Source organism: Falco peregrinus, chromosome 3, assembly GCF_023634155.1.
Source record: "Falco peregrinus isolate bFalPer1 chromosome 3, bFalPer1.pri, whole genome shotgun sequence".
In the NCBI taxonomy this organism is placed as follows: Eukaryota; Metazoa; Chordata; class Aves; order Falconiformes; family Falconidae; genus Falco; species Falco peregrinus.
Window position 1 is genome coordinate 64769921 of NC_073723.1, and position 144179 is coordinate 64914099.

At 37.0% G+C, this 144179-nt stretch overlaps 1 protein-coding gene across 2 annotated transcripts; it reads left to right on the plus strand.

Moving 5' to 3' along the window:
* The first annotated feature begins 33626 nt into the window (after window positions 1-33626).
* On the plus strand, window positions 33627-117357 carry LOC101924626 (cadherin-7). 2 transcript variants are annotated; one of them, XM_055800591.1, is made up of 13 exons: window positions 33627-34146; window positions 42999-43405; window positions 73969-74263; window positions 81733-81852; window positions 84176-84343; window positions 85725-85912; window positions 95652-95905; window positions 99718-99854; window positions 101822-101943; window positions 103393-103510; window positions 105573-105824; window positions 108517-108658; window positions 113708-113788. In XM_055800591.1, exons 2-12 carry the CDS (start codon window positions 43196-43198, stop codon window positions 108615-108617), a joined length of 1965 nt encoding a protein of 654 aa, XP_055656566.1. In that variant the 5' UTR covers window positions 33627-34146; window positions 42999-43195; the 3' UTR covers window positions 108618-108658; window positions 113708-113788. The 2 variants fall into 2 exon arrangements, with proteins under 2 accessions (XP_055656566.1, XP_055656565.1); XM_055800590.1 differs by lacking the exon at window positions 108517-108658 and having other exon boundaries at window positions 33629-34146; window positions 113708-117357.
* The last annotated feature ends 26822 nt before the right edge of the window (window positions 117358-144179 follow it).

Below are 144179 nucleotides of genomic sequence, written 5' to 3' on the forward strand. Positions count from 1 at the left end.
TGGTTTTGTTAGGAGAAAAAAAGGCTAAGTACAGCCCTTCAAGACAGGAGTGGTTTTAGTTAATCTGTTTGTGATCTGACAATAATTTATGAAGTGAAGCCTATTTATCTTTTACAAAGAAGCATACAATGGTTTGAGTTGGAAGGGAACTTAAAGATCATCTAGTTCCAACCCCCCTGCCATGGACAGGAACACCTTCTACTACACCCGGTTGCTCAAAGCACCATCCAGGGATGGGGCATCCAAAGCTTCTCTGGGCACCTTGTTCCAGTGCCTCACCATCCTCACAGTAAAGAATGCCTTCCAGTACCTAATCTAAATCTACCATCTTTTAATTTAATACAATTGCCCCTTGTAATAGTCCTATGACTATATGCCCCTGTAAAAAAGTCCCTCTCCAGCTCTCTTGTACGCCCCCTTTAGCTACTACAGGGGTGCTATAAGGTCTCCCCAGAGGCTTCTCTACTCCAGGCTGAACAACCCCAATGCTCTCAGCCTGTCTCCACAGGAGAGGTGCTCCAGCCCTCTGGTCATTTTCATGGGCATCCTCTGCACTCAGTCCAACAGGTCCATGTCCTTCTTCTGTTGGGGGCCCCAGAGCTGAACAGAGTACTCCGGGTGGGGTCTCACAAGAATGGAACAGAGGGGGAGAATCACCTCCCTACACCTGCTGTCCATGCTTCTTTTGATGCAGCGCAGGGTACAGTTGGCTTTCTGGGGTGCAAGCACATGTTGTTGAGTCATAGTGAGCTTCTCAGCCACCAACACCTCCAAGTCCTTCTCCTCAGGGCTGCTTTCAATCCATTCTCCACCCAGCCTGTATCTGTGCTTGGGATTGCCTTGACTCACATGCAGGATCTTGCACTTGGCTTTGTTGAACTTCATGAGGTTCACACAGGCCCACCTCTGCAGCCTGTCGAGGTCCCTGTGGGTGGTATCCTTTCCCTCCAGCATGTCAACTGCACTACGCAGCTTGGTATTATCAGCAAACTTGTTAAGGGTGGACTCAATCCCCCTGTCCCTGCCACCGACAAAGATGTTAAACAGTGCTAGTCCCAATACTGACAAAGAATTATTTGAAATGTCTTTTTATCTTTTGGTGGTCAGATATATTTTTAATATTCTTTTTTTGGTTTTGGCAGAAAATTAAGTCCTCTAAAGTTTAGTGGTATGCTACACCCTGAATTGACTGCCAAAGATGCAATAATTTTTCCCTTCTGCTTAACTGTATTGTGGAAGCAGTCAGTCATGCAGCAAAAGCAATTAATTTTTTGGTTTTATTCTATTTTCTTACTAATTTTGTTAGTATCAAAGTGCACATAGTGTATGAAAAGATGCTTTCTCTTGAGCACTCTGTCTCTGTAGAGAGCAAGGAAGGAAAACAAATCCAATAGTCCTGAAAAAAGTCTTGGTTTTGAGGTAGGGTACAGACTAGAAGAAAGAAATGCGTACTCAGAAACAAATCATAAAAATATTTTATCAAAACACATTTAATAGATTTAGAAAAAAAATAAAATAATTGAAAAACGGTCTGCCCTCCACAGAAAATTACATCTATCCCCCAAAAAACACCTTAATGTCAAAAACACTCAGTTGAAATGTTTTTATTCACATCTGCTGATAATAATTCCCCATGGGCATTCAGGAGTCTCATACCACTAATCTCAGTAGGTTTGGTTCATTAGCAAACATTTTTCCCCTTGATGCACTTTTGGCCACTGTGTAACATGACTTTTTTTTTTTTTTTTTTTTTTTTTTTTTTAATGTACTGAGTTTTCAGCTCCTAGGAGAAAAATACCTCTATTTGTTAAAAGTTTAAACTACTATTGAAAAAAAAATCCATGATGTTACGATTGAAATATTTTACATAGAAAACAACCTACTTCTCAGGCAGTGTTATTTGTAACTTTGGCATTACAAAGTTCCAGAGCTACAGACTAGCCAACAGGCTGAGATTCCAACCCCAGCTACTCCATGATATGGGTACGTATTTTGGAAAACTGTATGATTCTGAAGAAATTTTTCTTTGATTTTCAATAATCACAAGGAAGATGCCCACTCATTTATAACGCACAAAAAGGCTCTAGTCTATTAAATACTGCATCCAAATATACTGAAATAAATCTGTCTTCTGCCCTTTATACTCTCTGATTGTACATAATTCTTTTTCATCACTCAAAGAGTCAGAATTATTCTCAAATTAAAAGTAAGTGATGCTCTGAAATGTCTAAGCATCCAGGAAAGGTGCCACGGAGAAGATACACCACAGATTTGTTTGGATAACATTCAGTGATTTCTGCCCTTGTTCTCAGTGAATCCAACATTAATTACACTACACTTGATAAGTCTACCTTTCTCCTGGTATAACCTGATGGAAAATAGAGAGGATGTGCTAATAGAGAATTTGGCTATTGATATTTTCATACATTTGTATGGTAAATGTACTTGCTAATGCTAAGCTTATCAAACAAACAGGATGCAACACGGGGAAAGGTTGACATTACATATTAATATCAAGTACAAAGAATTCAACCAATCCTAACCATTCTTTAATCATATATCTTGTAATTTTATGAATTTCCATATGAGCAAGTTTTAATTTAAAAAAAATGCAGCAGCAAGAGTAAAATCTAATCATTTTGATGGGGTAATTATATCATCTCTAAGCAAAGTTTACTAAAGGATTTAAAAAAAATGTTAGAATTCATCAAGTTCAAAGAAAATTAAATTAATAGACTCTTATTTAAATAACTTGAACAACAAGCAGTTGCTAAAGCTTACTTAGTAGTATCCAGAGAATGAGATAAATTCTACATTAACCATGGAAATCTAATTAGTTACAACCCATTCATATGCTATAACTCTCAATGTGCATGCAAAACAATAGCTTCTGTTGATCTCTCATTATAATTTTGATCAAACTGTAAATGTAATATATTTTCTAACATTTTGTATATAGTATTTAAAAATACCTTGTATAGATTATTTTTTGTACTGTGGGCTTGGTCAGATAATCTATGAACAATTCGTTTGATAGATTTTACTATATTTTAAAATAAGATATTGAACATTTTTTCATTGTTTCTCCAGCACTTATTATGTAAAATATTGCACATCTTAACATTATTGATTTTTTTCCCTTTAATGGAATATTTTGGCATTCAAATTAATATTAAGTAACTTTTTTTAAAGCTGTTTTGCTTGACTCTTGAGCTTAATAGGCTGAAATTCAATTTAGTGGGGCAGAGAGGAGGGTAACTGGGCAAGGAGAGCACAAGCACAGTGGGTTCAAGGTGTGCAGTACAACTGTGTGTGGCAGGACTTACATTCTAGCACCCGGGGTTCCCTTTCCCATGCTCAGTCCAGACTATTACAATACACTTTATTTTCAGGATGAAGTCAGAAAATGCCAAATATCTAAATCAGTGCACTGCAAGAGCAGTTGCCTTTTACACGGTACAATACACCGACATCAGCTCAGCTGAAAGCCAGGTGCCCACTGAAGCTGCTCTGTCACTGCCCTCCTCAGCTGGACAGGGAAGAGAAAATATAAAAGGCTCCTGGGTCAAGGTAAGGCCAGGGAGATCACTCAGCAATTACCGGCAGGGGAAAAACAGACCTGACTTAGGGAAAAATATATTTAATTTATTACCAATCAAATCAATGTAGGATAATGAGAAAACAAATCTGAAAACACTTTCCCCCCACCCCTCCCTTCTTTCTGGGCACAACTTCTCTCCCGATTTCTCTCCCTCCTCCGCCCCAGCAGTGCAGGGGGACTGGGAACAATGGGGGCTGCGGTCAGTTCATCACATATCTCTGCCTCTCCTTCTTCCACAGGGGGAGGCTCCTCACACTCCGCCCCTGCTCCAGCCTGGGGTCCCTCCCACAGGAGACAGTCCTCCACAAACTTCTGCAATATCAGTCCTTCCCATGGGCTGCAGTTCTTCACAACCTGCTCCAGCGTGTGGCCCCCACGGGGTCAAAAGTCCTGCCAGCAAACCTGCTCCAGCCTGGACTCCTCTCCACAGGGCCACAGGTCCTGCCAGGACCCTGCCCCAGTGTGGTCTTCCCACAGGGTCACAGCCTCCTTTGGGCACCCACCTGCTTTGGTGTGGGGTCCTCCATGGGCTGCAGGTGAATATCTGCTCCACCATGGGCCTCCACGGGCTGAGGGCCACAGCCTGCCCTACCGTGGGCTTCATCACGGGCTGCAGGGGAATCTCTGCTCCGGCGCCTGGAGCCCCCCTGCCCCTCCTGCACTGACCTGGGGGGCTGCAGGGATGTTGCTCTCACATAGTCCACTCCTCTCTTCTCTGGCTGCAATTGCTGCTGCACAGTCTTTTTCCCCCCTTCTTAAATGTGTTACCCTAGAGGCACTGATGGGCTCGGCCTTAGCCAGGGCAGGTCAGTCTTGGAGCCAGCTGGCACTGTGTCTTTCAAACATAGGGGAGGCTTCTAGCAGCTTCTCATGGAAGCCACCGTGATAGCTCCCCTGACTACCAAAACCTCACCACGCAGACCCAAACCATAGAGTTGTTTTTTTAAAAAAAGTAATGTTAACTGCCTGTTTCCTTAGAGAGTTAGGAAAAAAAGACGGACTTGCGAGGCCTCCTCTCCTTCCCCATGCTGCTGCACTGCTTCTGTGGCCAGCGGCTGAGCAGGCCCGTGGCCTCACTGTGCCCAGGAAGCTGGCACTGCCTCGGCGCCCGCCAGCCTGGCCTGTTCCCAGGACCTCCCAGCCCAGGGGAGGCTGGCCTCAGCTGGAGTCTCCTCATCACCAGGAAAGGGCAGGCTTAAGAAAGCCTGGGCAGGGTACACTGGAAGGCACATTTTCAAAGCAGAAACTAGGGCCTGAAACAGGTTAGGGAAGACTTTAGATCTGGTACTAAACATCTGTTTGTAATACTCTGCTGTCTGCTAAAAATGAGGAAATAAATTACCACAACACTTAAACGCTCTCTCTGCCGTAGTGGCAGGAGCAGACCTGAGCTCTTATCTGAACCTGGAAACAAAGCCTCTCTGTGTCCATCCAAAGATTACAGAAATCTGAAAATCTCAGGTACTTGAGGCAGCACTAAGGAATGATAACTGTATTCTTCACTGAAATGGCTTTCGTTTAGCCCCATCATTTGGAGATGATGAAAAAGGGGAAATGAAAGGTAAAAGACAAATGTATCGGCACAGAATACTGCAAGCATGCATGAAAGATGATCCTATACAGCATACCAAATACAGCTCTACAGCAAAGATCCATGAGTTAATGAGAATGTCATTGGTGGTTAATGCATTGCTCTGCATGGGATATGAATCAGGCCATACCTTCCCATGGTAAGGAAAGTGTAATTTAAATTGTCTCTGATATCAACATGCAACAACTGTGAGCAAATATTGAACTTGTAATGACAATCACTGCATTTTAATTACTGAATAAATTATGTTGCAAATACTTTGCAACTTTTCAAGTGCTAAAAATAAAATAACTACAGGCTGAAAAAAAAATTCCTGTTTTCTCAGAAGAATGCAAAAATCAAAGGAAACTAGTACTTTCATAAAGTTGATAACAATTGTATTTAAAACAAACAAGAGAATTGGAAATATCATACCACGATAGACATGCTTTCCCCCTGCGTATCTTTACCTTCTCCTCAACTCCTAGCTCAGATAGTCACAGCAGCAGGGCAATTGGGATGACATCATCTGACCTCAGTGGAACACTCAAAGTATGAGTTGCATTGCTGAATAATCAGAATTTTTCTCCTAGAATGCCCGTTCTGTATCCTGAACTAATACACTATTCTGAAAATTGAATATCTTTGCAATCATTTTAATATAGAACAGAACAAAACTATGTTGAAAAATGCTTACATTTAAATAAATTAGAGCAAACTAGCAAATTGCAGAGGTTGAGATACAGGATGAATTGTGTGCAAGAGGCAATTTTATCTAAGAAAGTTTCAAAACATGTTTTATGTCTGAATCCTTAAGGGGTAAGAGAAAATCAGTAATAAAGGAAGCAACAGAGAAAGCTAGCTTTTTCACACAGTAACCAAACCTTTGTAAGGCCAGATATGCTGCATAATCCCTATTTATGGGACTCTAAACTCTTGTAAGCAAATGTAAATATTCAAGACAAGAATGTGTGCATGCATACATTCTTTATTCCTTCAGAGCAAGGCCTCTTCAGTACAGCTCATCCTTGATACAAGATAGCTATCTGTGTAGAGAGAAGATAAAAAAAACCCACCACATTGTCTACTGCAAACTTAAGCCTTTTCTCTAAAACAAAGGCTATTCTAATTTGAAACATGTCTTTTCTGAGTCTTGGCATCAAGATATTTTAGGCATTAAGTTATGTATAAACAAGCTTCTTGTTACAGATTCCACAAAGGGCTTTATTCAGGTCTCTAAATGAAGTTTTTAAGAAAAGCCTTTTCTCTCTGTGTGTGTTGGGCGATTTCCACATTTCTTACATTTCATAAAATTTGAAAAAAAAACAGTCAGCATTTCTTTAAGTTACTGGGCCACAGAGAGACATTTAACAAATATGACCACTGAGCACACTCATCTCTGGAATATACAAAGTGTGGGAATCTTTGAAAATTAAGCATTCTTTGGTTCAGTGTGTTTGTTCTGTAAGTTGTCAGTGTGCTCTAGTGAGAGTGATTTGGTATTGTGAAGTTTTAGTTAAGCTAACAGTCATTTTACACCATGCAGCATAGACAGCTTGAATGTACCAAAAAAACCCCCAAAACCAACCAATGGGGGTGTGGTGTGGTTTTTAGAGTATTATTACTCAATCATCTAAACAGGTTGGTATGTCATATTTTGTCATTTGATAATTATTTTGCAATGTTCTTAGCAGACGTATTGCTTCCCTAGGTAGAGTTTGTCTGAAGATTTCATTACAAACAGAGGCCTTCAGGGAAGAATGTTGCCTAATGAAATGAATCATTATACAGGTTTACTCTTTAATAAGGCAGTTTATAAGAGATTATTTCTAGATAGAATACATTAGTGAAGATATGTTCTTTTGACAGTCACCACAGTATATGAGAAAGAGACACAGCAGGAGAGAAGAAGGAGGGAGAGGAGGAGGAAAGAGAGGGAGAGAAGAAAAAATAAACTCTTTGCCATCCCTTTCATTGCCCCCTTGACATGTACTGAGAATCATCTGAACTCAGCAAACCATCTGGTTGTTGATCATGTAACATACGACTGCATGGCTGCAAAGAAGATATCCTACAATATATCAGATTTGGTATGTTCTAAAGCTCTCTTTATTGTGCCCCACAAGTGTCAATGCAAATCAGATAATCAACAGAGGGGCTGGACTTGACACAGAGGAATTGGACTGTGACTCAATAAGAGATCATGTTCATGGATTAAATGAACTCAATGGACATTTTGTGAACATTTTGTGGACATTTTATAGACATTTGAAAAAACTTTTGAAGTTTTCAGGTGGGTAATTTATGCAGAAGTCTTCTGGCAATATTTTATTTCTTTTTTAGAAGAGACTCATTGGTTCACTTGTCTCTGCTTCGGGGTATAGAACTTCAATATTAAATTTCTTTTTTTATAATAGTGCACTGTTGAGCTTGATGTTACATGCAATTATGCAGTTAGGAAGACCTTAGATTTAGAAATAACAAAATATAAATCAATGAATCCAAGATGTTAGATATAATTGCTTACAAATCCTTAAGAACTATTTCTCAGTTCATTTACTGGTGATAGATTTCCCTGGAATCCATTTTGCTTATTTGCAAATGTATTTTGTTTCCCATCCAATGTATTCTTAACTGTCTTTAACTATAAGCTAATAAGAGGAAATGTGTTATAACTTTCCAGTGACCATCAGCAGTATTAGCAGATGGCTGACGCTTCATGATTTATCGTTCAAGACTTGCACAAATGGAGAGTTTAGTCCTTTTCTTTCTTATCTTTAACTTTCATAAAGATTTTGTGTTACCTCCAGAGTTAACTTTGCAGGCAAGAAAATCAGCATATTACCTTGGGCATGAAATCAGAGTTGTCCCACAAGTCAAAATCAGATTACACTGCAAACCATCCAAGGATGATGGAGGATGATGCAGGAGTCCATGCTTCAGCTTCATGTGTGTCCAGTGTCAGGTAAGTTTTTTGCAGGTCATGCTGCTGCAGGGAGACATGGCTTCTGCCTGAGTTGGAGCAAGGGGAACCATCTTTCATGTTGAACTGTCCTGATGGAAAAGGTGTATGGTGGACTATTCCTGTCTCTCTTTCCATCCATGTATATCACATCTTAGAGATATCTATTTTTTTCTTTAGCTCAACAGTAGATTCACAGTAAAGGACATTCTGAGGTGAAAAAATGCTATACTCCAGCAAAGAGTATATTGTGAATTTAACATAAAAATAAAAATATTAAAAATAGATAGATCATATGAAAGGTCATAGCATTCTACTTGGTTTTATTGTTGTGAATTCATGTTTAATTCACAGAAATAATCTAGACATCTATAGGCTTAGTATTTTTCTCGGATAAAGAACACAATCTGCAATAAAAAAGGAGGAAATAAGCAGTTATTTTTGTGAGCATAAACTATAAACTATCAAATTTGCTAATTTGACACTAGCTTCACTCTGAAGCTTAGCCAGCCTTTTATAATGTAACAAGTAGCCCTGATAATCTGCTGTATTGTGCACGATCATTGTGCCATTTCTAATTAAAATTGACAAACCCCCTGAAACTTCCCCTAGACAAATGTGGCAAGTTTAGAATAGCTTGAACTGGTTTAACTCTTTTGGATTATATTTTTAAGTAGGAATTTTTTAGAAGAGAAGTCACAATATATAGGAATCTATAAAAAGCTTTTACAAATGCCCAGAAAATCATCATAGACTTCTTGTAATGATGTGCCCACAAAGCTTATAAAACCTTTACCATATGAGTAAACACAGTGAAAACACCATTTTCACTCTAGGCACATTAAAGATGCTTTGTGCTTATTTGGAAGGGGAGTTTCTGAGAAAAATATTGTCTCATATACAGTATGATTAGGGCTACTGTCTGGATGGCTGCTTGTCTGTTAAACTTCAAATTCCTACTGCAAAATACGGTGTGTACTAGGACTTTTATAAATGACCTACTTAATCTTGATAGAGTCAGCATTGGACCACTTAATACAAAGGCATTGTTTGATACCTCCTTTCCTACAACGAGACGGAGTCCTTCTAGTGCAATAAAAGAGTGACTGGAGGTGATGTACAATGATTTGTGGATCAGGAAGTCAGAATCCTTCAGTCTTCATCTGTACAATCTGACACAGAATTATTTCAGTCCTCTCTTCCATACGGAACTGTGATTAAAGATGGTTGTGTATTTCAGCATATTTATAGAAAAATGTCTTTCTTTACTTCTGTGAAAATAGTGCAGGCCTTAATGACCTTAATTTATCCATGAAGCAAATGAAACAGTGGGGAAAATGCTGCTAATAAATACATGTGCTGTATACAGTCATGTAAGAGTGTATTCATTTTGCACATTTCAGAACACGAATTTTGCCTGCAGCAGTACAGTCCATTTTCGGGGTTACAAAGTAAATTCCAGATACCATGCATGGGGGAAAGGAGAAAGAGGGTGGGGAAGAAATGACACCAAAATGCAGATCTGAAACCACTCACATGTTAAAGGACTTCTGGAAATTGATGTTATTAATGTCCTTAAAGGCAGCCTACTGAAGCAGCGTTTGTAGAGACATTTCATTCTGGAAGAAAAGTACATTTTTATTGATAGTGGCTCTCTTTTGCTGTATGAATACAGAATAGATGACACTGTAGCCCCAGTCTTGGCTAAGACACTTAGCCAATGTTGTAACAGACTTGTAATATAATATATATACTCAGCAAGCATCTGATTTATAACAAGAACAGAACTATGTTCTTTGCATGTATGTCTTGCAGGCAGAGAAATCAGGAGATTGGTTGAAATATGTGGGTTTGCCTTCCTACCTCTATAAACAGTGCAAAACCCAATCAAAAAAAAAGTATTGTCTAGAATCCTTGCAGTTTCTGAAAAAAGATTTATTTTTCTCTATTTTAAACTTGTGCCTTCACATGTGACAATGTGGTCCAGGAAGAGAGTTCTGTTTCCTTGAGAACGTAATGACAGAGAAATTGGTTCAGGGAGAGGAAAATAGAGTTCTACATGAAAGTTCTGTGATTTAGAGAGAAGAAAATCATTAAAAGAAAAAAAAATATTTTCTCTGTCTTTATTTCCCATTTTTGTGTGTGTGTATATCTGTGGTTTGTTTTCTGTTACAAATGAGTGAAGGCAGGAACTTAGAGAAAACCAACTTCTATTTATTACTTTCATTTGTGAAAAAAGAGAAAATATAAAAGTCCATAAAAAATTATAGACTCTCAGATTTCCTAGTGCAATAAAATTAGTCTCTTTTTTATACCAGTTATTCCTTTAGATTGAGTAACGCACCTGACCTAGCCTATGCTTCCTTGTTTCCATCTTTGTTGATGAGGCACATGAACAGCGTTTATTTCCTGGCTGCCCTGTCCTTCTCTCCTTCTCTCTCTCTTCTCAAGTACTTGGATTAATGTATAGCATTTTTTGGCTTCATGCATCTTCTTGCATGATGAAGCATCTGCCTATGGTGCCGAAGCTACTGGCAGTGCCTGTGTTTGCCCCAGAGCACATTACAGATGGTAGTGTCATTGCAGATAATGATAGCCTAATATACTCATGGTAGCAACAGGGGACAGATGCTGCTTTTGTTCAGTTTTCAGTGGCAGATACACCCTGCAGACCGGGGCGGAGAGGGGAAAACTGAAAAAATAAGCAGAACTGGCAATTTTGGTAACGGCCACTGGGTGGGGCAAAAGTGCACATCGTAAAAAAAAAAACAAAAAAAACAACCCACCCAAAACCCCAAAAACACACCAAACCAAAAAAAAAAAGAAAAAAGAAAAAAAAAAAAAACCCAAAACAACCCACAAAAAACCAAACAAATAAAAAACCCCACCAACAAACAAATAAAACAAAACAAACAAACAAAAAAAAAAAACAGGAACCAAAACCTTGGATGATTTGTGACAAACAACAGGGGAATCAAAAGTACAACTCTTTAGGGTGGCCAGGAGATTCTCAAATATGTGAAATAACAGTTTCTACGTAGGAAACAGCAGACATTCTTCATTACTTTTATTACTTCCACAATATTCTACATTAAATTACACAGAGGATCACTTTAAGGCATCTTGTCTCTCAGGATATGAATGTGAATAAATAACACCCTATTATCTTCCATCAGCCCCAGTGTTTTTTTCAGGGGGAATTTACACTCACACATAGAATAAATGCTTAAACCCCCACTGTAGAATGGCAAAGGACCTTTCTTCCAGAGACTGCAAGCATCTAAACTACATGCTGTTTAACTTTTGCCTTTGTGCAGCATAGTTGGATGAGGAAAGCCTTACCAAGTAATTATATTAAGTAGGAATTTAACTTTATCACTATTTTTATTGTGTAATGTTTTAACAAATTTCACTTGTCCAGTTTCTTAGTTTAAGAGCTTGAGATCCTAACAGAAAACTTACGTGGTTTTGATGATTTACATGCTTTTAGTGCAAAACAGCACTTTTTCCTCTTGTAGTTAGCACCACTAATGAGAGTATGGACCTCAGATTATCCCTCATCCATGTTCAGCCAGTGCCAGAAACACAGGAAAGAAGCCAGTAACTGAGCGAAGAAAATCACCCTGTACGTGACTGTAACTTCTTGTATATCCTTCTACCCATACTCAGAGCTGCAGTCTGTTTTCTGCCATATGAGGTTGCTCTGCTTGAGGTCCTTAAAGACATTTCTTCCCATAGAACTGCTTTTTGTATTTTTATGTGGGAAGGAAAACTGTTGGCCTGATTTCAGCAATTCCTTAAAAAGGAAGACGAGGAAGGAAGGGCAGAAGTATTACAGATATGTCTAACAATTTTCCTCAGACCTATTCCTGAAGTGTGATCAGAAAACAAACAAATAAACAAAATAATCCTCACTGCCTTTATAACACAACTGCTGTTTTCCAAATAAGCCAAAGGAACTGATCTGCATGTGGTTGTCCAAGGATGAAATCCAAGATAGAATATTACCTTTTCCCTTTAAAGAAGTCCTTAAGAATATGTTTGGTTTTTTCCTTTTCATCTTCCTACTTCTTTGTGACTGTATCCATGTATAACTAGTAGATCTCTCACACTTATGAACTCAGGAACTATTAGGAATTGTGTCATAGGGTCAGGGGACAGGACAGCTTGTAGTACACTACGAATTTCTGGAGGGAGAAAAGAACACCATATCTTATTTTCAGCAAAGAAACTAAAGTAAGATGATAAAAGCCATTATATTTCCTCAGTCATTTAGCTCCATTGCTGGCACCATTTTTCACTGACCTCACAACTAGCTCTCTTTCTACAAACATCCTAATTAGTGCTTCTTCTTGTGACCAAAACAGCCATCTCAGTGCTGTGAGTCCCTCTGCACCTAGAGAGGACTATTTCACCTTACTCTTTTTAGAGGAACTGACTCCCTGGACATATTTCTACTTGCAGTGGCTGGCCTATAAAAGAAACTGTTGATTTCAGCCCATTTCATGTTCATCAGGCATACCAGTCAACAAAAATCATTAGAACAGATGTTGCTATCTGTTAGTGGCTTTAAAAGAGAAGACACTGGAGAGCAGAAATTTCCAGATGTGATATACATACTGCACATCACTTCCTTAATGGTCCTAGCCTGTGGATAAATGAACTTTATTCTCCATTGTTGCCAAATTTGCATTTTTCAAAATATTAAGAATTAATGTGAGGTAAAGCAAGCACAGTCACAGATAACAGTGCTTGGACTGTGCAACTTTTCAGAGGATACCAGCACATTAAACAAAAACCCCTCTGCTAGTGTCTTAGACTACCTTTTAATTGTCCTGTTGTGGTGGTGCTAAACATAGAAACAGAAAATTTAATCTCAACAGTGTATGTAGTTTTACAGAAAGGGGAATGACTAAAATATGGAGACACTAACCCTGGCTCTCCAAGGAAGCATGTAATAAAGCTGGATACTGGATATCAAACCTGTAACCTCTGTCCTGTAAGAACAAGATCATCTTTCCACTCTGTCTTGCACTGCAAAGCTAGGATAATAAAGCTTTTTAATAATGTCATTACTGATAGTACTTCCTTTATTGACAATTACCCAGTGTTACAGTACAACTACCAGTCAAACTGTATCTGCTTATAACAGAGCTGAATTTGTTTCATAAGGCATTACAAAATTTTAAGCACTCCAAAGATGTAGGTAACCATAGCTGTATACAAATGAGGAGACTGAAATACAAGTTTTGCATTTTCCTCCCAGTAACTCTCTCTATCCACCACTACAGCACAAAGTGGCATCTTTCAAATTAATTCTGTTCTGGGGCCTAGTACTGGTTTGAGCACACTCTAACTAGGTCTTCCAAGGTGTCTTCATCTAAGCACTGGAAGTCTGTGAGTTGCGTCTCTTCCAAAAATCAGTCATTATCCCCATCTAAAGCAGTTGTAGCTTTCCAGTCTACAAAGCGAGTACACTGCAGATTTCCATTTAGATTTAGACCTCCTGACTTCCCATCCTTGTCTTTATCCACTAAGAAACTCAGCTTTTTCATAATTATGTTGGGAATTAAATGTGGCAATACATTCAATGTGGGCTTGATTGTCAATAAACAATTGTCAACAGCAACTTGAAATGCTCATTTAGGGCCTAAAGTAAATTTAATAAAAATTGCATAAGAGTTAATTAACATAAAACAGTCAAACGCAAAATGAATTAAATAAACTAAAATAAAGTTCATGTTTTAATCAGCAAAGCCTTGTTGCTTAACAGCTCCTCCAGGCTTAATGTTCAGCTTAGTTTCTGGATCACACTCTTTCAAATTGCTCCACAGAGACATAAATCTGACTGTAGCTACTGTATACTCTTGTGAGAGTGAGTACATGTGTATATTTCTGAGTGAGAATGTAAAATATAGTGTGCTGGTGCATTGCAAGTGAATTACTCTTTTCTTTAGTAGGAAAAATACATTGCAATATTTTTCTCTTACAGAACACTGTCAAATATTTTTAACTTTCTGTTGTTTGGGTGATATCAGAGAAATTCAAGAATAATGTGGGATTCAATTAGACTGTATGAAAGCAGAATAAGATTATTAACTTCACTGAACTTTCCTGAACAGATGCCAACATGTTTGAATTCTAATACTATCCCAAAGTTCTCTCCTTTTGGAGTGACTTCACTGCAATATTTTTCTTTCTTAAGATGAAATAAAGAAAACATTCCCCAATCTGTTAAACCATTGATCTAGGACAAATGTATTTCAAAATCACATCTAAACTTACACTTAACACCATGCAACTGGATAAATTATCTGGATCATACCACCTGTGTTAGCCTGCTCTGACTGATCCATTATGACTCATCATGCGATTCTCTGAACACTGTGAATGCAATGAGTGAAAACACTGCTTGAGATGTCTTTTCTCCTTCCAATTTCTTTCTGAAGTTAAGAAAAACTTGACCACAACATGCTCTAAGCAACAAGGTTGCTGTTGCTTTACAAGGTATAGCAACTAAGCAATCAATACACTAGCTGGCCACTTCTTGGTTCTAAAGCGAGCAGGCTGAACTCCCAGTATATGTCCACTGGCCCCCCTGGGACACTTCCCTGGCTGCTGTGTCCCTGTTTGGGAAGGTGGAGAGAGAAATGTCATGTAGCATTATTGTAACACTGGGTCCAGGATGTATCATGTGTACTTTTTGTGTGCTCAAAGATATATCCGAATTTTCCTGACACATGTAAAAAATGTCTAAGTTTTGTTAATAACTACATGGAAATCTGCTTCTGTGGTCACCTAGCTTACACGTACATTAACAGTCTACTCCATTCTTCAGTCTATATTTCTGCCGAGGACTTCTGCTATCATATAAGTTATCTGAGTTTCTTTTCCTGATTTTCCCTATCTGTAAGATCATAATGGTACTATTCTGTATCACAAAGATTTTGAAATAAAAATGTCAGAAAGTGCTTTCTGAGCCTCAGGTGGAAACTTTTACTGAAGTGGAAAGTGTGGGTTTTATTTTCTGAAGTCTAAATGAATCTGAAGCTCAGAGCAAGTTTATGAAAAGCAATCCTCTGAGGCAAAATAGTTCACATAGTCCTACTTAAGACAAGCAGGTAATTTCTGTTGTGGAAGTTATGTGCTTCAAGTACAACTAATTGAATTTGAGATGTGGGAGGAATTACTGAATTAAATCATGCTAATATTCATAATCAATTTTAAGCACAACTTGGGGTTTTTTTAAGCAGTACTGATTTCAAATATGTTGTTAAAACGACTAGAGATCGCTGTTACAGAGGGTCCCCTCTGACAAGCTCATAGCCATCAGTACTGTATCTTAAAAACAATGCCAGTCATCCTTTAACTATGATTTGACTTAGAGAGTCACTGCATGAAGTTTTCTTAGGTTAATTACATAATCAATGGGGAAAAAAAAATTACGGGAGAACCATAACAAAATGTTTGACAGCTAGGAGAAGACATCCCTTCAGGTACATGCTTTACTTTAAACAAAGTTACTAAGATACAAGCTTTTGATGAACGTTTATCATTTGAAATGCTTTGTCTGGGATCAACAACTCTGTATCAATATCTCACTGCTAGGACCCACCTGGTAAAATTGATCTGATTTTGAAGATGTGGAGGAAGGTTCTCAGGCTTCTTTAGATAAGATTTGCTACAATTTTGGTAAAACTTTCCAAAAGAATGAGGATTAGTGGGTACCCAAACTGGTTTAAAGGCACCATAAGATAGAGGAACATCATGAATTGCAAAAATAACTATTAAAACACAGGTGGGCTTTCCCTGCTTTGTAGCCAATGATGTAATGTCACTTGTTCCTGTGGAATCTCTTTTGAGGGTATGGGGAAAACTAAAGTAAATAACATTGGGCCTGGGATATCTCTATGGTAATTTTTGTTGACTGACCATTGATGTTTCCCATAGTCAAGGGTAGTCCTGGTTAAGGCATCCAAGAAATTGTGACAAGGGCCTTAAAACTATTTCAAAAGAGAGTACATGCACTTAAACAGAGCAAGTATATTAGCCCTGCACCTATACATTGTGCAGTGTCTCCACTAAGTTCAGATGCAGCACATGCTGCTGCAAAAAAGTGTCACTGTGAATTTGTCAGCAGAATGCCCCCAAATCAACACAAAACCTGAGGTCAAAACAAACGTGGAGGGCAAATCAGTTATTGAGCAATCTCTAAAGAAAACCAAGGCCAGGTTAAATGCAGCTTATGCAATCCTTTTTAAAGAGGAGATTCAATAAATTTATGGAGCTGCAGTCCTGATTCTCAGGCTCAAGCAAACGCGAGCTGAGTGGAAAATACATTTTCTTTGTATCAATCTTCACTGTTGTGCCACAGACAACTGACCCTGTGGATGACTTGAAACACAGTTCTATCAGTCATTGGATCCTTCAATTGCCTTGTTTCCTTACCTAGGATCTCTGCCCAGCAGAACATTTTATGTTTTGAGAGATTGCTCATCAGTTATAAGAACTATTCAGAGTGAAGTAGAGGATCTCTCCAGAAAGGAAAGAGAGGCTAATATACCAAAATATAACAACATCTAAAACATTCAATGTCTAAGTTTAGGTGCTTTTCAATTAAAAACATTATGATTTCAGAGTACTTGCTTTATTTGTAGAGTTGTTTCCACATACAAATTGTATATCACTCATTCATTTCAGAAACTATATATTTAGACTAATGAATGCATTTTGATTTATATAATGTATTCTAATTTAACCCTTTAACACTTATCTTCATAGGGCTTGTGTTGATTTGTCATCTGCAGTAATTCTAAATAGTGTGTGTTTAGTGATTTAACTTGTAATGTCCCAGCAGATCAGTTTGGTGCATTTCTTCCTCCAAAGAAAATGAATTGACTTGAAAAGTGTATTTACATTTTGGTTTATGATTACATCTCAAAACTTCTGGTCAATAGTAGATTAATCAAGCAACTAGATGAATTTGTCATATTCTTGTACTCCTTATTTTCAGTGCATATTTACACCCTAGGTTTTGATAGTAGTGTTCATTATATACCTCTCAGATACATAAAACCTACTTTAAGCACTAAAAGTAGAATTATTGAGGTATTTTATTTTAATAAATGAAGCACCATCTCCATCTTCACACATCTGCAAATCTTAGAGTATTGGCATTCTTACTGTGAACTAGCTCATCTAAGTATGGACAGCTGTGTTAGCAGCAGTGTATATGTTCAGGTTTAACAAAGCAGCCCAGTGTTCCACATAGTTTTAGTAATTCTGATCACTGCACATAATTTCAGGTGAGTGCTGTAATGCTCTTTCCAGCCAGCCGTGAGACTCAGAGGTGTAGTGTCTTCCCAGTTTACACATATTATTACTTTATACCCAGTGAATTAAAAATTCCCAGTAGATACTGAGGGGGTTTATTTCTACAAAATAAATAAAGAAGCATTCCCTCAGATTCTCTTTTCTTCCTTGCTTTTGTTTGTTTGTTTGATCGGTGCTTTTCTTCTTGCAAACAGATTTCTGTTGGCTATTTGTATACAGTATTAAAATATTCTTTTATCTCTCAAATGTATTACTATGCGTTTTTCCTCATGGTTTCTTCATTCCACATTACAGCAAAATAGATGAGTGCATTGAATTGATTTTTATAGATTTCAGTGTCTGATAGATGACTACGATTTTCAAAGTATAGAGGACATTTGATATCCTGTTCAATTCCTTCATGTCTCTAGGAAAGTGGTAACCTCACCAGACATCACTTTTTTTGGGTCTATCTTCTTTTCATTTGAGAAGAAATGCTCTTTTAAAATGTACTTTCTTTTGAAGGGAGTTGTAGCAAGCAGTAGTGGAATACCCTTTGCCATTATTTCTCTAATTAGAGATCATGCTTCGGACAAAGCAACCCTGGGTATTCATGATATTTCTGAAGAATAAATTTAGTTTGTGTGCTCTTTGGGACCATTATGTGTTAAGACTGCTATATTTACTGAACATAAAACATAACAAAAATACTGTTTAGGTTTTTTAAAGCTGATTTTTTTTATCAGTGTAAAATAAAAACTGAGGTTAAAAAACTCTAGAAACATTTTATCTCTTCCTCTAGTTCATACAAAGAAATCTTCTTAATCTCTATATAAAAGACTTCAGGATGCTCATAAGTATTTCTTCGGTGACCAAACCCAAATTCAGAATTCAATTCCAGGAAAAGGAACCTGAAACTTACTTTAAATGCATTTAAATTGATATGCAAGTTTTCACGGCTTGTGTTTTACATTTGAAGACTTTTAAGTGATTGTAGTACATTTAAACCATGGCTTATTCCTGTTACCTTTTAATAGGTTTCTGCTGATACATTGTGATGTACTCTTCGCCTACTTTCTTCTGTACTCTTTCCTTCAAAAGATAAGACTGCTGTTGGACCAAATAACTGGACTGCTAAGTACCAAAAGCTTTTGGATGTGAATCTATAGCAGAGTTCTGCAGCAATTATGTGAGTGTTTTTACTGTCTGTTGAGTATCCCTCAGCTATTCTACAAAGAGGAAAAAAATTATTTTGTTACATCAGATCAGCTAATACATTAATTAACACCATATTTCATATACTTTGTATTGTAATTTTTTGTGGGAGTTGCCTTGAAAGTGGAATTTATCTATAAATCAGTGATTTGAAACCACATTCAAACAACTTTTAATGACCTAAGTAAGAGCATAAAATGAGTTGGAGGCTTCTAAGTCAGGTATGTAGTTATATCACCTTTGTAAATGTCTCCTAATAAAAAAGCATCACAATTATAGTTGAAGTCCAGTCAAACTGAGAACAGTGTTGTACTCTGAACTGAAAATAGCAAAAGCAGACCAAAATTGCATTTCAAGCATTTTAAGAAGTATGTGCTCTCAGGATGACTTAGTCTCGAGTTATCCTACAGTTCGGGTTTGGTTTGTTGGTTGGTTTGGGTTTTTTTTTCCCCTCTCTCCTTATTTGTTTTTAACCTAAATAACACTTAAACCAGATAAGGTATGGAGGGAAGTCAAAATATACTGAATGTAAATCAATATTTTAATGAAAACTTCTGGACTGGAAGGGAGCTTGTTCTTGGGTTTTTGTGATATTCATCCCAGTGGCATATCTTCAAGCTTAAGTAGCCTGCAGGAGTTGCGGAATATAACTTCATGGAACACTTTATCTTGGAAAGACATCTGTATCCTAAATCTTCACTGTATGGCTATTACAATTCCTCTTGTCTTCGGTGAGAATTTTGTCTGAATATGTAGTGAAGTAATATCACATGTATACATATATATGTGTATATATATATATACACACACATGCACACACACTAATGCATTAAGCATACATATATAAATATGGAATAGGCATATATCAAAATATGATAAATGAAAACTAGAGAGAAGGATAAAGAAAAAAATAAAAGTAATTTGAGTGTCAGAGTTTAGAAATGGTGAGTACCATTTCAGCTGCCAGGTAAAAACTGCAGCTAAATTCAACAACAGTGAAATCCTTTTATTTCAAGATGTTAGTGATATTATTCCATTGAACAGGAAGCTGAAGACATTAAATGTTTTTTTATAAGGAATTTTTAGCATTGGTTTGTCTTGACTGCTCAAATAAAAGAGTTAAGGTAATTCACAAATCAAAAATAGTGTTAATTGAGGAAGTATTAATTAGTTCATTCTTATAAACTGCTTTGAGGAAGCATGTTGTTTCATAGAAGACATGTCTTTACCATAATACCATGCAACTCGTCTATCTATTTCCCACTTTCACAGTATATTATTTTAAACTATTCAGTAATTAATACAGCCCTCCTCCCTGGGAAAAAATTGCATGAGAGAGCCCATCATCAACTTGTTCTAGACAGGTAAAGAAATTACACTATGTTCACATGATATACACTTAGAAACGTTCCTGCAAATTTACAACTAGTTCTGTGCCTTGTTCTATTATTGCACAGGAATTGCAATACAGATTTAGATCCAAAGCCTACCCTGAGCAGTGTCTCTCTAGAAAATGGCTAGTCTCGGATGCTTTAAAGTTCTGGAGCACCCTCCATAGGCACTCTATATCATATAGCCTGCCCCCACTTTTAACATTTTTTGTGTTTACAAGCAGAGACTGAGCCTTCAAGCATGAAGTGCTTCAGTATGTCTCAATATACAAACCCCTAATATTGATATCTTGTGTGCAAAAAAGAAAAGTTCTCCCAGTAGAGGTGGGTTTAGAAAAGTTTTTGGCAGTTGTATACAGAGGTAACTGAGTGAACCAGTTGGCTGCCCTAACTCTCATGATCATGTAAGGGATGTTCAAGGAATAAATGGTGTGTGCAAGCTAACTCCAACACTTAGCTGCTTCTCATTCCCTAAAACCATCACCACCTTCATTATCCATCACCTTCTTTTCAGCAAACTAACTTACATCCATGTTCCGATTTTTACTTCTCTGATGTTGTGTTTCATTATATGAGGATCATAGTACAGCATAACCTTATGTATCTATGCTAACCCTTTCACTCATAAATAATTTCTTTATTTTGGGCTTAAAACTAAACCAACATCAAAAACATTCATAATCTTTTGGTTTATGTTTCATTTGGATCATTTTTTGATAGATCTTACAGATACTATCCAAAGGCTAAAAGGATACTGCACAAGTGGGAATGTGTGAACCCCTTTTCTGTGAAAATATGACTGAAGTTGATGCTGAAGTCTTATGTTCCTAATTTGTTGGCATTTCAGTCTATATTCACTGTATCTTTTGACAGGCTCTATTCAGTTTAAAAAAGATGGAGGACAGTAGATTCCTGTACAGTAGAAGGCTTTTTAGTTTGTAGAGAAGTTAATTACCTTAGGCTTCTAACTTCATTAGGAGACTAATGGCAGTCAGTGGCCTCAAAGGCCATCAGAGTGAGACCTGTGAAGTAAACTGAGATAATGAGTTATCATGGTTGTGCTCTGTAGCTGCACAGCATTACAAGTATCACCCATGCCTTCAGCATGGCCATATGCAAATGGGTGCCAGAAGTTCCAGTTAGCAAATAATCGTTATTGAAAGGAGCCCCATGAAGGGCTAGAAATGGATAGAGTGAGTGCAGTTTGGCCTGAAGGGTTCTCATGGATCCATAGAGGGCTAAATCTCTGATTTGCTGTCCAGTTGTCTTGAAGGTCCTTGGTTTACCTGAGATTGCCAACCTACCCACGTAAACACCTCATGTAAACACTAAATTAGGAAGGTGATCATCTTGCATGCCAGCTGCTGCCAGTGAAAACTGTGGTCTCTGCAGAGAAAGAAGACACTTCAGAGCTAAATGCTTCCCTTTGGTTTCCATCAGCTTGCTTCAGGTAGAAAAAGAAAGACTATGCTAATGTTGTAATTTCCTTATAACTTCTTTCTTCCAGGTAAATTGTCAAGGACAAAACTACAACACACTGTATCCTTTGGACCAGAACATCACTGTACACCCAGTCTCAGTGAAAAAGTATAGAAGAAAGATTTGAAATAGTGTTTTGATTTGTTGTTCCTTTAATTTGTAAGGATACTGGAGAGCAATGAATGCAGTTTTGTGCAAATAAGTCTTGCTCTGGCACTGCTGTGTGAAGACACTCATTTCTGGGTTGTGAGCTGGAATACATTCCTACTCTGTTTTCTGTCTTCTAATTAGTTTTTAATCCATAACATGACTGTGCATCATCCCCTCTTATTGCTTAATATCCTCAAAAGAAGAAATCTTTAAAAGGCTCTTGAAATTCTAAATCAGCTATATTGCTTGCTTCTGTTATATATTTTGTTAACTAACCCTTTCATAATGTAAAAATCTCTGTAACAATAATCTTTGCAGTATTTTTTTTCCTTCTCATCTCCTTTCAGAGATTCTTATGGACCTTTGGTCAGTGATACCAATTAGGAGCTGTACATATAGAGAAGATCAGACTTAGCTCTGTACAGTTCTTGCTTGTTTCTATCAGTACTGAAAGTGCCTGGACTACAATAAATGTAATATGGATAGAACCTTTAGTAAAACATGGCATAGCAATAACCACCCACAAATTCTCTCTAACAATGAGGGGTTTTCATTTTTTTTCTTTAGTAACTTATCTGCTTAAATTTTAAGGGCTTGAGTATTTGGATTTTAGGCTATATTCTGCTGCGGCCTATATACCACCTGAATATTTAGACTTGTACCCTCAAAATGAATATATGGGAACTGATATTAATTTTTTAAATAGGATTTGCTACCCAGAAAGGGCAGGCTCAACCTTTTACACACTCAATTTTTATTTTTTTTTTCATACATAAGAAGAAACAGTGTAGAAGACCAACTGAGGACTTGCTTCCTTCAAAGCATGAATTCAGTCCATTTCTGTTCCCTGGTGCCTGGCTTATTAAAAAGCCTATCACCTCAGACTGACAACTGGCAAATGCCCATACCCTTTCTACTGTTTTCCTCAGCAGTGTTTGACACTGTCTGTCATACATTCCTGCTTACATGCTGTACAAATCTGGCAAGTGTAGGCAGAAGCATGCTGAAGTGACTCTGATCTTTCTTGTCAGATTAATCCCAGAAGGCTCCATTTCCTTTCCAGAAATTGCCATTGAAGAACTTGGAAAGGCTCAATTCCTCCCCCTTCCTCATCCAATATCTATACTTTGGGAAACTATGACTTGGCAAAGGCTTGGGCAAAGACCAGAAAGAAGAAAATATACCCCACTAGCAGAATGAGATAAAAACCAGGTAATATACCAGCAGATGTGCCCAAACACCTTTTATATTGAGCTTCCCAAAGAAGTACGTATAAAGCTTTGAAGGAAACTTGAAGTGTAAGTTTAATTTGCTTGCTTGTGCCCTCCTGTCCTATTTTTTTGTTCTGCAAAATTACATATGGACTTGTGCTGTAAAGTTGATCAGGGAAGCCATCTATGTGAAATAAAACAAATTGGAAACTTCTCTTAAAAAAGTATTTACTGCTTGATTTAATTTGAAGCACTGAACTGATCTGTTTCAAAACATAGCCTCGCACACGTGATGTTGCCCCAACTGACAGGGACCTGAGAGGCAGCCCTGGGAGTAGGAAGAAATGAGAAGGAGAATGTCTCAGCTGGGTTTGTTGCCAGTGACACTGAAACACACAAATCAACCCCTTGCCTAGCTGAAAACCACATCTTACAAATGGGAGTGAGTTTACAGATGCAGCTCTTCAAAACTTGTACACTTAGTATATCCAGTGCCTTAGAGAAAAGAAAGCTTTAAGAAGCACTGTGAAGGGGATTACATGATACACATATTTATTAACTTATTTTTTAAAGGAGAAAAAGAGGTGAATTTTCTATTGAAGATACAAGCTTTTCCTGGCCTTTTGTTTTAAAACTCTTCTTTGAGCATAGAGTATTTTGTTTATTTCTTTTCTGTATTAAAACAGTAGTAAGCAGTAGGATGAAATACTAACAAAGGAATATTGAGATGTACTTCAGTGTTGTGTAAGTAATTCAAGGAGTTAAAAGATTATTGGGTTTTGGTTTTGGTTTTGGTTTTGGTTTTGGTTTTGGTTTGGGGTTTTTTTGTGAAGCCATGTATCAGAGGCTCTAGCATACCATTTGCACACTTTCTTTTCTACATCTCAATGTTTTTGAGTCAATGGGCAGATTTTTACCTATGTTTTCCCTTAGCTTCTGTTTCTATACCTGCTAATCGAGTAAATAGTAAGACTTTTTCCTTTCATCTGCACCTTGCTAAGCTACCTCATGGATAACTGTACTTCAAAGGTCACATGTTATACCCAGTCATTAAATCTAAATGCAGAGCCAGAATAAATGCTGTAATTCCAAATTTCCCTCATCTTAAATTCATGGGTTTATGAATTAACATAAACATCCATTTTTTGACCGGTCTGGTAAAATTACCTATATATCCATAGAGATTTTGCTTTCCTTTCAGAGGCATCAAAGAGTGCTTCCTTTTGAAGTGGTAAGTGCTTGGTATCATGGCTTAATGCAGTACTGTTTTGTTTTGTTAGGCCCCAGCCTCAGAGAGCTGTTGGTCTGATACTTCACACAGCAGAAAATACTGTGATCTGATATCTGGGACTGAATCAAGTAATTGCAGGAGCTTGACTGCACCAGGGAAAGGGGGAGGGTTATGCCTTCATCTTCCCCTGCTAATGCCTGCTGTGTGGTCTTATCTCATTTGGTAGATTGGAAAGAATTTTAAAAGTAAATACCAAATCTTCATTATTTTTTTTACTTTTTCTCCAGAACACCCCGCCCCCCCCTCCCCCCAACCCCCTTGGATAGCAGCTATGTAGCAGTTTCCAGTCACTTAAACAGGTCGATAATATTGGAGGAAACGGCAATGGTTTTTATTCTTCTCTGTAAATGAATCTCAGAAATAGTTTAGAGAACTTGCAGATGGTGTTTCAAACAATACTGGGGGCTGGGTGGTGGTGGTGGTGTACAGAGGAAGAGGGGAGCAACACAGCTGATCCTGAATCACATTTACATCAAGAATATTCTTCCAAGGGTTAAACAGCGAGATGTTCCCAAGCCTGAACTGTCAGTGTTACTATTTTAAATGTTCACCAATTAAATAATTAGGTGTAACTTAATAAATGTTTGAACACCATTTTCTCCACTCTTCTTTCAGTCCAACTGTCTCGTAGTTTATGTCACTATGGCCTACTTTTCAGCAAGAGCATGTCTTAATATTGAGTGTATCAAATCTGATCCTACGGTTTATTGTGGGCAGCCCCAGTTGGTCCTATTCTAAGGCTTTCCCTCCCTTTCTGGTGAAAAGCACTTGTACTGTGGCCCTGCTGGTGGCCTGAATCACCTCAATTTGTTCTAGCAATCAGAGGCAGCTGCTCCATGTGAAAGGAGTGTGGACCACTGAACAGAGCATTAGGAGTGACCTCAGGCTGAATGCAAAAAGCTCAGCCTTTTCTGCAAGGCCAGTCAAGCATGTGCAAACAGATTTGCCGAAGTACAAAATGGTCCAGTGATTTAAAGCAAGTTTTCTTCTCTCTTTCTCTCTTTTTCTCTTTCAGAAATGAAACAGGATAGAGGATAGCCTGGGTACAATCTTAGCAACATCTGTTGCCTTTCACTAGGGTCTCAGCCAAGGCCAATATCTATTCAAAGAGGTACTGACATTTTACTGAAAGAGAAAAAAGCCTTAAATAGCGAAGCGTTTGGACATGTTTCCCAACATGCACAGTTGGGTCTTTTTGTGGGTCAGAATGCTTTTGGAGAAACACTTCTTCCCCACAAACCCCCACCTCCCCTTTTCTAGTGAAAGTTTCAGAAAACAAATCTTCAGAAAATTACAGAGCTCAGCGGGCTTATAGCACTGAAGAACAGTTACATTTTCCCTTGATTGCTTTTATTCTCTGAACCAAGGGGTGGTTGACAACTGAAATCTTAAACACACTTAAGAAGTGTGAAGGAATTTATGCTTAAGATTGTTTCACACCTGTTACTTTCTAATTTCCACATTAATTTATCTTTTAAAACAACCAGTAATAGCAGTGGAGCAACTGCAGCATTTTAGCACTGCTGCGATGACTGATATTGTATGAAGATATATTGTGTAAAGTTATTTGTTATGTTTGTTTTCCTGTGTGCTCTCCCCCCATCCACCATAAACATTAATTTCGTCCAGCACTTAGGAAGAGGCAGTTACCTGTTTCTCTCTCCCTTTTTTCCTCACATAGCTTTTCACAGGCAATTTTGCTCTGTCCAACCATGACATGCCTTCATAAAAATGACAGATGAAGCAGCTGAGTAACTGGTGGGTATATTACCCTCCTGCAGGCATCTGCTGCTCAAAAGGCACCTATTCTTTTGTTGGCCTTGAGACTGAGGATGTATATTGCATCCCATAAGTAAAGCCATTCTTATCAATTTCAGATATTTTGAAGATAATCATGATAAATTAAATAAAAGCTACTTAAAAGAAGTCTACTAGAGTTATTCAATTATATAGATTAGCAATAAAGATTTATATAAGTACGAATTTTTAGAAATAGGAGATAGTATTAGAATCCTCAAGAAGAAATTTTGCAATGCCTCCAGTTTTACTGACTTTTGGTTGACCAGGCCATGGTCATTAAGTTCAGAGCAACATGGATATGTATAGATGAAAACAGCTCCATGACATGAGATGACTTAAAGTATCCGACTTATGTGTGTATTGTCTGCATGTGCAAATTAAATTGTTAATATTTATCTGTATGGTGATAATTTACACTGAGATCAATGTGTCTGTGCTCTGTGTATGTCCCATGATTGACCTGAAAAAGCCTTGCCTCAGAAAATTCACAACAGCATGACATAAATGACAAACCTCTGTGACTCAAAGCAAACCAAAAGCAGTGCTTTTTTTCCCAAAAAAAACCACCAGGGCATGTAAGACAGGTGACACTAAGGCCAATGTTTCTGAATGATTAGACACAGCAGCCTAGTGACCAGTGCCTGATGTCTCCAAAGGCCAGGCTGGAGGAAATACACTAAGAGTAAAGGGGATTGAATGGCTTTTTCTTCTTGTGCTAGGGCACTATACTGTTAACCTGCCAAGTATGGGAGGAAGAAGGTTCCAGAGAACTGCTATCTTTTTTTCACCTGCCCTCAGCTCTTTTGTTTTTTCCTTTATACATACAGGCATGGGTAGGAGGAAATAGGAATTAATCAAGCTCTGTTTTCATTCTTGCAACACAACCATTGGTGTAATGCCTTGGGACCTGCATCTTCATAGCAATGAACAAACATTTCCACCACCTTCTGTAGGAGTGGGACAAAGTGCTGTGTTCCATACTCTGAGTTAATTTTCTAACCAACAATTACTTAGATCTTTCAAAAAACTTATTCTTCCCTCATTGAATCAAAAGATGTTTTCCCACTGATTTTAATGAATGCAAACTCTGTCCCAAGAACAGGTAGCAGCTGGATAGGATTAAGGGATTTATAAAGTTTTTGACATTTTAATATAAAAGTAATGCCTGAGTTGTCATTCCTAAGGAATAAAAAAATTGATGGATACATTAGCTGGGTGGAAAATTGACACATCAAATTATGTCTCCTTTGGCGTTCTCACCAAGTCATTGTGAGAGTGGGCAGTTCAAGTTGATGAAGCTAGTTGAACTTTTTCTCTAGTTCACTTGGAAGGTATAGCCATATGCTTCCTATACAATTGTTTACATGTCATTTGAGAACTCTTTATCCATAAATATTCAGGTATAGGAGTTTAGCATTTAGGTTAACATTCAGACATGAAAAGTTTGATTGCCTGAAGGTGAAAAAGAAGCATCACCAGCATGTTCCTCGTTTGTGGTGTTTCTTGTACTTATAATGCTTAGATTGTACATTTTGTAAATGTTTAGGGTTTGGGGATTATTTTTTTTTTGCTTGGTTTTTACTTTGGTTTGGGGCAAGTTTTTGTTGTTTGGGGTTTATTTTTCTTTTTCTTTTTTTTTTTTTAAACTGAGAGTGAGCTTGTCCAATAATTGCTGTGGTCAGGGGAAAAATATAAATAAATAAAATTTGCTTCCTTAGCTAGTGTGTTCACACAGGGAAGGTTACGAGCATCTTGAATACTAGTCATAATGCAGGAGTATACATAATTTGGGTCTATTATTCAGAAAAGTCTTCTAAAATTGCAGCTGTAATCTCTGCTTTTATTCATGCAAGTGTTCAAGCTTGTACTGACAAACTACATAGAAACACTGAAATCTGGTTTGGGTTTAGAGGTCAGTGGAGAAGTTATTCACATTAATTTTGTAAAGTTGATCCAGAGTATAGACACTGACTTGAAGTGATACATCCTGCCATGTATGGTTAGTTACTGGTTTGTGTATATATTGGCATTTTTCACAAGTAACTTAGCTGCAGATTTTTTGATGACTGCTAACAGTAGCAGCCCCCTGAAGTCTGTAAAACTCCCCACAGTCAATTTGACTTCCTATGTATAACTTTTCATAGAATCAGACAAATGTTTTGAGTCTAGATTTCAATTCCTCTGAAAAATTGACCTTAGTTGTGCCACAGTGTGAATGCCCAGCAGGACTGAGCTTAATATTTAGTAACAACTTACCTAACCTTATCTTTTTTTTTTTTTTTTTTTGCATACAGAAAAGAGAGGAATGCTGATCATAAAAATGGTGATGTTTCTCCACCAGCAGAATCATGCTGGTATGAAGCATTAATCTGAGACCCAAGTGTTTGTGAATTTCTTATTTACAGTTGTGTTCATCAAAAGATGCTCATAGATGTTGCTGTGTGAGGTCTGTTTCTACAGACTTTCTACTATAACTTGACACCATTGCAACATTAATGCAGGTCCAAGGATACACAGGTAGTTTGCACTTTGTTTGCTTGCACTTCTCAGAAACTGAACTTCTGCTCCTGCTCTGACTCTGCCTTTCCTAGCACTTTTGCTTGAACAATTTCCTTGAATGAAAAAAAAAAAAAAAAGGCATTTTAAAGCCTTCTTCCTGCCTTTTAATTGCCTTATAATATGCCTTATCTCATTTCCTAGCTCTTGTTCTTAGCTTTTTTTTTTTTCTCCTCATGTTTTAAAAATAATCTTTTAATGCTTTTACTCCTAGCATCTTTCTTGGGCTGCTGCTGCTTTTTTTTTTTTTTTTTTTTTTTTTTTTTTTTTTTTTTCCTGCCTTCCCCTGTTGGTAATCCATACTTCTGCAGAGCGCTCAGTGCACTACACTGCCAGCTTTGTCCTGCCGTATTCCATCTCACTGCTGGCCAGCTTGGTACATCCACTTATAATATGATGAATAGCATCTGGAGCCTGGCCACACAGCCTACATTCTGGTCTTAGGGCTTTTTTAAGCCATCTATCCCTGCTTGTACAAATAGCCCATTCCTGTGTGGCCATAATGAAATTCTCCATTTCTCTTTTCAGTCTTCTGACAGCCTACTTGCCATTTGCCACCATCTTCTTGTGAGATTTTCAAAATTCTTTCCATGCAGTTCTTTTTCAATTGATATTTCCTGGTGCTGTTCTTACTGCTGTGTGACTAATAAATCACCAACAATAGCAGAATCTTTTTCTTTTAATTTTGGAGCCTCCTTATGATTAAAGAAGCCTGTTTTCTGTCTATTACCTTAGGCAATGGTAACTTCTTCTTACTTTTACAGTCACATTTCCTTAGATTAATGAGATTTACTTCTGAAGAAGAATACCATTCTTGCAAATATATCAGTGTCCCAAATTTGCCAGTATATGTGGGCCAAATATGTTACCAAACGATCATGGAAACTCAAAAGAAGATAAAGAGGAACCAGAGAGGAACAGGTTGAGCCATGATGGTAATATTGAATTGATAAGGTAACACTTCCTAAATGGAGTGGGTGGTTGTGGTTACATAAAGAGACCTCATAAATTCCCCAACTGAATCACCACTGTTGTTACTTGCTACAATTTAGTTCACGTTTATCTTTTTAGTTGTCGTATGTTTAGAGGTTATTCTACAAATTATCTGCTAAAGAACAGGTTGCTGAATTTTGGGGGTTATTAGGTAGGTCCCCATAATTACTGTGGCCCCACAGGGGCTGGGAAAAAAGACTGGAATATAGACAACAATGTAATTGTCTCCAAAAATAAGTTTAAATAGGGAATTAAGTCATAACTAAGAGGACACAGAAAAGCAAAGACATTCCTGTGTTGAGTATCTTGTTAAAGGCGGTGAGTGTCTTCAATTTCAATAAGCCTTTTGTTTTTCCTTCTGCTATTTGTAGAAATGAGAACAAAAGAATACTGAAGACAAGCAATGCTCAGTTCTAGATTTGAATCAGAGCTAGTGTAACCACAACAATAGATAATGATTTCCCATGTGATACAAAAGGTGAAAAATTCACATCAGAATTATAGCCACCTGTAAATAATGTCCTGGACAGCAGAAGTCCTTACCTAAGAGTCATTTATAGAGGTGTAAGTACTTGTACAGGGCAACCATGTGCTAATGGTATTAAGAAGTGTTTTTCTTTAAAAAAAGATCTTAAACTGCAAGGTCTCCTACTTGTCTCATGAAAGCCTAATATCACATATACATTTTTAGGAAAAGTAAGGAAAAGTTAGCATTCTGCCTATGAGAGCAATACATTCTCATACTGAAGGAACTCTGCAAGCTGTTGCTGAGTGCATAATGGAAGTTATTTCTGCCCACACAGTCAGTGAGTTACCAGCATCCAGGTAGCAGTTAATAGACATTGCTTTTGTTCAGAATGTATATTATGAATGTACAGGTAGAAATGCTAAAGTTGAGAGACTGTCAGTAGCTCAGAGGACTAATGACAACTATAAAACTTCTCCATTTTCTGTCTCAGGTCAAAATCCTCCCTAAGCAGTGGCCATCAAAGCTGTCATTGTCTAAGGACCATTTGAGAGCATGTTTCAGAGTAGGTTTGGCGGTCCTAAATCTGCCTATGGATCCACTATACAGAACAGCAACACAACTCATACTGTGAAAAGGCACCTTTGACACTTTCAGAAGTGAAAAGATGGGAAAGGTGCCAGTACCAATATATCTTTGGTGCCTGCAGTCAGTCTTTACGGGGCCTACCTAAGAGACAGTCTAGCATTGTTCGTTTTTACAAACCGTAGAATTCCTCCAGAAGCTGTACACCCGTACATTTCAAGATGACTAAATGTACTACAAAACATATAAGAAAGAAATACAACAACACTGTAAGTATGGATTAGAGCCAAAATGATCCAGTCAGTGTATTGGAATGGACTGACTCACTGGCAAAAACTCACAATCAAGACAGTCAAGAATAAATTTTATTAAAAATATATACATTTGCTTATGTTACTAAAAATGGTAGCTTGCCAAAAGTGACTAAGAATAATTGCTTCTTTATATTTTATTCTGCGTGTGTAATGAAATTAAATTGGTCTGCTTAGTCACACTTCTTGCTTGGAGTCACTTGGCTGTTTTGCTCCCATGAAAATCAAAAGGTTTAATAAATTTTATTTTGATATGGCAGCATAAGTATTTAGAAAAATAATCTGACAAAAATATCTATCCTGTTTTCAACATAGTAAAAATAAGTTCAAATGTTTTCACAAACATATAGTTTAATGAAAGGTCTTGCTTGAGAGAATATAGAACTTTGGAACATCCTTGAGAGAAGTCTGCTAAGGTAGTAAGAACATCATGAAATACTCTGCGAAGGACTACGCATGAAAGCTTTTTAATTGGGTGATAATTGGCTATTCCAATTCTCCATTAGTAATATCTGGATCAGAATCAAAATTAATGAGAAAGAACCCTTCCTTTATAAAGATTTTCAGTGATTGTAAAACTATTTAGTCTCTATTTTGAACCTGAAGAGCAAAGAAAAAAATTCAAGATGTTAAGTAAGGTTTATGAAGCTAGCAACCCCTTGTAGATTCTTTTTTTTTGTATCAACTTATTCCCAAACAATGATTTTTTTCTCTCTCTTTTTAAACTGTTCTATTTTCACCATTGAAGTCATAGCTACTGAATTAAGTAGGAAAAGATAAGGTTTCCAAGTACTGGGTACATCTCAGAATGAAAAAAGATAAAGAAGAGGTGTTTGTGATATTTAGTGATGAAAAAAGATAATCTGTCCTTGAACCTTGTCCTCTAAGGATCAGTGCAAAGAGACTTTTTTGTCTTTTTTTGTCTATTTTTTTTTTTTTAATGAACTTGTGAAAGATGAATTAGGGATTGGGGGAAGGAGTACAAAGGAAAGAAGAATCCTTAATTACAATGTTAAGCAACTGTGTGCAATCATGTTTCAGGATTTTCTTGCCTGAATAAATCTTATTAAGTTGTAACCATGCACTCAGGCACTCCATAACTTGGAGAATGAAGATAGCTTCTAGTTGTTCTCTTTAAACCACTTCTCCAGTTCACAAATGCCATGATGCTGAATTGTCTCTCCCTGATTAGAAGGGTGACATTGGAAGTCACGTGTCCGAAAACGAAGCTTAAAGACAAGGAACACATAGCAGTTACCTATTACATTTATTAAAATACCCATGCATGTTTGCATTTGTGTATGCAAAGGCTACAAACAAACACAAGAAATTAAAATTATTTAAAAAAAAATCCTTCATGATCTAAAGCAATTATTTTGTAGGGTTTTTTTTTAAGTGACTTTATCTTTACATTATTATGGTTGACATCACACTTCACAGTATAATGTATAATAGGAATGAAAATTAATTATAAATGCACATGATTAGTTTGTTCATATTGTGTTGGGAATGCTTTTCCAGTAAAGTTATAAATCAAAAGACATTGGCCAAGGCTCATTTCTTACCCTTGCCCTTGGTACGATCCATTGTTCTAAAAACAGTAAGTGTTAAAAATATTTTTGCCTGTGGAAAATGTCAGTTCAGCAGCTCCGCCAACACTTGGAACCTCTGCCTGCTTTTTTTGCAGGAGGCGTCCTGACTCCTGGCCGATCACGTTTCAGCCGCAGGTCTGTTTCATTCCGCAGACCCGGAAGGCTTCAGCAGTGCTGAAATGAGGCAGAAAGTTTGCGCTGCCGCTGTCCCAACCGCGCGGCGCCCCAGCACCGCAGGTACTGACCTCCCCCAGCGGCTGGCGCGGGCGGCCGGGCTGCGGGGCTCTGCGGGGCTCTGCGGGGCTCTGCGAGCTCTGCGGGGCTCTGCGGGGCTCTGCGGGCGCTGCCCGGCACCAGCCCCGCCGGACACCGCGCCTGCTCCGCCGGCGGCGCGCACAGCCCCTCCGGGGGCACGGTCCCTCTCCCCACCATTCATTCTATGAAAGCACTTGGTTTATTTTTTCAATGTATCATTTTTTCATCCTTTCCGCCCACCTCACGCACACACCCCCACCCCCGCCCTCCGGTTTAAACAGGGGGCGGGTAGGAGGGACGGCAGCGCTAGGGAGGGCAGGAGGCAGCCGGGGGCTCGGGGGTTCAGGTCTCCCGTCCAGGTGGGCGGCAGGTCCGTGCCTTGCCCCGGCAGAGCCGCGCCGCGGCCCCGGGACCCGGAGAGGGGACCCCCGCCCGGCCCGCTCGCTGCCCCGCGGCCCCCGGCTGGCCCCCGCCGCCCCGGGGAGGGGGCCGGGGCAGGAGGGGTGGGTTTTGCAAGTGGAAGCAGAGCAGGCTGGGGAAACAAGGCAAAACTGGAAAGCAGGGACCCCGAAAGTTCGGATTAGTTTGGCGACTTTGTCTTCACGCCTCGGGAGCTCAATTGATCGCGGCTTGGGTGGGGTGGGGGGTGGGTGGGAATAAAAACAATACATTCTTAAACTCTCTCCTTCAGCTCCGCGTTTCAAATGCAAATGGAGAGATAGATTGCTTCCCGCCCCACTCCCTAGCCCGGCTCCCAATTCTTATCCAAAGGACTCCATCTGTGTATCCTGTCAAGGAGGAGGAGGAGGAGAAGGAGGAGGAGGAGGAGGAGGAGGAGGAGGAGGAGGAGGTGGAGAGGCGGGGAGGGCAGTGGGGCCGGGCGGTCTGCTTGCTCCCTGGATCCCTTTTCAATAGCCACCGCTGGGTCTTCGGGAGGTACAAAGAGACCCGGTGCCCCCTCCGAGCGCCCTCGGACGGAGCTGGCAGCCGGCTCCGGTCGCCGAGCGGCGATATCCCCTGCCCAGAGCAGCATCCCCACCTCCTCTGCCTTCTTCCCTCCCTCCCCGCTCCTTCCCTCCCTCCTCTTCCTCCTCCTCCCGCAGCCACGATCCGCATCCAGTCGGAGCTGGGCTTGGCACCGGCACCCACTTCTCCCGCCGTGTGCCCAGCGGCTGGCCGCGCCGTACCGTGCGGTGGAGGAGGAGCGGAGCGGCGGCGGCGATCCTGTCTCCGCGGGTGCGGGAGAGTGCGCGGGCGGGCACGCAGCCCCCATGCCAGGAAGGCGCCCCGCCGCCCGCCGCCCGGCCCCCGCCTGGGAGCATCCCGCCAGCGCTTCACAGAGCCACCGCCGGCCCTTGGGATTAAAATACTCATTGAGCTGGGCAGCCGAGGGAGAGGGGCAGCAGGTAAGTGCCGGCTGCACCTGTGCCTTTCCTCGCATCCCTCTCCCTCTGCCCCTCCCGCGCAGGCAGCGGGAGAGCGGAGTTGTTGCGGGAAGGGCTGTGCGCGGTCCGTCTCCCCGCCCCGGCCCCCGAGGTGCTCCCGCGCGGCTGCGGGGCCGCGGCTCTGCGGCGGCAGCGGGGCGGCGCGGCCGCGGGCGCAGCGGTAAGTTTCGTTTTCCCCGGGGCCGGGGCCGGGGCCGGGGGAGCCGGTGCCGCCCGGGCAGCGCGGCTGGGAACGGCTGCCGGGGCGCCGGCACCAGACGTGGCAGGGAAACCGTGGGAAGAGCGAGCGCTGATGCTGTACGCGTGTGTGCACCTTCTGAAAAACGGGAGAACAATAGCATCCCCCTGACTCTTTGGAGAAGTCTCACAGACAAGCGGGGAGGTGGGGTGGGGGAAGGGAGGACCACAGACTTCTGCAAAATATCGGCAGCACTAAGTCCTGACTACCTCGGTCCTTATCTCGGTCCTTTCTGCCAAATCAAAGCGGCTGTCTTGCTTGATCTCAGAGTCCGGCGCTGATGCTACAGAGCAAAAGATTACCGAGGCCAGGAAATTTCCCAGAGTTATTTCCCAGAGCTTTCCTGCTGTTATGTCACGGATATTCTAGAGTTAGTAAATGTTGAAATGACGGGAGCTTATTTCTTTGATTAGTATTCAGCTGGTAAGGCTAGCTCTGCAGTGCTTGGCTGTCTGATACTGACCCTTCTTCCTCCGCCCCGTCCCCCCATCTGTCTACATATCCACGCACGGGCATGTCCTGGCTTCCTGTATAATAGGTTGTGTGCACTGTGATCTGGATCCTCAGACTTCTAGTTGCTAAATGGAGGAAAAGATACGCCCTTTTGAGAGAAGATTTAGCCTTTATTGCACTCATGCTTTCAAAAGGTGAGGTAGTTCAGGTGAGCCAGGGTTCTGCAAACACCCCGGCAAATCAAGGGATTTGGGGAGGGATGGGAGACAGACACTAGTGAACCATTCTGATTCTGGGAACTGAAATGTTGATACTTTAATCTTTTCTCATTGCAAGGATAAAATCTTGTGTTCTGATAGATAACTTCTCAAGTCAAAGCAGAGACTTGAAAGGGCAGTGTATACTTTATAGTCTCTCTAACAAGACATAGTGCCTTGCCATTTTTCGGCTAAAATATAGATGATTGTACAGCTTTGCAGAAAATAAATCTCTTTTCCAGGACAAATAAGTAAACTCTTAAGGATGCCAGTTTCTGAAACAGTCTCTTCTTGACAGTGATGTGAGACTTTACTTTTCTACCCTTATCATATTTACTAATTGTCCCTCTGTTATATTATTTGAAGTTTGCAGGGAATTGTTACTGGTGAAAAGGTAGATACTTTGTTTTTGAAAAAAGATAGGTCTGCATAATCTCGGATGAAGAGTTATACGGCTGGGCAATAGCATGAAAGTTGCGTTAAATAAATTAAGTTTGCTTAAAATATATTTTCTGAAGGTACAACAGGTCAACAGATAAGGATCAGCAGGGAAATTATGCTGATTGCTCTTAGCAATACTGTAACAGCTTTGAAGATGCAAAAGTAAAGTGAGGGCATTTAGAAATAATACAACTGTGCCTCATTAGAGCTACTTCATTGCAGCGGGTGGAGAAAAAAAGAACAAAAACCCACTAAACAAATTCAGCAGAACTACCTAGGGACCAAATGTGACATCCTGTTTAAAGTCCTTGTACACACTTTTCCAGCTCTCCAGCCCGCAACTACCAGGGGATCTAATCTAGACACACTTCTTTTTTAGGGTCATGAAGGCTAAGTAAGATTTAAAAAACCAACTGCAATGAAATCCACAGCAAGGGGAGAAAAGTAAAGGAGCTAAAGCTAACTCCGACAACTTTTAGTGTTAAGTATGTGAAACATCTTGGATTTGAGTACTCAATATAGATTAAGAACTACTTGGAATATTAGGGAAATATCAAAGGTAATAATGTGAGCTACCGTCTCATGTTAGAAGTGTGTGTCATTTAATGTGAATACAAATACAAAGTTCAGCAATGTAGACCATTTTCTTGCAAAAAGCCATTAAATATTGCAGTTTTAATCAGAGAGCATTTCACCCTTATAATGGGAGACTTTACTGTAATTAAAGGCTGATGCAGGTCATTAGAATTGCGTTGAGTCAGATGACATCCTCACAACTCTCTTAAGTCTACTTATATTGATTTAATAACAAAGCAGTCTTGATTATTTGCTATTGATTTAATAGCAAAGCATTCTTGTACTTCCATATAAAAGGGTAATTTGTACAATTGTATAACTGCAGATTATCCATGAATTATCTGATGAGAAGAATGGATATAGCATCCATGCAGGTTTTCGCCTATCCTTTATATGTATAATTGTGTGTGTGTGCATGTTGTGTCCATTTTTTTCTATGTGTCTCCAGCAGACTTGACTGATGAAAACCATTATTAATGCAAAGCCTTAGGTTGTTCTGTTCTAAGTTAAAGTTTCACTTTGGTATAAACCTGGCTGAGCTTTTTGTCAAAGGTATTCAGCTCACAAATTGACTACAATGTGCAATGAAAATAGAAAATACATTAAATTTCAAATGGTTTTCAGATGAATATGCTGTTTGGGGAGTCCATCTTAGTGACAAATTGGCTAGTAAGTTTCTGTGTATGTTTTTGGGTATTGGCTTCAGTATCTGATGTGTTCAGTGGTTCTTCATTGAAGGCCTATCCTGAGACGTTCAGTTTCCTTTAGTTTATCATGTACATTATTTTTTCATGTATGTTTTCATGCTACTACTGGATATTGTTTTGTTGTGGCAATAAAAATCATTAAATCCTAGCTGAGGAAGGGTGCATAAAATAGATGATGGTTACTTCTGTTCTGCCTGTCAAACCAAGCTCAACTCTAAGCAGCAATACAGGAGTGCCTCCTCTGGGAATTCAGCAGTTCTGCAAGAAAGTCATCCTTAGGTATTATGTGAAGTTCCTCAGCTTAAATGAGGCTGCAGAAATTGAGCTTGTTGCAATTTAAATATTTGACTTGATTGGTCACAGATATACAAATACTGCTAGCCTTTCTTTTCAATAACCGATCAAATTAACATAATCCTTTTCAGCAATTTAGATCTATAAAGTGTACCGTAACAAGGTGAAAAACCAACGAAGTACCTTCGCGTGGAGAAAATTATATTTTAAAAAACCGCAATTGTTTCTTCTGTTAATTTTTCTTGGGGGGAAAAAAGAAACCTACCAACAACCCAAACAACTTAGCACTCCAGCCACATACAATCTTATGATCAACCGCAGAACAGTATGAAAGACCAAAAGCTGTTGCCTGGTTTTCTTTATGCATTTTTTGAAGCCATATCATTTACTGAAGTGTGCCTAGCATTTTCCTGTTGTTTCATCAGGTCCTTTCACCTGAGTCAGAGGGTATTTAAGACAGTTTAGTGTAACATTAGCCATATGTTTGGAGCAGTGATAGTTTTTTACTTGATAACCAGATGCAGACTGCCGGATGTGCACTACATTTACAGATCTCCCATGTGAATATTTAGGCCAGTTAGTGGCAAGAGGCTGTGGTCTGTAGTTGTAATGTCATCAGCACAGGGAGTTAATAGGTTTCATCATACTGCCTTCACTTACAGAGCGTCATTTCATGGAAGGGTCCCCACCTCACTTGTACCATGGCACCATCCTTTTTACTTTTTTTTTTCCTTTCTTTCCCTGAACAAAGTGATAACCAGACATTGCAATCTACACCATAATTAGTCATATAATCTTCTCTAAACCCTTTCTTTTAAGGATCACATCGTTCCCATGCCAGTGAAGGATATCCTTCATATCCTAGATATCCTGTGATATCTAGGGTGTGTGTGACATAGAGGAGCTGCAGGGTCATAACAAAGGAACAAAATTCCATAAAAAGGAATTTTCTCTGCCACAGAAAGTGACACCCTTTCCAATAGGTAAAATTGAGTTTCAAAGCAGAAATATTTCATTGAGGTTAGTTCAGCTGGGGCTGTCAAGGGGCTCACCTGCTGATTCCACTGTGTTTAAGGGATCATGGTTCAAGATCAAGTGGCAACAGTCACCCTCAGAATTATCTCAACATGCAAGGTCTTATTTTATTGAATGACTAAAGCAGAGAAAAAACCCAGGCCCCAAACACAGGATAACTGTGCACTATTGACCAAGCTAAAATAAGATTTACCAGCAAATGTCTGGGCTGCACTTTCGGAGACACTGAGGTCCAGGTTTACACAGTAAATTTTGCAATAATATAAAAAAATTGAAGCAATCTGATGAGACAATGATGCGGGTGGTAAGAGGGAAGCAATAGGAGTGGAAAACTCTTCAGTTATACCTTCAATGAATGCTTTGCACTGTCAGCAAGATTTCAAAATAGAGAAATGTAATCCAGACTGGTGGAGTTTAGTAATGGAAAAGGTTTTGGATTTCTACTTCTTCCTGAAGAATTTTGCACATTGGAAAGACATTGGGATAATATATGGTGAAGGACAAAATTTCCTGTGTGTGTTGAAGAGTTTGACAGGGAAATGACATGGTTCATAGATTAAGCTGGCACTGTGACACTGGTAGCAACGCGTGAGTGGAAGTCTGCAGGAATTTGCACTTTGGCTGCAAAGGTGAGGTTGTATGAAGATGATCCCAAAAGCCTTCAGCAGACTGCCCTAAAAGGCTGGGGAAATCTCAGGGGTGGGGAAAGAGGGCTTCCATGAGGGTATCTAGGAAACTGAAGACATGTTTTGTCCCTATCTACTGGTGGTGCTCACTGCTACATGCAAACAGTAAGGATTAGTCTCGATGTGTTGTTTTAGACATTATGAAGCAAAATATTCAGAGATTTTCAGTGGGTGTAAATTACCCTTAATTGCTTGCAGTGAGGGGAACTATTCCTTAAAGCTGAGGATCTTATTCATGATCTGAATGGTTTCAACAAATCAAGATTGCCCTTCAGAGACAGTGCATAATAGTGCCTTTTTGACACCAGCAGATTGTTTTGGTGGAGTAGTAACATTTTTCAGGTTAGTAATGTTCACCAGAACACTTCTGCTACTAGACTGTGGCTTAAATATAGTTCAATTTCTATACAACAGATGGGAGAAAATATAAGTTTTAGCATATATATTGAATTATTTTTTATTTTTTATTATTTTTTCAAATGTATAATCTTCTCTCTGATGTTTTATATATCAACTATCTATTTAAGAACACAAACATGAAAGATTAAATTAGATATTTAGTGGACATTTTTTACGGGTTTGCTTTTTTTTAATTTTTTTTTACTCATAATTGTTCACATAGCATGTTGCTGCTCTGGTAAGACATACTATATGCACAGTTCAGATCACATAACGTACTCTTAATTACACACCAATTTTTGTATTTTATGCATTTCATATTAGTGATTGTCAGGACTATATGCAAGGTAAATAGGGAGTACAAGTTTAGATGTGAATGGTAGAGCCTAGTACTTTTAATATACCAGTAGACAAATTAATTTCATTTTTAAAGCCTAAATTACCTTTTATGTAGGCAAAGCATGAATAAGGAGACATAACTGCATTTTGCCCCAATTTGAGGAGGGGAGTAGCATTTTGAAGATCCAGAAACAAGATGTAAAGGTGCACTTGTGTCCTAAGGTAATTAATTACATCAATTACAATTGAAAATATTTCTCACTTCTCTGTACTCCAAGTCCTGTTTGTGCACAAAGTGATACCATTTTATAAAAGAATATCTTTAAAAACAAAATACAAAATGGTTGCAGGTCAATTTTGCCTTCTCTTCACACTCAAGCCTGTAAACGGAGATGACAGAGAAGGCACTGGAATCAGAACACTGCATGCCCTCAATCGCTGTCAGTGCTAGTCATATTCACCGCTGCAAGTGCAGCCCTGAACACTGAAGTTATACCTTGATGAGGAAAAAAGAAGACCCCATCACCTTTTGGTTTTCAGTTTTATGAATGCCGTGATGTTGATTATGTGGTCTTGTGGACTTCATACTTAGGGACTTTGTAGAACAGGTGACAGTGAAGTGTTAGTTATGCTTGGACAGAAATACAATATTTCATTTTTTTAATAAAAAATCCATAAAATATGTATATGCATATCTATATCAGTAAGAAAGGTAATTAAATGCAATTTAATAAATAAATATTCCCAGAACAGAGAAGATTTTAAAACACCAGACACTTTTACTTCTGCTTTAGGAAGTATCACACTCAAAAGGCAATGTGCTGAAAGAACTATAAATAAAAACCTAAAAAAAAACCAGCTCTAAGAGGAATAGGAAGACTTACCCTGAAGAAGGGGAGGAAGGGAAGGAAGAGTGTTTCAGAGCAGAAAGTGCTTCCACAAAGCTGAATAAAAAGAATTGGAATTCTGGAGACTGTGTGGTGAAAGTGTTTGAGAATGAGTAAATGACAACAATTTTTTTTTTCCAGGGGGTGTGAGTACTCTGCTTTTCATCAGATTGTGCTGTCTAGCATATGGACTGTTTTTCAGTTGGTATTTTGGGTGCGTTTTTCTCTTCTGTGCTGTGGTGTGTGGCTGGGGACCATGACACTCCATATGGTGGCTTTCATATTTTCCTGCAGGTGTAAAAGAAAGGATATAAGAGAACACTGTTCAAGCTAAAGGTTAGAGCAACTCTAGGTTTGAAATGTCTGTTCAGAGCAAGAAGAAGACATTTCAAACTGCTTAGTGGAGACTCTAACATATTGTAAATGTTTTACTGACATTTCTTAAGCAAATCCATTTCGTATTTTTATCTGTTAAATAACAATCTGCTGCGTCTTTGAAATAAACTGACAGTTTATCAATATCAGATGTCTTTAACATGGTGTAACTTAGACACAGAGAGGGAAAGTAAAGGGTGCATAAACAGCCTCTACTACAAACAATGCTTATGTGAACTGAGAGGTAGGAAGTGAACACAGAATCAAGGCAGCACAGCTACTCTCCTTAACACTCATGGCAGACCTCTCAGTAATTACTATGTCATATGGTCATGATTTACCCAAAGGGCCAGATCAAAACTGAGCTATGACTAGTTGGGATTAGTCATTTTAAACTATGCTCTGCTAGCGAGCATGACACCTGTGTGTTAATCCCACTGCAAAAATAATCTTGGTATATGTAGGAGAGATGTCTTTTATAACCGTAATATCACATTTTGGAAATTAGGGTCTTTAGGTAAGCTATTGCTTGTTGTCTTTGTTTTGCCTGTAGGGAGACAGTGGATTTTCACATATGGAAGCTTTCAAATTGCTGCTGCTTAGCAAACACGCTCAGTGGGTTTGTGGTTTATCCCACCAGTCTCTAAGCAAAGCCTTTCTGGTGCAGGGCAGTACCACAGAAGGGATTATGATAAAAAGGCTTTAAATACAGTCTGTAATCAGAAGAGCTTTTTATTTGTTTCATGTTTCTGCCCTCTAGGTACCTTTGGCGGTGCGATGCATAGGCATTCTGCAGCTAAAAGGGCCTGACATACTGAAAACAGCAGAGATCACATTTCACTCCATTTTAATTGTAGTGGGTAGGGATATAATGATAATCTATCTAGAGCATTTAATGTGTATGTGACTTAATGTCTAGCCTTTTTAGTTTCATTAAACATAGAAAGGATGAAATCTTTCTTCCACAGCTTTCTAAGTAGCAGTGGTTCACTCCAAGTGAATGCCTTGTTGCCTGTTTTAATTTCATCCTCATTTTCACCTTGTGTTTGGCACTTCTGAAATACTTCTCATCTCCCTTGTTGCTCACTCTTGCTTATTTCAGAGCAAGCATTGCTTACCTGGGGTTAATGCAGGTGATTCCCCTGAAAGATAAAGCTATGTTTGGTTCTGCCTGACAGAACTTATACTTTTAAAAAACATTGCACTAAGCCTACATTGTCATTTGGCCAGAGAAGGCTCGGAATTGTAAAACACAGAAAAAACATTGAATGTTTGGGTTTTTGTTTTTTTTTTTATTGATTGGCATTTTTTAAGTGAGTTGAGTTCTACCGGTTATTAAATGATCAAAATTTCAAAATCAAAACATACCAGATGCACAAAAAGATAAAAATTCTATGTGTTAGTGCTGAAAAATCATTAAATCAAGGTTTCATTGAAAACACAAAATTACATTATACTCTGATCTTTCTGAACATAATTGTGTATTGATATATGAACTAGTCTAACATGCTTCTTACTGTGCCTGATATTTGCTTTAGAAATGTAGTAAAAATTAATTGGGAGACTCTGAGTGCTTTTAACAGGTCAGGTTCAGATAAGAACAAACCATAACATCTGGTGTACCGTGACTAAGAATCAATCACATTGTTCCGATTCATCTTATACTCCTTTATTTTACTTTTCAGTTATATAGAGGAGAGTTAAGCTAACATATGTCCTTGCCATTAATATAACTTCCTGCCTGTAGCTGGTTTGGGATTATACCATTGTAATGGCAAGTAAAGCAGACTAGCAGACAGAGGAGGAAAAATCAAACCAAGTAATTGTAAATAGCTACAGTTGTTTTCATTATTTTAAAGAAAAAAAAAAAATAAGCATTTGTACTGGGGAAACTGGTGTGTTAAGAGAAGAGTCACAAGTAAACTTTATAGCTATGCAGACGTATCAGCAGTAGTAATGCCATCCAAACAGTGTGCTCTAAAGTCTGAGACTTATGTAAACTCAAATGTGTTGCTGACAAGAAAAATCATAAATAAATATTTTTGATGCATTATGTGAAAGCTGCAAAAAATTTGCATTCTGAGAAAAAAGTTCTGACAACTGTTCTTGTTTTTTTTCCTGGATAGGTACCTGTTACACCATCTCTTTGGTGAAGGCTATTCAGCAGTGGTGACTTCTTCCAATCGACCACTCCACAAATTATTATCTCTGGATTCCCAGCTGACACCCTTCTGGAGGCTAGAGCTACCAAGACAACAGGAATTGTGCCCACCCTTGTCAAGGTTTTTTCTTTCACAGGGGAAAAAGAAAAAAAAAAAAAAAGATGAAGTTGGGCAAAGTGGAGTTCTGCCATTTTCTGCAGATACTAGCTCTTTTCCTGTGTCTTTCTGGGATGAATCAAGCAGAGCTCTCAAGGTCCAGGTCAAAGCCTTACATTCAATCAGGGAGGACAAGAACCAAACGCAGCTGGGTGTGGAATCAATTCTTTGTGCTGGAAGAATACATGGGTACAGACCCACTCTATGTAGGAAAGGTAGGGGATTTAAACAAACTTTGTAGGGTGGAGATGCTTGCTTTTTGATGTGTTTATATAGTGCAACCTGAGAACAGTAATTCTCTCAGCATGGTTGACTTAAGCTAGGTTGGGACAAGCTTTCAGTTTGAAAAAACCCCAAAGTTTAGCACTTCAGAAGAGCAACACATTACATTCCTGATTCCTCTTGCAATTTTCATTAAGAAGTCTACTAGCTATGCTTCTCTAAAGGAGTATGATAATGAAATTGTTCTACCACCATTGATTGAAAGAATATATTTTATTATGAATATCAGATGTATTTTCTACATAAGAATAGAGGAATTTGATGATGAATATTCTTTTTTAAGAGCTAACAGCTAATCCCCAAAAATAAAAGTTCTGTGTTATGTTTTTGCTCCCTAAAGAACAGCACTACTGAAGGCAAGACAGAAAGAATCAGGTGTCTGGGGGTGTGACAAGTGAAAACGGGGGAATGTCTGTATTACTGCTTTGGTTTGACATGGCCTGGCTAGCAGATCGGCACCTTGGGGACCTCACTGTCTCCCGTGCATAGCACAGCCTTGTGGCTTTACCTTCCCTCTGATGGGCACCAGGCCAGTACAGAGCAAGCCCTTACATCAGGGCATCCCAAATGGCTTGTTCTGAGCGCCTGCCGCTGCACGTGGAGCACACTGAGCACAGCTGTGAATCCAGGCCTTAGCTCATTTACTGCCTTGCACTGGGGGGTAATATGCTTCCTTAAGTAATTATGACGTGGAAAATAACCCACCTAAACAAAAAAACTTCTTGTGCTTCTGTTAATTTTATGTGTAAACATCTTGTTGAAAGAAAACTCCATTTTTCTATATAATATCAGAATCAATAAATGGAGTTTCTCATTCAAATATAGCAAATGCGTAGAAAACCAGGGAGTGACTGCTTTTGACAAAATGGCATGCTTACAGAAAAGGAAGTACTTTGAAATCCTCTGCTTCAAATAGATGAGTGCAATGAATTTAATCTTACTTAATACATCCTACTGAGACAAAAGCCTTGATGTTTGTGTTAACACACTTAAGCGTTTAGAATTTAATCATGCCAACTGAATAATCAAGTTAAATGGGGAACTGCTCTCACGATTACAGCTATGGTGTGTTTAGGTGCTTTTCTGAACTGGGTCTGGTACTTTGCACAATTGAGCCCTTAAGAAAGATGTGCTAGAATCAGAAATATCATCTCATATTTCAGTGGTCCTGAAAGCTTTTGTTAAGTTTTAGGTTATGTAGTAGTTTCCATTCTGATGCCATGCAGCTCCTGTTTGGCTTTGGGGTTTGTGTTTTAGGCAAATTTGTTCTCAGGTTGGAGCTTCTTTTGTGCCTCTGGAAAATGGCATATTTGGCATTCTTGCCCACTGATAAAAAATGGCTTACAAATTAGAATTTCTTTCCTGGCAAATAAGCATCTTTAAATACTCAACTGAAGACTGGTTTTGACCTGTACCAATTCTCATATACATTCAATTGCTGTATTATGGCCAAAGGTGCTGCAGAAGTGCTAGAGCACATGTTATTTGCATATATGTGGTTATTTTTAGCTTCACAGTCTGCTCTTTCCTGTCCTTTACAGGAGTCCCAGCATTCATAAGCAGACATCTTCTGAAAAACAAACCTTTTTTATTGAAACAGTCTGTGTCCAGCCTGCTTTTGTATCAGCAGTATGAATTGTTGGCTCAGGAGCTCAAACTTGTACAAGCAATTCATTTTATAGGAAAAGCAGATAAAAATTGGTACTTGCAAAAGGAAGCCCATCTTCCTGGAAACAGAGTCCTTGCTGTTAGGTGTTAGATAAGACATGCCCAGTTCCTAACCTTCTCACTAGAGAGGCTTTTTACTCTGTGGTTCCTGAGGTGCAATCATGACTGAAGCTGTATTCACATGCAGGGGAGCAAAAAGGTGAAGAAACAGTTTTCTTTCTGTATGTTAACATATTATGTGTAGCACCACCCTGGAGTGAGCACCAGTTGCCTTCCTCCCTCTTTTTCAGGCAGGTAGGTACTAAGAATACTGAGATTTGGATAGGAAGGTTGGTTTTTTTGTTGTGCTTTTTGCTGGTGGTGGTGGTGGTGGTGTTTTTGGGGGGGTTCTTTCGGGGTTTTGGGTTTTTTTTTTTGTGGATTTTTTTTTTCTTTTTTTTTTTTTTTTTTCTTTTTCCTTTCCCCTTGGTGCTGAAGCTACAGCAAGGAAAGAGCTGGCTTAACTCACTTCTCTCATCAAGTGAAGTGGAAGCAGCAACCAGACTCTGCCTCATGTTCTGCAGAGTGCTTTGCTCCTGGGGAGTTCAGTCCTGCACTGCCTTACATTCAGGATGCTTTGCAGGGTGCCAATCTAACTGCACATCCAGGAGTGAGGAACCTTCCTCCAGATTTTAAGTGCTGTGAGATAAAAATGTCTCAGAAACACTCAGGCAAATGGAGATGCAATAAGGAATATTTTGTCCTCACCAGTTCTACAAAGCCTAGGCAGTTCTGGTTGAAAGGCAGCATTCAGGGAAGGTTAGGGTTCCACAGCAAATCATTCAAGAGTCATGATATATCATGATACCAATGATGATGATATCAATGATGATATATCAATGATAGATCAAATAACAATTCCATGTTCAGCATTGTTGTGGTTTAACCCCAGCTGGTAGCTAAGCCCCACACAGCCACTCGCTCGCTCCCCTCCAAGGTGGGATGGGGGAGAGAATTGGAAGGGTAAAAGTGAGAAAATTCATGGGTTGAGATAAAGACAGTTTAATAGATAAAGCAAAAGCCACACATGGAAACAAAGGAAAACAAAGAATTAGTTCAGTGGTTCCCATGGGCAGGCAGGTGTTCAGCCATCCTCAGGAAAGCAGGGCTCCATCACGCTTAACAGTTGCTTGGGAAGACAAACACTGTAACTCCAAACATCCCCCCAACCCCCACCCCCCCCACCCCCTTACTTCTTCCCCCAGCTTTATAGCTGACCATGCCATCATATGGTATGGGACATCCCTTTGGTCAGTTGGGGCCAGCTGTCCCAGCTGTGCCCCCTCCCAGCCTCTTGTGCCCCCCCAGCCTGCTCACTGGTGGGGTGGGGTGAGGAGCAGAAAAGCCCCTGGCTCTGGGTAAGCACTGCTCAGCAATAACTAAAACAACCCTAGATTATAAATATTGTTTCCAGCACAAATCCCAAACATAGCAGCATACTAGCTATTGCAAATAAAATTAACTCTCTCCCAGCCAAAACCAGCCCAAGTATTAACTCTGTCCTCCTGGGTGTGCATTCTGACACCATAATTACATGATCAAGCAGGGTAAAATCCTATTCCTTTTAAATAATGTAACAGGATTCCTATTCACCTCAGTAAGCTGAGTCTTTCACTTAAAATAATTTTTCATTGTTCTCATGTTTGTTTAACAAGACTTCATATCCCTACCTGAGATATATTACATCCTTCCTTCTTGCATGCTTGACATCTACTTATTGGCAGAATGAGTTTTGTTTTGTTTTGCTTTTTAAAATATTCATTTTCTTAAGGCGGCAGGGTCCTGTTTCTCATGTCACTCAGGAGAAACCTCTGGAGGACTTCCATTAGTTTTACACTAACAGGAGTCAAAGGTGACTGAGGTTTTCTGCCTTTTTTTTTTTTTTTTTTTTTTTTTTTTTAATATAGGTCTTTCCTCTCCATGGTATGAATTTTAATCATCTCAGATTCAATCCTGAGTAATTCTGAATGCCTCTTGGGAGGTGCTTAACAAGTAATCAGATTGTGGACTGAACCATATACAATTTCTTTCTGTCCGTCAGCATAGCATATGTTATATTCACTTAAAGGGCTGAATCATTTAACTGTTTAGCCCTTTTACCTGTTCAGGTAGGCACTGTTATCTTCCAGATATGCCGTGCCGGAGATGAGACAGTTAACTATGATGCTAATTTAGCTAGAAGCATAGGTGGCTTCTGTTTTCCAGAAAATGTTTACTATTGCTTGGTAATCTGTTTTGTGAAATTCCTTACTCTGTATTTTCCATATAAATGACTTTAATGGAATCTATTTGGGCATAAAAATAATAGTACAGAACAGTTTTAAATGATTCATTGCACAAACGCCTAAAATTAGGAAAAAGTGGATGCTATTATATTGAATATTTGAAAAGCTGAATACAATCTTGTAATTAAAGTCTATATAGGTACACATTGGCAAAAAAAGGTGCAATTTAAAATGTTGATGATATCTTTTCAGGTTTTGTTATATAACTGTCAGACACCTTGTGTCTGAAAACTGTCAGCGTTTTTCTTGTTTTTGTTTTATTTTTAAATTATTTTTATATGTTCTGCTGCAAGAGCGTCATCTCCTCAAAAGCACTACAATGACAAAAAGTCTCAGCCAGTAAAACTTTTATTTTTCTTATTTAAAAAATAAAAATAAAAAAATTAAGAAGCACAAATAAACCTGAAGAAGTGAAATAAAGCTGTGAACTCCATGTGAGATGCTGATTAATGGCTGGCTTCACTGTTTTCTTTTGGATCTAAACCAAAACTCCTTTTCCAATGGCTCTAAATTTAATTATAGTTAAAGACAGGGACAGTTTCAAGCTTTCAGCACAAACCCAAGAAGTTAATATGTAGCTTTGAGAAACTCACTGGTACATCTCAAAAATAACACGTGGATTTGGTAAAGGTGCCCTGCATGTAGTTGTTATTCATAATGTATGGGGAAGGAAAGCATGAATCCTAACCTCCATTGTCTAGATGGTAAAATCACAAAAAAAAAGAATGAGTGGACTAAAAGCACATAGTTTGTTAGAGCTCACAGTCAATGCCTTCCAATGCCATTTTACCTGCCTCTTTGTTTGTCTTCTATTTTAAGTTAAAAAGGCTTGTTGGATTCAGTTTTCAAAGATGGACCAAAGTGCATAAAAGCGAATATTTACATTATTATTTTCTGGGTTAGCACAAAATAAATGAAGCTTAGAAAATAATGCAATGAACCTAAAAATTTCCTAGAAAACTGATGCATTTAAGAGAATTTACAGGTTCACGCCAAGGCAGAGTGGGGAAGGGTTTTCCAAGCAGCAAAATACGAAGAAGTGTATGTCATTGTCAGCATAGACAGTGGGTTATTTTTTCCAGCCTCATTATTTTGGAAGAAAAGAGGTTTTTTGTGTCTGTTTTCTGTTTTTTTCAAAGGTGTTGATGAATGTGTCAACAGGGTGACAGAATTATTCACATATGATATTTATCTGTGGTGTGACCTTATATCAAGCCATACACATGTAGTCAGAGGTAGGGATATTTTTCTGGATCATAGCCTGACTTTTTCAGATGCAGCTGAAGACTTTTTGACTGACTTGGGTAATAAGTGTCTTTGCTAAAATACTTTAAGGGAGTAAGTACTGTGGAAGTGCAAGCCACTCATTCAAACTCAGACTGATATGTGGGAATATCAGCTGCTGAGAAACTGAGGGAACTTCACCTGTGATGAAAGACCTGAGGATCTCTGAATAGAAATTAATCTAAATAGCTTTTCATCTCTCTAGTAACTACACTACAGCAGTTTTATGACACTTTGGGAAACGGGGTGGAGATGGGGTGAAATCAGAAAGGCTAAATGTAGGTAGAAGGCTTGGCTGCCTCACGTGCAGATAACAGAGCAGGAGATGGGTCGGATGAAATTCCCTGGAAGTGTCTGTCCCTCCCACTACATCTGGAGGCAACTCATGGGGATCTGCACTCCCTGCCCAGCCTCAGCCTGGGGTCTTGATCCATCTATTGTGTTTCTCTCCAAGTACTTTTAGGGACAAAAAAAATATATATCTATACAAACCAACTATTTTTCATCTGTCATTGTGGACACTATGCAGAAAATAAAGATGGCATAATAACTCAGAGAGAAACTTCCCCTTTGATATATTTTTTGTTCCTTTTCTATTTATGTTATCTTTACTTGTAGCATATTTTTTGAGGCACCATTGTTCTATATACTCCCAAAAGAAAATTTATGAAAGTGCAAAAGCAGATCTGGTGTATTTCTGATATTTATCCATCTCAGGAACTCTGTGGTTCTGTGCTGTGAAAAATTGATAATGGTTGACCTTTGAAGTAAAATGGGACATGCCATTCCTGTCAATGCTTTTTCTACCACAAGTGCTGCAAATGAAACAAATTAACACAAAATATAGTCAAGTCCTGCTTAATGCTTTGTGGATTGAATAAGTATTGGTGAAAGGATGCTTCAGCTGTACAGCAGTGGCATGAATTTACCGTCTCAGCTTGTATCATGCAGTCACTAGTAGCACACATTTTTCTTCACTGGATAGTCACTGTGGGCTTTGTGTTATTCCATGCTTTTCTTTATTTGGATTACCCTGAATAACTGAGAACTGACTGACAATCTGAATGCTTCCTACTTAGCAGGCAGGGCTAAAGTGTCTCCAGGGAGAATGGTGAGATTAAGGCCCACAGGAAGAATTATCCAAAGGGATAATCTAAAATCTACTGCATTTTCCTGGTTGATTTCATTAGCCTGCACAGCTATAGTGTAATTTCCTCTTTCCCTCTTTATAGGAAGTCATCTTCTCACATAGCTGAACAGATACAGAAATGGGGTTTATGCCAAGGATTTAAAGTGATGACAATTTCACATGCTCAAGCACTGAAAGACAATTTGTGTGTAATTTCATTATTAGAAGTGATAACAGAGTTGAGAGACTTATGGTTGGATACCAAACCAGAACATGCAGCTTTTTGATCTTTTAGTATAATATAAAACATTGATCCTTAACATGTGCCATTATAGAAGATGAAGGTTAGTGAAGGTGATGACAACATCTGTAAATTAAGTAGCCTTCATCGCAGCTTTTTATTCAATGGCACAGCCATGTTATTTACATAATCCTGTAATACCAGTTCTGTATTTCAGTAGACTAATAGGCTCTACCTGCAGTGCTCTGCTCTGAATTTCTTTTGGGCATTATTTAAAACTATGTTTTATGGGTCTCTGACAAAATAGAAAAGCAAGAGTAAAAGCTAATTTTGCAACTATATGTAGATGAAAGTCTCCCGTGTGCTTGGCTGGTTATCAGAAAATGCCTTCTTTTCATGAGAGCATGAGATTTACTGTTCCGATGTCAGTCAGGCTCATGCTGCTTCAGCTGACTTTTTTTTAGCCATGTTCTAACATTCCTTCTCCTTTTCATCTGCTGAATTTGTTTTCAGTCCTCTAGTTCATGCTGTTGGCTGTCATCAACATCTAGTTTTACCTCTGTCCTCTAGTCTCACAGTTGTGTATTAATGATGTTGGAAACGCAGTGCTGTAAAACTAGGGCTACCAAGAACTGTGAGTATTTGCATTATTCTAAGGCTAAGAAAGTCCAGTCATGAACCAAATTCCCACTGTGCTAGGCACAGTGCAAGCAAACACAACCCCTGCCCTGAGGCAGTGGTCTCATAATAGGCAATAGCAGATTAAGAAGAAACATCAGAATCCAGAGAAATACAGAAATGTCAGTCAACATCCCGAAAATAGCTTGAGAACAAGAGCTCACTACTGTTCTTTGCTATGAAGATAGAATATTATTTGTTCTGAAGACAAGAATCATGCAACATTTTTTAACATTATGAAGAGATATCAGGGAGTTCTTTCCTGCCTTTATTTTCCATCCTTTAAGAATGACAAGTTAGTTAAAATTCGTAACCACAGATCTATTTGATATCTGTGTTAGTACAAGGCTACTTCTTTTTTCAGACCAGTGAAGATAAAAGATACTTTTCCATTGCTTTCAAAAGATCAAACTGCATATGCTTTAAGGTTTTACATCTTGTAGCCTGCTATCACACTTCCTTTTCCATGTTGCCTTTTCTCTTATACCTGTACTGTTAGACATAAATGTCTGTCTACAGACTCACTGGGCATTCATTCCATGCATTTAGTGTTTTCCATGTGTCACAGTCTAAAAGTGCTGCCAGGACTATTGCTGCCCTATCACAAATCTGCTGAATTTCTTCTTTGCTCTGCAGTATTGGTTTTTGGGGTCTTTTGTGGTTTGGTTTTTGGTTTTGGTGTTGGTTTTTTTGTGTGGGGGGGTTTGTTTTGGTTTGTTTGTTTGTTTTGTTTGTTTTTAATATTACACTGCACTTCTCAAGTTCCTTGTAGTTTTTCTTTTTCTTTCTTTATTAATCATTTAATAGAATAGTACCTGTGTACACGTCGGTTTTCCAGTGCTAACTTTTACTAGTTAAAAGGGGTGCCTGGGACAACATATTTAGAGATCCTTAAAAAAACAAGGAATGATTCCTTCATGACCAATACATTGACTTTTACAAAAATATACTGGTGATAAGTCCTGGAAAATCTCTGCAGTGTAAGCTTTTTCTCTCAACATTATTTTTTTCCTTGTAAGAGGTGGCTGAGCTAAGTGCTAGTGGTGGAACTGCTGAGAGAAGAAAGAAGTCAATACACTAGGTCGGGGTCCTCAAACTTTTTAAACAGGGGGCCAGCTCACAGATGAAGTGGCAGGCAGTCATCTGCAGCTGCTTGGTTTCCCCCCCAAACCCCTGGTGGGGGGGGGTGGGGTCTGTAAATACGGGGGGCTGGATTGAGGACCCTGGGGGGCCGTATCTGGCCACCGGGCTGTAGTTTGAGGACCCCTGCACTAGGTTGTTCACTTGTCTTAGAATAACTATTGGCTACTTATACTACCAGCATCTTCTCTGTCACTTTTGCACTGGAAGAGACACTTACTGTCACATATATTAGAGACCAGTAGTTCTTAGAAAAAGTTGTGGAGTTTATACTGTTAGGACATTTTCTAATTCTGTCCCAGCTGTCCAAATCATGTTCATGATATGAATACCAGCCTACACCACAAGCATAAGTGTCCTGGTCTCAGCCGGGATAGAGTTAATTTTTCCTCCTAGTAGCTCATACAATACTGTGTTTCAGATTTAGTATGAGAATAATGTTGATACACCCATGTTTTAGATGTTTCTAAGTAGTTCTTACCCTAAGTCAAGGACTTTTCAGTTTCCTGTGCTCTGCCAGTGAGCAGGTGCACAAGAAGCCAGGAGGGAGCAGAGCCAGGACAGCTGGCCTGAACTAGCCAAAGGGATATTCCATACCATAGAATGTTGTGCTTAGTATATAAACTGGGTGAGTTGGCTAGGAGAGGCTAATTGCTGCTCAGGGACTGGCTGGGCATCAGTCAGTGGGTGCTGAGCAACTCTACTGTGCATCACTTGTTTTTCTTGAATGTTATTCCTCTATTCTTATCTATTATTACTATTATTATTATTATTCCTGTTATTATTATCCCTATTATTATTCCTATTAATAGTATTATTTCTATTATTATTTATTTCTATTATTATTATTAGAATTAATAATCTGTTCTTATCTGCATCCATGAGTTTTAATTTTTTCCAGAATCTCTTCCCCATCCCATCAGGGTAGGGAGGGAAGGAAGGAGGGAATGGCTTTGTGGTAGTTGTCTGCTGGGGCAGGTCATCACAACAAAAAGTTTGAGGAGATCGTAATGCTTAGTCCATCATTGCTTCAAGGCTGTAAGAAGGAGGATCAGCCAGTTAAAAATGGTGTGTGTGTGTGTGTTTACGTGACATTAAAAATATGTTGTCAATACCTAACTATAGATCAATTGACCTCAATCTGTAAATGGGAGCCACCTCAACCTTCCCAGGCTAAGTTGTAAACTTAACTAATGAAGAAGCTCCATTGAGAATAGAAGAGCATACCGTGAAAAGATGCTGATCACTAAAATCAATAAATATGCTTATAAAATTATACAATATATTTAGGATCAATTCTTGTAGATGTTTTTGACTCAGCTGAACCAGTAAGTCTTATTCAAGTATTTGCTGGTGCTACAGGCCTGTGCTGTTGCAATAGTAATATTGTTATTTACGTGGGTGTAAACCACATAGTATGGTAGTAGTACTCTGTAAGCCATAAACCATATAGTGAAGAATAAACATGATATTATCTTTCAGATAAATAGGAATACCAAGGCAAATATAGCTCTTTTGGTATAGTACTTGATGTGCAATGATTCATATGCCAGAAGATACAAAATATGCCTTACTGGCTCAGTCTCAGGCTGACTTTTTCAGAATGCTCCTGCAGGAGAAATAGGTAGTTCTAAACGTTCAAGAACAAGCAAAAGTTTTTTAATCTGTTGTTTATTAGGTTGTGCTGTTCATAAAGTAACTGGAGATTTAATCCAGCATCTTGACATCGGTTTTGCCAACCCTAGAAGGCCATTTCAGAACATTAATTTTGGAGTATAACTATTTGGCTATTTTAAAATTGATTTTTTAACTGACTTTATTCTGTAGGTTAGTAAAAGGGAAATACTGAGGACAGATTGATAACAAGTAGTAACATATTCTACATTTTGACATTGAAAAAATGTGCCTTCCTTTATATAGTGATATAGTATTAGAGCACTGAAGTCCTGCCTTGTGGTGTTTAATATAGATGAGTAGGGTGTATGTTGAGAACTGCTAAAGGCGGTCTGACATAATGTTCTACCTACATCATAGAAGATTCTTTGGCCCTCTCTGAGTAGAAAGAAGTAAATTTCCTGTATTTTTTCAGGTGATATAAGGAGATTTAACTGCATGAATTCCACAAAATGTTGCCGTAGTCATCCCATCCCATTTAGTTTTCCCATTTCTGTAAATCATGAGCAATTGCCTTGAGGACTATAGGGACATGCAATTTTGTTGCTGTGGACTGTGTGTAAGAAGAATCAAGACCACAAAGTTATTCTCCATTTGAAATGCTTCCAAAATATGGAAAATCTGGTTCTTGGATACATGTGTAAGGATAAGCTGCTTAAACATTTCATACTGAGGTACCAAATTGTAACCCTGCTGACTAGGCAATCAAACAATTAATTTTCTTTACAAGGTAGCCAGTCGCTGTGTTAAGCAAAGTTTAGCTTGTTATTCTAAGACAATGGAAAATTTTCAGACATGGTGGGGAAAAGCAGATGGTCAGTTCTTAAGTCTCCATAATCATGGTATAAATGCACTTCCATAACTTAGCAAAATACCTTACTTGCCTGTCTTATATGATTTACACACGTTTTATGGGCAGAGTAGGCATTTTGGGAAAGCACTTGGCATATTATTATGTTTCTTTTCTAACTTGAAGGGCTGTAATGCTGCATAGTGTTTATAGTAAAAGCTGTTAAATAATTCCTTTTGCTCCTGCATGTTCCTAACCTTCATGCTTATCTAGACTATTGTCTCCCAACCCATCTTTTACCTTTTACCACTTAACTGTTGCTTAACCAAGCAATACATATTTCACACTTTAAAAGGTTTCCTCATTAGTCAGCATTGCAGTCCTGTGTTCACATAAAAGGCTCTTTTATTTATTCCCTCTGTTGTTTTTTTTTAATATCTTCCTGAGAGGAAAAAGCTGTGAGCAAAGGCACTCTATTACACCTCCAGCTAAAAAGGAAATAAGCCAAGTGAAACTGATATTTCCTGTCTCATTGTATGACTCAAATCACACAATTCATATTTGTTTCTTTCTTTGCAAGATCATGTCCACTACTACTCTGAGGATCTCAAAGCCTTGTTGCTTTACTGTTCTATTCTTTCTGCTGAATCAAGTGTACCTCTGAGTGCGTACCAATCCCTCCTGAAAAATTTGGAGAGCAAAGGATATATTGCTTAAAAGGTTGTTTCAATTTTTCTGTTTGACTGATAAACTGAATTAAGCCATGTCAAAGGAGAGTTTGTGGAGGAAACCAGCAGGAACTGGGGTGATAGCAGTGATAGAATGCATACATAAATGTGTATATATGTGTGTATGTGCAGGAAACAACAGAGGTAGCTTACACTGAAGTATAACTCCCACTTATACTGACACATTTATTCAATTCAGATTTACCTTAAGAAGGAAAGAAAATATAAAGATTCTAGTCTTAATGATTTTAGTATAGGAAAAAAGAGATTGGGAAGGTTTAAGAGAAGAAAAAGCATCCCAAAGAGTAAGTGTAAGAAAGCGAGAACCATGATGAACAATATGTTATGTTTCTCCTCAATACAGAGCCTGATGTAAAGCTGAAAAGAACATATCAAAGCAATCAATTAATACGTTAATTTAGATTAAGGTGTAACAATCATATGTATAGGTCTTGATTCCCTTTTCTCTTTGCTAAGGATGTTATATGTGTGATATATGTGTGTATACAGGGCATGCAATGGTTTAAATCACATCAATCCACCACACAGGGGTTCTAGAAAGAAGGCCTTGTAGGTACCAATGCTAGCTGACTTAGTTATGTTAACACAGATGGGAAAGGAGGGCAGCTAGCCAGAGATGCAGTAACACCTGGGTTTGAGAAACTTGCAGGAGGCTAGGTCTGTTAGCTAGCAGATGCAGTTGAAAGGGTCAAAAAGGTAAGTGAAGCTTATTTGTAATTGAAAGAGGAAGTTGCCATGTATAGCAAGGTAATTTGTGATACAAGAGAACAGCAAAACCAAATATCATCAGGACAAAAACTCATAGAAAAGTGATTTTGTGTTTCTTTTCTGGGAACTCTGAAGCAAATGATAGAAAAAAAAAAGATTTAAATATTTCTTATAAAACAGTACTGGAGAGGGCTAGAGAATTTGGAAATAAACAAACAAACAAACAAACAACCACATAACAACCTAATACATGAGCGACATAGTGCCAAACAGCACAGGACAAGAAAGAAAAACCTTCCATCCATAGAAGTTCCAAGAATTACTGGGTCAAGATAGAGCGTGGATGAGCAAAAAAGCAACGTGCAAGTCTGGAGGAGACCAAGCAAGTCTGAGCTCTCAGCAGATGGATGGAAGGCTGTGAATATGTGCAGCTGTCAGGGCAGCAATTGGGCCATGTCTAGACTGTTTCCAAATTAAGAGTTGAAAATCAAAAGGATTAATGCTCTGGTCTACCACTAAGGAAGGCAGCCTGCACCTTATAAAGTAAATTTGTTTGGGAGTTAACAGGATGAAACAATAACACTCATGGGTTTTCTAGGTCTTTCTGAACCTCAGTAGACACCTTTCCTTCTAGACTGGTATTTTAACATTCACAATTCCATGTAACTTTGTTTCCTTCAATCTATTTGCAGGCTACATGAGATTTTTTTCCTGCAGACTAATTTCAATGTCCTGTCAAAATTAGATTTTGTTCCATAATATGTAAGCCACAGTATCACATTCAACAATTTCCCTTCATCTGTTAGTTTAGTAAGTAGAGCTAGGTAGAAGATAATGGTCCGTTCTGCTAGTCTGATGGCAGAACCATCTTTCCAGAACTTTTTTTTTTGCCAATTTTATTTCTAGCATCACAAATTGAAATCAATGACTGCTTTTCATGTGCGATGATACAGACTGAGGACCCAGGTGCTTTGTTTTGCTTCCCAAATATCCACTAAGCAGGCAATGAGGCTACGAAGAAGACAGATTAAGATCACCTTGATGACAGGTCCTTCTGATACCTTTAGAGATGTAAGGGTCTGTATCTGCAGACTATACTAAAATTTCAAGATATTTACCTTTGCTTCTGAAATAATTTTGTCTTCTGTGTATTAAATACAGTGGCCTGCCTTCCATTTCTGACCATTTCAGGTGTGCTTTGTACTATGCTTAAACTGCAAATATCAATTTGGGACACAGTTTTGGACTGTAACAGGATGAGCTAACTGGTTGTGGATCAGATTCAATTCTCCGGAAAATTACTTTGTTAGGTAATTAGCAAGATACAGGGAGAACCTGCTGCAGCTTAACCATCAAGGTCAGAAGAGTTAAGTTTATTACAGTGAACAAAGTGGTCCACGATATTGCAAATTTTCCTGGAGCCAGACACTCCTGCACCTGTAAATAGCCTTTACTGATATCAGAACTCTAACAGAACAGATAGGAGTGCCATTGTAGAAAGTAACAGGTGAAACCAGATCTTTTTTCCCCATAATTACTTGGACCTATTGAAAACAAAATACAACCAAAGATGAATATTACATTTAGTACTTTCCTAATGTATTTTCAAAATCAAAGTACACTTTTGGTTTTGTTGGTGCCAACAGAAATGATGCAATAAAATAAGATCGATTTTCTTAAACCCTGAAGCATTAAGATACTATTTAATAATGTTTGGTAGAGGATAACATTATTTTATGAATGATGTTTTGGAAGGCAAAGTAAGAATTTTTCTATTCTTCATACTCCTGAAGTTGTGTATCTCATTGGTCAATAGACCTTTCCTGATGTTTTACTGTAAGGTTGGGCTCAAGGAAAACATTCAATATTTTTAGGTTTTTTACCTCAACTGAATATTTAAATGCCCTCAGGGTAAAGTGTGGGACTGTCAGAAGAAGCAACAGTTTGCCACGTGGAAAAGGCAGCTCAGGGCCACAAGTCTTCACAATGATTTAGAAACACTGGGTGTCTTCACCAAATACCATATGATGGTCTAATACATGTCAGATTGTTTACAGAGTAGCAGAAAATTTGTTCTTAAAAGTGACTGTAGAAAATTTTACTTCATTACTCAGTAGATGAATTCTACATGTGAGTCACACCTGCATGTTCTGGTGATTTTTTTTTTTTTTTTCTACTTATTACTGCTATTAGTCCTGCTGGGCCAACACAGCTGAGACAGCAAACTGCATTCTATTATTTCTTGAGTGTCATCCACAGACGTGTTTGCTATGTTCCGCTGACTTACACCTGCACAACCCAGTTGTGAGCTATGGGACCATACATTTTTACAAAGAGAACAGAATCTGAAAATAGCAGGGGTTTTACTTACTTATGTAACTGGAGACATAAATCGCCTCCTGGAAAGAAAAAGCTTGTCTTTACAAGACTTAGTCAAGATTGCAATATGAGCAGTTTACGTTATGACTTGTCCACTGAGGCTCTTTGAAATGCAAGTCACAGAACACCATTGCTGGTTTTTATACTACCACTTTTCAGCATGCAGCACATTAAGAGAAAGCCTGTTTACTGTCTTAATGTCTTTTTTTACGATCAAATTGTTTTACTTGGTTAATTCAGTTTGTTGTTTGCCAGTTAATATTGAATTCATTAGATTTGCCATTGAACAACCACTATCCTTCCACTTGTAGCGCTGTTTTTGTGTATGTATGGACTCAACAACATGGCTCTATTACTGAACGGGCATGCTTTCTCTTTGATAAAAATTGCAGGATTTAATAGGGTATTCTGATTCCTTTACTCTCTTATATAGCCATTGTTTTTGCCTTCCAGTCTTTCACCTGTTTTAAAACTAGCTGCAGAGCAGACTGAAGGGTATTCCTTACCTTGTGCTGTCATGAACACTGACCACCAGTGTTTGACTACTGTGAACAGCATACTTTAGAATTACTCATGTATTTGTCACTGAAAACAGACATATTAACCACCACCCCAGACAATCTTTTTGCTTTCCTGTAAATTTTATTGAGCAAATACAAATAGAGATTAATGGGGAAAACCGAAGAGGAAGAAGCAATAAAAAGGATGTAAGTAGGAAAAGAATAAGCCAATACTAGACAACCACAAACTCCCAGAAGAACAGGGGATCTGTGGGATCATTAGGATGACAAAAGTTTCACTAGTTAAGAATGTGAGGAATAGAATGTGGTTGAAGAAACACAATAGCCTTTGAAGATGTATATAAACTAGAAAAAAACTTTTAAACTAGAAAAAGGTGGGGGATAAAAATTCCAGCTATGAACTACAAATGAGATTATTAAGTAGAATTTTCTGTCACTTCAGAAAGTTTGACCTTAGTATTTGAAATTCATATATCCTTGATCTTCGTTAGTTTGACTAATCTGCTTGTGACTTTTATTTGTGTTATTTTCACAAGCTAGATTTCACCTGTTCATAAGTAATGTAACTTTTTCCTGAACTGTCATTGTATTTAAATGAAATTTTGCACATTTTTGAAGGGGAAAAGTACAGAAAAGTAACATAAATAAGAGATTTCTACTTTGTGTGCAGAAACAGTTACTCTTTGGAAAAATATTTAATGAATTTAACATTTTCCTTTTAAAAGAGATAACATTTTTTGCCAGTACCTATTACGTACAAGGGTCAGAACTTTATGAATGGGAATATAATTCATTATTTGTTTTTCTTTAAAAGTATAGGAGCAGATCCTCAGTGAATGGAAATTGCTCTCTCCTTTCAGTGCACAGAGCTGTGCTGATTTACACCAAGTCATATAGAACTTCCCTAAGGGGGGGATATTTAGCACAGTTTGTTAAATTAAGTGATCATTTTAATGGACCACACAGAAGGTGTGAGACAAAAGTGAAAATGCCTTGAGTATAAAGTTCTGAACATTACAACTGGTGACAGAAGGCCTATCAATGAGACAGTAATCCTATAAAAATACAGAAAGATCAGATTGCTTGTTGAATTAGAATTGCTTTAATATGGATGCATGCAACTGGATAGCAAAGGAGCTGGAAACTTTCCATCTGCTTTGTATACAAAGTGATTAGATTGTGATCACTTAGTCCAAGAGGATAGAAATGATGCACAATTCTGCCAGGAAGAGACATGCAAATTGGATCAATTAAGCTTTGAGAGTGCTCAGACAATCTGGTAGAGAAGTTTACATGCTGTGTCAAGTGAAACTTAGCAAAGATCAGTCTTGAGTGCTGGGGGCAAGTATTACAGTGATTTAAACTCTAATCTCCAAGAGTAATTCATTGGTTTTGGATGCAGTTATAAAACCGATCAGATACTATAATAAAATAATCAGATACTATAACAAAAGTTCCCTTTAGGAGACGTTTGATGGGATACACAAGAAGCATGACAGACAAATTAGTAACAGTCATCTGAGTTGAAACATTTGAGGTAGATGAGAGTAAATTCTGAATGGCTGATTGTGTTTGCAGTTAATGGAATACATAATACTAATAACTCCTGTACCTTCCTGTTGACCACAACGCTTCAGAAGCAGGGAGTGTTCTCATAAGGAAGTCAACGTCTCTTCTATTTTTTATTGAATCAGAGCTCACTCTGAAGGAGAACAATGTGAAAACGATCATTAAGTAAGAATACTCTAATTTCATCAGAGGCCATCTTAAGAATTTGAACTGTGCACCCTGTGCAACATCTTTAGGGTGGCAAAAGGACACATAGTTCCAGATAACCAGAGGGGTCTTTATGTAAATTGAAAGGTCTCAATATATATGAGGTATGGGAACCTTAAGAAAAGAGTTTCTGAAGGAAGACTTTTAACATTTTCAGTAGAATCCAGATGGCTGTCAGAATTAGAAACAGGTCTGCACAATTTGAATTTTAATGTAGATTCAGCAAGTATACATGACCAATGTAAAGTAACACCTGCTATTTCAATATTTTCTCATCATTTGTTTATCAAGGGTGCATAAATTGATTGCATTGTCAGCATTTAATGACAGTGAGTAAGAAACACAGCAAGAATGTGTTCTGGTGAAAAGATGAAAAAAACAGACCAAAAAAATTCTGGGTTGGTATCAGTATTGTACATAGCAAAACTCATATCTATGGATTTTTTTGAAAAAATATAAGTGAATTTCAGTTTTAATCCATAAATATCTTCTCTGTCAGAATATGATTTAAGGAAACAAGGTGTAATGACTGCATTGGAATTTGATGACATTGTCTTTACTAAACACTCATCATGCTCACCAATGTAGAAAAAAACATCAGGAGAGCACTGTCCTTTACATACAGCTGTTAAAATCCTTCTAAGCTGGAAGGCTTTACAATTAAACTAGTATTGTTCATGTTAAGGCAATTTGTTATGGTTTTGAAATACTAATATATTTTCCTCCCCCTCAAATGTTTTCTGAAAACCAGCACAAAACATAGGCATTAAAAACATTTCTTTCCCAGTCCTTAATCCTATGGTAAAAGTGCCTATCAAAATATGAATTACTATCTGGAGGCCAGTCTGGTTATATCTGAAAGCCCTGGCAGACATGTACATTGGAATGGTTACCAAAAAAAAAAAAAAAAAAAAAAAAAAATAATCAAACCTTTTAAAGTATTTATTCACAAAAAATCATTTAATCATTTTATGTGTTCTGAACAGTTTAAGACAGTCTTTCAAATGTACTTATTTTCTGTGCATACTTCAGCTTGTTCTGAATACTGAAAAGCTACAGTGAGAATTTATGTAATGGAATCACTTAAGCTTCTGCTTCTGCTTCTTACAATTAGTCTATGTGATGGACATTGCCCTTCATTAAAGCACCCTTCCTTTGCACGGGGATTAAGGCTCTATTTCAGAAAGGCGCTTAGGCATATGCTTAGTACCAACTCTCATGAGCGTTAAGTAAGTCCTGACGTGCTGTACATGGATAAGAATGATTTCTTAACTTAGAGAATTCTAAATCAGAGATGTAATTTGAAGTAGCACAATGTTACTTTGCCTTACTCTTTGAAGTAAATTTTGAGTAATGGGCTGTTAATTAACTAACCAGTGTGTACAGGTGGATGGATATGTATTTTAGAAACACTTTTGGTTAAAAATCAATGTGAGAAACCATCTTCAGTGAAATACATAAAAGTAGGGGGAAAAAAGAAAGAATTGTCTTATAGCCTAATGAAAAAAACCCTAACTTATTTATCATTCAGTGTTTTACCTTTGCTGAACTGTGGTGTTAGTAATCAGTCACAGCAGTGAATAGAAAGAACTACAGAAATGTTAAGGGGTTTAATCAGGCCAGACTGAAATAGAGTTTCTAAATTAAATATAAACACACTGACAACAATAACTTGTGTTTTAAGATAATAAGTTAACCAAGGGATTCTTCTGCTCTTTTTAAGTGAACTCATTTTAAGACACAAAGCAAGTGTCTGTAGGAAGATATGTAATACTGCACTTTTATTTGGTCATGTATTCGTTTTTCATGTTATATTGTCACACTAGCAATGAACCTCTAAGACTTTCCTATGGATTTTCATTGCCACCCTTTTCATATAAAATAAATTACTCATTTAAAAATTTTATAGTAATTTTTTACGTTAAAGATTATTTGGGTTGTATAAAACATTTTATAATATATAACCAATATGATCATACGAAGAACTGTCAATTTCAAGTTGGCTATAAATCTTTCAGGACAGTCAGCACGAAGTATTACATTTATCCAAACATATAAAACTTTATAAAGAAAGACAATAGGGATTTAATTTTTTAAGAAGCAAAACACAATAACAAACACTTGTGCCCTGACATTTGTATTATAATTTCTGTCCATTAAAAATGAAGAGGTAGACCAACATGTTAACTCTGCTTTATTTTAACAGTTTCATAAATATTATTTATCAAGTCCTTAACTGCTTTCAGGGAAATGTGGCTGTGGACCCAGTTAATTACATGTTTTTCTATTGTTAATATTTCATCATTAAAATGATCAGATTGTGCTTGTTTTTGTAGTACTCTATAAGATTCTACAAACACAATTATTCACAGTGATTCAACTGCTTTACAGTTACATAATTTACCCCTGTGTTCTAGTCTGTCAGGGTTTCAGCACTTCACACTAACACACAAGGTAATAGTATAAGTGGATATTTAGTGTCGTTAAACTTTCAGGAGCAAATGAAATTTGAGGAATTGATACAATATAAAACCAAACCAAACACAACAGAAAAAAAATCTACACCCTCTGGGTTTCTATTCCTTGGTACTAATGTTCTTTGGAAGCAGGTTCCTATAACAAAAATCATTATCAACCAAGCAATGCTGCAAGCTATTTTGGATAGCTGGAGCAGAAACAGGATAATCACTCTAAACTGTAGATCAGTAGTTTGACAAAGAAGAGACAATATGAGAGGTATAATTTCCACTCTAAAATAAAGACGTTCAGTATAAGTACATATGTCAGAAAAGACTTCAATACCAAATGAATTTTTGTTTGTAAATTTGGTGTTATTGATATGGTAGTAAACAAGAAGTGTGTGGGGTTACTTTTCCCTCTCAGTGCTATTACAGATAATTCTTTAGATTACAGAGTTAGATATGAAAAAATACACCCTCTAATATACTCTCATTTTCCATGGTTGAAATCCTAGGCCTGAATATCATGGCTACATAGAAAAAGCAATATGGCAGAAACAACTTTCCAATCAGCATATTTGTGTTCTTTTTTTTTTTTTTCTTATTTTCAAGAACGGGGAAAAAGCAAAATCATTCATTTTGCATTATTGCAGGTTTATAAATTCTGCTGCTGCTTTTTTTGTTTCATCTTCCCTCTTTCCCTCTTTCCTGTGCCATAAGGCAAAGTTTATTCATGCATTCTTTGGTCATAAAAATACATTAATAAGACTTAAAAATAATGAATAATCAATGAAAGGATTAACATGTTTTCACAATGTATAGTGTTATAAGAACATGAGTTATTAATTTCACTACAAATATATATGTATTTATGCATATATACATATATGTATTTCATTCAAGAGAACTGTATGTTCAAGAAACAGTCCTTTACTGTATGTATTATAACTGTGCAAGCAATTGTTTCATGTGTAGTGGGGAAGTAATTTCAGAAGAAGAATGAGTGAAATTTCTTGAGGGCTTTGTTTCTGTTAGCTGCTACACATGCACAAACTTTTCAAGCCTATGGACATCTGCTAGCCTAGAGATATTCTTCTATGAGATATACTAGGGTCACTGGTATTTATTCACCATGTTAGATTTTTTAAGCTTGATCACTTTCATAGAAGCTATATATGGAGATTGCAGGGAGAAAGCATTCTTACACAATTGTATTACACTGCTGAAATAGAGAGTAGTGACTTTAAGAGAATTTTGTCTTATAGCTTCAGTGATTCTTGGCAACAAAATAAATCAAATCACTGGACCAGTAAATATGTTGGTTTAGCATATAGCAGCAAGTAGTATGGTGCATTTTGAATCATGTGAAAATATTGGTATGTACAGAAGACAACTTAGTCACTTTTCTTGGAGAATAAGAAATACAGAGACTCAAGTACAGCTGGTAAGAATAAACATTCAGGATTTTTTAAATAGAATTTCACTGCAGTGGTATTTTCACATGATTTAATTCCGTTAGGTGTTTGTACAGATGAGGTTTGAGTCATTGGTTTCTTGAATCAAAACCTAAATCTATTTGGGTAAAAAGAAGTGTTTTTTTATATGGTAATTCACATAGCAAATGCACTACTGTGTGGCTTGGTTTGTCAGTGATGCAGTTCTGTTACTGAAATACTCAGAATGAGTACTCCAAGGAATAAATACTGATGGACTGAGAGTGGTTTGGTAAATAAAACACCCCAAAACAACAAAGCTAAATATTGAACAGGTCTGTAAGGATACCAATGTGCATATTGTTTACAAATTCTGTGGTCTGTTTCCCCATTCCAGATTCTAGCAGGATAATTTCTGAAAAGCTTGAAGTGTGTGCGCGAGGGGAAAGCAGGTCTCTTTTCCGCACCTATTCTGAACATGTTATGTTGCTTGCAGGCTCTTGGTGGTGCTACAATACAGTATTGCTGCCCCCCCCCCCCCAATAAATATTATGCAATTAGTACGTGATGATGCACAGTATACAGATGGCTTTTACTTCCCAAAGCTGCCAAACTGTCTTTTAAAGAGTGTGAATGACAAATAGTCATTTTGGAGAGTGACATGTCATGATGATGGCCCATTAAAACTCCTCAAGAATACTCAGCCAGCTACATATGCCCACTCAGCTCCATCTACAGCAGCAGCTGCTTCTGAGTTCCTCCTGTAGCTGCACTAATCTTAATGGGCTGGCTGCACAATTCTCTGTCGCCACAGGGCATTTCGTGTTCTTATTAAAACGAGGGGGTGGGAGAGGAGCAGATTTGTGAATACAGCATTTGCAGAGATCAGAAAAGAAGAGGACAGTATAAGTAAATGTGCGTATGTGTGCATATGTGTGCATGTGTATGTGTACATATATATACTTGTCATACATGTGTACATACATTGTATATGTATATAAAATCACTATATCATTGTCTATATAAAGAGCTAAATTATGTAAGTGTACAGAGAGAGGAAAAGAACACTATAGACAGAACTGGGTGTTATTAAGAGAAAAAATGTCATAAAAATGTGACATGGTTGCTCTTATCACATCCAGTTTTCAGTATTTCCTATTAATTATTCAACTCACTAGCCTTTAGACGACAGTATCTCTTTATCCTAGAGGAACCTTTCATCTGAACTTTGTTTTCCACTTAGAAGCCTTGAGGGTTTACTTAGATACTAACTGGAATGTTATGAAGTGTAAGATTTAGAATTTTGGTAATTCTATTTTGAATTTTGTTTGAATAATAACCATCAGGGAACTAAAGAAGTTTCACTGTTCTCTTTCACGTTTAACCCCTCTTTTTCAAATGGTTGAAAAAATTAAATATTCTCTTCACTTCATGTGGCTGAGGTGATAAGGTTATCCTGCTGGAGCATAGATCAGTCACCTAAGAGTATAAGGGCTATATATTTTTTACTAAACTCTTGCACCAACATTATGAACCTTTTATTGGGGAGACAGTAAGGGGAAAGAAATTAATAGTAAAGCCTAACTGCTTATTCCAAGTTTGATCATGGCAGAGAATAAGTCTGAGTAAATGAATAAAATTTATTATTTTATTTCTTATGCACAGAAACATATGTTCTGTAACAGCAAAAAAAGTTCAGAAGCTACATTAATAGTGAAAATAAGGATTTATTTTATCTTTTTTTTTTTTTTAAGAATGATACCTAGTTCATTCAAAACAAGCTGACATTTATGTTACTCTTCCTGTCCATCCTTTATGTTTCTTATGTTTCTGGTTCCAGGACTTTAGAATCAACAACAATTTAAATTGTACCCTCTTTTCTTTTATTCTTTTTTTCTCTCCCCCTCCAGAGTAAGTAGACTTTTTTTTTGGTTTTTTTTTTGGTTTGTTTTTTTTTTTTTCTGGGTGTGGAGTAGTAGTACACACCCTTAGTTAAATGACACCTAACCAGATTCAGGTTACTAGCCTTTTTAATCCCTGTTGCATTAAAAAGAGCAGGAGAAGAAGATGTTGGTAAAGTTATACAGCTTTACTCTCAAATAGTACTCTAGCCTAACACTGATCAGTCACTGAAGGTCAGCTCCACTTACAACTCAGCATTTTCTTTCATTCGTACTTTTTATTTTTCCTTACTGTTTTATCCCATTTCCACTTGTCATTCTTCCTTTTGCCTGTCTCCTTTTTTCTTCCTCTAGCCCCATCTCCTCTGCTTTGTCACATTCATTTGAGGTCTTTCATCAGTCTATTCTCTATTCCAGTTCTCTCCTGCTCCTTCAGACCTGTCCATGTTCTCATCCACTCTGTTTTTGTTTTTATTTTTTTGATTACATTTTTTTTAAAAAAATCCTCACTTTCCTCTCTTCCTTCTTTATCCTTACTTTTTCCTTTTTATCCTTATTATTTTTTCTCTTATCTTATGCTTTTTAATCATGCACCTGCATGAATACCTTGATTGTAGATGAAACTTTGTTCTCACAGGCTTTATATAAACTGTTGACTATGAAGATCTCAGAGGTCAAAATACACAAAATGACATATGATTTGCCTACAGGAGGGTTATTAAGGACAAGCTGTAGGATGGTACAGCTGGTACTCCCAAAAAGACATGCCCGGGGTTTACCCTGAGTATGAAATACGCCAATATGATAGGTAGTCTCTCATTATCTCATTGCCTTTGTGGTGATCGTGGGTAGATATATTGGCTTGTGGTCATTTGTAGGACTCTAGTATTACCCTTGGTAAGACAAAAGAGGATTTGGAGACAGTCTGAGTTCAGGCAGCTTATATGGACATTGCTGGATGTGAAGAGATCTCAGAAATGACTTGGACCTTGGTTGTCTCACCAGCTCTTGGGTCTTTGGTCAACTCTGAGCACTCCAGAAACAATTTTGGGTGTTTTAGACCAATACAGAACGGAAGTTTTGCCTAGGCTGACTGGGTTTTGAGCAAGCCTTTCACCAGCTGCTTGTGTTAGATAAATAGAATGTGGTTATACTGTGGTCTGCAGCACGGACCTTCTTGTATTCCCACATGACTGCCTCTGCACTTGCCTGACAAGGAGAAAGTCTGCAGGCAATAAAACAGTGCATGAGATTGCTAGTATGTCAAAGTGGCAAACTGCGCCACTGTGGCACAGTTCTCTGTGCCCCTACCCTACTAAACTTACTGCTGAGACAAGAAAACTCTGGCAGCATTACAAGCATATTCCTTCTTTTCAAACTCTAATTAAAAATATTAAGGTTTTAGGTATAGCTATTTATATTGACTTGATCTCTTCTCTGTATTGTCCATTATGCTGAAAGCACTGAACATAGACCAGCAACTTTCCTTCTGAGCCCTGGCTTGTACTATAGTTTTACATAAATTAATAAAACCAAAAGCAAACAAACCCCCTCCAGGACCTCCTTTATCACTTTCTCAACATTTCTTGGAAAAAAGGCTTTTATAAGAAAATCATTACCTGCTGAATAATACTTTCACTCGTGTCTGGGTGTGAAGTCAATCATATAAATCACAAGCCTTTGCTGACATCAATAAAATGTTGAGGAATCTGTCTCTGTCCCACAGGACTTCTGTAATGAGACTGAAAAGGAAATTAAAGCAGATGTCTGAAGCTGTTGTTATTAAAATATGGTTGCAGTTTACAAGACTGAGAGTTTCATAGATCCCTCTGAAAACAGCAATTGTGTTAGTAACTAATGTGTTTGTGAGGCCCTTAAACACTGGAGAAATGTGGTATGTGCGCACATTGGATTTTACTGAAATGTTAACTCCATTGTCTATGCTGAATTTTAGTTACTATTTGAATTGAAATTGTTCCAAATCAGCAATATTGAACCCTTAGTTACCTGCTAGATAACAAATATAGTGTTAAACTTAAAAAAAAAAAAGAAGAAAAAACCCAACCCAAATGTCTAGTATTTCATCCTAATATTTTATTCAAAACAATCACATGATATCTGAGGGAAAAGTGGTTTCAAAACCACAGTAAATACTGAATCTAAGAACAGAAGTTTTGAGAACCTGGCTGTTGCGATGAATAAGATTTAATAGAAATAGACAAATTAAGTTTTTGTTACAAATCACCTACTTTCTTCCACCTTGTGGCAATTACATGTTTAATCTGTATACACCCAGAAAGCTTCCTTTTGATGTCTTCCCTGAAAACAGGGAGGGCATGCTGCATATGAAGACAAGAGTGTCTTCCTCCCACAATCAATTCTCAGGTGTTTTGTGATAGTAAATTGTTATAAAGCACAAAGGTTGCTTGTGGCTTGGTGCACTTTCTTCCTTTTGCCTTTTTCTGCTTCCTAGTCCCTCCTTGCTTTTAGTGAGAAGGCAGCAATAAAGCTGCAGTTGTGTCAGTTCTGTATCACCAAGATCTATGGATGCCTGCACAGTCACGAGGAGGCAGTTTTCATTCCTATCCTCCCTTTCTAGTTACTTTCACAGTGAGAAAGGAAAAGGTGCAGGCAAGGTAACTCCTCCTTGAGAAAACTTTTCAGTTGTTCTGCAAATGAGTGCACGTTTCTTATGGTCTCAGGGAGCTATGGGGCTAGGCTGTACTGAAGCATCTCGTGTTTGGTCTGTCTTTCTCTTTCTCACCATTTCCTCTGTGATCCAGCTGATGCTGAAAACCTGGCAGCTCCCCAGGTTCTCCCTGTGTTTTTCATCCTCACCCAGAATCTGTAAACTCCACAATGAAACATTAGTCATACTGCCACTAGGAGGAACAACTGCAAAGATGGATCTCTGGGGAAAGAAAAATGAAGGGAGGCATATAAGCACTGCACCTGCTTTAAGGAAGCCTGAATTGAAACTCAGAAATGGCACACCTCTCATTCAAAGTTCATACAGATCAGTGGTGGCCACATAAATTGCTTTTAATGCAGTGCAGTATCTCTGCTTACTGATAAAAATAAATGTCCTTCCATACTGAAAATACTTCATTAGCATACTTTAATGGCAAGTGATGCAAAATTACATCAACTTTGGTCGTACAGATCTATACCTACTAACAGAAAAAAAATCCAGAAGCTATTGAGTATTAGGGATCTTGAAGGAAATGTTTTATTTAGGTTCATGATTCTAAGGGTCTGCATAAACATAAATGCATTAGGTGGAACCCTATACTAAGCTGCACTGCTGCAAAGCTAAAAAATGTGAGGACAAAATTAAAGGAGTTGGGGTAATAGTTTCTTTACTACTAAGCTGATTGCTTCCTTCTTTACTGTGATGATGGTGAGACACTGGGCCAGGTTGCCCAGAGAAGTTGTAGATGCCCCATCCCTGGAAGTGTTCAAGGCCAGGCTGGATGGGGCTTTGAGCAACCTGCTGTAGTGGAAGGTATCCCTGACCATGGCAGTGGGCTTGGAACTAGGTGAGCTTTAAGGACCCTTCCAACCCAAACCATTCTATGATTCTATGATATCCAAACAAGCATTTTCTAAAACTAAGAGCAGTTTTAGGAGTTGGGCCTAAGAAGATATGAATGCTTCCTTTTTAGGTTGAGTTCAGACTGTAGAGGTTACTCAGTTAATGATCTTAAAAAAACCCAAAACACAACAACAACAACCAAGTGCAGTTCTACACACTGACCTTCTCTGCCTCCACAAGGCTTGTATGGCTTTTCTCATTAGATTTGTTCACTCTTTGCTAACTTTCCTAGAACACCAAAAGCTATTTTCATATTAAAAATACATCATCTCTCTGAAGAAGCTTGCTGCTTCCCTTTTCTGTTCTCATGTGCTCTTCCTTGTACCAGATGTATACAGGGGACACCCAACACAATGCTCTTAAAATCTTAGGGTTAAATGTATTTATTTCTTAACAAAGAAGCAATAGGATCAGCATATAGTAATTGGATCATGAATCTCAGATTTGATATAAGGTTACATGAAAGCCAAGGCAAACTGGAGAATGCCCATCATGGATATTGTGTGGAGAAAGCAATGGGTGAAATTAACTGGAAGTATGCAACCGTCTTTACCTATAGCATTCTTCTCTTTGAAAATTTATGGGAAGAATTTTGCTTACAATATTCATTGCAAACTACTTCCGAAAGAATTTTTTTCTGGGATGTTCCAGAATGGGATCAGGTGAGATTTACCCAGTGAATCCTTGAATCCTCCGTGTCTCTTGAAACAAGAATTTTGAAACTGCCTTTGTCTTGATCCTCCCTACTTCTGAAGTCCCAGTCCCCATGTGCAGCTACAGACTGAGCTGCAGTTGTGTCGCCTCCATGAGTGTGGGAGGAACGGTATGAATGTCACCTCTGTAGAATGTGTGAGAAGTGATAGACAAGCTAGTATATGGCACTGCCATAGATGCTTTCTGGAGCCTTCCTGTAAAGTACAAGTGTTCTGAGGACTAATATAATTCTATATAATTGTTACTAAATTAACCACAAGAACAAATAAAAATCCCAGGTCTCGTTCTTAAATGTACTACTTCCTAAGAAAAAAAAAAGGGGGGGGTGGGGGGGTGGGACACCCCAAACCAAATAAACAAAAACAACAACAGCAAGAACATGCAAGGTATTTTCTAAAGTCAACGCTACAAGGAAAATATTAGTTCTTACTTCTTAGGTTGTTAAAATAAATAGCTGGAAGGCAGGTGGTTTGAAGTCACATTTGGTAGTAGTAGAGCATTAAATATGGTGCGGGACTGCTGCATTCAAGAATGTTCTTAGTTGCAAATCACTGATGCCTCTACATTAATGACTTTAATGTAGAGGCATGCAACTGCCTCTGGAATAAAGGTGCTGGAACTAGAATAAAGGTGTTAAAACTGCAGCAAACATACACCTGGATCCTGTCAGCCTAGTTTATTTTTGCTTTGTTCTCTTGTACTGTACTTTTAAGTTATCTCAGATGGACACTAAACTACACATAAAAATGGTGAAGAAAATTCTTTAGAGTGCTTTACAAAGAATTGATTGTGCTCTAGTGCCAATCTTGAGCTCTATTACCTTCCTGGATTTCAGTAGGTAGGGAATGGTGCTTTACTAACTTGAGCATGGGCCAGCATTGTATTTTAAAGGCTTAGTAAAACAAAGTTTTAAGAAAAGATATAAAGAAGTTTGCTGTCCCAGAGCCTCATCCTTGGAGTAACAAAGGTCAGTGCTAATCACTTTAATAAACCATGAAGTAGCAGTTTTGTACTAAGGCATCATTCCAAAAAGTGGCTTCTGTTCAGCGTTTCACTCCAGGGCACCAGACACTGTAGTGTAATCCATGAGTTGATTTATGGACCTCAGAGGGGGAGTCCTTAAAAAACAATGCTAATCTGTGAGCCACTGAGTGAGCAAATGGGAAATGCTGAAGCTACATCATTTCTTCTTTCTCTGGGATGTGAAACCCTTACTCAGTGCATCTTTGAGGATTTACACTTCTGGCCTCTCCTCTGAAGGTCTCTTTTCTTTCAAAACACTGCTAGAAAGATTCAGAAAGCTGAATCACCAAAAAGACAAAGGCATTGAAACTTGGTCCCATAATTTCAGTTCTTGGGTAATGTCATACTCTGCCTTTCAGTCTAGACTGTAGAATTCTGGCTGTGTAGGGGGACCCACACAATGTCTCTGTAACACATGGGAGACCTGTGCATCCGGAAGTAGATCTTATTAAAAGAAAAGGGGGGGGGGGGGGGGGGGGGGGGGAAGGTAAACCAAAAGCAAACACAAACCAGACAAATTCTTACTTGCACAGGCCATTGCTTTTTTTTAGGGGACATGGCTACTTCTCTTGAAAAAGCAGCAAGAGCCCAAACTGCCAGATTTGTGAGATGAACAGAGATATAGTTTATGGAATAAACCAACAGCCATTTGGGCTGAGGAATACGTAGTGCTGCAGATCCTGAAAGAGCCTGCATGTGAGACATGTTTTACCTTGATCTGCTTACAGTGTCTACATTGACTATTCCTGAGTCTGCTGAGAAGTAGGACTTTAAATGTTCAGGGAACTCCACCAAAGAAATCCTGGGCTCGTTTAGGTATCTCAGAAGTAGCACAAGAATGAGGATAAGCCACATTTTGAAATAATGTCTGACTTAGACACTTCTGTTTTTTGACCCAGTCCAAAGCTCAGACTCCATTTCTGTCTTAAAAGAGAGAGGGAGTGCACTGTAATTGCATAAGTATGAGCTATCCAGACAGTGTAAGTGAAATAATGTGTAAGAAATAAGCAGCTTTTTATCCAGCTGAAAAATTCAAAACTGATCATGAATACTTCCCTGCTGAAATAGGAAAAGGCTTTGCAGCTGTGCTAAGTTATGCCTGAGATAGCAATTTTCTGCATGTATTCTGGCAGTGATTACTATCTTAGCGATACTCCCAGCTGAGATAAAAAAATTGTTGGAGGAAATTATGATGATGATGACAACAGAGTTACCTCCATACTCAACATGACATGGAGTTGGGACAGGTACAAAATAGATAAGAGACGTAAAGAATCCAAACATCTTTAACAATGTCCTCAGCTATTATCAAGTATTAATCTACTTTTTAACAAGCAAGCAAGTACTTCAACTTTTACTGATGTTCTTTTTACTTGTACCATATTAAATATATATTGTGCGATTTACCTTAACATGATATTCAGATCAATTACATTGTTCATGCAAGTTTGAAAAGTATAGGAGAATTGTTTGAGTTGGTGTTCTATTACAAGAAGGTGAGAATCAGTAGACGTAAAAGAGCTACAGAACCTGTGGAATCTTGCTCTGTAACTTAAAATAGCTTGCATGATGAGGAAGAAAGTTTTTTTTTCTGTACATCTGTCGTGCATTTTGACCTACTAAGTTACATCTGTTCTGTGTCTGCTACAAGTAGTCCCAGGGAAACTACACTAGACTTCAGGTGCGGTGTAGTTCAGCTGGTGCCAGGACACTTCTTGGTCTTTCCGATTCCGCATTTTTCTGAAGTTAGATAATGGAAAGCAAGATATGGAAGTGAAGTTACTGGTCCATCAGATTTTAGTGAGTGATCTATCAACCAATCCATTTTAATTAATTTGCTATGTTTTACTGCTCTACACAGTAAAGACTGAGGAAATCAGTGTCATTTCCCATACATGCACAGGAGCAAACACACACTGACATTGAGTTTATAGCGACATTTATTTGAAGTCTCACCCTTCAGTAGGATAATAAACTGAAACCAACAATGTACTTAAATTCAGCTAAGAATAAAGTCACAGTTGTAATCATATGTGTGCATATGTGTATGTGTGCCTATGGAAAACTCTGGTATAAGAAGACAATATCAAATGCATTTGAAAATTAGATTGTTTGCAGGAAAGAATGAAATTACCTTGCTTGAAAGAGCAAGCTGACGCATTCTAATGGTCTCTCACATGCCTTGCACGATAAACATTTAGCTTATCTTTTCAAGAACAATAAAATTTCATGTACTACTGCTCGACATAAGAATTATTTTTACATATCTCCATGCCACTGACTCTCATTTTCTCATCAATTTTTCACCAGCTTCACTCTGATGTTGATAAAGGAGATGGTTCCATCAAATACATCTTGTCAGGCGAAGGGGCAAGTTCCATTTTCATTATTGATGAGAACACGGGGGATATTCATGCTACAAAGAGGCTGGATCGAGAAGAGCAGGCCTACTACACACTCCGAGCACAAGCGTTAGATAGGCTGACTAATAAACCTGTGGAACCAGAATCTGAGTTCGTCATTAAGATTCAGGACATCAATGACAATGAGCCAAAATTTCTGGATGGTCCTTACACTGCTGGAGTTCCTGAGATGTCTCCTGTGGGTAAGTGCAAAATACACTGTTGGTGTTGCGGGAAATTTGTTCCTATTGCCTTTTTAAAAATTTCATTATTTTTTTCTGTATCACACTAAGCTATTTAATTATCTATGAGGCACCTGCAACAGATATTTCAAGATTTAACTGGAAATAGCATGCTAGATTAAGTATTTACCCTTTCAAAAAATGTGAAACTCAAAGAGCTATGCAGGGATTCAGATAAGCATTTTATGGTGTATTTCTCATTCCAGTGCCCAGGGACTTTTGTTTTATAATTCTCATTAACAATAATAAGTTTCATACCTATGCTACAGCACTCAGAGGTGGTAATTTATCATTTTGTTCAGATAAAGTCTGTTCTTAAAAAACTCTTCACATTCCTGCAAGTGCAGAGCATACTTTTTGGGGTAAGTGTTGCTTATGTTAGTAACAGTTTACTGTGTATCTTTTCTAATACCGAAATCCAGCTCTCTGGGAAATATATACAAGCAGCAGGGACTGGGGTACAACTTGAGAGAGTTTCAAAATTCCCGTGGAATCAGAGAATGGCTTTTAGAGCCTTCAGACCCTCTGTTGGAAAACAAGAAATGCTAATTTTTCCTAAGTTTGAGTTAGGGAAGAATTTCAACATCAAATCCACTCTCTCTTCATTTTAAACAGACCAAATGCTCATCTGCGGTCAGGCGCCACTGTTCTTTTCAAAGCTGACTGATCCAAACCAGATAGGACTTTGCCCCAGAGACTTTTTGGTAAATTTTGCTTTAACTTGAAATTATAAATGCAAGCATGAAGCTAAAAAAAGAAAAGTTAATCTACTTCAATGGAAATTTGTGTATGGGAAGTCTCACTTCAGGTTAAGAGAGTTATATGGTGAATGAAATTAGAATTCTCTTTGCTTGATTGATTTTAAGTCATAATAAAATTTGATACTCTTATAGCAAGACTGCCTATATAGCATTTGTTATAGTTTCCTTAATACCATCTCTTGTGGTTTTGGATGTTAAACAATACCTCTAAATTAGAGCTAGAGAGAGAAAAAGAATCTTCCCTACCTAAATACCCTGCAGCAATCATTAGTCAACATTGCTTTTATATTTGAAACTCAGCTAAGAAGCCAAGAGTAGATAAGTAAAACATTGCTAATGAGTTGTCTATTTATTTATTTTACTAAGCAGTGAGCATAGACACTATTTCTCATTTGATACTTAGCACTTATTCATTGTCACTTGAACATTATGTGGATGGCTGAAAAGGCAATAGTAGCCTTGGAAAGAAAGATGGGCACCACAGCTTTTGAGGTGTATCGGGGAAGAGGTGAAGTTGTTATGCAGTGCTGAGAACTTTTTACTGCTGTGCTTTTGAAAAACGGAGATAACCAAATAATCTCAGACTATGAAACCTAAATATTCAACACTTCAAAGATATGTTCTGCAAAAAGTATATATATTTTTAATTGTTGTTTTAGTTTAGAATCAAATTATTTAAGTGAACTGTAGCATGTAGCAATTATTAGATTATTGCACTTTTGTCTTGTGCCCTGAAGAGCAGTATTTCCACATTTCCCTTTCTTAGGGAAAGACAATTACTTCTGTCTTGTCCTTTGCTGGCATATTGACATATGGGCAACAACTACAGACCTAGGTAGACGTACATACATACACAAACCCATGGCTCTACCCCTCACCCATGCTCCATTTCTTCCAAAAATATATTGGAAATCAAGCTGTGGGGAGTGCACAGTCTGCAGTGGAGAACATAAGGCTCATTTTTAAATGAGCTTCTTTTGCATGTTGAATCTTTAACACATAAATGACTGAAGGATATTCTCTCCCTTACGGACCACACAGCACCAAATATACATTCAACTTAGCTGGAATGTTATGTAAAATTATTAACTGAGACTTGTGCACTCTCTGGGATTTGGATCTACTAAGGGCAGTTTCATCTTCATGAGCCTCCTGAAACTCTGCATTTTAAATATCTTCATGGGTACTATCACAGAACTACTGAATACTGCATTTTTAATGATTTAAGGATTACCATGTAATGCCTGTGTGGCACTTGTCTTACATGGTCACATCCTTTCATAGTTTATTCATATAGCAAAATTTTTAACTAATCACGTAGAGCATTCATGAAATATTAAGGAGAAACAAAGTATCTCTCTCCTATTTTGCTTAAAATTATATCCGTGACAAGGATTTTTAATTGGATATTAAACAAAATGAAAGAGATCACAGGATTATAAACTTAAATTAACTACAAAGCTAGGAGAACTATAACCTTTAACCTAAAGGGTGGTTATTCAAGTATAATTATTCTGTATTTTATTTGACAAATATTTTAGGGCATTATCTAAGGCTAATTGAAGTCAATATTTTCTGTTATTTGAAATGACTTCGGGTCAGGTTCAAATTATATTTGGGTCAGGCCCAATTATATTGATTATCCTGGACAGGGTAAATATCTTGATGGCTTGTAATCTATTCATAGCAAGAACTTCAAAGATATGGCTATTCTGAAAATCATAGGGCTTTTTTTAAAAAAAAGAAAAGTACATCTTTTACTTAAAAAATCTAGAAGTGTTTTATTTCAAACAAACAGATTGCAAATTATAATTAAAAGAATATTAAAAGAGTGTTCCTGTAATGTTGAGCAAAAAAATAGCTTATGTGAGATACTGATCTGTTTGGCTTATAGCTGAGGGAACTGGGGATAAAAATCCTAATACCCAACATAGTTTCGGTTTTGCTTAATCTTTACTCTCCAGACATATCAACAGCTTTGCTGCTACCCAGCACAACAAATATATTTCTTGCCACATTTGTTATTTCTGATTGATATGGACAGAAATATTTGACTTTTATATCAAAGGGACCCCCCCAAAAAAAAACCCCAAACAAAACCAAAAAAACCCAACAAACAAACAACAAACCAACCAAAACAAAACCAAAAGCTTTATATCAAACTCAAATCTTTGGTACAATTGGATAGGAGATTTTGAGAGCCTGAATGAAGGGACAGTGTCTCTCTCCAGTCGCAAGCCCCTTCTTCTTCACTTTATTGGACCTTGCTGCTGGGCTGAGACTGGTCAGGCTTTGTCCCTAAGTTGATGAGGCTGTAGGAGGAGAGGGAGGAGGTGAAGAGGGCAGAAACTGCCTCTCCCTCTTCACACTCCTGGAGCGGAAAGACAGCATTGCTGCATCAGCTCTGGGTGAGGGATGGTGGCAGAAGCACAGAAACACCAGATGTTATGGAGCAGAACCAGACTGGGTTGTTGCATGTAAGGATCAAGCAGGTGTTAGGGATAACTTAATAGTAAAGGTGTTTAATATTTCTAATAGCAGTTAATATCACATAGAAAAGTAATGCCATCATGGAATTTTGTGTATTACACATATTACACATCATTAATTGGTATCAGTCAATGCCTTTAATAACTGGCTGCCATTAGAGGTCTATTTTTATTTTTTAATATGGCTACAATTCAATTGATAAGGACTTGTCCAGTTTCAATAATAAGCATTTGTTCATCTAGTTTTAGAAACCGGTTTTCCCTTAAATGATCAGCAATTTAGGAACAGAAGTCACATAAGCATTTCTTAGACAAGTTTGTTTAAAAACTTCAGTAAAATACCACACGTTACTGGCAAGCTTTTTAAAAGGGTCTGTGCAGAAGTTTCTAGAACAATTAACTCAGAGATTTAAAAAAGACCCCTTTGAAGGATCTCCAACTCAAAATAAACTTCAGCAACCAGTTTACCTTTATACGACCCTGTCACAGAAAAGGTTGATCTCTCCAACATGTCAAAAACATTGCTGAATCTCGACTTGGTTAAATTGAAATACAAATAATGCTTTAAATTCAAGGTCCTCTCTGCAAAAAATCCTCCCTTGCTTTTGCCTTAATATCAGAACTTAAATAGGTCAAGTTCTCAGATTACTGTGATTCTGCAATATTTACCAATATATATTAAAGGTTAAGTTAAAAATGGCAGCTTAAACATTCTGGAAAAAACCCCAAAAATCTATGTCAGCCATACAAAATTCAGTGTCTTGTTAGGCAGTATCAATAAAGAAAAATGTGTAGCACCCTTTCATAAGCAGCGGGCATTTTCCCTCAGTAATTGCTGCAATTGCTGAAAAGTTTATGAAGTTGCTACATGCTGAATTATTTTTAATGAACTGATATTCAAGCTTTGTTACAAAGACATGATTTTAGAGAAAAATAATTGTAGAGGAATCCATATCTGAGAGGGAAAGACACTTTTTTTAGCAAATAGCCCCTATTTGTTTTTTACCAGTATCAGGCACACAAACCTAATTTTTAAAGTTGTAGTTGTGAAGCTACAAGTTATAACAAGTCACTAATGAAAGTTTGGGATAGGGTTAATGTTCTGTTTACATCTGCAGTCTAGGGCTCTGAACAATACTGCCATAAACAAGATTTACTGGGACACTCATTTTGTTGGATGGACTGAAGGTGGGGTGCCGTTTATTGACTGTCTTATGTTACCTGTATGGACACGTGTGACAGGTGACCACCTGTGTCATTAGGTAGGGCAAAGTGTTCAGGAGTAAAAGGAAGACTTAATTTCAGTGCAGCAACACAGTCTCCTCTTGTAGGATGATGTACTTGGAACTACAATACAACTACCCATTCTTCCTCAACCTATGAGTTTCTTGACTGTCCCCGAGTATCCACAGAGCTATACTGGTTACTTGTCTTTTTTTTTAAAGGAAAATAAGCATATAAATTGGACATCAGTCCATTGCAAGAAAAATTAGGACAGCTTTGCGTTGCAATGAACGTCCTCTAAAGGAATTTCTGTTCTTCAAGAGAAACCTGCTTCCTCTAGGAAAATCTCTGGAAATTGTCACATACTGATCTTTCCATGCATTATTTTTCCTTGGAACTATTTCCTGCACATAGGACTTTTCACACAGTTAACACACCTTATGTTAGCTTGCATATTCTTTTTTTTAAAAAAAATATATTATGCAGAAATCTCTCTCATCATTGGACTTCTGTAAACTCAAAGTTTTTTCTGTGCAACTGGTAAAGAATGACAATAGCAGTGGTTTTAAAACATCTTATCCCAATCAGGGTTGAGAGAAATTAATTAGCACAAAGGGACCACAAAAGTATCATCGTTGCTGATTATACTCAAGTGGGATGAGTGCAGAAAGATTTGGTGTTAGAATTTAGAATTTCTACCTAAGGAAAATAACCCAACAAACTCTAGAGGATCTATGTGTTTTAGGAAACAACCAATTCGATTTAGATAATCTCACCGGTTTGTTTGCTACATCAACAGTTTTTTACAGCACACAAGCACTTCTAAGTTTGCAGGATTTCCAAAATGTCTGTGTTGAGGTTGTAGAGCCTGTAGTTTCTTTGATCTTGTATTGGTACAGAGTCCTTGAAAACGGCCAGAGCAAGGAGCAAAGATGTAACTGTGTGTGAGTTGTATAAGCACTTTTGCCAATATTTGCAGACAGTGTAAGCTTCATTGGCAGGGCTTAGGGACTTTGTAAATGTGGTAAGCCTGGCTTTCACAAAGAACACAGGATGTCAAATAGTCATTATGGTACCCTTGTACTCAAAAGCTGGAGAAACTGGCAAGTTTAAAATAGGTCCCTGTATGAAATTACATTACAGAGTAATCTGTAAAATCAGTTTGACATACTGAATAAAAGCTCTTAGTTACTGGTGAACAGAAAATTGATGTATTTGAAGTCCCATAACTGATAAATTACTTGATGGATTAACTACCAATTTTCTTTTTAAACTTTCCATCTACTTAATAGTTGCATGTGAAATTTCAGGTTGAGAATAACCTTTTCCCTGTCCAAAAATATTAGACAGTCCACAAGAGAGAAAAATTGCATTTAAAATAGCGTTGCAATCATAATACTTTGTCATGGATACTTTAGGAGGAGAGATCAGGAACATGGTTTAGCTAGGCCATAACTTAAGTGAATAGTTATCTTATGAATGATCATTTATTGTCAGAATTCATTCAAGCAGCTTCCATCCTTTGTCATCTGTACCATTTTATGGGAGGCTGCACTAAATCCTCTCTCTCTCCAAACCTTCAGCCTTGTCTGAGGACCCATTTATGATCCTCTACTTAACTGAGACTTGAGAAGCTGAGGAAAATGGATGGGGGGCATACTATATCAGACATGAAGAATTTCAGAACTTTCTTCCTGTCCATTTCCTGAAAAAATCCAAACAAAACTGACAAGGATACAATTTATGTTAAGTTCACCCTGGACAGTTGTTATTGAAGTTTGTTAAAAAAAAGTAATTTCTAGACATGCTGCTCTCATTTTTGCATGTCAAAAATAGGTTCATTTGGAAAATTAACTCTCTTTAACAAATGTTTTTCTCTAATTTTGTGTCTAAATCCAGTTTATGAAGGAATCTGATCCTCTGTTGAAGACCTTGACTGGGCATCTGCCAAATTGCTGCAGTATTAATTCACAGCCTAACCTCCAAATGCATCCCTAGGGTGTTGAATGCAAAGTCTCAATGTTCCAGACAATCTGCCACTGAGAAAAAAATAATCCTTTCCAGCTATCAAGGGGTGGTGACCATGGCCAAGGCCTTGGCTCTCAAGTGTTCCTTTATTCTGCTTTCAGCATACATCATGGAAGCTGTTGTACAGAACAAAACAAATGGGAACTGATGTAGAGAACATAATGAAAAGGAGCTTGATGCAGAATGAGATCCTTACAAAATATGCCCTTCTTGCTGGCCAGTTGACATTTCCATTTCTTAGTCCTATCAACACAGAGACATTTCTTGCTCAAGAAATGTTTATGCAGCAGATTATTACCATAACTGATATTAAAGTATTGTAGATTATTGAAGGAAATGCATACTTTTGAAAAGGAATTTAGAGGCATCTCTCACCAGTTTTTTTCTGAGCTGAAACAGAATCTCTTCAGCCATTACTTTATACAAGGGTAAATAATTTTATAGATTAAAATTAATTGTATGTATGTGTGTTCAGTTCTCAAAATATATAATACTTGGTTATGTATGTATATTTGAATCTCTGACTACTCATTACAATTTTAACATGCAGACTTCTCTCCAAAGGGAAACTATTACTGTATTTCAACCTTAAGCATACTACAGACATCACCATAATTTAGGAATTGTTGTTTGCATACCCTCCACCAACAAAAGGCAGAGCTAGAGAAAGGCAGCTACTGAGGGAGGTGGTTTTCATTGCTGTGAGTCAAAGGCTGAAGCTATTTGGGAGGATGGAACTCCATAATAACGAATACTCCTGGTTTACAAAGAGGGCCTTATACTCAAAGTTGAATAAAAATGGAATGATGAAAAGTTGTGAAAAAGCCACCTCACACTGTTCCAGATACATATTGGCGTAGCATATTGAATAAGTGTAGTTCAGATTTTTGGATCTTTTATGTACAATAGTCCCTTAAACATTTTGCAGGTACCTCTGTGGTTCAAGTGACAGCCACTGATGCAGATGATCCTACTTACGGCAACAGTGCTCGAGTGGTTTACAGCATATTGCAAGGACAACCTTACTTTTCTGTGGAGCCAAAAACAGGTAACTTTCCATAAACTCTTTGCAGTAATGCTGAGAAAACAGAAAATGTGCATTAAACTTGATAGGAACTTACTAATGTGGTGTCTTGGTTAATTGAATACATTTGGATTTTGTTGATCTTTTGATCTCTTATTCCTCATAGTAGATTATGAAAACCACATATCTCAGCTATGTGATAAGCAGACAGTGCTACAATGGAAATTTTTATCTTCTTGTCAATCTACCAGCTCCCTGGTCTTCTGCCTGTTGCCATCTTTCTGATCAATGAAAATTTCAAGATGTTGTGAACAAGTTTTCTTTGCAGATGTTTGCTTTAGAAATATCTAAGTGTCAGATGGCCAGATTTCCTTAAGTATAGATTTATGGCATGATCAGCTCTCCATTCTACTCTTCAAACTGGTTTTGTTGTGGGTAATGTATCTTTTCTTTATCAGTTTGAAGAAGAAAGCACTGTACTTCCTATCTTTAGCTAAAATTTTGCTGCCACTTTCAAAACAAATTACTAGTGGAGCTTTTTGTTACTGTTTTCATGAAATTTTGTGAATATTTTAAGCCACAACAAGATGCAACCTTTAATCCTATGTCAGTTCAATAAACATTACCCATTCTACTGTATCATTCCACAGAGCAAGAAAATAGGTTCTCACTCTGCTCAGTTTGAGTCAGTGCCTGAACCATCACTTTACACCAACACGGAAAGTAATAATAATCTTAATTTCAGAGGTGGACAAGTTGAGACAAAAGAGAAACAACCTATTTACTCTATTTATTGTAAATAATCTGTGATGTGAATCAGACCTGTATCCCAATGCTATGACCAAAAGGTCACACTCTATTTAACATCTAAATTTGCCGAAATAAGTACTATAATTATCTTCATATTGCAACAGGTCCATCCTCATCAGGGATATATAGCACTTTCTTTCACCCTCCAATGAGCATGATTTATAGTGGTTTTACCTCTGTGTCTCTCTCTCCATGTGTTTGTATGTACAATATATATTGTCATAATGACTGCAGAAAGCCCTTGAACTATAATGTGGTAGTTTCTGCTAAATCAAAACCTTGAGGGACTCCGACTAAAATGTTTGCATACATTTCCAGTTTGATGTGATGATAGTCATATTTTCTGTGTGCATGATAATTAGCTTCCAAATGATTAGTTAACATTGTCTGCAATTCAACAATGATAGAAAAACAAGCAGGCCAGAAAAAGCAATGTGGAAACAATAATGTTATGAAAATTGTATATTAATTGTATTTTAACATGTCTTGTAAAACAGGTGAAATAGTGCCAGACAGTCTGTTTGTGAAATAAATGTTTCAACCCAGAGATGATTAATAGCAAGTCCCACATTCATAAGGGAAGAAAGAAATAAAACTCTAACTAAACATTCAACAAATATCAGATGAAGAGATATGTGTCCCAATGTGCCTCTTCTTTATTTAGTTTGTTTATGTTTCCTTTGCTGCTGACGTTAAGTGCTGGTGGAGTAAACAGCTGCCTCTCTGGAAATCAGAGTTAGTAGCTGTACTGCATACTGAGCATGAAATATTCATAAAGTCGTCAAGTTTTGAGAAGGCATATTTATTTTCTGAACTACATCAACAGAACTGAAAGAATAAAAGATGGAGCTTTCTTCCAGTTTTCATTTCAATTAATTACAAATTGTATGCAGATCATCAAATAGACATAACAAAACCTACTTCAGATATTATAGTATTTCCATCAATAAATCAAAAATCTCTTAATTACACTAATGCTTTAGAAGTTTGTGTTGTTAAAGCAAATATATTGTAAAATAAGATAATTTCATATAGATGCAGAGTGTGGCTATATTAGTATAACAATATTAGTAAGAGTTAATGTGGTGAATGACTATTCAAGACGTTTTCAAATTATTCAAATGAATCTTGCCCTTGGAATCTTAAAAATTAATACAGAATATTCTGACCATCCTAGCTCTAAAATAGTGGGAAATTAAACACAGAAGATGACATCGTCCAGAGAAGGGAGTACTACCCAAGTTATTTTGAGGTCTGTAGTTCAGGGAGAAGATTTGGAAAACACAGTCATGCATGGCATTATCCAAAGAATCTAGTACTAAGTAAAAACTTAGTGGGTGGGGTTTGGAGACTACTTAAAAGAAGCTTGTAAGAAGTCAGTTCAGTTTGTAGTAAAAAACTATGATATTGTTGTTGAAATTAATTAATTCCTCTCTTGTTGCAATCATGGATCTAGCACTACCTCTTAAAGGTAAACTGAGGTTTCACAGTAGCTTATTTGCCTGTGCAACCGTTGACACAGCTTGTCTCACTGCAGGTGTTATCAAGACTGCCCTTCCGAACATGGATAGAGAAGCCAAGGACCAGTACCTGCTAGTTATTCAAGCAAAGGACATGGTCGGGCAGAATGGTGGATTATCAGGGACTACATCTGTAACTGTCACCCTGACTGATGTTAATGACAACCCACCCCGCTTTCCAAGACGTAAGTTACTTTACAAAAATATGACTTGTAATATTTTTTCTAAACATTGTCTTTACATGTCATGCTATTTATAAACAAAACACGATCAGCTTCCATGTTAAGTGCTTTAAGAATCACTGTCAGCAAGGTTGTTTATCTTTATTTTACATTGGAAGAATTGTTTTTCTTTACCTAATGTTTCAGGTCAGTTGAAGTGGTGAATCAGGTGCATTTATTAATGTATTTTACTTCCTCTCTGTGGAGAAAAAGACAAAAAATGGTATAACTTAATAGATATTTAGCTTTTGCCAGGTTGACTTCAGGATGCATAGTTCTTTAACTTGACTCTGTAACCTTCATATTCCTTTGGCATTTTAGCAGAATTTCTCTTATAAAGTATTTCCTAAGGAGTTAATCACAGAAGAGTTGGAAAGTCATCTTCCCTCCATTTACTTTCTTTGACCAAGGTAGCTCTCATTCTAACCAAAGAAAGGAGTACACAGTTGTATACTCAAACCTGAAGAGCTCAGTTTATTACTAGCATTCTGTCTGGGGTGCTTTTTTCTTAAAATAAAATAAAATAAAATAAAATAAAATAAAATAAAATAAAATAAAATAAAATAAAATAAAATAAAATAAAATAAAATAAAATAAAATAAAATAAAATAAAATAAAATAATCCTTGCTAAGTAGAATTAAAGTAATTGAAGAATATAATCACATCTACTCCAGCCTCACCTTCAATGATATAAAAATTGACCTGTACATAATATATTTCGTGTTATTTCAAGCCACTGACTGCTTAAAATAATAATAGAATAACTGAAGTTATTTTTGAAGGTGAGGGTGTTATTGGCTACCGACTGCACTCAGATACCCTTTTGACAGCATATATATAATTTTCTTCTTGAATGAAAAAGCTGGAAATTTCAAGAATGCAGATGATGCACTTCTGTTAAAGAAATTAATATATATCAGTTTCTAGTCATATTCAGATTGCAAAATGCCTGATCAAGATATACAGCTATAAAATAATAAGAGTTTATATTGATATTATTTGACTTGCCTTTTTTCCTCTTCTGTGGAAAACAAAGTAAAAACTTGTTGAATTCCAACATGTGTTGGAATTCTGTAGGAGGCATTCATCTCACGATTTGCACTTAAGTTTTGAAGTTCTCTCATCATAGGAAGAAATTATGCCTGTAGTACTTAGAGTCCATCACAAGGAAAACAGCAAAAAAAACCCCAAGAATTCTATTTTAAACTGAAGAATATATTCTGGTAGCCTGAGTAAAATATTCAAGTGCATGATTTAAAGGAAAGTAGATTTTAAGAAGTTTAGATTTTTTTTAGCCTACAGTCCCAGAAGACTCTGAATTAATCAGATTTTTGAATTTCACAGGATCGTATCAGTATAATGTCCCAGAGTCTTTGCCGGTGGCTTCTGTGGTGGCCAGAATAAAAGCTGCAGATGCAGATGTAGGACCTAATGCAGAAATGGAGTATAAGATTGTGGATGGTGATGGTTTGGGAGTGTTCAAAATTTCTGTTGACAAAGACACCCAGGAGGGAATCATAACAATTCAGAAGGTAAGTCTGATTTTTCTCACTGATTCTGTCTGGATCTATGCAAGATAAGAGCAGGTAATGGAGAGTATGAACTTTTGTTTCTAAGAGTCTTCTCTACTGTAAAAGCAGATCCATTGGCATATTTCATGGCATATTTCATCTTGATTTCATTGTGTACGTGTGTGTGTGATCTTAAGCTTTTTAATGACTTACAATTATTGTGTGGGGATTTTGGCAATAGCTATATTGTTTTCATGAGTTTTTTTAAAAGCTCCTGCACATACAAGTTCAGATAGGAATCTAAGCTTTAATCTCATTTTTCCTTGTATTAAAAAGAAAATGTGAAAAGGTATCTTACAGTAAAAATTTAAGCCCCAAATACAAAATGGATCCCAAATGTAAAAAAAATTAAATATCTAATTGTCTTTGGCTGAAGTTGTTCTATTCAAAAGGCACATATTACTAATGTTAAGATTATGCAGCAGCAAGATTAGTTGTTTTACAAGGTAATGTTATAAAAAAATTGAGAAGATGGAAATAATTAAAGAAATATTTTTTTTTCTTACTAGCTTTCTATATGTACAGTTAGAAAGCTAACACCTTAAAACAGAAAAAAACATGTTTATAAAAATGTTAAAACTCAACATTCTAACCTTGCTGCAGCACATTTTGGACCATCCTTTTACAAAATAAAAGCCTGTTGAAATATTTTGCAAGAAAATTTAAATTTGGAGAACAGGAAAAAACTCCAACACCTTAAGACAGAAGAATGTCCTCTCATATAATTTCATACTCTTAATGTGTGAATTCTTGGTAATGACCGTACTGAATCAATAGCCCTAACTCTGCTAATCAATTTAATACTTACTAAAATGTGGAACTGACTTGGTGTTTTAGAACATATGTAAATATGTTCCTGAACAAGGACCTATGTTTGTAGTTAATATTATTCCATAGAAGATTTTTCTTCTCTATATACTTTTTAATCTCTGTAAACTTTACATACCAGGTGTGGAAATTGTTTGCTTTGGGTGTTTGGGTTTGTTTTTTTTTTCCTTCCTCTGGTGCATCAGTTCCTTTCTAAAGCAATATAAAACTTCAGTAACATTTCTCCTTTGAAAGAAGTCAATACTGCAGGATGTTGCAAAGCAATGGGCTAATTCAGATGCCCTGAACACCTGCTGAGAGCTGGTAAGCTTCCATAGATGTCACATTAAATGGAGAATGTTTAGCACCCTTGAAATATCAGGCTCTAATATGTGTAATATGAATCATCTTTTTTCAAAGGAAGAACATCTATCTTAGGCTTCTTGCAAACTGTGCTAATTTCTGCTTAGCACGTTTGAAATACAAGTGATGAAAAGTTAGTCTCTTTGTTCAACAGCCAACTTCATCAAAGCTCCTTCAGTTTGCTTATTTAAGGTTTTTGAGCAAAGATTTGGAAGAAATATGCCTACCGTAGAGGCAGAGAATTTGCCAGTGTCACAGCGAGCAACACTGAATCAGCTGGGGGCTTCAGCAATCTAATTTGAGAACTAATGTGTTCATTTGAATTTTTAGTATGCTTTTGTAGTCATGGTGTTTGTTCCTGGAATATTCTGATTCCAGTATTGTACAGTGGAAAAAACAATTGCCATTTATTATTTCTGTAATCACATTAGCTAGGGAGGTGAACTGGACTTCCTAAAAAGTGCTCTATGAAATAGCTATTGGACCACGTTAAAAAGGTTACAAAATTTTGACCTGATGAAATGCTCCAATTTGCTCATAATTTTTAAAGCTAGATGCTGCTGTATTTTGACAGAAGGACTCACACTTTTTCTCTGCAGTGTTAGAACTTTTCTCTAATTTTCCTGTTGTTGCTGAATATCCTCTGCCACACCCAAAGGTGAGTGCTAATGCTGAGGGGCACCTGGTAGACCTCTGGATGCCCTTAGTTCTTCATTTGGAGTCCAGGGAACTTAGTGCCTTGCCCAAAGCTGAGATATCCTTCCTGCCAACCCTGTAGAGGACATTGGCTGGGAGGGAAGAAAGTAAGTGAAGAGCTCAAGCACAGTGGCTAACAGACAACTGCACCTTGTTCTTCGCTGGAGAACAAGTACATAGAAGACCGTTAATGACAGTAAACGCAGGTTAAAAGGGCGTCAAGGAGTCAGGCAGAGATTATCCCTGGATGATAATGTGTGCTTGTTAGAGGGGAATCAGGGAAGAAATTAAATCTGCAGCCTGGAATCTGCCTACATATTTTACTATCCAGCACATGACATTCCGTACGCTTCTGAGGGCAGTCAGCTCTCTCCTTTTCATGCCCCTGAAACCAGCTGAGGCACTGAGAAACAGCTCAGCCTCCAAATGCATGCCCATCATTTTAAACTTGTGTGTATTTGTATGCTGAGATGACATGTCTGTGTACACATCAAGCAGTAAAATGCCAAGGCAAAGACTTCTGAAAAGGCACGCTTTGGTTCTAAATGCAAATGCATACTTTAGCTTTGCATACTTTTGCTGCAGTCCTACATACAAATCAGCAGGCTGGCCATGAAATTCACTGCCAGTATTTCTGAGCAGTTGAAGGCACTGCTCCTTTTTTTTCTGTGCTGACTGTTGTGGAGAAATTTTGGCACCTGGTTGTCGGAGTTCCACACACAAACTGAGGATTTTACATTCTGTTTTTAGAAGGATAACTGTTTTGAGACGATTTGAAAAGTTTACTTCCTCACTAAATCTAAGACTTTTTTTTTAACACATAAAAAGCAGCAAGTAAAAAAAAAAAGTTTTCATAAAAAACCCACCCTAAATTAAGAGCAGTGTAATTTAAGAATTTGGTGAGCAAAGCAGGGTTTTTGTATGCTCTAAGTGGATGCAATATGAAAGAAAATACCCAAGGATTAAGGCAAATTGCAAACAAATCATTTATGTGTATAAATTCAGGAAAATGAACTTTTTAAAAGAAGAGACATACCAAGAATTCTGATATTAGAAAATGTTACATGGCTACGTAATTCCCAGGATTACTTGTGTATAATGGCCTTGACTAATACATATACCGATTTGAAAGGTGGCAAAATTGGTGAATGAGATTTGGGTGTGTTTACTTTTTGGTTTGGTTTGTTTTTCCCATGCATTTGAATACATTTCTTCTCTGCACCCTAAGATGCAGAGATTTCAAAACATGAAAACTCAGCAGAAAAAAAAATAATTGTGGTTTTACTCTAACAGTGATATTCATTGAAATATGGAGTGTATTCTTCCCTCCTTTATATCTCTTCTGCACTACTAAATCCAGGTATCTCTGGCTTGCACAGTTTATTCAGGATGGAGTTTTCTCTGAAGAGTTTAGGAATAGTGCTATTTTTCAAATAGTAGTAGTTCTGCTCATAGTTTTTGAAGCCATGGCAGGACTGGGGATTACATGTTCCTGAACACGCGAGTACTGTTGCTGCCTAGTGCCTAATGTCAGTATATACTAGCTGCTAGACTACATCTCAGTTCAAGGTAACGTTTTGACAGTAGGCTGGTATTCTTAGAATGACTCCCTTGACCATATGTGATCAGACGAGGGAGGAATACTTTCTCTATGTCTTCATCCACTTTGTCTTCCTTCCTCCAAAGAGTAGAGTAGGATTGTACTACCTTACGCAGCACAACTAAGGAGCATGCATGCTGTGCTACTGTACATTATTTGCTGCTATATGGTTTTTCATATGCCTGTGACACCTTATTTTCTTTTGTTCTGCTTAGGATGTTTGAATCTGGATGAGATGAATGAGATGTCAAGTTCATGTATTCCAACACATTGCTTAGATATATGTTAGAAAAAAAGAAACCAACCAACCAAAAAACCCACACCTTTTTCAAAGTATTATTTAGGACAAGGACTAACTTTTGTTCATGAATTTATGTCTGAAATAATAAGTGGTTAAGTCTGGGTAGAACTGAGTTTTTGTGAGATCAGTGAAGCTAGAATTTAATCTTATGACAAGAACTAGTAAAAACAGTATTGAATCTTTTACTTGATTATTGGCACTAAAAAATAATATAATACATTCTTATGTATACTTCTTATGTAATACATTAACTGAATTAATTGACTGAATTCATATGCAAAAAATTTATCCAGCATGTATCTAGGAAGCTATATAAAAGTGTGTCAATTGTTTTTGGGATGCTATGTTCTATTTCCAACCTGCAATAGGATGTAAAAAATCCAGAAGCTGGTATAAACTACAAGAGAATAAGACTCATCAGCACAGTTCAGCGCAGTATTGTCTGCTTACAGGAAGGTGGGAAAGTGGTGGGAAAACTAGTGGGGGTCTTTTCCTGTAACCTGCTATGTTCATACAATTTGTTGCCTAGTAGTTTCAAGTCACTGTGGAAACCTTCCCTTTTTTTTCTTTTCATACTTTCTCTTTTTTTAAATAATAATAAAAAACAAATGAAATGTTCTTACTTATCAAGTAAAATAGAAGAAAGCTCTTCCTTTATTTTTATCTGGTACAGAGCAGTCTTAAGATACCATCTACTCAAACTTTGTGCTAGAGTTCCGACGCTGCAAATAACCAGAGAGTTTGGCTATTCTCCACCCCATAGGCACCCTGTCTGTAGTGAATTCCTAAGTAAAGCTAAATTGGTTATGTAAGTTACTTTTAAGCAGGATTTAGGAAAACATCCACCTTAGATGACCTTTTCAGAAATAAAAATTACTTTTACCATTTTTGAAGAGGAATTGGGCATTTATATTTCTTAGAAATAATTGAAAATTGTATCCTGGTTCACACTGTGACTCAGTTCTCCATCTGTAGAGTAGGATCAGTTCCTTTCTGTGGTTTAATTTGTAAGTTACATTTTGCTATCGATGCTCTGTTAGTAAGAACTCAGATCATTTGCATAGCTACATTTCACAGTAGAGAGGGTGTTCGGAGGAAAAGTATAATTTTTCTGAATATATTAAAGTTTTAAAAAATGTGTTTTGGATTTGTCTCTGGAGTAGCAACCTTAGAATTAAAGAAATGTTTATGGAAATGAATGATGAGTCAGTCATTTAATACCACAAATTCTGAAGTGTTCATGCAAACCTATATGTGTGCAATTTCAAAGGGAATTCATGTTGACTGTTCACAGAATCCTGGTTGTAATACACAGGAATGGATCTTGGCTTCACTTTCTAAGCAAAATGCATACACGAGACCATATTGTTTGTAGTTTCTAAAGCACTGTTCCTAAAAATAGTGTACTGAACAAGGCATCGTATAAGTATAGATTTCACTTTATTCACAAAGTTGCAGGCTATAGTTAGTCTTCAGTAATAATAAAAGCTTAGTAGCAAAACCTCCTAGGATAAAAACCTGATAGATGATCTGTATCCAGCTACACCTTTATCAAATACATGATGCTTAAAGTAGTAATGGTAATTTAATAATAAAAAAGGCTGCAAGGTATGTTTTTATTTACATGTTATGTGACTTTTTTGAAAGTTATGAAATCTGATGCAAGCCATTTTGAAGTCTGTGGAGAGATTTTAGTGCATGTAAGGGCGGGGTGTGGGGGGTGGGGGTGTGGGGGTGGGGGGCGTGGAGCAGGGGAAGCCCAAAGACTCTCTATAGAGGGTGTTGTAATTTCTTACTGTAGCAAGTGATAAGCATTAAGATTTCCCATGGTACAGTTCTTGCCCACTTTGCCTTCATTTCTCCCCCCAATACACAGACCTACCACCAATATCACCAACCAATTTGAATGTTAGAGGGAAGAATGTGAAAATAGTGTTGCAAAGTACTTTTTCATAGAAATTGATGGCTAAGACATTATTCTAAGACCTGACTTTGTTCTGAGAGTAATACTGGTGATTATAAAAACGGGGGGGTTATGCATAAGCTTTTGAGTGAAAAGCTATCTTTCTATTACTGTTAACATTTCACCTTTTTTTGCAGCTAGAAATTTTTCTTTCAATTCTATATCAGAGTTTACAATGTAAGAACTTGAGGCTTCCATAGTTCCTTTGAGAGATAATGTGCATTTGTTTGATGTACTGCAGTTTTCAATATAAAACCTCAACTGGGCTTAAAAATGTGATTTTCACCTCTGAAAGGTATATTATTACAAAGTTGCCATACAATAAAAAATGAACATAACAAAAATGTTATAAGAATTTCATACCCAGCCTCTGAATATAGGTGACTTTTTTTGTAATTTCCTTCAGACAGCAGAAAATTCTTACTCCTTAAAAGAAAAGAAAAAAAAAAAAAAAAAAAAAAGAAGAAAGACCCCCCAACCCCCAAAATGAGAGATAGATTAATGGATCCTGCACAAGATCTAATAAGATAACACTAATGCACAGATATTAATGAAGCGGTCAAGCTCTATTCACTGTACTGAAGGACTCAAGTATACATTATCCATTTAACCTTCAATGCTGATGTAGTGATTTGTAGTCTGTTGACTTGGTATTCCATTACTGGACTCTTGTGCTTTTGTTATACCAGGAAATAATGGAGGTATGATCTGAAGGCCTGTTAAATAATGCTTTCTGTATAACAGACATCAGTGATAATTAGATAAAAAGGAAAAAAAAAACGGAAATCTTTCCAGTTCACTTTTTCAGTCTTTCATTAGTGTCTGTAGTATGTAATGTCTTTATTATATTATCTACAAATTGTTGAAACATTTCCACCAGGACAAGAACTCTTGCATACTGACCATATCTTAAAGGTTTTGTTTATTTTCCCAGATCACATTCTGCCTCAAACCTGGTCCCTGTTTATTCACCATAGGATGTGAGGATATACCTTATAGAAACAGACTGAGGATGACTGTAGCTTTTGTAGTCATTGTCACACTCCACAGGAGACAGACTCTGCTACAAAGAACTAAAATAAGACAATATTACTGCCCCTGTGTAACACAATGCCATTTGATGTTGTAAAACCCCTTTGCCAATCCATACTTCTCCATACTGTTCCCCCTGTATATGCACAGATATTAGATATTTTATTTCTTTATTGTTCATTAGCAAGGACCCTTACAGCTTTTGGAAACAATCAGCAGCACTGGGTACCAGAAGATATTTGAGGCAATTCTAGGACAGGATTCCTGTTGCTGAAAGCAGATGTTTACTTCTTCCAGTTATTGAGACTGCCTTACTAGTGACTGGTAAAAACAGGCATTCGTAAGTAGACCAGCTGATTTCTTCCCTAGAAGAACTTTGCTATACTCACAGTAAGCACCATATGGTGATTTTTTCAGATCTGCAAGGCTGTTAGAGAAGGTGAAACAAGCTTTTAGTAAGTAGGCCTGTTTAGTATACACATCTATACCATCACTAGTTTTACATCCTTAACTTTGAGGAAATGCCTTTCTAATGAAAGTGGGGTTTGTGTGTTCCCTACTAGTCTAACACTCCTGTAATCCAGTCAGATAAAGAATGGTCTCTACATTACAAGAATGAAATATGATTATTTAAATGTGTGTGTCAACCCTTATGATAAACATTCACATTGAAAACACATGTTTTTATGATTTCAATTTTTAATTTAGTCTCCTTTAATCAATATAGAAACATGGGAATGTCATTAATTAAAATTAATATTTCTTCATTGTTTTGCTCACTCTACTCAAAATTTATATAATTTGTCTAATTACATATATTGTGCTTTATACATTTTATTAAATCAAATTTTCATAATCTTTTTTTCTTAGGATGACTGTGGTGTTGACACTAGTGTATCATAACAAGCTGTCTTGTCTGCATTCTCATGATATATTTCCATGTGTTTAAGTATCATTTTAATCTCAATCATCTAGTTTCAACAGGTATCACTTATTAATGAGAAAGAATTAGCCTTCCCTTCTCTGCTACATATTTTTATACATTCTGACTGAAAATGCACCGTTTGCTAAAGGCTTTTTTTAGTTCAACAGATCTCAGCCTTTTGTCTTTGACATTCTTCAGGTTATAATTTCTTTAGTTCCTATGATGCTTGTATTGGAAAATGAGAAGTCTAAAGATATTTGTGTGCTTGGTTGTCTTCTCCTTAACCTTACTGTTCATCTGGTCATGCCAGATGCTTAATTGTTTGCACCATACAACAGAATTTCTGAAACATTTTTCATCATCCTAATACCACATTATATTTTCATTATGGCTGTGAAGTTTGTTTCATAGCAGACATATTGTACTTTAAACATAAACCCAAAATTAAAATTGAAAAAAATCCAAACATGCTTTAGTAATAAATACTGACCAGTGGTATCCAGTATAGTGATCACTATCCAGATAACCTTTCTTTTATGGCATATCTGTCTTTGGAGAGCTATGGATGCTACAGCCCTGATTCCATGCAAGAAGTAAGCACTTGCATAACATGAGGATCACCCATATTCCCTTTTGGAGAAGCCTTTTGCTGCCACATAGTGTTTATAAAAGTTCATTGTCTTTCTGAGTGTGATATGTTGCAGTTCATTTTTCATTTTTAAATCTAGACTGTTTACATCTGTATTGTAACTTCGGCATAATTACTGACTTTAACATGCTCATTTGGGATTTATCCTACTGTAACTCCATGGAGAACTTAGACCCTTGCATTTGTAGGTCAACAGATGTGTGTTTCACCTCTGCTGCTCCTCTGAGTGAATACAGGAATGTTTTGCAGATGCTCTCAGACTATTTTGAAAACACATTTCAGATCCCTATGATGTATCCAGGACCAGAATTGCAAAAAAACTTTTAAAATCTGTTTTATACACTTGGAATTATAGTTTGAAAAGATAGCTGACTAACCAGACTGCAGTTTTAGGAATGCTTGGGTCTTTTGCTGCTGTTCCTTAATGATTAAATGTGGGATTGCAAAGGAATAGTTAGCTGACATTTGGGGCAAGCTGACAAACTAGGACTATTGATATAGGGCAGATAGTGTTAATATTTACATGTTTCCTTTCAATAATGGTCTGTGAGGTAAGATGCTTTTTTGTTTCCAAAATAATTTTCCTTATAGGGCTGTCCTCCAGATCACAGATGCCCTGTTAGTTGTGGGGGATAATTTTTAATTCCAAGGCACTATTTATTCCTAAAGAAATTATACTTTCATCAAAGAAAATTAAAGCAGAATGAAGATGGAAAAAAATTAATGTGCATTCTGTTTTATGAGCAAAACAAAACAATCTCCAGGCTGCATCTCCATACAAAGTATTGTCATATAAACAATGTAGTTTAACAGATTGACACATTGTCTACACAAATTTATACTGATCTTGGAGTAATAATAGATTAGCCAATCCCAATGCTATACAAAAGAATACCACAAAACAAACAAAAACAATTTTCTGAATGAGGTGTTTTCACCAGTGAATATTAGATCAAGTTCTTATGTCTGGGTAGTACATCACATTGTATTGGACATTACCTTAGATATAATACGAATAAGGCAAAAAAAAAATAATTCATTCACAGTGATTAAATAATTGGGGAAATTTGGTCCTCAAAGAAGTCACAGGAAGTTTTGCCATTAACTTAGAAAATTCTTGTTTCATTCAGAGGGTAGAACTACCTCTACCATTAAACTCATTTGAGAATATTCACTAGTGAGACGTTGCAAATAAAGTTTTTAGGAAGCTAAAAAATAAGCCATCAACTATGCTTCGCCCATTGAAAGTGCTGGTTGGATACAAATGGCAAAGTTCATTTTGTACTTACTGACAGTTATAAGCGAAACAGTTTTGTGTCAACATCACTGGGTAGTAAAATTTCCAAATAAATTTACCTGTACAGGAACTGGATTTTGAAGCTAAGACAAGCTATACCCTGAGGATAGAAGCAGCCAATATGCATGTTGACCCTCGCTTCCTGAGTCTGGGACCCTTCAGTGACATGACAACAGTGAAGATAATTGTAGAAGATGTTGATGAGCCACCTGTGTTTACTTCACTTTTGTACTCCATGGTGGTGTCTGAAGCAGCAAAGGTTGGCACTATTGTTGGAACTGTAGCAGCCCATGATCCAGATGCCTCAAATAGTCCTGTCAGGTAATTATAAGATGTCATAATTGTTTATTTATTTAGCCTTTGTATTGAAGTTGTTAATTTTGTTGTGGGGTGGTCTTTGCTTACATTGAAAGCAATTAGTTAGGTTTCTTCCTTTGCCAAGGGACATTGAGATGTTCTAAGAGATGGCATATTTTGACTTCTATACTCCTGAACTACAGGACCCTTGAGAAAATAATATATTTAATCTCTGTAAAGCAAAGAAAAGAAGATATAATTTCAGGATTCCAAAGAAAATACCCTCAACATATGAGTAATATTTACTTATCTCTAAGTTTTGGATGAGTCTATTGTTATCTATAACAAGTTATCTTCTCTTAAATCAACCAGGACTGAAAAGCACACATAATATATCCATGTCTCTGTGTGTACGTCCATAATGATTCATACTCTCAATGCACTATGCACAAGAAGTCACAAGAATGTAACAACATGTTAAATATTGCAAGAATGTAATAGACTCCTGCACAGTAGGAAAAGAAAAAAAAAAAAAATCAGGGAAAACTCTTTATGTCAGGGAAATGTATAGGGCACGACACATCCTGTTTCAGTCAGGATGGTTGAAGGCAATAATCTTTTGGCTTTTGTAAATTCTGTCACAACCAAATATCTTTCATTTGTATGGGAAAAGATATGAACCCTGGAGACACATAAGAACTATGAAGGACCTCTTCCTTTGTCTTCAGTGTGTGAAGAACCTGTAAGCCTTCTGCAGTCTAACATCCAGATCATAAAGAAACCATAAGAAAGCACCAAGTATTGATCTTATTTTCCTGTATCTAAGGTCAGAGCTCAAGGACAAAGACTTACCACCTAAGTTAAACCAGTAATGAGTTGCTTGTTACTTTTCTTAAGCAGAGTAGTCATATTAATTTGTAAAGGAACATGCAAAAGGTAGTACTTCTGACTCAGGAATTTTGTGATTTTAAATATCTGCAGGAGGAGGAACACACACGATTAAAATTTAGTACTAATATTCATTTGTTTTTATTGTTCATTTAGGACATACATAAAATAGAACTTCACAGGTACAGAACTTGGTTGGATGTCACCTTTTTTCGTGGTGTTAAATTTTTACTTTCATGCATTGAGGATGAACTTGGAACTCTAGTGTAGCTCTGTAATTCTAATGCAGAAATCTTAAGCTGTAAAAATAAAGCATATGTTTCACTCCTACAGCTGACGTAAGTGTTCTCTCTCTCTTTCATTATATATCGGCAACATATTCAAAATAGCCGATTCCTATCATGTATAAACAAGTCCTAGATGGATGGTTGGCATGGATTTACTTGTGAAATTTATCTTTGCTGAAATCTATCTTTTCTGTGGCAGTGTTTTCTGGCACTGGTGTTAGCATCTGGTATATAATACCTGGTTTAACAGAATCATGTAGAGTAGGATTAAATCTAGTTCGATAAATGCAGTCTATGCTCAGAATGGTTTTGATTCCTTTTGACTCTTGTGTAAACATAATGATGAGTTTATTGGCCTCAATCTAGTTAATTTTTATGATTCCAGCATAAAAAAATACGTATATCACCATCTTAACTAAAATCTTGAATATCTCTTCTGCTTCAAAGTTTGGAATTTGAGAGGGAGGAAAAATAAAAGTAGTGAGAGTTTATCTGTACGCTTGCAAACCTATGTACATTGTTGGAGGCAGTGACAGGTCACATAATGTAAAGCTGTCCTGCATCTGCTGTAATATACATCAGAGCCAGATTCACCTAAAATTGGAATGTGTTATGGAGGATTAATGCATAATACTTTTCATGATCTACTTAAGAAGTTAAAATTATTAATCTATAAATAAGTATTCCAAATTCTAAACATTGGATTATATTAATAGTGATTAAAATTTAAATTTGTTACAATTCAGAAAATATTGAAAATACACAATCAGACACAATTAAAACCTTAATAATATGGGGGTGGGGAAATAATAAATATTTTGAAAAGAAGAGGCTATCCTTTATGGACCAATGAACTATTGATGTTTGAACTAGCTTAAATAAAGGATTTAAAATTCCTGCAGCTCAAAGATTTTCAAGAATTAATGGCTGCAAGGAATTAAAGGATTAAAAGTATTTAAAATAGTTTTTTTAGAATTTGAATATGGATGCAATGCTCGTAAATAAGTTAATGGAAAGTGCTTGCTTTCTATGCATGAAAATTATTTTTCTTGTTTTTTTCATAAGAACCTGTCATCCAGTTTATATAACTTGTTTGCTTTCCCCTCCCTCCCTCCTTCCTTTTCATTTCTTTCTTGTTTTCCTTTTTCTGTCTTTCTCATCTCCTCCTTCTCCTTCTCTTTCTTTCTTACTTTTTTTTTTTTTTTTTAAGAAAGGCCTTTGGCTCTTCATGATGTGTAGCGATAGTCTGAATAATTGGTATGATATTGAATCCCAGATGTGGGACCTTCCAAGACTCACTACATAGCAGAGGTGACAGGCATAGACTCATGGGGAAATCTGACAGCCACAAAACAGCTGAAGAGCACTGCTGGCCGAATAAACAACAGTGCTGGCATGAAAGAAAGTAAAAAATGAACTACAGTTAACATAAAACGGGGGGAAAAATTAAACAGGAGAAGTGAAAGAGGGTGAGCCTTAATCTGTGAAAACCGCTGTTACTGTTGCTCTTACAAGTCCTTACCCTGTCCTCTCTCTCGCTGTGACATAATACAGTAAACCAATTCTAATTACGTAACAAGCCTCTGCTCTAAGATTTTGCAGCTAAGAGGGACAGATAAAACCACAAAGTAGAAGTTGGTATATTGCAACACAGAGCAAACAAATAGTATCATAAGATCATTACATCTGGGAAGTCCCATTTTTTAACTATTTTCCATAATCCTTTCCTTCCACATTGTTCAAATGATTTGGTTAATCTTACATCAATATAATCTATTATCAGTGTGACATAATTGTAATGATCACACTTGGTCTGATCTGGACATTTTAATTCATCCTGAGTGTAAGGAAATGCTCTGGAGTACATACTTGATCTAAATGAGAGTGCAAGAATCTGACTCAATATTAAATCAAATGTCAAGAACATTCCAGCTGTAAATCGAAATCTGCCTAATCAACCTTCCCTTTCTTCTGCAAAGGTTATAAGCAAAACACCCACAGGCATTTTGACCTTTTCCCTTATGCTATTTTCTGTTTGCTAAGGAGCTCATTTCCACTTCCTAAAACAAATTTGGAGGTAAAAGGTATGTTAAGCCAAACAGTTAAGGGCATGAGCCTGTGTTTGTCTAATGACAGTAAAGCACCAGCACCTGACAGGGATGACATGCAATCCCTTGCCCTGCTCTGCATCATCTCTTTCTACTTCCCTGCCCCTTCAGCTCTGAGTGACAGGGGTTCTTCTGGTGATAGGAAACCCTGTGCTCAGACTGCCAGCCCCCATCACAGCAGCGCCTGCCTGGTACAGCCATGTAGCAAACTTGCAACTCACCTTCTCCTTAGCTGGGGTTCAGGGGGATGTTGTTCCATGAAAAAAGGAAAGCTTGCCTCACAGCAGAGAGGAAGAAAGGAGAGGGGAATAACTATAACCTCACTGAAGAGGACACTGTGGGAACAGAGCCTGCCACTGTCAGCACAGGCTGCTGTGTAACTCTTGCCTTCACATAGAGCTTTGCATCTCTCAGCACCCCAGAGAAACTGGACAAAACAAAGCTCAAAATGGGGAAACAATGGAAACTCTTTCTCTCTATTAAGAAATCAATGAAACCTTTTTACAAGTGGTAATTGAACATAAATCAAAGTTTTCTTTCATCCTTCACCTAGGTACTCGATAGATCGAAACACAGACTTGGAGAGGTATTTCAATATTGATGCCAACAGTGGAGTCATTACAACTGCCAAGTCTTTGGACAGGGAAACTAATGCTGTTCATAATATCACAGTTTTGGCTATGGAGAGTCGTAAGTAACAATTTAAAAATCTTATTGGCTGTTTATGTCTAAAACTTCAGGCTTGTTGTGATCAGCTGCATTGAAAGAAATTATGGGAGTTTCAAACCATGGCTGACAAAAATAACTTCTTACTCAATGTAAAATAAACTTACATGATAAAAATTAAGAAATACAACAGATTAAGTATTTGCTGTTTCCTTTGTCTCACACCTTGTGTAGTCTTTTGAATTCTGAAAAGATATGCAAAGGAAGATGAACTATGCCAAGTCAGCAGTCTCAGACCAAGTATCATTAGAGGAAAAGTGATACGGAGCGTAGAGAAGATCAGTTAGCTCATCTTGTTGATGACACTCAGGGTTGATTGCTGTTGGTAAACCACAGCATTCCTAAAAGGCGGGAAGGAAAGGGAATGTGAATGCTTGCCTGGTTTCACTTTCCTGACTCTAAGATAAGACTGTAGAGGATATTTTGTATTTGGTATCTTTCTGGCATAAGATGAAAAATGTTGGAAGAATCAAACCCTTCAAGTACATACAACAACAATTCTGTTAATGCAAGTTTAAATGTAAACTTGTTCAGCTCTGAATATATTCTGTGGAAAGCTATATATTTTTTGCCATTATATTTGAAGAATTTATTTCTTCAAATTTCATGCTTGTTACTGCTCTGCTGGGCTGTGATAATAAAAGATATCAATTCTCTGACCTGCTATTTTAAAAATCCTCATTTCTTGCTTTCAATGAGGTTAATTTAATGTTTAACCTTAAAGCTAACATCTATCATTTAATGTCTGTGTGAATTTATCTTGTATTCTCAGGAGTAGAATTTTCGTCTAGGAGGCCAGCATGGAAACTTTCCTGGGTAGTAACAAAGCTGACAAGGTAGCCAAGGGGCATACTTGACACAAGTGAGAGTCTAAGAGCACAAGTAATACCTTACAATGCTACAATGCTTTAATTTATGTTCATGGCCTGCTTGCTTTTCAATAAGCTTAGGTTAGAAGAGGAAAAAGTTGGTGTCAAAATTGTTTACTCCTCTGGTATTTCAGATGTGCAAGAAAACCAAAAGCAAACCAAAACACTTTATGATTTACATTTGGATGCATTGATTTAAATATTTATATTATTTACTAAAATGTGGCTGAAATTCTTGATAGAGAGATACATATTTGAAGTTTTATACAGTTTTTCCTTCTGCCCTGCCCTATTCCTAATGTCACTACTTTTGGTAAAAAAAAAAATAAATTACACAATCTCTTTTCTGTGCTCCAAAACAGGTGTATTCTAGCAAAATAAGCATAGCACAAAGTGATGTCCTTTGTGCTTAGTCCAAAAATACCTACTGTTTAAGATTAGATAATTGGACCCTGAACAGATTCATATTTTAGTTAGGGATGTACATCAGTTTAAGGATGTGATTCATATTTAAGGTGTTCAACATGTTAATGACAGTCTTGAAATACTTAGTTGTGTGTGCACTTTAAATAATTTTGGATTTGCTTGGGAATACAGCTTTCTCTTCTTTCTGTTATACATAGATGATGGAAATATATTTTAAACTTCTTAATAGTCTGATCAATCTGAATTGCAACAAAAATGTATTTAACCCATAATAACTGTGCTGTTCCTGACATGAATGGTGCTATTCTGGCTAGTTATACCCCTTGGCAATGGTTTTATATCATCCTGCTCTTATCCTTCCATATGATGTGGTTCAATGCTGTGATTAGTGAGTCAGATTTTTGGTTTATCCCTGAGAGTAAAATCTTAGTTTAACTGAAGCGGCTGGAAAACATAAACATTGTTTCCACTAGGCCCAGAAGATCAAGACAAGAGCTTTCTTTGTCCTTCTAGGAGGGACTGTAGTTCATTTGACATGCATATGCAAAAGTAGAATGCAAATTAAAAACATATTGGCCCAAAGAATAACTTGCAAGGAGCTCTTCTTGACTGTTTTTTTGGCTCCTTTTCCTATAGCGAACCCTGCACAGACTGGGAGAGGCTATGTAGCTATCACTATACTTGACATCAACGATAATGCCCCTGAGTTTGCCATGGAGTATGAGACAACTGTCTGTGAAAATGCTCAACCTGGTCAGGTATGGCTTCATTTATTTTTTAATGTTTATTTTTATCAGATAGGCAGCTATTTCTTATGAAAGCCTGCCAGCTTTAAGATAAAATAGAATTGGCTTATGGCAGTAAAATTGATGCTTTGATGTAGAGGACAAGCAAATAGTAATCAAACCCTAACATCTTCACCATACATCTGAAGAGAAAGACTGAGGTGTAAAAATTACTAGTTGAAGGTACTGTTAAAATCTCTGGCTTTCTTACTGATATAACAGACACATTTTGCTAAACTCACCTAACTCTGAATAACATTAAGAATATGTACTTCCTCCTAATTTTGCTGGGAAGTGGGAAGTCATAACATGGAGGTTATTCTGGGACTGAAGGCCTACCGTTCCTAAAATGAGTACACACTTTTATTTCCCTTAGCGTGGGCTAAGCCATAAGTCCCTAGCCATAAGTCCACAATTTCACAAGGGACATGTATTCCTAGCGTATTCCCCAGTGTTTTTAACTCCCCAAATGTCTTCCAAGTAGTCCTAGAGTCAACTAAGATTATCTGGTGTTATTTATCCTTGGTGTCTCTCATATTTGAACTTATCCTCTCTACATTGTAATATCTCAAAAATATGTATTTTTTCTCATGCTCTCTTCTGTCTCCCAGAAAACTACTAGACGTTTCATTCACATAGATACCACATGTTCCATGGGAGACATTGCACTTTTGTGCCTTCTCCCAGAATATTATCCTTCCTGTGGCAGAGTTGTTTATTGCACATTTCAGAACCATACCATAATTTAAATCCTTAACAGAAAACACTATTATCATTAGCTTGAGTTCATGAGAAACACAGAATATACATGCTCTTATTGGAGTAGCTGTTTGTTTTCCTTGTGATCATCAGAACTGTTAGCTCTGAGTATTTGTTCTTCATGGATTTTAAGCAATGCTGACACTGGTTTTAGAGGTAGATTTTCAGAGAATTTTAGAAAATAAAGTTGGAAAAACAATGATAATAAAAAATAAATCCTAGCAAATATTAATACACTCATGACTTGGCTTTTTATTTTTCATTATGTTAAAAAAGAAGAATTAAAATGCCCAAAAGCATAATTGTTTCCTTGCAAAGGTTTACTACATTGATTGCAGTCACTGTTAACTATCTAAAGGGCCATACTGAAGATACACTTCTTCCACTATTACGGAGTTTATGCTCCTAACTGTGGTGAATGACAGGACTTGCAGATCGTTGCTTTTGGCCAATAAAGTTGATACAGGGAAAGTAAAGAGTTGAGTCACATTTGTTTTTAATAATGTCTGTATGTGCTTAGGAGATTAGAAAACCAAAACATAGTATGGGCAGGACTCAATCGAGTGTTGATACTTTGGTAAGTAATAGAGGGTTTATACAATGCACATATAATTGTGCTTCTTACCATTCTAATCAACGAAATCACAATATACCTCAAAACAGGTGATCCAGAAAATCAGTGCAATTGATAAAGATGACCCACCAAATGGCCATCGGTTCTCCTTCAGTTTAACAGCAGAGGCAGCAAATAACCACAATTTTACACTGCAAGACAACAAAGGTAAGAACATAAGTTTGGATTAATATTCACCACTAACACCTTTCTTTTTGAATATATCATGCTGATTATGACCTACATAAATGTCTATTCTGGTAAGGACATAAATAAAATTACAATCAGCCTACAAAATAATTTTATCTGTCGATTATTGGTCAAAGGAATCAAACTGTTTAAATCTTTTAAAACCTTGAGCCAAACAGAGAAGCTTCCAATCTTTCTTTGGTTTTTTTGTTCTTTTTTTTTTTTTTCTCTGCCCAGAAGTCACTCGTCTCACATTTTTATTTGTATTTATAGGTTTTTATCTAAATTAGATTGTACCTTGGTTCAGTGACTGAAAAATGTCCAAGAATACCTGTTCTATTAATATAACTCAGGACATGAAAAACAAGTGCACAGTAAATCGAAAGGACTTTTTTTTTTTTTTTTTTTTTAATTAAGAAAAACACAGCTTTTCAGTAAGTGTACCGTCCATTGAAGAATGCTTTTATTAATGGGAAGTGCCTACAATATTTGCACAGACTTCTTATGACTATTTCCCCAAAGACTTATGCAAAGACTCCCATTGGCATCACATTTCTATTAGTCAAAGTATCTGAGAACATGCTTGTAATTAGTGTTCTTATTAGTTGTACTGCATAGTAAGGCAGCTGGGCATGTATCAGTCAGTTTAGTTATTAGCTGGAGCAAACAGAACTAAATAGACACAATGTTACTCTTGCATTGCTTTTTTATGGATCAGCACTAAACCAGCGCTGCAAAGTCATCCTTATTAATAAAACAAGAAAGACAGACATATAGTGGACTAAAGGACACTGTTTGTACTGACAGACTTTGAACAACATTCACCAAGTATAACATATGACCTAATAAAGTTCTCTCACACAGCTATTCACTGCCTTACCCTGCATGTACTTACTGGTGTGCTTAATTTTCTTCATATGAGCAGCTTGCAGTCTGAATCTAAAGATAATAATAATAATGATCAAAATAATAAAAATGCATTAGAATAAAACTCTGTTCAGAAATCTGACATTGTTACAAGTACTGTAAATTATTTAATGAGAAGACAGGCCCTCTTCCAGATAACTTAAAGTTTAGGAAAAGTAATAATAGACTTTTGCAATGCCATTAAAATAAAAGGAGTTATAAGATACAGGCAGCCGCAGTTGCCTCCTTCAATGTTTAATTTTATGCATATCCGTATGATGCTATATGAAGTGTTTGCATATTTTGCCAGATAGGCCATAATAGATGACACAATAAGATAACTTCACAGGACTATCAATATATCTGTCTATTAATAGATAGATAAATAGATGGATAAGTAGATAGATAGACTGAACAACCAACATTTTCTATACGTTCTAGGTGTCAACCTGTATTGAACACCGTGAGTTTCTGCACATATTTTCTGGAACACATGGACTTTCTATTCACTCAACTCAGAGCAGCATCAAACCACACATTTTAGACTGATTATATTAGTCATCTTCACTCTCAGATGAGGCTGAAAAGAAGTGCATGTCTTTGTTACATGTGCAATTACTGTATTTGTACAGCAACCTGTCTGGCTTTTCTTTTTGCATTAAAAAATATTTCACTCGTGTTCAAAACTTATTTTCCTATTAATATGTTCATCCCTTCCATTAATATGATACCTATATCTCTAGATAACTGAAATAGATACTTGGAAATTAGACCTGAAACAGGTATATAGATACTTAATCTGATCACTGAAGGGCAATTTCTTTTCTTTTTTTGTAGTGATCTCATCTTCAACTATCTATCAAGAGTGTGAAACTGTGAACATAACTAAAACCAAATAGACCTCCAATTTTGAAATATCCTTTCATGAAAAATAGGAATCTTTTTGTTTAGTTGGTTATCATTTCTCAGCTGATCCTATCTTTGCAGCTTCAAAAATATATGACCACAAAAGATAAACCTGTTGAAATAACATAAATGTGTTTATAAAGTCTTTTAAGTGAAAGACTGTATTATAGGGCTTGTGTTTGAGAAAGGTAATTATTTTATATTTCCATCTTTTTTTTCCTTTTTCTAGATAACACTGCAACAGTATTAACCAGAAGAAATGGGTTCCGAAGACAGGAACAGTCTGTTTTCTACTTGCCAATATTCATTGTGGACAGTGGATCACCTTCACTTAGTAGCACTAATACTCTCACCATCAGAGTCTGTGACTGTGATGCAGATGGTATTGCTCAGACATGCAATGCAGAAGCTTATATCTTACCTGCAGGACTTAGCACTGGAGCCCTGATAGCAATATTGGCTTGTGTCTTGACACTTCTAGGTATGTCTTCTTCCTGTTACCTTTATTTTCCATTCAATATATACTAGTAAAAGAAAGGGCAGGGGGGCGGTGTGTGTGATAGTGTGCTTTGTGGAAGTATTTGGTTTAGCATACTCACCATATAACCAGTATCAGCGTGTGATTTTTTTTCAGAGATATAACTATTTCTGAATATTTATTGATTTGCATAAAAAAAAGACATTAAAAAAATGCAACAGATTTAGCTTATTGGTAGTAAACATATTTAATTGAAATCTATAGAATGATCTTTTGTTACTTCTGCAACTGGTAGTGCAGCTGGATTTTATGTTGTGCAGTGAAACTGCAACTAGATAAAAGACAGTGGAAAACAGTGGAATAGTGTCAACATGTTAGTTTGGTTAGCATTTCTCATCTCATGCCTAGTCCTTGAACAAAATGACTACATGGGAGTAGTGAAGGCCTAAATCAAGGAGTAAAGATAAAGGATGCAGGTGAGCAAAAGTGCAGTTTTGCTTATTGTCAGAAAGCTCACGTTAACAAGGGTACAGATTCAGCACAGAAGAATTTTCTTGGGTATTGTTATCAATGGAGAGATTTTTTGATTCCCTGCCTGTATGTATCAGTCTAAGGGAAAGGAGAAGACTGTAGTCTCCTCAGGTCGGTATAATCCCAGTAATAATTTATATGTCACTGTTAGATATCTAAGTAATTTGAATAGGTCTAATCAAGAGACTTTTGTCCACACTTCTATTCATGGCTGTATTTCAACAATGTATATATATCTCTTCTTATTGACTTTGATTCACCTTGCCGTAAACCATTAGAAGGAAATGTCCCTTCTGCTAAAAACATTTCCAAAGGACTCAAAAAAGGAAATGCCCTTACATTATTGTTATGGAGTAAGAAAAATCACTACCTCTGCAATGAACCTAGCTGATTTACTCAGTAGCTATGTATGGGAGGTGCCATTTCCAGAGTTTTCCATCTTTGTGACAAAACCCCCTAACACCATAATATTGTTTAAACTCACTCAACACATGGTTAGGCCAAAGTTTAAGGAGAAATAGATGCGAATCATTGCCAAAAGTTTTAATTAACATTTTCTAAATATCATTGATCTAGTAGCATTTCTAGGCCATTTATACAAACAAATGAACTTTAGTGGGACATAAACCTAATGACAGAGCTCAAAAGGATATGCAAAAGATTCTCGCATATGAACTGGCATTGGCATCAATGGAAAAACACCTATTTAAAACTTTGGTCCAATGTACTTAGACAAGAAAAGTTCTGTAACTGTAGCAATTCACTTCATCCCAAATTGAAATGTCATGATTACTGTTATATATAAAAAGAAAGTTTCTGGAGGTTACATAAGGAGCTACCATAGACAGAACACAGCCTGGACTGGGAATGAGCTTTTCTTAAATAGGTTGCATATGTTTTAAAAGAGAGCATTGGTTGGAGACACAGCATATTACAAGGCAATAACATTCTTTAATCACTACACTAGGGTTCAAATACAACCAATAAATCATAGATTTGTAGAATCATAGAATCATTTAGGTTGGAAAAGACCTTTAAGATCAAGTCCAACCCTTAACCAAGCACTGCCAAGTCTACCATTAAACCATGTCCCTAAGCACCACATCTACATATTTTTTGAATGCTTCCAGGGATGGTGATTCTACCATGTCCCTGGGCAGCCTGTTCTAATGTTTGACCACCCTTTCAGTGAAGAATTTTTTCCTAATATCCAATCTAAACCTGCCCTGGCACAACTGGAGACTGTTTCCTCTTGTCCTGTCACTAGTTACTTGGGGAAAGAAACCTGCCCCCACCTGCCTACAACCTCATTTCAGGTAGCTGTAGAGAGCAATAAGGTCCCCCTTGAGTCTCCTCTTCTCCAGACTAAACAACCCCATTTCCCTCACCTGCTTCTCATAAGACTTGTGCTCCAGACACTTCACCAGCTTCTTTGCCCTTCTCTGGACATGCTCCAGCACCTCAATGTTTTTCTTGTAGTGAGGTGCCCAAACTGTATTTGAGGTGCAGCCTCACCAGTGCCAAGTACGGGGGGACAATCACTTCCCTTGTTCTGCTGGCCAGCCTGAGTAATAGCTGGGCATTCACCTTTCTAATCTTCTCCCTGCATAACCTAACAACATCCTTATAGTCCTCCTCAGGTGCCTGCCCCTTCATTCAAAGGTGGTAATCTCTCATTCAAGAACTCTCCTTTATTCCGATCATTTTTAGAAGGTACAGAGCATGTATTTGGCAAAGAATTAAAGATAAAATCTCTGAATATATTTTTTGAATGATGAGCTATGCACTGAAGAGGAATCTTGTGTATAACCACCTTATAATTGATTTTATTTGTCAAAGAATTGGACTTCCAAACTAAGCCATCTGAATGCATCACCATTGTTTTTCTAAATAGACATTTGTATGTGCTGTCATCATTTCAAATCAAAACTGTTCCTTTTGGGTACAGTTCAAAGCTGCAGGCACAGTTTAGGCTGTGTTTATATGTTAATCCTGGCTTTGAGTCCTGCATTTTGGTACTGTATCTTGCTGCTCTTTTGTTCCCAGTCAGGTGCCAGTCTTCACAAGGAAGAGGTGCCTAAACACCACTGCTGCCCTGTAAAACACCACTCAAGTGTTGTTGCTTATTTGGTCCCAAAGGCTTTCTTCTCTTATTTGTTCCTAGAAAACATCTTCTGGGATCAGCTGAATGGTAGTCCTGCCAGGAATTTACTTTCTCCTTTCCCCCTTTTTCTTTTCACATTTGTTCCTGAGAAAAAATCCTGAAGATCCATGAGTACAGCATAAAAAATAAGCTTCAGCTGATGGTGAGTGGTTCCAGGGCTGGGACCAAGGGATGCACCTGTTTGTGTGAGTTTATCAATGAAAAGAGGACACAGGCTACTGGATCAATTTTTTTTTTTTTTCTGACTCAAGGTTAACACATAGTGTAAATCTGGTCACATTCATCAATGCCATTTCAATGTGAGTGGCAGTTGTAAAGCAGAAGAGGCATACGATTTGAATAAATGTCATGGATACACGTGTTCTGGCACTAGTATATTGACTTGTCAACAAGCTCTTACATTCTTCAGTTTAGTACTTTGATATTTGTTCTTGCCCCATACATCTCTTGATCTAATAAATAGCCATTTGTCTTGACCAAGATCAGATTGTATCACTGGGATTTCTTAGTGATTTTTACTTAAGCAACCACTCAGTTTTAGATAAGTTTTCACTGATACTGAGTATGTTAGTACATGGTACTAATTCTTTATAATTGGCTATAACATGGGGTAGACTATTCTTTCACACTAAAATAATCCTTAAATTTAAAACATTTTACCAAAATCTTTTTCCCTTCTCATATTGACTGATGGAGATTAAATTCTAAATTTTATTCCACAAGAAAATTCCAGTACTTTCTTAATTACTCAAAACAATTTTATAATTATAAAAAAAACCAAACAAACCCACAGACCTCAAAATAGTGCTGCAATTTATTCCCTAAAAAACATATGAAAAACTACTTTATATTCATTTTAGACTGTACGTAATTTTAGAGAAGGAAATAGAAATTTTTAAACTCTTCTGAAAATTACATGGTAATTTTGTTCAAGGTAATTGGTTTTCCAGTTAGCATCTTCCAGACACAATAATTGCTTTTGTAACAAGTCTTTAGCACAAAATGTGTACATAAAATCACACACAAAAAGAATGTTCACCTGTAGATAACCCAATTGTATTTGAGGGTTTAAGGATCTTTGTATTGAAACAACAGAAAGCTAGGTTGACAAAGTGCTTTTTCATTATTTTATCTTCCATACTTCTGAATATAAACTATTAATACCACTCACTTTCTTAGAAACACTAAAGAAAGCCTCCTATTAGTGTGGTACTAGAGTTTACAAGTTAATTATACATTGAATAAACTTCAAAATTCAGATTTAAATTATTATTTTTTCAGTTGAAAGATGAGGAATTTGTTATCAGATACCACAATAACTATGAGAACCCAATTAAAACAGCACACATAATTGTATGATTTTTAAACAAGAAGAAAGAGTCCTATTCATAAGGATTTTGTTCTCTAAATAGGTAAAATATATACAGAATGTGATTATGCAGTATACGTATGTTCGTTTTGGTCAAGTGATAAATTTATAACTGTTTTAATGTGGGGGTATCTAAATAAAGTCTTTTAAAAGGTGGTTGAGTATGCAATGCAGAAGCTGTTTTCTGAAAGTTACAGAGCCTATTAGGGTCACGCAGTATGGGCATTTAAAGGTTGCAGTCACTTTGCAAATATCAGTCCAAACTGATTAAACAACAGTTATATATACGGCTTTTTAACTGGGAACTAAATGCAGGTTGCCTGAGGCTTGGACTCGGTAATCCCCAAATCTCATCTGACTGTACTGGCAACTACAAGGTATAACTTGGTAACAAGGTGTAATAGGTTATTAGTGTGCTGCTTAGATGGCTGAGGATCTCCAGTCTTCAGCTTTATGAATTATGACACACCTAAGGTATAAACCAATGCGTGAATTTGCTTGCAGCTGATGTGGCTTGTTGCTATAGTAAATGCCAGGCTTAAGGGTGTAGCATATACATGGCATGATAATGCTTGTGATTTAGCTCTGTCCCTTACTGTCTAGTTCTGCATGTAGGCTCCTTCAGGTTGTCTCAGGGCTTTTATAGCTTCCTTACAATTGTGTTGCAGTTGCCTTGAGTACAAAATGAAAGATTAATACTACAAGAGAGAAATATGCTCAGGTGAACTGAGCCTGACTTTTTACCAGACCATACCAAAATAGAAATATCATAATAATTCCATAAAGCACACTGCTAAATGGCAAAGCAAAAATCTGCTCTTGTATTCAAAGGTGTTTTTTTAAAGACTGTTTTAGGTGAGCTGAAACTATTGATATTACCATTACATCTATACTGACACAAGGATAAAACTATGTATTACCACAGCTAATATAAATACAAACGACATCTTCTCTTGGCTAGTGTACCTGTTAAACAAAGCCAACATTTCTAACAATTCAGGTAAATTACAACAAAAAGGTTAGTTTAGATCTATTTTTATTAGTTCTGGTTATTTAGTCTTTATAATTAGTTACTTCCAATATAAATTGGTTTATTTATTTGTTAAATCACATATGAAATTATTATTGCCATTTAATCTCTTTAGCATGAATTCAGTCCATTTAATCTCTTTAGCATGAATTCAGTGTACCACTATGGAGCCAAACTAGTGTCCTCGATGTGCAATATATATGTCTCTAAAGCTTTTCCATTGTATTACTTCTTCTCTAAAAAGCATAAAATTAGGTTTTCTAGATGTTCAACCAGTCACTGATTTCTGACATAATGTTTGATTTTGTGATAAATGTAGGGAAAAAACCTGCCATCAGTGAATGAGAGGTGGAAAAGCTTTAAAATCTTGATTTAGGTATGAGTGAAATTGTTTTGGGGCTTGTATTCATCTCTGCAGTTCCTGCAATGCAGCTAAAGGTTTGTTATTTAGAGGTTATTTTTTTTTGTTCATGGCTGTTGGAAAAGCTAGAAATTAATAATCTCATAAAGCCAGCTAAATGCTAAAATATTTAACCTTTAGAAAGACTCCATATTTTTCTTGGCTTCAAGCAAGTGTGAGATGTACAAGGAACACTGTATAAAACATTCATTCTATCTTGGTTTTTATTGTACCTTTAGGCGGACCTGCCTACTAAGATTCATATTTTTCACTTATTACCAGGTACTTAATTTTCAAAATTAAGTATGTTAAGAGGGACAGTGATATGAAAATGCATTTGCACTTGAGTAAAGGAAATTATTAGTGGCTAGCTTACAGTACACTAAAAATTGTGGCAGTAAATTTAAAAAAAAATAATTGAAAAGTTATGTCAATAGCAATCTTGGCTTCAATGTATATTTGTACTGTCAGCAAGATAATTTGTCTTTCACTTGAAAATATCTTTTATAAGTGAAAACATTGAGTTGAGTGCAATTGTCTCTATGATGACAATTTTATGTTCTCTGGTGTACAATTTACTGCTCAATTTGTATTATAAAAATATCAGAATGTTTTGAAATTTCTCAGAAGCCACTTTAAAGGTCAAAATCTTGTATTGTCAAACTGCTTGTGTAAATGTTGTTCACAGTAAAATGCCCCATACTAGTGGCTTCTGAATTCAATACATAAAGCATGTATCAGGGAGACACCAGGGACAAAAAAGTGAGAGAGTGATGCTGATGCTGCAGTAATATAGAGTCACAAGGCATCTGTTAGTAGATGGATCATTAGATGTGTGCCGGGTTGCTACTGAAAAAAAGTGGAAAAAATATTGACTGATATATTTGTCAAAATGTTTAAAAAAATTTTGAAGTTGTTCCAGTTTTATTTTTATACATGCATGGCTTCAAAGAAAAAATGGCAGAAAGTCCACCTTTAAAGTCATTTTCTGCTTTAGCCAATTTCAAATAGTACCATAATGTCTGTAGATGAATGATACAGTTTTCTGCATGTACAGTCTCTGAATGACTGGATTGTTCTGAACAAGAGATCCCAATATTAAATCATGCATCATGATGACGATTGATACTGCTTTTAAAAATTCCTCCATGAAAAGAAGGGTTTTCAAGAATGGTAGTTCTGCCTCATACAATTTATGGAGGCCACTTCTGAGATGATATAAGGAAGCTCAAGCTTAATTTTATCTGTATCAGCTTTTGCTTTTCCAGATGTTTCTATATTTAGTTGGCATATCAAAGTACTGTAAGTAAAGATTGTAAACCTTAGACATTTTCATTCACATAATCACATATTCTTATGATTAAAAATAAACATAAAATCAGAAGAGATTAAGGTGGAATGACACTTTTCAACCTACTGTTATTTTTAGTCATAGCAATGCCTGCTATTTTCTAGGAGTATCATTAACTCAGCAAATGTTATCCAGATGCTACAATATAGTATTAATCATTTTCTAGGAGGATGATTCACGCTCCATCATGTCCCACAGATGGATGCAATGTTCATATTACTGGCTCCGTATTTTGTTTGTCAGCAATGATGTTTCTCTACCAAAAGTGTATTTGAACAAGAGAAGCCTTAAGTTAGTTTCTCCCAGTTCCTTTGCCTGTCACTGCAGTTTAGTATTAGCTTTCAAGCTGAAAGAAACTTTAAAGATCAAAATTTTAAAAATAATTACATTTCTAGCACTGGGTGATCCAATAAACTCTAGCCCTAGCAGTTCTCATTAGATATAATTCATAAACTTTAAATACAGTACTTTACACTTTATAGGAAAGTGAGGTCTTATAGAGAGGTACTTTTAATCCATGAACTAAGACAGTCTTATTTTACACATTGCTTAACAATTCAGTGTCCTACAATCTATGATGTTTTAAATTTTTTTCTTTTTCAGCAGAGATTGGCCATATACTTTAATTCAGTCACTTCCCAAACCATGGTTGTTAAATTCTATTCAGTTACTTTATGAATGTGCTTTTATCACTTGGGCAATTAAGAGTTCAGGAAAAGGTCTTTTTCTTTATTTCATGTCTATGAGATTGTCATAGTCACACTGAACCAATCCTAAAATTTATGTTTAGTGGACAGCATAGGATATAGAACTAGAGATGAAGATGTTAATCCAGAATGGTTTTGGAAATAGATTCTTTAATGTCTAACAAGCATATGATTTAAAAGCTGTTTCAGAACCTGCTAGGTTTCAAATCTAAGTGTTTAAATTGCCTGCTGTTTCCTTGGGTCTTTGCCATATAAATTAATGAGTATTTCCACCACTAGGAAAAATATGAGGAAACTTTAGCATTGCTAAAACTCCAGTCTTTCTGTGTTCTAGTTCTTGTCTTGCTGATTGTCACCATGAGGCGAAGGAAAAAAGAGCCCCTCATTTTTGATGAAGAGAGAGATATCAGAGAGAACATTGTCAGGTATGATGATGAGGGGGGTGGAGAAGAAGACACTGAGGCTTTTGACATGGCTGCCTTGAGAAACCTCAACATCATCCGAGACACCAAGACCAGAAGGGATGTAACACCTGAGATTCAGTTCTTGAGCAGACCAACTTTTAAAAGCATCCCAGATAATGTCATTTTTAGGGAATTTATCTGGGAAAGACTAAAAGAAGCTGATGTGGACCCCTGCGCGCCACCCTATGACTCCCTGCAGACATATGCATTTGAGGGGAATGGCTCGGTGGCAGAGTCACTCAGTTCTTTAGATTCGATCAGCTCAAACTCTGATCAGAACTACGATTACCTCAGTGATTGGGGTCCTCGTTTTAAAAGGCTTGCGGATATGTATGGGACTGGACCAGACTGCTTATACTCATAGCCTTGGAACCTTTCTCGAAAATGCACTGAAGAATACTAAAACAGAAAACTCAACCTTACAGACTGAAGAAAGTTGTAAATATTTCTCCATTTTTAACCTTTTAGGTTTTTTTGCCTTGGTGGAGCATATCGTCATTAGACATGTCCTAGGGACTGCACTGACCACACAGAATATGAGCATTAGGTGGCATTTTTGATAAAAGAAAATGCTCACCCAGATTCAAATAGATAGCAACTCTCAAATACCTGCAGAGGCAACTCAACTTTCAAGAGTATGTTATGCACTGTGACCTCAATGAGCCAATGATACTCTGTAGATGCCTTTGCAGTATTGCTATACCTAGAACAGAGTCTCTGGTATGAGAGAAGTGTAAGAAGAAACAAATTTACAAATAAAATATAGCATTCAATACAACATTACAATATATAGTATTTACAGATGAAAGAGCCTTTTAACAAATTTTCTTTACTGTGTTGCATGCAGCTTGCTAAGCCAAAAGCAGGGCAGATATGAAAACAGACAGAAGCCCAGCAGATCATTTTTTTGCTTCTCCCTGTTTGTTCTCAGAGCTTTTTAATTAGAAGCCTCTGTAATTTTCTGGGTAGGTTTATGAAAGAAATTGCTGTTTGTACTAAAAACTTCCACAATGTTTGTCATCAACTTAACAAAGTAGTTTGCAAACCACATGAAATAAGAAATATGGAGGGGTACTCTTGTGGTTGAAAAGTTTTGTGATGCCCATGTAGGTATAGAAAAGATGTTGCTATCTATTTGCTATTTTTTATTATCTCTTCTGATTTGTACAGGAGAATTTATCCTTTTTTATTATTTGACATAAAGTGTTATATTTATTTTGGAGCTCCAATCTCCACTAAATTCAGATCCATTTTACTGCCTCATGGTATTAGTCTTGTCAGAACATGCTGATTTTTCTCCAGTCTCAGATAAACGTAGGAAATGAAGCATGGAAATGGAGAAATTACAGTAAAGCAATCTCACCTGCCATTCATCTCAAAAAGGAGAGCAGCTCCAAGGACATGCAGTTGCTCTTCTGAGCCATTACAGAGTCTGAGACATTTAAAGAAAATATTTGTACATTGAATTTTTGGAAAGAAGACTACAGAGGTAGCTGGGAGTGTCTTTAATGCAAGATTTAATTTTCAAGGTTAAACATGCTATATGCTTCAAAGACTGTAAACACCTTATTTTTCCTCCTTCCCCTTGTCTTTTGCTGCTGGTGAATCACAGTAAAAGACTCTTTTTCAATTTCTTTCTTATGTTAAGCAATGTAATGCTGTTAACTCCAGAAATCATCTTTAGATACTGCTGCACATAAATATTTTTCCCCAAAGGTGTTAACTCACTACACATAATTTCTATACTGGTTCAGGAGTGCCAAAACAGAAGGACAACTGCTGTTGGTTAAAATACTGTGTGATTTTGAAGTAGGATTTCTTAGAATAAGACAACTTTTTTATGATTCTGACAATATTTATACTTCATCTTTCATGATTTATTACTAAATAATACAACATATATTCAAGTTAAATAGTGTTTTAAGTATTATTTCAGTTTGTTTTGTTTCAGATAATCTGTAGATGAGTTCCTAAGTTAGATTCTGCTCCTACAAGCTTTTTTTCCCTTGTACCTAATTTGAAATGACTTGACTTGCCTGCAATTATTGAGCAGCATACAGACTTGTTTGCAGGACTGTGTTTGTGAATAGAAGGTATGCCATAAAGGATGATGCTCACTCTAAAAGTGCTTCTTTCTGAAAGAAGGATCCTTGTACTAAAATCCTAATGTATGGGTGACACCAGGCTGGGAGGTGGGAAATTATCTTTAAGGCTTTGTAACCTTTGCAGCCCAGCATTATGAATTAATTATGTGAAAGTGGCCTTCAGCTCCATCAGAGAAAACAAAATAATATTATTCATCTGCAACAGATTTGAGTTACAATTTAGTAGACAATCATTGTTTCATTCAGTAGATTTGCTTCTAGTTGTATTAAATATATATATATATAGGTATATATATATATCTATCTGACAGATTTTTGTAATAGAACTGGAAGATATTGCCCATGACTTTTAGTCATACATGTAAGATTTTCAATAAAAAAATTAAAAAAAAAAGAAAAAAAGAAAATGAACCATGTGTATGCAGTTTCATGAGATTGAGATATGCTGTAGGAGTTAAGCAGGTATTAAATCAGCAAGGTGCTGAGAGAACAGCTTTTTATTAATCTCTTGTTTGCGGGAAGATAATTTATGCATCTGGATTAAGATGTCAAAAATACTGATTTTAGCACATAACATTTAAAGGAGATTTAAATGTGGTTTAGAGTAAACAACACAATTCCCTTGTTTTTTCACCTTCTATATCTGTAAAAAACCAAAAAGTTCCCCTGTTATGAAACTATGTTAGGGTTTGGGGGGTTTTTTGGTGTGTTTTCTATGGAAATAAATATGTTTTACTCTAATGCCATAAAAAAATCTTGCATATATATGTTTTGTGTTGCCCAGTTCTAAAATAATAGATTAAATTTGTTGTTACATTATATATGCTTACCTACTGATTATATTATTGCAGTAAGAATGAAAGGTGGAAATCCCTTGTGTTTGATGACATGTTACTATAGTATATACATATGGTATTCATAAGATATGTACTAGCATAATATACATAGTATATAATGCTTTCCATAAGTCACCATGATTGTAGGCTTTCACAACTTGTAATCTGATTCATAGTCTTTCTTTGAGTTATTTATATCTTAGTTAATTATATTGCATTATCTGATGTCATAAAGTATATTCTACTGACTAAAACCAGTGTAAAATATAAGAGATATACTCTCTGTCCTGGAAAGTTTGTGAAATTATTTGAGCAAATGAATTAGAAAGGCCTTTTAAAAAGACTTCCCATTTTATTTTTTTATTTAACTGTCTGAAGAGCTCAAGTATCTAACTAAAGATCACAATTACTCTTTAAATAGTATGTCAAACATTGCAACTACTCCCATCTTATAATGAAATATCAACACCTCTTTCCTTCCATGATATGGCAACTGAACAGGCTTATTTTAAATTGAGATCCCCCCGCCTTCCCCCTGCACTGTAAGGCAATATAGGATCAAACAAGATGAGGCTTCAGAGTTTTAGCCCCTTTAGTAATCTATATATTTTGAATATATTTATTTATATATGTATAAAATACATATATATTGAAAAATGTATGTTTTTAAGAATGTTGCTAAAAAATAAATATAAAGTTTACCCATTTGAAGAAGATTTATGGCAAGATTCCTTACTCTGCCTTGACCAGTGCAAAGTCTACTGAACTCAGCAGAGTTAAACTGTGGACATGCTGACTTATATTTTTTATTCAAAGGAATAGACTTAATGTACTTACTCTACTAAATTATATACTCACTAAGAGGTAGCACAGGCCTGCCTAAGCCTACTAGTTCTGATGGCTGGGTTAATTCAATCACTGCAGAACTCATTACATTTGAGGATACCAACCAAAACCTCTCCTTTTCCATAAGAATTAAGGGTGTGTGTGCTTCCTTTTTATTTGTTGTTTTCATTGCTGTTTTGAAAAGGGAGGCAGATTCATAGGGATTTTCCTTTACCCTACTTACTCTTCAGGTGCTGGAATGCATCAACAGCAAAATATTTCCTGTCTTATTTTCTTTTTAGAGATTTTGGATGAAAGCATGTTATGAAATATAAAATGGCAGCATCTTATTTTTATGGACAAGTACTCTTGTATGATATAAAGAAAAGTAATAGTTTGTCCTTCTGAAAATGAAATAAATATACCATAAAGCTTAAAATTACATTGACTTTTAAGATCATTAAATAGTTGAAAGGCTAACACAATTACTTATACCAAATCTATTATTAAATTCTTGGTTGCAGCCTGTCATGTGGCTGCTTGTATTTTTCTATATGTAGAAATTTTCTCTACTTTAGAATCTATGTATACCAATACTTATCTGAGACAGCATTGTATTTAACTCATTAGTGATATTTAGATGGGGTCAAGTATATTTTTATTGGTCTGTGACACTAAGAGTGAGTTGCAAAAGATAGAAATTTCTTTTTATTTATTTGACAGAAAAAGGAATGTCTACAAGATAATCAGAGGTCTACAAGTTGCAGTCTTAACTATGGCATCACTATGTTTCCTAGATATATATCTACTTTTCCAGATATATCCTAACATATATTCAAACCCCAGCACTGTTTCTCCCACACCAAGAATTCTTTCTCTGCTCAGTATCAATGTAGTTAAAAATGTGTTATATTGTTTACTGAAAAGTTTTTTAGGGATATGTACCTATACTTAGGTTCTTTGAACTAGGAGAATCACAGCACACAACAGGAATAATTTATTTCCTAGACAAAGAGAATGAAAAAGAAAATTCCACATATTAATTCTATACTTGCTTTGTGATTATCATTTATTATTTCTCACAAAAGAGAAAAAAATGTCTTTCAATGTGATACGTAATATCTGTGAAAACATACCATACAATGGCAGACAGAAATATATTGGTTGAAAAAAACCCTTGATTTACCTAAGCGTTACATGACCCAAGATTGTCATGGAATCATTACGTATAATCAAACATAATGAAAGCAGAAAACAGCCTAGGAATTTCTTGGAAGTCAGAAGAAAATCTGATTTGAAGTCACAGTGGTATATATCATATACATGCTTATTCTCTTATCTCATATGTGAACATTTCCTAAAATTATATGTATATTTAAACATTCCACCCACACACCATTTATTTTAAAACACTTTATTTAACCAGAAAGTATCAGAAAAACTTAACCCTACTTTCAAAAACTTTGCCTATCCCTATTAATATCTGAAGTGGAAAAAGATAGTTTAAACTTAGACAAAACTTTTAAAACTGCCTCCACAATAAAATCAAATAATTTTCATATTTGACCCAAAATGCTTTAGAAGCTGTTAGAACTGTTGCACAAACTACTATTTCTACAATGTTTTAAAGCTTTAGGCTTTTTTATAATAAAATAGTACCATATTGGAATTCATATTCCTAGAAATGGCATAAAGTTTAATGGAGTTTAACATCTGGTTGATTAACTAAGGTCATAAACCTGTTATTCATCATAGCAGCAAGCTGAACTAGAAAAAAGTCAAGGATTGTATTTTTTTCTTCTACTCCCAGCATCTCTGCTAAGGTCAGAATTTCTTTTCATTGTACATCAGAGCAAAATCCTGTTGAGTCAAGTTAGACACAGTAGGGAATTAGATCTTTGTCTCCTCCTCACAAAGGCTAAAAGGCTATTTACTAGGTCATTTGATTCAATCATTCCTGTCTGATGATGTCTTGACTCCTAGGTCATGTTACCTGGAACCTGTGAAGTTGTTGGGTGGGTTTTTTGGTTGTTGGTTTTGGTTTTTGTTGTTGTGTTTTTTGTTTTTTTTTTTTGTGTGTGTGTGTGTGTGTTTCGGTTTTTGTTTGTTTTTTTGGTTGGTTTTGTTGTTGTTGTTTTTGTTAAAACTGGTGTTCTTGGTGAAAAGTTTACATTTGAATGAGTTGACTTTTTTCTTTGGATGTTTAAGTTTTCTTTTTCTTTGGTCAAAATCATATCAGCCAGGTATGTCCTGACTTTTCCTCAGTTTTGACTTCAAACTCACCTTTTTCTTTTCTGTTAATAGCACAAAAGAAAGTCCTGAGATGTTCCTTCTCTTTGATATCAAGAAGCTATGGAGAAAAAGCAAAACATAGCATCAACAGACTGCAGTGAAACTAATCTGTCACTTTCTCTAAACACAAGCTCACAAACACTATGGTTAGGCTGCCATTAACCATTCAAATCATTACATGGGTCTAATCTCATGGCTTCAAAATACACTGTCATTTTCTGGTGCTACAATTAGCAATTGCTACACATTTACCAAAATAAAATTTTAGAACTGTCAAGATTTGTTACCTGTAGATCAGTTTCATCTTTGTAATTTATATCATGGTCTTGATGCACAGAAAAAGAAGGATACGTTACAAAAGTAAAACATTACAAGAACAGAATGCCCATATGTGCACTAACTTTTAATGCAGTGTTTTATTTTTTTTATTTGTTTATTTATTTAATTTAAATTGCTTTGCCTTAGTACTCTCTAATACATTGATAGCTTTTCCTCTCATTGAGACTAACTACTCATAAGTTAGGGTAAGTGTGATATCCAGCCAGACATTCAAGCCACATTATACCATTCAAGTCTGATAAGAATGGTCAGTCTGAATTTTAATGTCCTTATATTTCCTTAATGATCAAAACATCTTTTATTATTATCACACTGTTGAAATTACATGTAGAAAAAAGTATTTACTGATGCACTTAAAAAATGCTGGGTGAAATCCTGATCATGTTGAAGTACTTGGCAGATGTCCCTATGGCTTTCAAGACATGTCAAGATTTCTACATTGTTAGGGAAACCAATAAATGACCACTTAGAACATCAAGACAAGAAGTTGTTGCTTTGAGCTGGATATGCTTTCTTTTTACACAACCTCTTCTACAAACAGTACCCTTGCTCACAAAGATCTTTTGTGTGCACATGCTAAATACAGACAGTGTTAGAAAAAGTTTACACCATGAAGTACTGATAGTGAAATACTGGCTGGAGAAAAAACCAAACCAAACCAAACCAAACCCCTTTCTCCCTAAAATTAAGAACATACAGAATTTCTGATCTATAAAAATCAAATTATTATACTTTTCCTCAGAGTGAGTGACCGTCTGTAGCTTTACTGACTTCCATGACTGTAGATGCAATCCAAATGAATCATAGTCTTGTTTTGGAATCAGTTCTCTCACTGTTCCTTGATATTTTATTAACATAGAAAAGGGCTCAAGTAAAAAAAAAAAGACATAGATATTAAAAGTACCAAGCTTTTCCTGGTGTTTTTATTGCTACATACATGACCTAATGATGTGAAAAATAACATTTTAAGAGATGCTACTGGAATACAATTTTCTCTGAGCTAATAATATTTCAATCCTGTGGAACAATATCTTCCAGCAGCCTACAGTACTTGCCCTGGTCTCATCTCCTTATTCAAATATAAATAAAGAACCATTAAGGAGAGACATTAAATATCTAAGTGATAAGCTTGATAAGAAATTTGATATTCCTCAAAATATTGTTTTCCTAGTGTATGTGTGAGGAACACATGAATGGAGCTCTCATAAGACATACAACCTGTTGATACAGTTACTGTTTCTGGATGGATGTATTTCTTTTCCCCTTCAGTTTCTAGTAAAGTTTGACTGTAACACATAGAAAACAACCACAGCAATGAAAAAGTGCAGTATATTTGCTTCCAAGGACAATGTGAAGATTCAAGCACTGTAAAAAATAATTTCTTTAAAACAGGTTAGTGAAAAGATGAACATTTTGTCTCCCCCTTTCTCTTCTCTCCATCCTCTGTCCCCTCAAAGATAGTATGGGACACTAAAGCTTTTCCTCCTCTGTAATTTTGCTTTTTGGGGTACACATTTAGGATCTTTTATAGTAATATGTAGAAAGTGAATGGAGACCAAGACAGTGTCAAAGTCAAAGCTTGAGAATTAGGAAAAAGATCTAATAGTTTCCTACTCTTTTTGCATGACCTTGACAAACTAGCTTTGGGGTAGAATTATATGTCTTTCAGAGTAAGTTATTATATGATAACAAAATAATATGAAAACCTGATACTTAGTAACAGTTTATCATGAGAAATAGATTTATATATTATATATGACATAGGTTTTTACTAGACTTAACACAGGTCAATATATTTCATTTGGACTCAAAGATTAATGCAGACCATCTTGGCTTATGCACAAAGCACTTTCATGAAGAGATTTTAATTCAAATAGCTACTGTGGAATGCATGGTTATTTCAACATTCAAAACCCACATTCCTCGGAAACAAACAGAGGTAACCAACAATCCAGACTTCTTGTCCTTCTGGAAACAGGTAGATATAACAGAGAAGACAGGAAGGGGAAGCTTTTAGAATTTAAACCCTGTGGTGAATATGTATGTAAATCAAGCTTACTACAATGGAAAGCAAGACAAGAACATCTTTCAATAGCATGCATTCTACTCAGTTTCATTTAGACAATTATTGTCATCTCTGTTAAGAGTTGTCTTACTTTAGTTTGGCCTTTGTGTACTACAAAAAACACTAAGTCAGGAACTGAAAAGATTTCTGTTGTCTTCTGGTAAATTTGCATTCATGAAGAGGTAAAGCAAATGCATACCAAAGCTGTGGCTGACTGGCAGTCTGGAGTCTGTTCTCACAGTATAGTTAAGACATGATAAGCAGACACCATGCTGAATGATAATGTCTTGCTGTCTCATTCTTCATCCTTTCCTGTATACATCCACTGCTCATCTTTATCTATAGTTGCTATTTCCTAGAGGAAAGTTTTGTAGTTTTGAATGCTCTCTATGGTGCTTCATACAATTGGTCACAGATGATGATTAGGCCTTCTAAACAAAATAGCAATACTACTGTTACTCTTACTACTACTGCTAATGATGCTGCTGAAAAGAGACTCTGTTGGCCTTGGAATCAGAATATCAAGTTATCTACCCATATTTGTCAGTGATCTGCTTTGTGACTGATTCATCTGTCTTTGTCATCTTTTTATATAAAGGCCTGCAGAGGAACAGACTGTTTTCAGTTTTGGAGGATGAAAAAAGTATGGTAACATCTACGTAATAAGTGTTTGTTTGTTTGTTTTCTTTTCTAAAATGAAATGACGTATACTCGTAGGTAGAATTCAGTCCTGGCATAAGTCTGGAGTAAACCATTCCTGACCCAATGACAGCAACAATGCAATTTCAGTGTTGTATATGGGACGGCAAGGGAGCATCAAGAGACAATGAGCACTCCTGAAAATAATTTGGCATCAGGAAGGCATATGAATGCAATATGATATCATACCAGAGGTTTTCTACAACCAGTATTGTAGAAAAAAGGAAAAGGTTGCCAATATTTTCATTTCATATATCTTGTGTTCCATACAGTTTCAGACAAAGAAAGAGATTGAATTAATTTGCTTATTTATTCTATCTTTGAAGTAAGTGTTCTCTCAAATCTACAATGAAACAGTGGCCTATAAACATATTGGAGGGCTAATATACTTTGTTCTGAGGTAAAAGAAAGCTTCATATCATTCTGTTGAGCATACAAGTAGGTAAAGACAAGTACTTAATGTTTTAATACAGAACAAGCCATATTGCAAGTAAGCAGGAAAGGTTTTGAGAATGTATATTCTCCTCAGTGAATTTACTTTGACAGCTGAAGCTTATTAAAATCCCTTCTTAAAGTAAAATATATATCTTTGTAAACCTTATGGTTTAACTAATATGAGATTAATAAATATAATCTTTATTGATATAGAAGCTCCATCTGAGGAAGGAAAATTAATTCATCCTTCTTGCCATTCAATCATAAAAAGCCTCAATGGTTTTGTAAATTTAAAAAAATGTCCTCCCTTTGGAAATAAGAAATTAAAGGCCCCCTCACTAGTAAGATGTATTGGCAAAACAATGTGTTGGAAAAGCTAATGGTCTTGAACAGACTACCTCATTGAATAGTGTCTCTAAAGTTTACTGCCGTGTGCATCAGGAATCACTGCTCTGTTTGTTAGGAAACCAAAGTGGAGGCAGCTCAGGTAAGCTATCATCAACTTCAAAAACTAAACAGATTTTGCTCTTTCGTTTTACCTCTGCAGTCTGATGGTGGATGGAAATGGTATAAAGCAACTGATACATTATTAATTTTAAAGGTGAGCATACTGTCCAAAAATATTCTCTGTGAATAAGTTATCAAGATTCAGGTCAACAAAGCTGGACTGCTCAAATTTTTGCTGAGTGAATTAAAAAGGATGCCAATACTCTGATACCAATATTGTTTCTAAAGTAAATGGCATCTCACAGAATGTGTTCCACTGTTTGCTTTGAACATATTTAAATGAAAAAAAAAGTCAGGGAAACAGAAGACGTAAGAGTTCAAACAGCTCAAAGGAGACTTTTTGTAACTACAGCAGATATTTTATTTGTCACCCAGTAGCTCAGAATTTATGCAACAGAGTGGCAATAATTTTGTACTAGAGCAGCAGTGAATTGACCCAGAGAACAATGTGTCTTTCAGTGAATGAGGCCAGGTTCAGATCTTCAAAGGTATTTAGAAATGTGATCAATGTCAGTGTGGCTGTTAAACACCTCCAAGGGCCAGGATCAGAACTGTTCCCTCATCTTCTAAATTCCATGGAGACCAGAGATCTGAGCACAACACTTTTTAGACATTGAAATGTGACAAGACTTTCTACCTTAGGAAATCTAGTTATAAGAGAAAAAAAAAGGTTATACATAACTTTCATATTTTTATATTTTGTTATTATAGTGAAAGAGATTGTACCAGTCTTTTATCTACAAATAACTGAAGCATTGCATGGAACTTTGTCTCCACAATTCCCATTAAAACTGCATAAGCTAAGTTCTTGAGAAAGTCTCCGTGATTTTTCTTGGGAATCCTTGGTAGTTCACAATGAAGTGTTTTAGCATGTATAATTATTTTTTCAGTTGCTATGCCTTCTTTCTCCACCTGCTGTGTGAAGAACCATACAGTAAATCAGTAATAAAGCTTCTCTTTTTACTGTATTTTTTTAAAAGAATCTAAACTTTTGACACTCAAAGTGAGTTGAAGTGTAAAATTAGAATAACTTGTGTTTAGAAGAACAACAATCTAGCTGCGCTTAGGACAAAACTCTAATGGCTCCTGAAATATCCTATTCATGTTTTTTTATGATTTTTCTGCAAGTAATATCCTACCGACCTTTACATTACAAGACAGAGAACAAATTTGGTGGGTTTTATACATATTGTCCAAGGACCTAGAGACATGTGCTACTTACTGGCAACAGGCAGAAGAGTGCCTATGTGCAAGATTATGTGATGTTAGAGTAAAAAGATGCAACTTTAACCAGCTTGGAAACAGGACATCTTCTTTATAATGGAGTGTGTTCATCAGAGAGCTGTTAAGTATGAATTATTAAACTCAGTGCACTTCAGCAAATGTAATTGAACACAGCAGACTAAAAATATAAAATATAGTCTTCAAGCAAATAGATTTAACTCTCTCCTAGCTCTAAAATAGATATAAAGTGTAATATTAGCATACAATTTAAAGGTCAGTTAGCAGTGGTAGTCCATCAGTAATATGTAGGTTAGCCATGTTGGTAGCCTGAAAAATAAATGACTTGTCACATGATTTTATAGACTTCTGTTATGCCCATACTCCTTCACCTTTTTCTGTTATTTCTCTCTTCATTCCCCTTCACTTCTTTCCTCCTTTGATAAATCTATTTGATTGTACAACCTCTTAATTTCTAAAAGGTTAAGATGTACTGGGTACTCTCATTGTTTGGGTTGCAAAATTAGATTGCAGCAATGGGTTTCATAATCAGTGCTTCTGGTAGTGCTTCTAGATCCACCTAAAACAAAACTCTCTACCAGTGTTTACATGTGGTCAGGATTTTGCCTATTTCATATAAAAGATAGGCAAAACCCATAAAATAAACACACTGCTTGATGTCTTCTCCTTCTGCCTGTGTATTTGTCCTGGTTTTGGCTGGAACAGAGTTAATTTTATTCTTGGTGGCTAGTGCAGTGCTGTGGTTTGAATTTGGTGTGGGGGCAGTTTGGTTGGGGACTTTTTGGTTTCTCAGGCCTTGCTAGTATGAGGGATGGAGGGGCACAAGAAACTGGGAGGGAACACAGCCAGGCTGGCTGACATGGACTAACCAAAGAGGTATTCCATACCATGGGACATCATGCTCAGTATAAACCTGGGGGGTTGACCAGGGCTGCCGATCACTGCTCAGGGACTGGCTGGGCATTGGTCAGGGGTCAGTGGGGGTGAGGTGTCGTATTGTTCATTATTACTTTTATTTTCTCTCTTCTCCTTGAATTTCATTCCTCTCCTTTTCTTTCTTTTCATTATAACTGCTGTTATTATTATTATTGTTCTTTTGGTTTTATTTTACCTCAGTTGTTAAACTGTTCTTATCTCAACCCTCTAGTTTTACATTGCTTTCTGATTCTCCTTTCCACTCCCATGGGTGTTGAGGGGAGTGAGTGAGTGGCTGCGTGGCATTTAATTACTGGCGGGGGTTAAACCACAACAGTCTGCTATGAATTCTAAAAGAAAAACTTTTCAAGAAACCGTAGCACTGTGTAGAGGAAAGGACAGAGTAGGAAAAGGGACTTCAGGTCTCAGGAACTTAATAACAAATTAAGAAGAACCCCTACCGGTGTAAACTGAGTTGTGAGTGGGAAGGAGATGCTAGCCAATAATATTTGAAAGACATTATATTACTCTTAGCTTGCTATAAGGGAGCCTATGTCAAATGAATTGTGTTTTGAAACTAGGTTATAGAGAATAAATCTTCACATAACTGCTCACCTTTAATTTAACATCTTTGTTGGCAGTCTCAATAAAGACAAAAAGTACAGAATTAACCAACACACTGAAACTTCCTCTCTCTTTCCATCTGATTTAAAAATGTTCCCTTTAGGTATTTTTTTTTTTTTTTTTTAAATAATCACAGTGGTAAAGAGAACCTGTACTGGCCATCACAGAGCAAGATCAAGAAGGCTTCAGCTGTTAATTCAGCATTTTTGTAATAGCATTAGAAAAAAAAGAAACTAGTTGACTAAGCAAAGATAATTCCAGTTAAGGTCAGGCATAAAGCCTTTCTGATATTTAATCAGCTGCCATGCTCAACTTTCAAAACTTCTAGCAGTTATGTTCAATTCAGGTCAAAAGTAATCATTAAACCACGTATGTATTTAGTTAGAATTTAAATTCAGGTTTTGACAAAGTTCCAATGTCTTCCTTTCTTACATCTTCTTTTCTTTAACCTGCATGAAATTGTAGATATTTACTATATTATAATCTCAGTAAAATTCTCAAAGTAACAAGTAATGTGATTAAGAAACAATGAAATTTTCTAATTGGAAAAGTCGGTGTGAAAGACCATACCTCAAACTGGTTGTCTCAAAGTTTGTTAGCTGAGCTTCTGCAAGACTGAACTTGAGAATTGTGAAGAGATGAGGAGCCAACATCTGCCTGACACCAGCTTTCAGCCAGGGGCAAGGGGAGACCTCACCCCTGTGACACCAATTTAATGTTCCAGTCCGGGGAGACCTGAGCCGGGGAGATTCTTTGTTATACCCGGAGTGAGACTAAAACACAAGCAAGGTAAAATGCTGCTAACCAAGGAAATGTATTGTGCATTTATATAAACAAAACATTCATGTGTTGTGGTAAGAAAATAGCTATAGGAAAGAGAGGGAAAGATAGGAAAGAAGGAAACCTAGCAAGCAGTTGGGACAGAGTTGCAGGAGATAGTCACCACCATGGATCCAGCAGCATCCCGTTGGTCCACAGTCTCCATTCACGTTGGTGGTGAGGGTCTCCGGATCATTGCTTAATTTTTTGGTGGCACAGTCTTTTACCGGGTGTTCAAGGGTTTTTTTTCCCAGACAATGACATGTATTGCATTCCTCCTGTGATCACTGCATGGAAAGCGGTGATCTTCCCTGTCTAGGCACCTTCCTCACAAGGGCAAGGCCTCCCCTTGCCCCTGGCAGAAAGCTGGTGTCAGGCAGCTGTTGTCTCCTTATCTCCTCACAGTTGTGGAGTTCAGTCTTGCCGGACCTCAGCTAACAAGCTTTGAGACAACCAGTTTGAGATATGGTCTCTCACAGTGAGAAGAAATAAAATTAAATACCTTAATAAAATGCCTTTCTTTCTTTCTTTTTATTTAAACATTAGACAGTGATTTTCCTCAGTCATTATTCTTGGTGTAGGTGTGTTTAATATTTTCATTAGAGATCTTCATGCAGGAAATAAATGGGTGCTCTGAGACATGCAGGTGATACAAAGCGGGAAGTATTACCAAGTTGGAAAGACCTCATCAATAAGTGGAAGAATTGGATGAACTCGTGGACTAATCCAATGGAAATTAGATTTAATTTAATAATACAAAGCACAAAGATATATACTTCGGGATTAATGAGAATCTGAGCCCATATGTGTAAACTACATCAATTGTATGTGTCAAAGAAAAGGATAAATCTGAATAGATTGGTGAGTAATAGGATGACAGCGTGACAAATGCTAATGATATCTTGTGCTGTATCAAGCAAGGTGTTCTCCGTACAAGTAGGAAAACATTTGTAACATTTTGGTAGGATCTTACTCAAAATCTCCTATACAGATATATCCCAAATGAGTATATATACTCATCTGATAATGATGAAATTAACCCAAAATAGGTGCAGAAAAAGACTATAAGAATGACTATGAGAATGGAAAAATCCCTATGAGATCATGTTAGAAGAAACACTAAAACAAATGGGTTTTGTTTTTTTTGTAAATTTTTGGACTACTTTGTAAGCATGCAAATATAAGAAGGACAAGAATGATCTGCTTTAGAAAGCAATGTTATGTATGAGAATAAGGATATAAAATGGTCATGAATAATTCTGTAATCACAATTAGTAAGGTCTTTCTAAGGAAGTTCCTGGGACAATCTTTCTAGTGTTTTTGTCTTTAACACAAAAGTTGAAAAGATTAAAGAAGGGATCTCATATGAAAAAAAATACATCAATATTGACTATCACAATGAAGGACTGTGTATTCAACTCATTTCAGCATTCAAAGGCTGTTGAAATAAATTTAAATATTTCATTGATCAAAAATATGGACACTATTTGGTACTACACAGAAGTTACATGTTGCTGAGATTGCCTTTTAGATGAATAAATTGGCTTTTTTTGGGGGTGTTCTGTTTTTTACACTCCATCCTGAAAAGCACTTGGAGAATGATCACAAGCTACTGTACAGGTTGAAAAGTAACTAGCAACACGACAATTTTTCAAGTGTCTGCATGGTATTTCTTGCTTAAATACTCAAGTGATCATCACATAAACATTAAATTAGTAGTCAGGAAGTCATCCCAGATTGACTGGCAGAAAACATTGGAAAGTTGTTTTGATTTGCTGTGCGGTGTCCTTACCTAGAATGTTTCATCTAACAAATGCTCGCATTCTTCCAGGAATCTAGACCAGTGTCAGTGTCCTTGACATTCTCAGCTCTATTTTCATATATTTCTGTAGCCTTTGACCTGATGTTGAAATACTGAAGTTTTTCGTTTGTTGAAAGAACAAGCTTTATGACTTGTGAGATGTTTGGCTAAGGATTTTTGGTGCCTTTCCAAGTAAATGTTCTTTAATCTATAAATGGTGGGCACTGGGCTCTTTTCCCACTTCCCCCTCCCCTCCCCTTGCTCCCTAGCTTTATTGCCATATTTATTTATCAGTTTCAGTTGTATCATTGACTGCTTTCCAACCTGTTAACAGAAATAATACCACATTGTGTGTAGTTCTTGTTCCCTGGGGACTTGGGCCAGCATTCTGGGTCCATGTTACTGAATGGGCATAAATCTGATCTGGGATTAGATATAAATCATGCAATATTTTAAAATTTAGGATCGACATTCTAAAGAACAAAATTCTAGCTGTTATAGTGTCTTAAACACTGCATATGTATCTACCTACAAAATCACCGGGTTTAGTTAAGGAAGTTTGACTTATCTTTTTTCCCCTTTACTGCTATTTATCTCACCTTTCCCAGTTTCTGTCATTTCTGGCTGAACATTTAAAAAATACCTGTTATGATTGCCCTATTATATGTCACTCAAGACCAATTTCCCTGTAGTTAATTGAGAAAAAGACAGCTTACCCTGACAGGCTCTAGCCTCATGATATTTGCATGCAGGAGTCTTTATCACTCAGTCATCAGAACTGTTGCTGCTTTAGATATTATTGTATAGAAAAGAGCAAGAAATTCAGAAGACATCTCCAGTATTATTCTGTACTGTGCTCCAGAACAGAAATGGAGGGAAAAGTAAAGATTTTTTGTTAGGGGGAGGTGGGAAGATAAATTGTAATTAAGCAAAGGGAAATGCATAATTTTAATACCAAGGAGGAAACATAAGATTTTCATTTCAATCAGCAGTATTTTATAGTCAAGTAGCATTTTTATAGTAAAAATAAACAAATGTAGACCAGTGGGGAAACAGGCTTGTATGACAATATTTTTTTTATTTCTTAATTTTTGTCTTCCCCACTGCTTTCTCTGCTCTATCATGATAAGAAAACAGTAGAAAATTGTAAATTATATTTTCTCATTTCTTTTGCTGTCTGTTTTAAAGCAGTGTTTAGTAATTTTAACTAATAGCTTTACAGAGTGCATATTTTTGAAATAAATGTCATTCATCTACAGAAAGCAGAGTGCCTTATTAGGTTCACTGACAGCTGAGTCATGCTACCTTTAAATCTGTAATGCAATTGTCTCCCCTAATTAGGGAAAGATCAATGTAGAATGAGAATAATCATCATAGTGATAAAACTTTACATTTATATTATGTGTTGTGTGTGAAGAATTCAAAGTATTTTTCAAGCTTAATAGCATTTAGCCAAGTATTAGAAGTCTATTTACACAGAAGAAGCTAAGAATCAGGGCATAGACAATTTAAGTGACTTAGCCAAGGCCATACAACAATTCAATTCCAGTAACAAAAAAAAAGATTCTATAAGTCTCCTTTTTTCCTAGCTAGACCTCATTCCTGCCAAGCACCTGTCTTACAGACAAATACCCTTGTTCTCAATGGTGAAGTGAAATGAAAGGAAATGAAGTCACCTTGTGTGATTTTATAAGCTGACCTGTCTTGATGAAATATTGAATCCTCTAAGGATGGTGCATAGAATTTATCTTGCTGGTCCTAAATACATTAATAATATTCTTCTACTCTTTCTCCTATAGAAATGTTGGATAGAACAGAAATGTGGCAGTATTGCCAGAGGTGCATCCTGACAGTCCCATCTTTTGCAGCTGGGTAAACTTAAGACTAAAAGAGAGCAGATGTGATAGCAAGGGACTGACTGCATTAAAACCTTAAATAAAAAGTAAATGGCATTTCAGACAGAGATATGAAAGAAGTGAAATACCTTCAATCTAAACATACACATGCAATCACAGTTGTTTCCGAGGTAACACAATGTGCCTTTCCGAACAGTAATTCCCCAAAGCAGGTGTAAATTTCAAGGGATGTGTCAGTGCGGTAAGACATTCAAACCCTAACATTTCTAACACCAGCAGTTAGTTATTTTAGGTGAATTTTTCCTTGTCACAGACTTTTGTATAATCACTAGCAAAAGTTTGCCAGGAAAATAAGTGCAGTTCTTGGGCAGTCTCTATCACTGCTTCCTGTAGAGTGATCTGTGCTTCTGTATGTTGGTATGAACAAGAACAAAAATAGGTTGATAAGAGAGTCCAGAGGAGAAAAAAAAAAGAGTATTTGATTAAGGCTTCACTGCCTGACAGAACAGTTGTATATAAAACATTTGTGCATATTATACCTTTACAAAACTGGACACTAACCAGTAGTGTATGATGCTCCATAGGCAGGGAATCCAATTCTTTACTGCCTGAAGCCTGTGTAATTTCTTATAGCTTTTCAGAGTGCATGTAAAATACCACCATTCTGATCATACTCAGTTCTTTGCACACAGGATGATGATTACCTAAGGCAGTATGGAATCAGACCAAGAAAAACAGGGAAGAGAACTCTTTCCATATGATCGATATTTAAGCAAGAAAATACAGAATAATAACAAACACATGCATTTTCATGAGCCTTCACCTTTTTTTTTCAGTGTTTGCAATAACATTAATCACATTTTAATTATGAATTCAGGCAGGTGTTAAAATATTCAAACTCTATAAAATTTTCCAATGGATTACTAATGCAGTCAAACTCTTTAAAATTACATTTTTGTACCATAACTATAAAACCTGTTATTTAATCTTCTCTGCAGAAGATATTTTTTAAACGTATGCACATGTTTAGAAAACTAGATTCCTACTAATATTACACTTGGCTACTATCATGTACCTATTAGTACTTTTCTCAGAGTGCTAGTGAACTAAAACCTCTAGCAACACATGGAATGAATATGGAACATCTACTTGTTAATTTTTTATAATCTCTGAGTATACCTTGCTGCACCTTAGTCAATTTGTCACATACTAAAAGGGTGGTTTACAGTAAAGGATTGTAGATTTGCAATGTGAACTGCTTTTGTGGGGTTGTTATTGCATGAAATCCCACAAAAGCTTTTACAAGATGTGATTAATATTTTTTTTCTCAGTCATACTTAGATTTTTCATTCGCAAATTGAAAGTAGAGGCCTACAGTCAAGGGAGATATGACTGGCTGCCTTTCAGCATTATAATGGAGAGTAATAACCTGTCATTCATATTCTTCTCCCCCCTCACACACCCTTGCTTTTATGTGGCAATAATTATGCCCTAGATGAAACTGCAGAGAATATAAAATATCTGTGTTCTGTTGTAGTTTTGAGAAATGGCAATATATTTATGTGAATATTTTTTAATATTACATCAGCATTTTAGGTAAGAATAAGATTATGTCAAAGAAACCTTGAAAATTTGGAGAGATATGTCAGGATACAGATGAGATTATGAAGTTAATAACCACAAGAACATAAGAATGGCCATAATTCAGACTAAAGACCTTGTAATCAAAATGGGAAATTAGTACAGAAGAAACCTAGCAAGAAGAGGACTTGCGGAAACTTTCACAAAAGACTTTCCCAGGCTTAAGGTGAGAATTGCAGTTCTAGAACTCAATACAGCTGATATGTCCTTGTCTGTACTACCCAACTGAAAGTTGGGAATGGAAAGTGCTTTCACATGCTCTTCTTGCCTTTTATCCCAGTCAGACTGTTTTCCTCAAAACAGTCTGTCTGTCATTGTATAAACATACCACACTTCAAAAACTTTGTATTCTTTAGTAATGATCAGTTTACTAGTCAGAGAACCATGGACCATTACGAGTTCACTCATATTCCTCAGCTGTCACATCTGACCAAATGGTAATGCTTACCAATTTGCATGGTTTGCTTAAAAGCTATAAATACCATACGATTGCATTTTGAGAAATGGTTTAAATCTCTTTTGACACAAAAGAAACAAACAGAAATCCAAAGAAATTATTCCCCAACTTTCATTTGTAGGGAACTACACTAAAATCATTAAGAATGGTGTGAACAGAGAATCAACAGGATTTTTCTGCTACAGAAACAACGAAAGGAAAAGCAGGAGAAAGTGAGGCCTAGAAGAACAGCATGTGCTGATAGCACATAGATTATCAGGTCATCATCAAGACCTACATGCTTACCTACATGTTGATTCTCAAAACATCCATACCAATAGACAAGTAACTGACCAAATTCTGAAGACTTGTACATGTTGGACAGGATGGAGAGATTAATCGCTAGAGAGTCCAACAGACACGCAAAACCAGCACATAGTCACCAACCTAAAAAGAACTGAGGAGATGATGAGTAGCTGGTATTCCTTGAAACCTGTATCCCAACAGCTTTGGTCACTGCATGCTGGAGAGGCTGCTAAAACACAAAGTTCCCGGTGCCTATAAGTATGTGAGCATGACCGTAAGTGTTAATGAGTTAAATTAGTTGGGGTTTTTTTGCTTGGTTTGGTTTGTTTTTTAAGAAAATCATGTTTCCCTCCTAGAAGGCCTGCACTAAGTTTTGCTATATTTTTGCTACTAAGTTATGACATTACTTCCTACCTACTATATTTGTCTTTTAATCTTATTTTCTGTTTTATCATAGATCTTCCTTCTGCAGAAGCTGAAAACAAAACAAAACAAAGCAAACAAAAAACCAAACACCTCAAATAACCAATCAAGATGTGGTCCCTAAACATTTATTTCACAGATAGCACTTTCCAGCCACAGAGGTTTAGAAGAAAGAATGAAAAAAATGGAAGTACAGAAGTTCCAAAAATGCCTCCCTTAACAGCCATTAAACAAGTTGTGTTCCATCAGAAGGATCCAATTCAGTCTGGCTTTTGGTACTTCATAAATCTTGTAGGACTCCTGAAAATCATTGTGTGGAAACCAGTAAAGGTTGAGTGGTTAGTCTGACTTGGTGGTTACATGACTTGTCCATCTACATAGGTCACAGAAAATTTAAAACGTATCAAAGGTATAGATTCAAGAAGGAAAATGTATTTCTTGTTTATTAAAGTGAAAAAAGAAGTTGAAAGAAATAAATCTACAATGGCTTTCGCAGTGTGAAGTGCAGCTGTCCTTTGCATAGCCAGCCAGCTTGGAAAACCATTGCAAAGGGCCAGCAAAGGCCACTCTTCTAATCAACTTCAAGGGACATCTTGTTTCTAAAGGGAGGTGCATAGATAAAGTAAATTCTGATCTTAAGGGTAATTGTATCAGATCATGAAGGTTGTACTGCAAAAAATGTCTATCTGACAATTTTAAGTATCACAGAGTGCTGGAGAGACTAGACAAAATATACTATCTCTGTGTTAGTTCTGGAAGTCCAAAGTGAGAAGAAATAGAAAGAAATACCTTAATTAAATGCTTTTTTTTTTTTGCCTTTTTTTTTTTTTTTTTTTTTTTACTATACAGCAATTTCTATCAAGTCAGGTATTTCTAGGCTTTGCAAGCTATAAATGAAGTCTGTACATTAATGTCTCACACTTAATTAGTAGGTGACAATTTGGAATGTTAGCCACCAGCTGCTTATGTGTCCAGATAATTTCAAAGTAATTAGGGCCTCCTGAATATTAGTTCAGGTTAGCTGTTTATCACTGTATAGTTAGTGTTTGTTGTGGTTTAAACCCCATCCGTAATTAAGTGACTGGCAGGCCCTGGCCAACCCCCCTCTCCAATTTATATACTGAGTGTGATGTCTCATGGTATGGAATATCTCTTTGGCTAGTTCATTTCAGCTGTCCTGGCTGTGTCCCCTTTCAATTTCTTGTGCCCCTCTAGCCTTCTCAGTGGCAAGGCCTGAAAAACTAAAAAGTCCTTGAATTAATATAAACATCACCCAGCAACAACTAAAAACATCAGTGTGCCATCAATGTTGTTCTCACACCAAAGCCAAACCACAGCACTGCACGAGATAGTAAGAAGAAAATTTATCCCAGCTGAAAGCAGGACAGTGTTCTTCCATACTATACTGCCCATTAGTTTCAACACCACTGCTATTTTCTCAATGAAAGGGAGGGAAGGAGGAAAGGAAAGAAGGAAAATCATAAAGGTAGGAAGCAGGCATGCAAGACTGAAAAGCTATGAGGAAATTTCAGATTATTAGTGTAATAGCTAGGAAAATTCCATACTGGGTGGAGAGGCAGGGAGAAGAACTGTTGGTTTCAGTTGCAGCTTTTTGCTTAGATATTTCAGTGATTCAGTACTGAATGATATCTTTGCCTTGATCCAAAGGCACAGAGTAGCCATACTGACTCCACTTGCCTTGGAACATGTCATTGACAACCAGATGTATGGACCAGGCACAGACTGAATTCTGATATACTGAAGGTTTTTTTTTTTCCCATGTACAATAAAAAAGCAGATGAAGACAAGAGAGAACCTGCAAGTCTGAAATTTAGCTTTGTAGCCAACGAAACAACAGCAGCAGTGTTCTCCAGCTGTGCTTATTACTACAGCACAACAGTGAAAATTACTGAATTTCTGTATTTATAGAAAACCTGTGCCTCATAAATATCCAGCTGTGTTTTTTTTTTCCAAGTACGATATGGGGCCGTTTTTTATAAATATAGACATTTGGTAGAAACATTTTGTAACAGTTAAAATGCAAAATTAAGTTATAGAAATATTAAGCAAATTATTTATTTATTTTTGATACAGAAAAGTGCTGTCTTTCAGAAAAATCAATATGACTCATTGCCATTTTCAGTGTACACACCACTGATCATGTAGTGATTTTTGACCATGAGGGTTATATATGTGCTGGTTTTATTTAGCGATATGTCTTGACAGGAAACAGGCAGATTAACATTTTCGATCATGATGGCTAATATGCATAGTCAATGACTGTACTGGCTATAATGCTGGAAACCCTGGCACCAAGGAATCTATCGGTGGTGTGGAGCTGTACAGGTAGGATAAAATAGAGACATTGATTCAGATGAGATAGGGGGAACATTTCAATTATTTATCTGCAAACAACCACAGCAGCAGCAAAATCCTGACATAACACAAGATGGTTAACTTTGAGCTTGGAATAGATCTTATAGTCACCAAGGTACCTCAGAGGCAGAAGGCAATTGTCAGCAATTAATGGCTTGTGGATTTAAGAGAAAATCAGGGCATCAGCATTTATGCAGTGAAGGGTAGGAAAGTACATGGGACCAATCTAGCTGACAACTGCAGGGAGTTTTGCAAATGTTTGCAAGAGGCTTCTTAAGAAATATTCATCTGAAAATGACTATACCTATAAATGGATTATGGTATCTAAAATCCCACATGCCTTTTATTGTCAGTTCTGGCTGCTGGTCTTCTTCCATCTTGTCTAAGAAGATTTACCTTAAAACATTTGTCCTATTTTAACAACAGCAGCAGCAGCTGAAGAGAAGAAAAACAACAAACCCTCTTTTTATGCCAGACAAACCTCCTTCTTTTTATTGGTCCAAATGGTTCCAAAGGCTGTTTTTGTATAATGCACAATGTGTGTGTGGCTGCAGTGGCTATGTATAACACAAGTACACAAAACCGGCAAGGTGGATTTCAGTCTGCTGCTGCTGAGCTTGCTCCTTTTATCGCTCTTCCCTCTCTGAAATAAACTGCTAAGCTTTCAAATGTTGTCCTGCCTCCATGTAGTCACTTGACTAAAATGGCTTTTAAACTTTCACCTGCTAAAGCTCTTCTTTTTCAAACAGCACTGAGGAAACCAAAAGCAATAAAAAAACTGGCAGGAGTCCCAATGTCATCCAGAGAGGGGGAAGGGGAGAGCTCAGGGAACTAAACTGCTGCTCAAAGTGTCAGCAATTAAAATTAATTGAGAATAATTAAGTAAATCCCATCCTCTTGTTCCTCTTCAGTGTTTATTTAATTTTGATATTAGTACTATAGTAAGTTTATGGACAGGCTGAAAACAAGTTGAAAGTGGTCTGCAGTTTCATTCCAGGTTCTTTGTAGGAGTGTGTCAGGCAGGGCCCAGCAGCCATGGCCTGTCCCACCCCAGCCAGCAGCAGGGCAATGGGGGCACCCAGGCAGCCCCAGCCCCGGACAGTGCGCACCTCCCTGGGGACTGGGACAGGCAGGGCAGGGCTGGAACATGGCCTAGAGGATGGGCACCCAGCTTGGTGGAGCCCAAGGCAGGGCTGTGGGACATGGATGGGCTGAGGCCAGTCCAGGGTGTCCCCACAGGGCACTGAGGCCTCTCCCCTGGGCTCCAGAGGGACAGGATGCCCTCGACTATGCCAGCTCTCAGCTGACATCAGTCTCCAACAGAGTCCTTTGTTCTGGGCCCTGCTGTGCAACACTGCTGTGACCATTTCAAGGAAGTCTTGTACAAAGGTCTTTTACTTATGGTCCAGACAGGCTGCCCTCCATCCCTGTTTCAGGCAGGTGTGACATGGGGTTCCCTTTTCTCTCCTCTCTTCCAGAACAGAGGGTCTGGACTTCTGAGAGAAGGCTGGTCTCTGACAGCATGTGGTAGCTGCTCTGTGTGAGGGTCCCAGGGGCCTCAGCAGAACAAAGAAAGTGCAGGTTGTGGTCATCGCCTCAGCCCAGGGAACCCCACCTCCATAAAAACCTGCACACAGAAAAGTAGAAGATTTCTGGGAAATGACATTTCAGGAAGCTTTGATAGCAAACATGTTTTTATATTATTAATTATGAGAATCTAAGCACAACCAAGACATAATCATGACCATAAAAGAAAACTGTCCTTGCACAACTGAACACTGTTCAATTTTTCTGTTTTCCAACTAGGATTTTAGCAACTGGAAATCAAAATATTTGTTCTGAAACTAAAATGGGGGAGAATACAACACTTCCTAAGCAAAAACACTTAGTGGGAGAAAGTGAGACAAGGCTGTAGTGACAACTAGTATTCTTAATGAGAAAAAATAGCACAGCTTCTTTATAGCTAAAAGTGGAGCAAACCTCAGACTAAGGACAGGCTGGTAGTGGCTGTTAACGTTCACATGCCCTTCCCCAGCTTCTCATACCCCTGGCGTTCCCTTCCTGGGGTCCCTTATAAAACTTGTGGGTGTCTCAGCTGTGACAGTAAACTCTTGTAGCCCACCAGTATAAACCAGATGAGTGACATGATCCAGAATAATTGCAAGCTTTGGGAACTTGCAAATGTGGAAAGCACTCTATCAGATCACACCTTGAGTTTAACTTATGTTTATTGTTTTTACATACTTTCAAACTTGATTTGTATTGAAAAAGAAAAAAAAATGTTTAGCATGTGAGAAGTAAGAAAGGTGTTTCAGTTTGCAGAACAGGGAGAGGTAATCATCACCTGAGAAGTGTTAACAACTGCACTGGAGAGAGGATGCAGTAAAATGCATACAGTGTAAAAAGAATAGCCCTGCTGAGCTTTTGATTTTAAGTATCAGCTTTTGGAGGTCTGGGGGGAAGGTTTTGATGGGAAAAAGGTTTCACTGAAAGTGGATAAAAAAGTGAAAAAAGATTACCAAATGTGGATCTGGATTAGCACTTCACAAGGTATTAATTATTGCTTTTTAGATATCTTGGTTTTCAACTATAGCCAATATCATTCCCTAGCTGCTGTTGTTAATGTTATGCCTGTGCTGGCAACAGAATCTGCAGTATTTCTTAGCAATAGCTTATCCTCTCAGTCTTGTTTTTTGAGATTTTTGACCAATGAATTTTCTCTACTGGAAAATGCTGTCTCATCAGGTCTTCCTCACTTTTAAAATGTAAACTATTTTCTCCTGTCCTTTGATTCCTCTAATTTATTTCCCAGATTTCATTCTGAATCAGAGCATTCCCTCCAGTCACCTGGTGTGCTGCTGGGCTTCTATTTCTTTTGCATATAACGTCAAGTACCAACATATTTAAAGTTGCTCTCGTCAGCATAACTCTCAGCATTACGAGACCTAGTTGTACGGCACAGGATTTTTTATTACACAGTACAAGCTGGAGCTAACCTAATCCCTTTTAAAGATGAATTACAGGTATAGTGGAATGGTGAATGTGGGCTAAGTACCCAACCTTCCTCAATTCACAAAAAATATGAATATATGTATAAGTACATAAGACTTGTTAAAAGACTGGCTTTTTGGCTCAAGCTGTTGAAATTCATGTTAATAGTTTTAGTATTTCCCAGTCTGTCTGCTATTACTGTTATCATTATTGACAGTTTTTCAGAACTCAGCTGGACAAGATTCTGAACAACTTTATCTCGGCCTGAACTTAACACTGCTTTCAGCAGAAGGCTGGGCTAGGTGAGCTTCAGAATTTCCTTTGAACCTAAACTTATTTATGCTTCTATGAATTATAATGAACTTGATCAGGACAGGCCTCTGTTCAGTAGTGAATTTAACACTTATTCTCAAAACCCTGTGACTTTGCTATTTTTGATTTATTTTATCTCAAGTTTTAAATAACTCACTGAAATTCTACTGTATTTTACATCTAGTATTTCATCTAACACATTGTTTCCTTTTGCTTAAAAATTAGCTGAAGAATAGAGTTGAGACAGCAATAATATATTTACCACTTTTCTTCTGACTTCCCATAATTATATTACTTATTCATTTTGCAGTGTTTCTCCCTTTGACCCTAATACTGCTGTTACTATTCTGTGAGCAGTCACCTCCATTTCATCAGTTACTGGTAACAGGAACAGCTGTCATTCACAAAATCTTTCATAAGGAATTGTCCTTCGGGAAACTAACTGACATTCCAACAATTTTCTTAAGCTATTGATCTTCTTGTGCTTTTCTCTCCACATCAGACATAGAAGCTTCATACTTTTGAGGATACTGTAACTAGGAAAGCAATGCAGCACATGTTTTTCACACCAGATTTCCCCTTTCCTCACTTTTTTTTTAATGTTTCTGCAGAGTTTTCCAACTCCTTTTACACAGTCTTTGCCAAGCAATCAAGTCTCCCTTGAATGTATAAGGTTTTAAAAGCCCTAGAGATACCAAAGGAACATTTCCTCCTTTTGGGACACCTATGAATCACATTTTAGGGTTACTATCTAAATGTTTTTAAAATTGGAGCAAGTATGCTGCAGAATTAGGTTAGGAGGAAATAAAGCTATAAAGAGCTCATTAATTTATTTCCTAAAACAAGAATATTAAGTAATCTCATTTTATGCATTTTCATATCCTGTCACTCAAAGCAGGTAACTATCAAATGTTTTATTGCATTCCGAAAGATATGCAAGAGAGACATTTCCTTTGTTAGAGATAAATATTGAAGGTCTTATAGATATCTAGGTATGAAGAAACCCTCATTGAACATGGAATTAGTAGAAATCTATCCTATGTTAAGTTTTAAGTAAACATATAAGAGTAATGTTAACCTTCAGTGAATATCAAGATGATTAGGTTTCTTGTACTTCCTAGTAAAATCATTGGGATACAAAGATTTTGGAAGGCAGGCTACTTCTTTGGGTCAGTAAATATAGGCAGGAACTCAAGACTGCAAATCCTTTTATTTGTGCAGTACCTTTTTCAACAGTTTTGCAGATGTCTGTCCTTTTGACAAATAACCATCCTCCTACACGATCACATGCAGTAATTGTGTTGGCAATTACACTTTTTTAGGTGCAAAAAATAAGCAAATATTTAAAATAACTTAAGGCTCGCAAGAAAGGCTATTGTTTGTTCTAGCTGCAAGCAATAAAAAGACGGCAATGGGAGAAAGCTGCATGTAAGTGTAACAAATCCTGGTTTTTAATAATTTGCACTTTCCAGTTGCAAGATGCAGCATGTACCTGTGGAGACCAGAGAATGTACCACCTCTAGGATTTTTTAACAGGCATAATCCCACCTTATTTACTGTTACTTCTGACCTGTTAGCAGCATTAGAAAATCATTATTTCATATGTTTACAAGGCATTAAATATATGTTTATAAAATAAAGGGGCTTGTATTTGACTACAGACATGATTTAGAGAGGGTCTTGTTATATTTTCTTAGATTTCTAATCTTACAAAACAGTTCCCTTCCAAATGTATAGAAGCTGTGAATGCTACCCATTTTCTTAACAGCACCTTGCAGTTCTCATGCTTGTAGTCACTGAACCAGAACTGAAGGGTTTCTGAATAAGGCTCACATGACTATGCAATAAAAGGAACACTATGTTCATGTCCTGTAAAAGTGATGTGAGGTAGATAAATGTTCTTTTTAGGAAGCAGCAGCTTTTAATACAGTAATAAAGTTTCCTGTGTCTAGGTGCTGTAGTAAACTCTGGCAAGGGATATTTATGTAAGTGTCCATTGATTAAAACCACCTACAATAAGTATTAACAGTGGTAGGTTTGCAGCAGAAATTTCTACAGATTTGCATCACATCTACCCTATTTAACAACTGTTCAGATTATTTTTTTGAAATTATTTTCAAGAGAGATTTTGAACTGCGTGAGTAATAATTATAAGCCAAGACTAGTCTGTATTTGTGATTGAATCCCTCCTCTACTTGACCTCTGGACTCATAACCTCTACTCATTTAGCATGTTCTTTTCTTATATCACTTACATCAGTTTCTTGTCAGAAATTGTAAGTGCTCTGATTCAGTGTTCCTAGAAAGATAAAAAACTTTTAAAGTCCTTTCATTGTTAAATATTTAATCGACTTGATATGAATGTTTAAACTAATCCATGCATACACTTGTCACAGCACTCTCAAAACTACCCAGCTGCAACAAGGTCTTTTACCATCTCATTCCAAGCCAACCTCAATAAGTAGTTAGTATGCCTTGCCCCAGCAGAGCCACCAATCCCCCACAAGGTCTCAGTGGTCCACCTACTGTTCTTGCCATTTCTTCATACTCTTCTGGCCAGTCCCTCTGCTGCCTTCTCCTTGTCCCTCTTCATCCAGGGCGCTCTCTCACCTCCCTTTGCTTCTTCCATGGGTCTCTTCATTGGCTGCTCCTCTTCCATACCCCTATGAGCTATTTAACTACTTCACAGGAACCAGCCACAGCTGCACTTTATCCACATCAGCCATCCCACCACCCCTGAAGCCAGCCCACAGCTATATATTATCAATGTTAATTAACCTGCCTTCTTTCCTTTACAATTCCCCTCTTTTTTCTTTTCCTTTTTAACATTTCATACCTTAGATATTTAACACTCATCATAACCTTTTTACAAATAAACTTTTCATACAGTCCGGACAACTTGTCCCTGAACTCTTTTTTCCCTTTTTAACATGTCATACCTCATGTTTTTACCAATCACCACAAACTTTTTACAAATAAACTTTTCATACAGTCCTCTATCATTCCTCTACAATGCCTCCTTTTTTCTTTTTTTTTTCTTCTTAACATTCTATGCATTGTGTTTAACATTCATCACAACTTTTTCACAAATAAACTTCTCATACAGTCCAGACAATTTTTCCCTGAACTTATACACACATCCCTTCTTCAATTTTATCTTGGGCTTTTCAGCTTCTGGGGGCTGATCACCTTTCATCTCATCTGCTTTCTTGAAATTTGGAATTTTGTTTTCTTCAGAGGGAAGTTCTAATGGGCTTATAGTATGTTATCCTTTTATCTCCTGGGTCACACCAGGCAGTAACCTGAATGAGGTTTTAACAGCAGCAGATCTAGAATACAGTACTAATACATTATTCTGTGTCCTGAAAAAATTTGTAACATCCTTGTGGTCGCCCATTTCTTCTACAAGTGGAGACACCTTCAACGAGCACATAAACACCAGCAAGAATACTACCAGGCCAAGCAGCAGCAACAGTGGGAGCCACCTGTGGCACCATGCTGCTCTTGCACCTTCCCCTGGCACAGCCATCACCTTGTCTGGCCATACCCACTCCAGACCCACTGCAGGCTGCTGCCACATCTGGCCATGTATTCTGCTGCTATCACCTGTTACCCTCAGTCTCTTAACTCCACAGCAGTCAGGCTTCCTTCTCTTTGATCCCAATGGCTCACCTTTACTGGTGCCTGATCCAGATCCCCAGGCTCTTCCCATCTATCTCAATGTGATCTGGATTGCAGGCTATCCCTGCCTGTCCCCGCTACATTGGGCACTGCCATCATTTCTCAAAACTTCAAACATCCCCCAGCACAGCCATCACCACTGTCGCTGCTCATTACACTCAGTCTCATAATCTGATGATCCTGAGTTCAAGCCCCACAGTGGACACTAATTGTTGTAATCAGAGTCTGACTCAGCCTCACACAGGGCACCAATAGATGCAGCACAAACAAACTAGCAGGCTGCAACAAAGCTTTTACATTGGTCAGATTCTACTGTCTGTGCTGTACCACCCTCCTCCAGAAATCAGACCACACTATCCTCCTCCATCCAACCCTTCTCCCACACTCCTCAGAGCTATTTAACCACTTAGCAGGAACGAGCTACAGCTGCACATCATCCATGTCAACCAACCCACTGCCTCTGAGGAAAGGCCACAGCTGTCAATCAAGCCACGGCCTTCATTCCTCTACATACACTAATACAAAACAGGCAGCTTCTCATCTCCAGGTGCCTGATGAGATCTATAACTATTAAAAAGGAATCATAGAGTGGAGACCTTAAGTGATAGACACTTTGATCACTCCTTTCTATTTCCAAATGCAATTCATAATCATTCATCTTTCAACCACTACGCAGCTCCAGCACAGACTCTCTTCTTAGTTAGGCCTGTTTCTGCTTATTCATATTGAGTAAGAAATTATATCCATGTGAAAACTCAGATTCTTCTTAATCACATCTGCTGTTAAAAAATTAATTTTATTTGTCCTTTTTGAATAA

Bases quoted from the DNA above. Each gene is read 5' to 3' on its own strand.
- LOC101924626 (XM_055800590.1), top strand. From the start codon at position 43,196: ATGAAGTTGGGCAAAGTGGAGTTCTGCCATTTTCTGCAGATACTAGCT. The intron at 43,406-73,968 runs GTAGGGGATTTA...ATTTTTCACCAG, and splicing joins ACCCACTCTATGTAGGAAAG to CTTCACTCTGATGTTGATAA. The intron at 74,264-81,732 runs GTAAGTGCAAAA...AACATTTTGCAG, and splicing joins TCCTGAGATGTCTCCTGTGG to GTACCTCTGTGGTTCAAGTG.